Source organism: Stegodyphus dumicola, chromosome X2 (assembly GCF_044657685.1).
Source record: "Stegodyphus dumicola isolate Sdum_Otavi_A_Nest chromosome X2, ASM4465768v1".
NCBI classification, from domain to species: Eukaryota; Metazoa; Arthropoda; class Arachnida; order Araneae; family Eresidae; genus Stegodyphus; species Stegodyphus dumicola.
This window is the reverse complement of record NC_140781.1, coordinates 182,196,308-182,340,486: the sequence shown is the minus strand read 5'-3', so window position 1 is coordinate 182,340,486 and position 144,179 is coordinate 182,196,308. Positions and strand designations below refer to the sequence as shown.

Sequence of the window (144,179 nt, the reverse complement as noted above, 5' to 3'; positions counted from 1 at the left end):
TAATTAAAATTGTTTCACTAGCCCGTGCAATGCTGCTCGGGACAAGCTTTTAAGAGAAAGCTACGCCGAAAAAGTAAAAATACAGGAGCACGCGCATTTTATAAATAGATATATCGTAATTTATAATTAAATTGAAATAATGCAATTGTGTGCTAGCTGTAACTGTAATTCTACTCTTTTGCTTTCCAGAAACCTCAAGAAATTACGAGAAGCTTCTCGTGACTGATTAAAAAGCTTATAAAAGCCGGAGAAAAACATCTCACTTCAGTTGTTTACTAAGTTTTTGTTGTCGATTGTAGCGAATTAGCAGTGAGATCGGATTAGCTTTCTCTGAGCTTTGAATTGCGTTCTATTTAACGCTTTAGTAGTTTAAAATATAACTACTGTGTGATATCGCGATATTGTACGAATATCTGTGAGGAAAAATTTCAGCATTTTGCTTTATTTCTTGTGATAAGAATAAATGTTATTAACTTTTCATCAAACTTATGCATTCAATCTATTACGAACCCGTACGCACATAACAATATTAATAATTACGAATCCTTTGAAAATGACACAGATGAAACTTTCTACTAAAGTTAAACTTCTGCTTCTGGTGAATTTTCTGTAAAACAACAGTTTTTCAGTTCATTTCTATATAATTCTCGATGCAACAGAATAGTTTCAATTTTAACTAAAACGTTACAGCGTTATTGACCAAGTGTCTCGCGAATTATGATTTGAATTTATTATATAAGCATGTATTCCTTATATTGGTTTTTAATATTAGCTTAAAAGGAAAATATTTTTACTTGAACTACCAAAACGTTGCGATGACATCTTGGGTAGTTCACGATTGAAATTTTGCCGACCCTTGTTCTAAATATTACTTAACATACTCTGAACAGGAAAAGCATTATTATACTTTACTTCAGGGATAAAGAAATAATTCGATAATAACTGAGAAGACGAATGCGAATCTGATTAGATATCTAATATAAAAATTAATTTTAATTAAACTGTCATATTTTTGATTAGTCGCAGGGCACAAGAAAACTATAAGACTAGCACAAGCGTACCTTCACGGAATTTCTTTACCACAAATTGACTCATCTTCACATTATACATATGGAAATTTCAAGTAGCGAATCTTTTGGCTAAGGAGTTAGTTACTCTGTATGAAAATATGTAAATTTTTTCCAAAGCGTCTCAAGAGTTTTAAACAAAATAATTACATTTGTTTAGTAAAAAGAATTTTTTTTAAAAATTGGCGTGATTAAATTGCGATATTCAAAAGATGTTACATTTCATTATTAAATACAGTACAATGTCCGTAATCCGGACTCGTCGGGACTTCGGCGATTCCGGATTAGGGGTTTTTTCGGATTATAGATCATCAGTTTAAATCTGGTAAGATGGGATGCAGAAATTATACAATTAAAAACATGAAACAGTAATTTATGAAATAAAGAGCAATTATAATCTAAAGGGTATCAAAATTTACACAAAAAAAAAAAAATCTTGATATTGATTTGTTTACTTTAGTAAACATTTCTATCAATGTAAGTTGTTTAAGCTGCTCTGTTTTTTGTACTAATACTTTCTCTTTAATTCTATAAAGACATAATTCCTTGTTCAATTACAAAGTTCCACCGTTCAAGTCCTGTAATTGCTGTATCGAGAATACCGACTAACTTGTCAATCGAAATTTTTTCGTTTTCAATAATGTTCTCTGTTACCTTCTTCACTATCGGAAGCGCGCATGGGTAAATGCTTCACTGGCTTTACGCACATGCGTAAGTTTGTGGCTTTGAGGTCCGGGTTATAGATCATTCCGGATAATGGACGTCCGGATTAGAGACTTCGTACTGTAGTTCATTCTTCCCTTTAACTAAGTATCTAAAATAACCATTCCCGAAATATTATCCTGCACTAATTAAATTGACATTAAACAGAGAGAGGATGAGAAATGAAAATAATGTCTTATTATTGCATGAAAGTAAGCATTATTTCATGTATGTGGACGTTTAATGTACGAAAATGATGTTAGTACATTTATTTAATTATCATAAAGAGTAGACGCTTTTATTATTGTTTATTATTTAAAATTGTGTATAATATGTAAATAAACAAATACGTAAATTAGGATAAAAATGTACATTAAAAAAAGAAGCTAAAGAAGAAAATATCCATGAATTGAAATTCATATAAAATATAGCTCACTAATAATTGTGGATATCAGTAAAACTTATGTGAAAATAGAGGAAGAGATTAAAGAGATGAGGAACTGAATGAGCAGAATGAGACACACTCCACTCTCAACCTTCCCCCAAGGGAGCACAAGCGGCCAAGCGGAAATTTCGCTGAACGCTGCTGCTTCGACCCGAGTTCGATTCCTGGCGAACTGGCTGGCTGCATGGGCATTTTCGTTATTTTCCTTTTCCCTATATGTAATGCAGTTACGAGCCAATTTCTCGTAGAAGGTCCTCCATGAGGGCATCCCTGCCCTTAGAGAGACGGCTCTAGAGTGCTTTTCCATAATCAAACAAGCCGAACTAATTTCACTTTCCCATCTGGCCCGTGATACTGAGATTAAGAGTACAATGGGGAAATGGTGAAAAGATTCTCCTCCGCAAGTGGACAAGGTGAAGGCAAATTAGGAGAAATGCCATTTTGGAGGAAAAGACAAAGCAACCATTATTTCCTTTCATACTTTGTTATTGTTTCTAGCATTCTTTCTATTCTTATAGCAGCGGGTTAGCTGTTTTATCTTCTTTCATCAGTGTTCTGGAAAATGAGTTTTCTTTTTTCTATAATCTTTACAGTCATATTCAGGGTCTAAATCCAATCGGGGATTTCTTAGTTTTTCATCCAAAGTTATAATTCCAACCATTGTCTCATAAGACGAATTCCAGTATTTTATTTTGTTATTTAACTATTCATCATAAATTTAAAAAGTATTAAACTTTTGTTTATCGCATCACATTTTATTTAACTATATACTTTTTATTAATTATTTTCCTTTTTTGATGGACTTTCGTATGGCTCCGCACTTCTGATTTTAGAAATTACGCCCTAACCAGGACACGTAGATCGGAAATGAGATTACCTTTGAAAGAAGCTGTCCAGCCACAGATCTTCAGTTTTCCACAAAGTTTACACTCGTGGATTTTAATGACGAGTTATTGCAAGTTGAATTTGGTCGATTTGACATTGCTAGTTAACCGTTCTGAGCTGCAAAGAATTCATTATAGCTTTACGGCAGTTTTGTTCGAAGAAAATGGATGAAACATACTAAAGCTTAGTGACTCTACAGAGCTAACAACTCTCATGAGACCTTTCAAGGAAACTAAGTGTTTGGCCTATTGAACATATGGTTGTAGACCGCCTACCGCAAAATCCATGGTGGCAATCTGACAGCTCAATTAAAAAGCATTTTCGGCAGTGCTCGGGATATTATAAGAACCACAAGTCTACTTAATTCATTGGTATTGTGGATTTTTAATGGTTGGTTGTAATTGCATCTCTACAAGCTGCAACCACGCATAAGCGGCAGGAATTGCCACATTGGAATTGGAAGAAATTGCTGCTTATCCCCAATCGATTTTGCGCAAACGGACACGCAAAGCATATTTTTTTTTCCACGCAACTTTTCGCACTTGAGCAGAGCCAGTCACCCCCACGTATACAAAGCAGCCATAACACTCACTATGTGGTGCGGTTTCACAGCATCAATCATAATTGGCCTTCTTTTTTGGAAGATTGATCTACAATAAGTGGGTGGAAAACGAGGTTAGTAACAGGTCAATGTTAGCTACTTAAAATCTAATGCAATCTCACAAGGATTGTGAAGTTTATGCACGATGGCGTAACCACTTAGGAGGTCGATTTACTCCCCCTGATCTATTAGCAGCTCATGTTCTACCTAGTCTCACCAACTACCATTTTAATGCCTCAGATTTTTTATTTTGGTGATATCAGAAGTCCTGGATGTTCACAAGAAACCCACTTTCCGTAGCACACTTAAAATATTCATCAGTATAACAGATATACTTGTAAATATACTTGAAGTTCCTTCAGTATAACAGATATACTTGTAGAAGATGACTTCCAGTGGTGAATTGCAGAAAACTTGGATAATGAGAAATGCTGCATAACGAAGCAAATGTACGGTATTTAAGCAATTTCCCTTTGATTATGTCATTTAAAGAATAGGTGGATAGTGCTGTGACATCTGCTGGTGAAAGAATCCAGAATTCCTGGCATGAACTTTAATGCAAACACATTTTTGTATGTTAAGTAGTTTCTATTTTAGGAATGTTTAAAAAGGTTGGTCCATCCTGCATATACATATATACACAAAGGTATGGTACTCGTATTAGGCAAGAAGATCTATCAGAGACAAAGTTTATTGCTTATGCCAATTTACAGAAACACAATAAAAAGGCAATGGCACAGTCAACTTTTCAACAAACTCTACAAGCTTTTCTAAACATTTATTCCAACGATATATAAAAGCATTGATGAAAGTAGTGTTAAGTCACTGAAGTTATGTCTTGTTGAAAGTCTGTATTGGTTGTGACTATCACCCAAATGTTTCTTCAAAAGTACGAAAAGAATGCTCGTTCCGGGCTGTAGACAGAGAGACTCTGTACCATAAAAAGAGATGCTATGGTGGCTGCGTATGGTCGGCCACTGTGCACCAAAATGATATCTTTTGAGGAAAGTCTTAGTTGCTTTCTGTGAACTGCCTCGTGCAACCACACCAATATGGTACAATAACAGGCTTTATCTACTGTCACTCCCTTAGTGAGGAAATCAAACAAGTGCACTACCTATCAATTCCAAAAAACCGTCATCATAATTTTCTTCATGGAAGGATGTATTCTGAATTTCTTGGTGGTGATGATGCGTATTTCCATCATGACACACACATTTCAACTCTGTAACAATACGTTATAGGAACAGTAACGTTTTTCATTAATCTCCTCAATCGCATGATAAAGAATTCCTTGGTAGTAAATTTGGGACCGTCTGTGAGCTGCTTAGACAACCAATGTGAAGATCTTCTGGTATCCTAGTTGCTTACAAACGATACTGTACCCACTGCCCAGACGTTGAATTTCTTAGAAATATCACTAAGTCGAAATGAACGACGATCTTGAATTAAAACTTCAAATAGAACACTGCCATGTATAACGAGTGTGCTTGGTCACAAAACATTGCTTACCTGTCCTGCTTTTTAACAAAATGATTGCACAAAAAAAGAATACAAAACAAGGGAAAAGAGGCTTGCCACAATATTAGCACTGTAGACTTGAAGTTGCTGATGAATTTTGGCTGCTGCTCACTCAACATTTGATCACATTCCCCACAGACATCTTAAAAGGAATATTTTGTTGTGCTGGTACAATACCTGCACCACCTACTGGGGGGTCATCATGTTGTGTCATTTGCTGCTTCCCAGGCAGGAAATTTGAACAAGACAAGGTTTATTACACTTCTTTAAGCTTTTATTATCTTAATTTTTGAATTAAGCGTGACTTAAGTTATACCAACCTAAAATGTCAGCATATGATGTTACAGATAGATGGCATCAATGTGTTGGCGAAGTAACTTATTAAAAATTTGGAAATTGATTGGCTGATTGAATAATATATTGGTTACTCGCATAGCCGTAATTTCTTTTCAGTATAGGACAAGTGTTCACAGCATAAATTACTTCACACAGAAACAGAAATAAGACATCTTTTGCACAAAATCAAAAAGATTAAAAAAAACTGCTTGTTCTGCATATGTCCATAAATGGAAACGAATTCTTAACAACGAAATTACATGGAAATAAAAATGATGATTATAAGAGAAGATGTCGTATACAGAACAATAATTATGATCATAACCCTTTAAGTGACATTTAAAAACTTAAATTATTGATGATAAAGAATATATTAAAAGTAATTTCTTTGTATGATAAAGCTAATATTTTATGTAACTACATATACACTTTTCCTGCAAATTTGAGGATATTAGACCAAACAGTTAATACATAGGGAACCTGTAATGAATTTAATGGGTCTGTTGTAGAGTTATTATGCACTTACAATTTCAAAAGTAAACAAGCAATTAACAAAGTATACTTTTAATCATATTTATAACTTATAACGAGAAACTTTAAAAACAGGTATAGTAGCAAAAAATATCAACATTTGATTAACAGCTCAATATTATAGGTAAATTAGAAACACAAATTATTATGTTCATAATGAATGCAATAAACACATTAGTAGTGTCACATTATTAGTAGCTCAATAATGTGTAAATTTGAAAAGACATGTTACTATACACACAAGTCAAGTCAGCACTTTCATATTATAGAAGGTAATGAACCAAAATGATGACTTCAAACAGAGAATGCCTCTACAGAATGGAGAAAAATTACAAAATGATATATTACAGACAGAAATACCAATATGATTTACTGTAACCAGGTTTCAGATAGTATGAAGACCAGTCACTCAATTTCTTTTTTAAATTTCAGTTACGACATAAAATGTTGCCCATGTCTAACAGAAGTTTTGTGATATATGATGAAACTAATTAAAGAAGAAATGAATCTGTAGACATAAAATATGCTTTTATACAGCATACAGAAAACTATACTGCTGGAAGGAGGAAGATGGCTCTTTTACATCAAACCACATTGGAATTTAAAAAGGTCACACCTATTAAATCTATGCACAAAGAAATTTTACTGTACTGCAAAAGCAGATTATGCTACAGGATATTTCATGGCATCCCAATGTGAACATTAAACACCAAAAGCTCAAAGGCCACATCTATTAAGCCTATGGAGAAAGAATTCTTATTGTACTGAAAAAGCAGACTGTGCTAAAGGATATTTCATGATGTCCAAATGTGAAATTTAAACATCATTAAATAGCATGTAGAAGTGGAGAGGAGAACATTTATTTGGTCTAATAAATTAGCACTAATTACATCATGCAAAAGTTCTCACTTATGTAAGAGGAAACATTTATTTGGTCTAACGAACCATAGTACTGATTACGTCTCACTTAAGTACTGACTCATAGTTCTATCATAGTACTGACTACATCATGTATCACAAAACATGGCACTGATAAAATGAAACTATGCATGCATGAAGCTTGTGAAGGCATTGCTATTTGGTAAACACTGGCACAGGATTCCTAAGATTATTTCTCACACATGAGGACTGTTGGCAAGAGCTTTAGTTAAAAAGAAATAACCCAGCCTACTAACCATACCTCTTCAAAACAATAATCACCATAAAAAAGAAAATGCCATGCAATATCATCTGAATGGCAATAAATAGGCAAACAGAGGTACTGAATTACCAGCATTTCAAGCTCCTCAATACCTAACCTTAAATAATAATTTATATTAACATATTTTCAAGATGAATTTTAGCCTGTGAATTTACAATAGTAAATGCATGACTCTACAAGTAACCTTTAGATGATGAGCAACAATATATTTTATATCTGGTTACTTCTGTAACAAATGATTGATCATTATATTAGATAAGTATATATAAATATTTTCTTTTGAGTATATTAAAGCTTCTTATGTACACATATCATTTTGGAAATGAATCATTACCAAAATGACAGCTGTTGTCAAAGATAATGGCAGACTAACATAGAGAGGTGTATATAATATTTTATCTTCTCAGTTTTAAAGGAAGGTCATAAAATTTTACTTTATATTTTAAGAATAACTTGGCTGACTTTTTACATATCAATTTTAAATTATAAACATATAAAATTCCTTTTATACGAAATGCAAGATTTTCAATATAGTTAATAACAAATTACAGTTCACAAGTTTTTCGAATACTTTCTTTGCATTAAATGTTGTAAGACTCCTATGCATACATTTTATTTATTTTATAAAAATACCTATAAATAAGATACAAAAAGGCATAAATATGACTAAAATATACAACGGCCAGCTTACACATTATATACATATATCATACAATAGAAAGATACAGGTTGTATCTTTCAAATTCACACTAAAGCAAACAGTATTCTGTAGAGGAACAACTGATCCCCAGATTTTATCCATCTCACTCCACGTGCACATTGCACAATATTAAAATCAGAATGAAACTTAACTAAAAAGGAATTATTTCATAAATGCGATTCTGCAATTATTAAATTGTTACAAATATGACTCTACAATTTTAAATTTTCTGATTTTCATTTTCAATAAAGCATACAATAAAATATATAGAGGTTCTACCTCAAGACTATCAATGATGCCTTTTCACATGTTCTTCGATGTTCACTTTTTAACCTACTTTACTCTACGATGTTTAATTTTTGACTTTTTCAAGCACAGATTTTGATGTATACTTGTGTTTATTAATAATAGCGCCATTTATGTTACCTCGTAATTTTTAGTTTACTCACTAAAAGGCAACAGTGCAGTGAGTACAAGAAATTAACAGGGCTGTAAAATTAAAAAACATTTGACAACGGTGCAAAAATTTTTTAACCCTGAGAGCTATTAACAGCATTTTCCTATGGCAGATCCAAAAACTTATAGTGTAGGTTTAAAGCATGCTAGATTATGACAGCATCATTAAAGAGTACCTATAACAGCATACTATATGACAAAAAACAATTGCAGATAAAAAATAAATACTGCAAAATGTAACTTTTTTGAAAGCAGATTCTTATGCCTATATTCAAAATTCTAAAAGTGCTTCAACACTTTTAATTCCATACCTGCCAGCCTTGAAAAACTGGGAGGTTTTTAAACAGTGGGTCTAGGAGAACTTTGAAGGTCTATCGGCTCAGGTCATCAGCAAATGTGAATTCCATATATCTTCAAAGTGACTTTTACTTGGATTCCACCTTCCCTTGAATATGGGTCCAGTATTGGGATGTGTAGGAATGTTACAAACATCACAACAAACAGAATTATAATATATGAACATGGAAAACTGGACTCTAAATTGGGAAATTAGTCTTATGGTCACTATATACATACGAGTCCTGCAAACTTGACCCATTGTGTACTGAGAGGGTGATGAATTACTGAAAATGTCAACTTTTACAGAAGAAAGAATGGGTTATTCATATATTTCATTCTACACATAGATCAATGGCAATGTTATGAATACTTTTCCCTTTGTCCTGTTTCTTTGGGCATGGAATTTTCATATTAATTTGTTTTCTTTTCTTCTCATTTGACATTTTCACTGGCAAATACAACACAACATTAGTAAACCTGGTTATGTAAGTTGAGAAACTTTATCCAGGTTGAACTGAAAGTTTAGCTTACAGTAGGATAGAGCCATAAACCATCAGATAAGGCTGCTAACAGCTAGCAATATAAAGGAATGCGAGAGGATATCAGCTATTTTACTTTTTCAACCACTTTCTTATAAAGTAGAAAAATGGAACAGATCAAAATTTTTATATAAAAAATAAAATCTGATACCAAATTCATTATACAGGTTCTAAGAAGTAGTATCTTAGATAAAGAGAAAGATACAAAAATTGCAAAATTAGACTAACATAACTAATCTTTTAACAGAACAGGAAAATATACATTCATACACAAAAATATGAACTCTACAATAATACAGTAATTAAAACAGTATACAGTATACTGTTTACACTGTACAAGCAATGTTAGAAATTATTACAGTATAGTCAAACTATTATTAAACTACAACATTACTTGAAAGATAATACTCTGTTTGACCAGTAGAAATAATTTAGAAATTAAAAAAGTGATTGTTAAGTAATTAGGGGTTGAGTTTGCAGGACTCTAATACATTGCTCAGATAAAATAGATTAGATTAATACGTAATTCATTGTTCTAAGCTTTAATTTTATGTATTTTGCTAGTTCAGTTTGATTTTGGAATTTTTTTAAAATTATATACTAACGAAAACCAAAGTAGGAAAGAAGTCTTTCATTTATCAGTGATTTTAAATACACAAATAAAATTAACAATTAAAGTGTATGTAAATATGTAATAAACTTAAAAAGTGCTCCATTTAAAAATTTAAAGCAAATTAAATATAAATATTTACCTCTTACGTATTAGTCAAATTTTGAGAAAAATGCTCTGTAACAGATTTTAAAAAAAGGTCAAATAAAAATTAGAGAAATCAGTCAGAAAAAATGCATCTTGTTCAGTTTCAAGTTTCATTAAAATAAGATAACAAAAACCTTAGCTTTTTTTAAGAACTTGTTATCAAAAATTTCTTCACAGCATTTCCTTTTCCTTGATCATTAGTGATCAGTAATACTTGAACTTTACTTCAACAATCTTATATCTGAAACAGTAAGACAAAGACTTAAGAAGGTTTTAAACAACCTGTTTATTAAACTGAATATACGGCACATACGGTATAAAGAACACACCTTGTGCCACAGATAAACCAACACTTGTGGTGACATAAAATAACAGGCACTTAAATTTAAACATTGATAAAACAGTCTTCAAACACTAAGATACAGGCTGGTTCAAATAATTTACTAATTGTAAGTTTAAAGTATTGGCCGTGAGAGAATGCAAAGCCAAGAACATTTAGATAGAACTGGCAGAATTCTATAAATGCTATCACATATTGTAACAATGCTATGGCAAATGCTGTGACTGCCAGAAGCTATCTCTCTGCCTAAGATTCAAAAGCCCTAAGCTTAAATACCCTAAATACTAATTTGTCTTCTGGTGAAGAATAAAGGAAGAAGTAAAGACTAAAATCACAACTGATTAATTAACATAAGAACCTTAAAAGGCTAACAGTAAAACTGAGAGGTCAGCAGCTCTGTATTTCAGTTCTCGGTTCTTGATGAGGCATTTATAATAAAATCATTTAATTGTTTAATGAACTGGTGATGTTGGAAATTAGGTTTAATAAAAATTACATACATCCAATGGTAGGAATTGATTGATAAGTAGCATTACTATTACCATTAATGCCTCAAATACCTGGAAAGCCATTAATACATAATAAGAGAATATAATTCTTTTCATATTTTATTAGTTGTGCCTAATAAAGAAAACTCATAAAAGTATGCTAAATAATATCTGTCAGACAGGGAGTATTTTAAATCTTCAGACCTAGAACTTATGCACACTATAACCTCTCACCTAATAACAAAATATCATTTTATGAGTAAAAGATAAATTAACTAGACATTATTAAAAGTAACATTTAAGGAGAAAGGATTTTCAAATGAGAAGCAGTATTTTTTTAAGAACTGGATGACAGCATGAAGGATTATGATTAAAAAACATTTTGCTTTATTAATTTGATGATTTAAAAATCCTATGGATTATTCTAAACTACTACGTTTCCTTTGATCTCTTGTTCACCAACCAATTGGCATGATGGTAAGACAGCCAGCTGCCATGGCCTTGGGCCCAAACTGAATCCACAGAAGCATGGATGTTTGTAAGTGTATACTGCCTCTCCAGATTAGGTCCACTTAAAATATTCTCAAACAGAAAATCCCTGTTGGCTGGGAAAGATGGGCAGAAAGCCCTTGAATCCATCCCTTTGAGCATTTTCCATAAAAATTGGGACAAAGCTGCAAAAAATCACACTGTCACCTACAAGGTACCCAAAGCCAATGAGAAGTAAAACTCTTGACTCTTAAAACAATAAATTTCTAAGATCAGAAAGTACATAGAATGCCAAAGAAATATTTAAAAAATTTCAAAATTGTCAATGCTTTGCTAAAAATACAGAGCACCTTCAAAATCTGATAAGAGTTGACAGAGAATTATTTTTATTTGAGTAAAAATGTTCTGACAGTACAAACATATAAACTCAAAGAAAATGAACATAACAGATAATTACTATCTCACACATTAAATAACCTACTATTTTTGACACAATAATACATGCTGGCAGTGAAATCATAAATATTTATTTGAATTAAATGAACTACAACTCAAACTGTTTTTTAATGCTGCAAGTTGTTCTTCACCCAGTTTGATCTTCTCATCCAGTTCTTTATAGTCTGATAACAATCTAGCTTTCATACTGATAAAATGATCACAATCAGCATATTCTTCATTAGTAAAATATTTTTGCAAGAAAACTGACACTTGGTTATTACGTTTGTCAATATTGGCTTTCAAGTATGAAGCTTCTTCATATTGCTGCTTCAATTTATGATATTTTGCATCAAGAATTCGCTGTAATATAAAATGCAATTTAGTTACAGAAGAGTCAATGGTAATTCAAAGAGTGCAGAAATGGAAGATGCAAGGTTATTATATAAAATATAACAGAAAATGAAGAAAGAGACTTTCAATATTACCAGAAACAATATTCTACAGTTGAATGATATGTTATTTCTTGATTTCTACTGTATTACACATAATAAACATACTTCCTCACACTGTTCACGTTCCTCCTTTCTTGCGTTTTGTATCATCACGACCACGCCAGGAAAGCCTTTTCGATCATGATTTTCCATTATCTAGGTGTACTATATCTCTGCTGAACGTTTGTAACGAATTTGCTGACACACCCTGTATATACTCAATCACTTACCCGGCTTGCTCAGCCTTTTCTATTTTTATTCCTATATGTTGGTAAATTGTGCGTTTTTTTGCTCTAAAATTGATTGACTTATGCTTTCTTATGTTCTGGTTAAAGCTTTTATGCCTTTAGTTAATCTGCATTCAACAATTTAAAAGTTTAAGTTTTGCTAGGCCTAATGTGCCAGCTGTTTGTTTACACTTGAAACTCAGTAGCGAAGTGAATTAAGTAAGCTGGTGCACCAACTTCTGAGTCTTCTTGCCCAGTGGAGCGAAAACGCAGCTTTAAATTTTTATGCAACAAAAACTGCGTCTTTCTGCCCATTTGCCAAACTGCTTGTTTTTGCATAGAAACTAATTTTAACTGCAAAAATTGCTTTTCACTGCATTTGATGTTTTAGTTTTCTTATTTTATAATTTTGAATGAAGATGTTTTGAGAATTTACATATTTTTGCCTTGCCACAAAGTGAGAACTGAATTGAATGAATAAGAAATAATCTCTAGTGAGTCTAGAAAATAAGTTAAAATGAAGTGCACGAAAAAGTGTGCATAATTTGATAGGCCATACAGAGAAATTATATGGTGTCCACATAAGTTTCTTTTTCTTTTATTTTCATAACACATGAAGATGACTGATCTACGTACAAAGAAATTTCATAATTACAGAATTTTTTAATTCAAAAAATAATAGAAGATGATAAATCTACACAGCTTGAGATACTAGGCTGTGAAGATGTCAAATCATGAAAGAAATAATTTTCATAAAGGAAGTAATAAATTTCATAAATTCGTAAAGGAAAATTCATTAAATTTACAATAACAAAATTGATTTCTTTTTAACTTTTCTATACAGAAATATATTATAATTAATTTAAACTTATACAAAAGAAAAAGATAAAAAAAGCATAATAATTACCTTTAAAATTTTTAAAAATTTCTATGTACAGTTGTTTTGGAATTTAGTATGCTGTCGCTAGGCTTCCCCTTCAAATGACAATTATTAATAGAATTTTAACAAATATGATATAAATGAAATCTTCCATTATGATGGCAATGCCCCAGTCATCACTCAACAGATGGCAAAATTTGTACTTAACCAAAATGGCAAAAAATATGCTATTTTGGCTATGACTCACATTTAAATTTCATGATATGGTTATTCAAGAACAGTCTTTTGAAGAAATACGATAGCCGCTTATTCAGCTCTTGGCAAATTTTGAAACAGTAAAAGTTTATTCTATTCTGCTGATTTTGTCACATAATATTCATAAACCAATTTTTTCCACTCTGAGCTATCTAAAATGTTTGTATTCCTTCTGTTATTACATTGTTATCAACACTTCATAATACAGTTTAAATATTAGATTGAACCAATGATTCTGCTAGCAGGAAGTCTATCACAATCCTTTCACATGATTGGGATCTTTTGAGATTTTGCAAATATCACTTTCATCCCATCAATACAAAATAAATATATTTTTCAGAATTTCTATTGTAACAGATAATTTTTCATATTCCTATTTTTAATGATGCCTTTGTTATAATTTAAGTGGTAATATACTACAAAATCTAAAATAGAATCTTCAACTTTGACTTACTCCTTAAGATTCCAACTTTGAATTACTCGTTAAGATTGTGATTTCAGCTTTTTCACTGATAAATGACCAAACCAGCAATTTGATACTGCATGTAATAATTTATATTAATGAATCTACCAATAAAAACTGCATAATGTAACAGCAATGAAAGACTCTACAATATGAGCTATTTCATGGAATACATTTATTCTGCACACAGAATCAGAGAACAAAGTTATAAATGTGCATTCAAATAATAAAAGATGAACAGAAAATTAAAAAAAAAAATATTTTTCTGAAATTAAAACAGTTTTATGCTCACTTCAAAAGAAAAGTATGGTCTGCAAACATGTTTTTTTTTTTTCATTAAATTTATGTATTAACAACAATTCAAAAACTCAATTTACATATATAATATAAACCAAATTCCATCATTGCTTGAATCTGGAAGATTTCAAAATCATGTTACACAAGAAAAAAGTTTCGTTAAGTTAAAAATAAAATGTTTCTGAACTTAAGAAAAAAAAAAAAAAAAAAAAAAAGATAAAGCAAAATTGGAAAAAAAAAAAGTAATAATACATTATATTCAAATTTACCTTTTCTTCCAAGGAAACATCAGATGGCAATATTAACAGTGCATTCTCTGCTCTAGCTAACCTTCCAGACAATGAAGACAATAAATTGGTAATTTTTTGTAGCTCTTCTACATGAAGTTTAAATTTTTCTACTTCATTAGGCTTTGCTATCTTTTCCAATTTAGAAGCAAGACTGTTACCAAGTTCATCATTCTGCTTTATGTCTTCTTGCAAAGCTATCCTTTCTAATCTCAGAACATCTAACTTTCTAGTAAGTCTTTCTATCAGTTCTTCCTAAAAGACATTATTGAAGTATGTATCTATTGAGAAGTATTTATTACGTGAAACAGTTATCAGTACATTAATAGTACGTAAGTTTTATTTTTAATGAAATACAACAACTTTCACTTTAGGTAAAAAAGTTGTAATTTGTGTTATTGTTATAAGCAATATTAACTTTTAGTACTATATCTTAGTTTATTTTCAAGAAAGTGCTTGTATTGTATGTGAAAGATTTCAAACTAAAATATATTGATACAGTAATTTCATGTTTAAAATTATGGAGAGGTAAGCAGTATGAAAAGCTAGTCCTCACGTAAGAGATCATTACGTAGCATTTCTGAAGTCATTTTATGACAATGTGCTTATGATTTTGATATGCAAACTAGGCCTTATGCTCTTTTTGAGATAAAACATTTTTAACTAATTATTTACCTTTTAAGATACCCATCAGATTAAAAAAAAATGATTCTTTACTTCCCTATTTATCCAATTTTCATAAATTTTTCACAGCATATTAACTATCATTGTACTCATTAGTCTCCAAATTATGTCATTAGTTTTCATATTCAAAATACAATAAATGCTGCCACGATGAGCACCTCCCTAAGATGAACACTTCTGAAAATGACCAGCATTTCTAAAAATGTAAATACATACTAGTACTAAATTTCACTCCTCTAAAACCACCATCATCATCAGTCTATGCATGGTCATCTTTATAACAGAACATTATAACTTTTCTTCATACATAGGCCTGCTTTGGTAAAACAACTGGACTGCAATTCAAAGCACAGAACCAATAAAACCAATAAAACATGAACCAATAAAAACATGATTAATGCTATGAACTCATCCATTCTAGTTTCAGCTGATGAAGCAGACAGATCGTCTGCAAAAGCTCCTGTATAATTATTTGAGATTAAATGTGATTCCAGCATATCAAATTAGAGTTTTGATCTTGTTTTTCCCATCCTTTTAAACATATGTGCCAGTTTATTTTTATATACTACATTATGTTCACTTAGGCATGTTATGGCAATGCTTCCACAGGCCACATCAGAATGATAATTTAAATTAAATTAATATTAATTTTAAATTTATTTATTCATTTTAATATATACATTTACTTATTCATTTTAAGAATTAATCTATGCTCTGTATTAAAAAATTCACTGGCCTAGAAAATCTGTTTACAAGCAATAAAAAAAGATTAAAGAGTGATTAAAATTTGATAGTAATAAATTTATTTACAGAACAAACACAAAAAATAATTACATATATCATAGCATCCTTTACAACTGCCTGGGCAGCAATGCATGAGAATATTTGACCTGGTACTAACTTGCAGAAACATCAGCTGCTGTCCTCCAAAATTTGCTTTCACTGCTGCATGATCTTCATTAAAATTGGCCTCACCAGTGGTTGCATGTTTAATACTACTCAATATGATCAGTGGAAGTTCAACCTGTGGGATTTACACATTCTATATGCAGTTAATGCCAATATGAGACAGTTTCCCATAGAAGTCCTCCCCTTAGGAAGATAGCTCTTGTGAGCTTTGCCATATTCAGTTAACCTAACCTCACTAGAATTACTATCCTAGGCCTGTTGCTGCTTTAATAATGGTTTCTGGCATCTTATTGGAAACATCACCCGACTGTGATTTTTTGCCAATTAGCTACTTTTGACTAATCTATGGCTCTTAAAATTTAAGTCTGTGCAATTTTGCAAATTTTCTGCTACTCCATCATTTTTCTGTGCTACTTTATTTTTTTAATATATCATACAATGCGGCTATGTGAAAATACCATATCCATTAAAATTAATTATAAATAGAAGGCAATAATTTATTTAGGCTTAAACAAAAGATGAAATCTGGCAATCCTGCAATCACTACACGTGAGCATATTATGTATTCAGATTTCAGCACTTGTTAGTGTTTTTATTGGTTTGATAAAGTGATTTGTTTAATATTTTGGTGTTCTAAGAGCAGGCTTGGAAAACTGAAGTCAGATTATAGAAGCAGCATTAACTTAAGTATGAATTATGAGATACATGAAAAAAATCTGGACCACCTTTCAAAATGGCAATGTTTGAGAACTGGTTAGCAGACAAATAAAAAAACCTTATTCAAGCTATGTAAATGTGAAATAAGGGCGCATAAAACTGATTTAATGAAGCATAGTATTTCTTTAAAGCATACTTTTTTTTTTTAAATTCTGCTTCACAACAGTAAAAAAAGTTCATTTGAAAATATGAAGAACATTACTCAATTTGAAGTGAAACTTTCAGTGTTTACTGCTTGCCATACATCCGTATAGTAGTCCCTTGGCCATTTGAGTAAATTTTTGATATCAAAATGCCAGCAAATTTCTTATCTAAGATTTTTATGTTTACACAGAGCAAAATGCACAGCATTCCTCCCCAAAATCATTTCAGCTGAATTGCTCAAAGAAAGTGTATGAAATTAAAAAAATCAACATGTTCTCTAATAATGGATGAATATACTGATGTTTCATGATGCAAGCATCTCTGCTATTGAGTATATTATAATACAAATGAAAACATCAAAGCAATTTTAGGAGTCTGAATTTGTAGACTAAAAAATTAAAGTGGCATCAAATTTCTAAATAACACAAACAAATTTAACAGCAAAAGACCACAGCTTTTTTTCAGTATTCAGAATCTGATGAACAAATAAGTTAAAAATCAAAACAAAAAATTAATTACAATATTAATAATTATAGTAAAAAGTGACTAAAAAAATAAGAGGATAATTCAACAGAATTAAATAATTCGGATATGAAGAAGCACTTAGCAACAGATATCAACATATTAACTACAAATTAACAACCTAAAATTAACTGATAATTAATTAAAAGAAAAAAAGGATAGTTAAATAATGAAAAATCAGCTATATTTTTTAAGGATTTTTGTTAAAACAAATACAGTCAGTCTTTAATCCGGACTCGTCGGGACTTCAGCGATTCCGGATTATAGATCATCAATTTAAACCTGGTAAGATGGCATGCAGAAATTATAAAATTAAAAATATGAAACTGTAATTTGTGAAATAAAGAGCATTTATGATTTCAAGGGTATCAAAATTTACAAAAAAAAAAAAAAAAAAAAAAAAAAAAAACTTAATATTTATTTGTTTACTTTATTAAACATTTCTTTCAATGTGCGCATGCACAAAGCATACATTACGCATAGTCGAAATTAGAAAATTGCAACCAAAAATTTATTTGATGTGTATTCGTGATATTTATAATGATGAGGAATTTGATTTAAATCATATCAAAGACGGAGTACATCGAGATGAAATACTACATTTAGTACGGAATTATAAGCTGAATAAAATAAAAACATCTGCCCTGAAGATAAGGATAGTGCTGACAGATCAAATTCCAGTTCATGGCGTGCCGCGACGTTTTCCCCCACCCTTACAGAGCAGTGTGAAATTGATAAGCAGATTTCGGAATGGTTAGAAAAACAAAGGATATGCCTTTATCCATTTTTTGCAGCAATTCCACTTTGATTGATGGGCATCGAAACATGCTTTCGTTTGTAGATCCTTTGGCAGCTCCAGCATCGGAAATTCTTTTTGACATAATCGAAAGTTCAAGCTTACTTTTATAAAATTGCTCTAACAGTCTGCAAAAAATAATAAGCCAGATCCAATTTGAAGATTAAGGAACAATGCAATCTGCAACATTAACTGAAATAGATAATTTTAGCTTAGCTTATACCATGCGTTATACATTAAACACACATGTGTAAGCACATTATGCTTTTATGCATGTGCAGAATGTTTGTAGCTTTGAGGTCCGGATTATAGATCATGCTGGATTTTGGACGTCCGAATTAACGACTTTTGACTGTATATAATAAAATAACCAATAACTTAATCATCTGTAACTTATGAACCCACAGTGGCTAAATTTATGATAATGTCAGAGGCCATGTGACTCCTGTAATAGTACAACACAAAAATTAAAAAAAAAATTAAAAAATTCTGGCACATCATGTGTTACTTTTCGATTCTTGACCTGCTACTTTAGCTAAACAATTTCTGCCAACACTGCTAGATGGCAGAGAATTTCTCAATACCACAAACCTGCACCTGCAATTGTTGGTGTAACCTGTCAAATTTGCATAATTGGTTCTACAGAGACTGGGATGTGCCCTGACAAGCATTCCCATTAGCTAATGCAAATACTACTACATATGCAGCTCAAACTGACACATTTGCCAAGAAATGCACCTTAGATGTGCTTCCTGTGCATTTTAGATACAGTACATATTCACTAGCTATGCATTTTCTGAGACCTGCAAGGTCATTGGACAATTTTTCTAGATACTAGATACAAAAGTCGCTTTGGCACAGAGCAGAATTCAAATAATAATGCACTGAATGCTGCAAATATTTAAATGTGCACAATGATATTGTTTTGAGAGACTTATAATCCTCTATTCTGTATACAAAAAATTTTTAATTACCATAAATTAGCAAAATTAAGCTGCAAAATGTTATATGAAATCAAAATACAATATTGTTTATTTTACCTCTTTATTTGTAAGCTCTCCACTATTCTTCATAGTTCTTTCCTGATGGTACCTTGTTAAAAATTTTGCCTTCGGTTCTGAAGTGGTGAAATATGCACTTGTAAGGGGTAAATTTAAATTATGCCTAGTAAATATAAATACACTAGATATAAACACTGCAAGTATGAATTAAAAGGGAACAGAATGCATACACAGACATATTTACAAATAAAGCAACTAATGTAACATATAAATAACACTACACCAATACTATTAAAATGATACACCACTAGGAAAGACAATTCACTTAAAATTTACATGATTTATATTTTTAATACATAATTAGTCATTTATTTTTTTCACATAATCATTCTATTTCCGCAAGCTCTGGGAGAAATGTAAATGATTAGGAAACACATACATACATTATATGCAAGAAAACATCTCTGGAAGTAGTACAAGGAGGGGACAAAGAAAGTTGCTGGACTTAAGTTACTGGAATTAATGTTTGCTTGCTATTCTTGTGCAGTGACAGTTTAAATCATACCTCATTGAATGAAAACTATGGTAGTCATGTCAGCAGGTTGAATGCATTAGAACGTTGAATGCAATGAAACGTTTTTGAATGCATTAGAACTATAATATATAGAAGCGCCAGACCATTTTTCTAAAAAACTGGCAATCATGTAAACAGACTATGAACAGAGTGAGACAAAAGACAAAAAAAAAAAAAAAAAAAAAAAAAAGGAGTGAGTGTAGGAGATACAAATTTATTGACATGAAAATCTCAATAGCCCATTCATACAATCTAACAAAATTTTTTTAGTCTAAAATCAATGACAATATGGTTCAATACTTTTCTCTTAGCACAGATTATTCAAGGCACAAGCGAGTCTGATCAATCCTAATCTACATGACTTTTATGGGTAAATCACTGTTTGACTCATTATCTGACATCTGCATATCGCTTTTGACAGCAATACTAACTTTAATAAAATCTATAAATGTATTTTTTAACAATTTGCAAAATATACCTAACTTATGGTAGGTAATGAATGCTAAGCATTTAACACAATCCTAATGCTATTTCAGTACCACTGATTTAAATGGCAATTATTCTATGATAATTAAACTCCTTCCTGTCGTTCTGTAATTAACTTTTCAAGGTTAGTTTTCATAATTCTAAATTTGATACTGGTGCATTTTTCTTTTATTCGTATTATAAATATTTTATAATGTCATCAAATTAATGACACAAATTAAAAAATAACAATTTTTGCTAGAAGTATAAATGCAGGTAAATAATTTGCATAGGTAATGCATAGAAAATTTGACATTATATAAACCAGTATTTCTAATAGTGCTATAAAAGTTAATTTATATAGCCATACAACTGAAAATTCATCATAAACAAAGGATTAAGCAAAAGCTGACAGTAAATTATTTAGTTGAAAATAATAGCCCCTCTTTCTGGCATATTTTTGCTGCAATATTTAATAGAGTTTCATAATTGGATTTTTAAAAAGTGAAATTTCAGAACAACAGGAAGAAGTTTAATTATCATACAATAATTACAATTTAAATCAGTGGCAAACTCAAATAGGACGAGGAAAATGCTAAATGCATAATCTGAAAGCAGCTGATGGGTCCTTTCTTTAATGAATGGAAGTACAGTTGACTCCCATACAATGTGGGAGATGCATTCCATGTAATAAAAAACTGCATTATATGGGACATACATTATCAGACCAATCTCACACACCTCATTCCCTTTTCAGGGTTGCTACCCAAATAGGAGAATGAAATTCCCTGAACTTTTTCAGGTTTTCCAAGCATGTTTTAAGAAAATTCCAGTTTATTCGTGAGTGCGCATTGGCTGAGCTGAGAGGTAAATTATTTATGGTACCAGTTATGGTATGGCAAACACAAAAAATTGCCATTTACTTATGACTTATCCCCAAAGCATTACTATTATAACTGTAATAGGAGTTGTTGGTTCACTGAAGATTGAGATTAGAATCTGCCCAATCCAAATTAAAAAATGTTTTCTTTTGCAGACATTTTGCTGCTGAATGCAAGAAAAAAATTTATTTAATGATATTTTAAAATAAATTCAGGTAATTTATATTTATTTAGCAGCATACATAAGCAAAAAATAAGTGCATTAAATTTCGTGATGGTATATCATACTGCTAGAATTAGTTTCAGGAGTATGCCAGAGAAAATTGCCTAGAATTTTAAACCATTATTAACTAATAAAAAATAAATTTAGAAGGAAGAAGCCACATTAAATGATATGGATAACATTAAAATCAAGTTAATTATTTAAACATTAAAAACTGAATTACAATAATCAGAAGTATTTTGGCGATTATGATTATATTAAATAATTAGCCTAGATGACTGATTACTATTTTTTTATTTTATAGCAAAATGACAAAAAGGCATTTTTAAAAAAGAACAAAAAAGTTTAAAAGATTTTGTGGTTAAAAATCCTAGTATACAGCACAGCCTTGGCACGATTTTAAAAACTGTCTCCAACACTAAAATGACCTGCCCATAAATGTCCAGTTTAATGCTCATCATAATGCCGCCAAATTTTGCGTGTACAGTCAAAAGTCTTTAATCCGGACCTCGAAGCTACAAACTTTCTGCACATGCGTCAACACATAATGTGTTAACGCATGCGCATATGCATCTACGCATGCACATAATACGTTTACGCATGCGCGTTTAATGTATAACGGACAGCATAAGCTAAGCTAAAATTATCTATTTCAGTTAATGTTGCAGATTGTGTTGTTCCTTAATCTTCTAATTGGATCCGGCTTATTATTTTTTGCAGACTGTTAGAGCAATTTTATAAAAGTAAGCTTGAACTTTCGATTATGTCAAAAAGAATTTCCGATGCTGGAGCTGCCAAAGGATCTACAAACGAAAGCACGTTTCGATGCCCATGAAACAAAAGTGGAATTGCTGCAAAAAATGGATAAAGGCATATCCTTTATTTTTCTAACCATTCCGAAATCTGCTTATCAATTTCACACTGCTCTGCGGGAGTGGGGGAAAATGTCACGGCATGCAATGAACTGGAAGTTGATCTGTCAGCACTATCCTTATCTTCAGAGCAGATGTTTTTATTTTATTCAGCGTATAATTACATACTAAATGTAGTATTTCATCTCGATGTACTCCGTCTTTGATATGATTTAAATCAATTTCCTCGTCATTATAAATATCACGAATACACATCAAATAGTTTTTTGGTTGCAATTTTCCAATTTTGACTATGCGTAATGTATGCTTTGTGCATGTGCACATTGAAAGAAATGTTTAATAAAGTAAACAAGTAAATATTAAGTTTTTTTTTGTAAATTTTGATACCCTTTAAATCATAAATGCTCTTTATTTCATAAATTACAGTTTCATATTTTTAATTTTATAATTTCTGCATGCCATCTTACCAGGTTTAAATTGATGATCTATAATCCGGAATCGCCGAAGTCCCAACAGTGTGGATTAAAGACTTTTGACTGTACCATATACTAGTATTAAATTGATTTTGTTTTCTACGAGAATGGGAAGGTATGATTTTGTTTTGTACGAGAATGGGTATTTTGTTCCACATGCACATGTGAATCTCTCGAATCTAAGGTTACTGAAAAACAAAGTTGCTGAAATCTTGGTTTACCTTCCTAAAAGACAATCTGATTGGCACTGTGAAAACTGGCTCTATGCCAAATGCTCGAATAACACTCACACAATAAATAATTCAGCAAGAAAGAGATTGCTTGCAACCTTGGCATTACAATCACTTTTTTGGGGGACCGCCATATGAAATTCCTCGACTTTTCCAGATTTTGACTAAAATATTTCAATTCCCTGACTTTTTGTCAATTTTTGAATTTCCTGACCTTTTTCTGGTTTTTCAGGGAATGTGGTAAACTGCCGTTCCATGGGCCATGATGTAGTTTTCTCACTGAATGTCTTGGTGCGTTGCAGCCGCCACCATAGCAACCACAAAGAGCACTTGGGCTGCATCAGGGGAGTGAAATTTGCACTGGAGCGAAATCTGAACAGTAGTGCTCTTAATTGAAAGTTATCACATATTGCTAATAAGATGCAATTGATATTTAACCATGCATACTGAAATAGAATACCTGTGAAGTTGAAAGAAAAGCATATACCTCCGGATGACAAAACCAAAATTTGGAAAAAATTGAAATCTGGTACGAAAGTGGCAGCCATTGCTAAAGATTGAACTTATGAGAGTCAACAATACGAACAATAGGACACAATGAAAGCAAAATACGAGCCATATTATCTAGTAATACATCTTTATTCAATTAAAAGTTGCTCGAATAAGACATGTTGGTGACTAAGATGGAAGAATGTTTGATTACATAGAGTAAAGACTGTCACTCGAGAAGTATACCTTTAAATAGTCTTGCCATAAAACAAAAGACATTTAAATTTTACCAGTGTTTAACAGACTCTGATGTTGTTTCATCTAAAGAACTGCATAAACCTAAATTTAAAGCCAACATAGGATATTTTGAGAGCATCAAGAAGAGATTTTGTTTGCATAATATGAGAATTATTGGAGCAAATGCATTAACTGATACAGCAGCTCAAAGATTTTCCAAAAATTGCTGAGGAGGGCAATTACATAGCAGAAGAAGCCGATAAAGTTGATGAATTAGCTCTGTGTGGGAAAAAAAAGTCTGGCAGGACATATATTGCAAAAAATTACTTTTGCTTCCAGTTTCAAGGGATCAAAAGACAAAATAACTTTGGTTTTGTGTTCTAATGCAGCTGAAGAACATGTAACTGCACCGATGTTAATTAAAGGCACATTAAATCAGTGTGTAATGCAAAACGTAGAAAAATCAATGCTTCCTGTTTACAGGCAAGTCAATAAAAAGGCATGGATTACATGCAAAATGTTTTGAAACTGGTTTTATAAAGGTTTCATACCAGAGGTCGAAGATTATTTACAATAAAAAAATATTAATATTACAGTTTTGTTACTAATGGATAACCTGCCAAGCCATCCTGTAAATTTAAATCCTCATGTTAAAGTTGTTTGTCTGCCACCCGATACATTAATTCTTCAACCACTGGACCAAGGGAATATACAAATATTTAAAACTATTTACTTACATACATTGGAAACAATTAAAAAAAAACTGATTGTAATTAAAATGCAATGATTCCACAAATTTGGAAATCATTTTCAATACTAAACTGTGTACAAACAATAAACAGTACTTTTCCGTTTTGCCGGCGCAAACGATAAAGTCGCCAATAATGGTTTAACTGATGCCAGACGGAATATCTTCACTAGTAACCTTTTATGCCTCAGTTTCAAAACAAGTTGAAGCCATTTCTTATCAGATTGTTTCTTTCAATACTGGCATACAATAATATATAATTTTTACACGATATTTAAATTTTATCCCCTAAGACAATTCACGGTAATTAAGTCAATTAGAACGCAATTATACCGCTCACCTGAAGGCAAAATCAAGTGTTAAATTCATCAATTCTAATGAGAATGCACTAGCGAAGTAAAGCACTGCGGTTTTACATAATTTCTGAGTAAGCAATTCGTACGAATTGAAATAATTCTTGCATTTAAACTTGTATTCCAAATTAAGATTTAACTTGAAATTAATGTAGATAATTACTGAGAGAATTAGAGTTTAGTAGCGTAGTTTAAGTGAGATGAGATCACTTGGGGTCACGTGATACGAACCGGCGAATCAGGATTTTGAACCATGAAATCATAGTAAATTCTTAAATTAATGTCTTTTTACAAATTTATTGTCTGTATTTTTTGGCTTTTTACAAAATTTTAAACCATATTGAAATGTTTATGCCTTCAAAATAAAAAAAAATTCTTAGAATTAACATTTTTTATGTGTATACTGTATGTTGTCGCCAACAAAGTCTGCTTGGTGAGATTTGCGCCGGCAAAACACTAAAGTACCCAATAAACATACCTTTTAAAGAACTGAAATCTTCAACCCTCAATGTCAGGTTTAAAAAGTTATAGCCAAATGCCATTATTAGAGCAAATTCTCCAAAGTCATCAGAAATAGATGTAAACTGTGTAATAACTGCTTGATAAAGTATTGGTGGAGAGGGTTTTTTTTTAATGTGAATGCGACAGATATCACCGAATTAATTACAATAAAGACACTCATGAAATCAAATTAACAGAATTAGCAAATTGTTCTCATTCTGCTAATGAGGAGGAAAACTCAGTACAGACTTTTAATGTGACAAAGCATGAGTTTAAAATACATAAATAAAGGTTTACAAATAACCAAAATGTTAGAAACACATCTCATGCAAATTGATCCATCAATAGAATGGTTTAAGGAATTTGAAGGAAAACTGAATGATTGTCCATCCCCATACTTTGAACCTAAAATGATCTGGAGAAAGAACTGTTTTTATGTAATGATAACAATCAAGACAAAACTAAGGATTATTCAAGCCATGAATCTGTAAAATTAATATTAAGAATATGGTGGTATTGGAGCTTATTTGTTGATACTTCTGATAGTGAATAAATGTTAAATAGTGATTACTATTAATATTATATACTATTTTTAGTTTTATTTAAAGTTGTATAATGCTAAAATTATTTCCCTCTTATTTTCAAATGTGTATGGACTCCTGTATAATGCACTCCAGTATTTTTTATAAACCACTACATTTTTCAAACTGTCACCTTCACTGTTCATATAGTATAAACAGGTAAGTGCACACATTTGCTTTTTTAGCACAAAAATCAGAAACTATGAAAAAAAATCTCAAATTTATCTTAAGCATTATACAGGACTGTTTATAGCACTGTACGAGTACTAGTCGCAATTTTTTGATTGCATTACAGGAATTCATGTTTTATACAAGCACATTATATGGGAGTCCACTGTATACATTATCCAGGGTGTACCGTAAATGTTGCGACAAACTTCTAGGGAAGGTAAGGCACATCAGAAGGTTTAAGATTTGGTTCGGTTGGTTTATTAGATCACGGCAAAGCATTCGAGGGCTATCTGCCTTAAGGGAGGAACGCCTTCATGGACTTTCTAAGGGAAACTGGCTCATATATATGTTACACATGGGAAAAAACACGCAAACACCCATGCAGCCAGCCCGTTTGCGGGATTCGAACCTCGTACCGAACTACCAGTGTTCAGCGACGTTAACGCTCGGCCGCTGGTAGGCAGAAGGTTTAAGAATGGCATAGGAACCTATACCCCGAAATGTCAGGGGTAAGTGGTAGCAGAGGTAGAAGATGGGAAAATAAGCAAGAGTAACATTTATTGGATGTGAATACAAATGGTGTAGGAGAGGTTGAATGTTACAACAGATGCTCGAAGTTTACACCATCAGACGCCAAATATGCCTGACACATGACGGACCATTTGAATGCCGCGAATTATTTGATCTTTCTGGAGCAGGTTCTTCCCGATTTGCTTGACAATGTTCCACCAAATGTGAGGTGCAATATGTGATTCCAAAATGATGGGGCCCCTGCTCAGTTTGGACTGGATGTTCGTAGCCATTTGAACAGATCATTCCCGCATCGATGGATTAGGCATGGCAGACCAGTTCGCTGGCTCCCACGCTTACCGGATTTATCGAGCTTTGATTTCCTTTTGAAAGAAGCTATCAAAAGTGTCGTGTAACATGAACCTGTTGTGTCTGAAATCGCTGATATTTTTTCATCAGTTTTATGTAAACCATTAGCATCAATTTTATGACCTAAAAATTGTATCTCATCCTGAAAAAATTTACTTTTTTCTAAATTTAATTTCAGTCCATGAGTTTTACATTTTTCAAAGAAATTTTTTAAAGTATTTAAATATGTGTCATCATCCACCCGTTATCCGTGCATCATCCATGAAGACCTTGCAACCTTCCATTCCGTGGAATAGTCCGTCTACATAACGTTGCCAGATTGCCGCCACTGCATTTAGCCCAAACATTAACCTCTTATATAATCCTTTCTGTGTGCTTATTGTTAGCTATTTTTTAGTCTCAGTGTGTACTTTCATTTGTAAATAAGCATGTTTAAAATCATTTTTTGAAAAATGCTTTCCCCCTCTCAAACATGAAAATATTTCCTCTATAGTCAGCAAAGGGTGTCGACGTGTAACAATATTTGGGTTTACTGTCACCGAGTAGTCAGCACACAGTCGTATAGAGCCATCCGACTTAACTACTAGTACTACCGCAGTTGCCCATTTCGAAGTTTCAACCTTTTCGATTATACCCTCTTTTTCCAAGCGATCAATTTCTTCGTCTATCCAGCCCCTTAACGTAAATGGTACTTGCTAGCTCTACAAAATGTGGGTGAAATATTTGGCTTCAATTTAAGATGAACCTCATAATTTTTTTCTCTCTCCTAATTTTCTGTCAAAAATCTCTTTATATTGTTCCAATAATTTATTTAAACTACTCTTTTGAGAGACAGATATTGCCTTTATTGCGGACCAATCCAAATTTATTTCTGAAAGCCATTCTTGACCAAATATTGTATCAAGGTTTTCTTTAACAATGTAAAGGCTTAAGTTTTTTTTTTTTTTTTTTTTTTTTTTTTTTTTACCTTTATATTCTATTTTAGTAAATCCTAAAGGTATCACTTTTTCTCCATTATATGTTCTAAATACCAGACTTGTATTTTTAATTTTCTTTTTCGAAATTTTCCGGAATTTTTTAAAACTCATTACCGATACTGCAGCCCCTGTATCCAGTTCCATAGCTACCGGTTTTCCTTCTATGTTCACTTGGGCCATCATGGGCGGTTTTCTATTTTTCACCTCACTGGAATGTATGCTGTTTATAGGAACTGTGTTTTCATTTCCTACATCAAATTGTTTTTGTTTTGCTTTCATTTTTTCAGCATTGTAGCATGTTCTTTCAATGTGCCCGATTTTCTTACAAAATCTGCAGATACTGGACTTAAATTACAAGAATTTTTATCATGGTCAGTACCCATACATTGCGAACACATTTTGCCTTTAGCGCTCTAAGTTGCGAAGTTTTGTTTTTCAAACTTTTGTTTTGGAGCGACTGACTTAGATTTACCTTTATTCCTGGCACTAAATTCCTTAATTTCTATTGGTTTCCCAATTATTTTATTTGCACCTTTTAAAACTGTTTCAATTGCCAAAGCTATTTTTAAAGAGTCATCTAAACTGATATTATCCTGCTCAAAAATTCTATCCAGAATAGCCCTATCTCTACACCCACTAACAAATACATCCTGCAACATCGTATTTAACATGTTCTGATCGTAAGCACACGGTATGGCAAGTGACCTTAACTCTGCCACATACACACTAATTGTTTCCCCCTTGTGCTGCTTTGAATTAAAAAATATATGTCTGCTAGGAATTATAACTGGTGTAAGTTTCTTAATGTGCTTTTTAACACATCATAATCTTTATCGGAAGGATTATCAGGAGCTAGAAAGTTTTTTAAGACTATACATTTTTTCGGAAAAACTAGAAATCAATACTTTCCCACGCTTGTCCTGTGGAACATTTTGTATATCTAAATAACTTTTGAATCTCTCTAGAAATGAGTTCTTTGTGTTCATTATATTTTTCAAACTGAACTGAAAGTTTCGAATTGTCCATTTGTGGAGTAATAAGTGAAGTCTCTCCATTAGAGCTCTATTCTGCATTATTAACTCAGTTACAAGCTGCTCCATGATCTTCCAAAAGAAAAAATGATTATAAAAGTTTTATCTTGAGCCGTCTTCGAGGAATCCCCTAAATCCTTAGAGATAGCAGTATGCGGATTTTTTTAAAATAACACATCCTCATCGCCAGCTACCGTGTATCCTTTGGTGGGTAATTACTTCACAAGATACACTCTTTTAAACTATATGCTACTTTTATTATATATACAAAATATACCATTACTCGCATACACACTTATATCTATAGCTACTCGCATTCCAGTTCTTTCCTTATTACTGCATGCGCTTCGACGCTTGGTGATGTGCCAGCTTGAAGTCCGATTATGATATACCCCATCGATAGTTCTCAATATACCAGAGATCTCGAGGCAAGACTGCCTGCACAACAGCAACAATCAAAGAAACTTCTGGTGTGTTTGAACATGCCCGGCAATAAATGGTCCGTTTGTGTCAGGCATGTTTGGCGTCTGATGGTGAAAACTTCAAGCATCTATTGTAACATTCAAGCTGTTCTAAACCATTTGTATTCACATCCAATAAATGTCAAATTCATCACTCTTGCTTTCATTTCCCATCTTCTACCACTTACCCCTGACATTTCAGGGAATAGGTTCCTATGCAATTCTTAATCCTTATGATGTGCCCTACCTCCCCTAGAAGTTTGTCACATCATTTACGGTACACCCTGTATGTATGTAGCAAAAATATCATACACCTTCCGTTTCGCAGTTCAGAAAATTTCACAACCATGAAAAAAATAAACTGGAAAAGCTAGGACTACAAATGCTTTAAAGCATAATCTGAAAATTAAGGACATAATTTGTAATTTCAGAGGAGGGCACACATTTCCCAGCAAATAATCACAGTTTTTGGTGCTTAGTGGAACTTCTTGTGTGGGATATGACGTGCCTACTGAAGCTTCTCATCTGGGATAAAACAGTAGTACTGAGAGAAATCAGCATATAAGATCCCCAGGCTTGAATGCCTCATATTACAAATAAAGTTTGTAGAATTATTCTTACAGATTATTTTTCAAAAAATGTTCATTAGAATTCAGGGAAAGAAAGTTTGCTATACAGACTTAATCCTAGAATCAGTGCCAATTCCTGTACATTGTATTATGTATAATGTATTTGAATGCATATATATATATATATAGGACATCTCAGAAATACCACAGAAAACTTTGCACAGCAACATTCCTTGTGACCAAAAATAAATTCACATATATATATATAATAAATATTGAAGTTATAAATTATTAACTAAAACTAAATTAACTACAAAATTATTATTTTACAAATACTATAGTATTTGCAAATGTATAATATACACTGTATGCAATTAAATGTTGGTCTGCTACCTGCAGAAACATGATCTCGCACTGCAACATATCCGCAAAATTATTGTCTCTAGGCTGTTATTTTCAGTATGTACTAAAGTAATTATTAAATAAAATGTTTTTAATGGTTTATTGTCCTAATGCCGAATGTGAAGTCATTAATTTTTTGTTTCCTTTTTTCTTGAATGCTGAGTTACAGCAGTTTTTAAGCTTAATGTTATCCAATCAAAGAGGAATATTACTCTGCAGAGTTTGTGCAAATTTTATAGGACAGCCCATATATTTACACACTTGGATAATTTATTTAAAGAATAAGTTTCATAAGCAAAATTAAATAATTATTTATAGAATGACAAACTTCTATCATTACCTCTGAATTATGCCCTTTCCTTCAAGAATTTGGACCTCATTTGCAGACACAGAGCTTTGGAATTGGGACCTTAGAATGTTTCTCAGATAACAATTTTTCAATTCAGTTTCAAATGATGAAGCTACAAAACATGAGATATTTATAAGATTAAGCACAAGAAACATGCAACTTTTATGACAACATACTTTGATCATGTATATTTACCAAATTTTACTTTATGAATTATATTGTTATTCTCTTACATATTCTTATTTATTTCAAAACCTTTTATAATTACTTCATTCATTGCTGAAATAATAGTATGAATAAAGTTACTCTCTCAATTTAAAATTGAAACAAAATATAATAATCCTAATTTACATGCCAAAACACAGCCACAGTTTTGGCTTTCGCAAGCAAATCACCTGCTTCATCAGCTGAAATCCAAATGAATGTTTTGATAAAGTTCACTTCCATTTATTATTTAATCATTTAAGCACACTAAAACTCCACAGGGCTAAAGACAGAAATGAAACAATGAATTTTACACCTGCACAAATTAGTCTTTTAATATAAGACAAATTTTCAATTCCAAAATATCTTTAACATCCCCTATCATAATTTATAAACAATTTCTGTATTTCAATAAAATGTATTATTCAATAAGTTTTTCCAAATCAATGTTTTCTGGACTGAAATTGGACTAATTAAAGCATTAGGTATATTTACATTTATGATCCTTGCACTATAGTTTTTTTTTATTTTTTTTATTTGCAATTCTTAGTATCCAACGCATTAGCTAAAGTGTTTGATAACAGAAAAGTATAAAGGATGTTTAACTTACCTGCAAATACATTACTAAAAATTTCATTTCCAAAAGAAATACTTTGGGTTAATTTCTCCTGCTTTTCATAAAAAGGCTTTTCCGGCTTTTTATCAAGGTAAGGGGTACTTGTTTGAGTTGACGAATTTACTAGTAAAGACTGATTCCTTAACATTTCCAAGTTTGCATATATAGCCTCTACTTGTTTTCTATCTTCACTCTGTACACAAAGACTGTCTTTAACTGGCGACATAGGTCTAATAAAAAGAAGAAAAGCGTAATACCCTGTTACAATAAAATTCACTTGCAAAGTGGTTGAATGAAAAAATATACTATTGCATAATGTAAACTTGAAATGATTAACTTTTACAAATTAAATGACTAAAAAAATAAAAGTAGAATGTTCATAGCAGCAATTTTTTTTCTTTCCCAACTTAATCTTCTACTTTTAAGAATAATCCAGATTAAATTTAATTTGAAAATTAATTCAGATTACATTTAATGCTAGGTCTAGAACAAATCTGACACAATGACAAAATAAAACTTATAAGTAATAAAAATTGCTCAATACACAAAATAAATTTTAAATAGTATCCAAAATATGTTTAAAAATAAACACATCTGGGATGGAGATTATTCAATTAGACTTTGTTGCGGTAAAAAGGTACCCCCCCCCAATTTAAATGTGTGCATTTATAATGAAGGACACATTCTCAAAGAGGATCAAGCTGTTTTACTATCGGTTAAATACATACAGATATTCATAGCCAGTTCATTTAATGTAGCATGTTCAGCACGGATTCTTAGAAAACAGTTTTTAGTAGTTAGAATGGTAAATTATTTCTTTCACTTAGATCAATCTCAGAAGCTGCAGAATTTTCTGTTCTTAGAATTCCATCTAAATGCATAGAATTTTGTTTCATTCTTTAAAAAAAAAATTATTTCTGCATGCATTGTGTCTGTCAGCCCACAGACTCTGCTCATTCAACTTATGTGTTTAAGCACTTAAGGTAAACTCACAGATATTAAATGCAAAGCCTAAAAGAGCCTCACTTGGCAATCTGAAACTGAAATAGATGAAAAGAATTTGTTTTGCTTATGCATTCTTCTACATCATGTAACAAGGAAAGGCTATGATGACAGCATTAATTTTATAAAGCAAATTTCCACAACTATTAACTTATATTTCAGCGGATTTTTTGTTAACATTTCATAAATATCAAAATTTTCCATTCAATGCCTAATATACCAGCAAGTTTCAGGTACTTCTATCATTTTATATTTTTATTTTCATTGCTGGATTATTTTAACATTTTTAAATAATTTAACTTCTACAAGATTTTATAGAAAAAATACTTGGCAAACTAATCAATATTCCAAATTATATATTAGAACACAGAACCATAAGTTATTTCACCTACTAATTAAAAAAAAAAACTGCTTTTTGAAGTTCCATAAAAAAGTATCATGTTGGCTTTCAAAACCAATAAAATTTCAATATAGAATAAGTCTTTTCTTATAAATTTGGAATGTGCCCATTTAATGAAGAAAATATATGTATGTGCAATAAAAATGGATTTAATTTTATTATTAGACCTTATACACATATACATACACAGGGTTGCCACTCAAACAGGAGAATGAAATTCCCTGACTTTTCCAGGTATGTTTCGAGAAAATTCCAGTCTATCCGTGTAATGTACGTTGGCTGTGCTAAGAGGTAAAATAATTATGGTATTACTTGTACTGTGTAGCAAATTCACTTAATTATTCAATAAATCCCAGAGGACATTTATTCTTAATTATTCTTGGTACACTTTGTTTGATAATTTTGTTTACTTTTCCGCTTAAAAAAACTTAATAAAATTTAAGATATATACATTGGATAACCAACTGTACGTTTTATTTAACTATTACTCATGATCATCCCCAGTTCAACACGAGGCTAATCCGGTTCTTATAAATCACAACACAATGCTAAAAGTTAGTTAGATTTTAGGTAAATTTAATTTGTGTGAGGTGTATTCTTAAAAGGCACCTTAACACTTGAAAACACAAATATAATTATAATAGGAGTTGTTTTCTCCACTGAAGATTGAGATTAGAATCTGCCCAATCTGGAATAAAATAAGGCTTTTTTTGCAGACATTCTGCAGCTAAACGAAAGAAAGAAATCTATTTAATGATATTTTTTTATTAAATTGAGGTATTTTATATTTATTTCGCAGCATACATAAGGAAAAAATATGTGCATTAAATTTCGTGATGTCATCATACTGCTAGAATTAATTTCAGGATTATGCCAGAGAAAATTTCCTGAAATTTGGAAATATTATTTACTAATGATAATAAATTTAGAGGGAGGAAGCAACATTAAATGATATGAATAACATAAAAATAAAGATAATTACTTAAAAATTTAATTAGAATAATCAACGATATTTTAGCGAATGTAGTTATATTACATGGTTATCCTAGATGATTGATTACTATTTTTTATTTTACTGCAAAATGACAAGGTATTTATTAAAAAGAAAAGAAAAAAAAGATTTTGCAGTAAAATCCTAGTATACGATACGGCCTTCGCATGATTTTGAAAATTGTCGCCAAGAACAAAGTGACCCGTTTACTGCTCATCATCGTGTCGCCAAATCCCGCTGTACCATACATGGAGATTATTCTGACCAAAGAACGTCTATGTAAAAAGCAGAGGGAAAATTTGCCAAGGGATTTGACGACGGAACGGCCAGAATTTCCCTCTCCGCGATGTGTACAGGAAATTGAGAAACACGTGTTAAGAAGAAACATTCTTTGACACAAAAGAAAACTACAAAAATCCATTTTTAAATTATTGCGAAAAATCCAAGAAGAAACGTTTTATCAAAGAACGTTTTTTCTTGGATTTTTCGCAATAATTTTAAAAACGGATTTTCGTAGATTCCCCCCCCTCAAAATAACTAATCCATGAATTAATTTATTTGCGCCAAAAAATATTTTCTTTTCCTTTAGAGTTTAAAGACATTTTAAACGATATTCATTTTATGAACTCTTGATAATGTGACCTTCGAACTTCGACACCGGTTTCGAGCTTTGGCGACAGATATATCGCGCATGCACAGCTGTTTCCCGCTATGATGGAACCGAGCCACGTCTGTTGCAGAGAGGTTTTCCTTCTTTACAATACATATTTTTTTAATTCTAACCTTCATGATACCGTATACTAGGATTAAACCCATTTTGTTTTATACGAGAACAGGTACTTTCTTTAGTTCATGCACTGCACATGCGATTCTCGAGGTTACTGAAAACCAAAAGTTGCGGGAAACTTGCTTTGCCTTTCTAAAAAGACAATCAAATTGGAGCTGCGAAAATTGGCTCTATGCCAACTGCGGGAATGACACTCACGTGATACACAATTTGCCAAAAAAGTGATCTTTTCCGACGTCGGCGTAAAACTCGCCTTTTCGCGGGATCGTGGTATGAAATTCCCCGACTTTTCCAGATTTTGACTAAAACACTTAAATTCCCTGACTTTTCCCTGAATTTTATGGTCAATTTCCGAATTCCCTGACTTTTTCCGGGTTTCCAGGTAGCGTGGCAACCCTGCATAAAGGATGTAGGAAAGTGTTGCGGAATGTGAAATAAGAATGAAAAATACAGCAAGCATGAAAACCCTGAAAAATACAAAAACTCATTTCAGTCATGCAAATTAACAAGAAATAAATCATGCAAATTAACAAGAAATAATGATTTTTAAAAAGAAAACCATTCACATGAATGACCGCCAACTGCTGGTCATTCATATAAATGGTTTTTTTTTAACCATCAAGCATTACTTCTCGTAAATATCCATGATTAAAACAACTTTCGTTACTTCATTTTTAGTCAAAAGGGCTTTGTCCCTGAAGGACTATTGTTTTCATTTTGCGATTTTGCGTTGGTTCACTATAAATGGCCATTTCACTTTTCAAACTGCTACCACCAAATATTAGAGTTCTGCATTATATTTGAAGAAATTAAATAATGAAAAATCTGCATAAATGAATGTATATTTCTCACATTGTGATAAAACAACGGTATATAGAGCCATTGAATTTTGAATGATGTAATCCTACTGCAAATATGGGCATGTGGAAGCCGAAGTTTGAAATTTGGAATTTGTTTTATTATCATTTTCATATTTTGTAAATCTTTAATGAATTTTTGATTAACAAACTCAAGGATTTCAGAGCAAGCAATGGCAACGTTGTACAGAAAAAACATTTTTATCTCCAGACTGCGTATCGGAAATTCTAATGATTTGTTCAATTTAAAACTATTTTGCAATATTGCTCTTGAACTGAATTTTATGGTTTAAGTGCGAAGAACGTGATATTTAATAAAGTTAACAGACAAAATGTAAAAAACAACACCCCTTTGGACATAATTTAAATTTCAGCATTTTTTGTTTTTTTAAAAAATTTAGCAGGTTTAATTATTTATTTATTTTTTGCTCACTGTTATTTTCCCATTCCACCATGCACTGTAATATAAAAATTCATCCTTTTGCCATGTTTGTTAAAAAATATACAGCATTTGCAAGACTTGAATCCCAATGAAGAGTAACATTCACTAGAACCCTTTTTTAACAATCCAACTCTTTAACATTTACCAGAAAGCAGCATCTATCAGCAATGCAGCTGGCTTCGGACATCAGGGATTACATCAGAGCCAACCATAGCATGGCACAGGGTTTAACAGTGGCAAGTGAAGATTTATCGAAAAATTAAAAGCTTTGAAAAAAATTATATCGTCTGTATTGACGGAGAAAATTAACAGATTTGAAAAAATAATACTGTCTGTATCAACTTCATCAACAGATACAGACATAAACACATTAGAATAAATATAACCCAAATCTTTGAATTTTAGTTTAGGTTTATTTCCCTACAGCAACACTCCGATGTTATTCTCCAAGTTCAACCACAGCCACATACAAAAGTGGAATGCACAAGAAAATATATAACATGCTGAGTTAGTTATTGAATCCCTGCTACGTGTTCGATCGGATATCATAATAAACTCCAATGATATAAAACAGAAACAAATTAAAAAGAGAATATTCTCAAACACTTATGTGATGCATACATTTAACCCAAATATGCCGCTGTTAAACATTCCCTGATTCAGACAAACTGTTGGCATATTCATTCACTGTTTTGTAGGCTCAGTTTATCTTAAACTGTCGAGCAAGATGTTAAGCTTTATTCAACTGTTTTTAAATTTTGGCACTGAATGTCACTGTTTTAAAAATTTTATTTTTACTATATCCAAGAGTAAACCTTCGACATCAAAAAGAAAAAATGAAAAGGATATTGCAATTCGTGATCTTAGAACTGTCTGGGAGGAAAAATTTTTGTTTACATATCAAAATATTTCCAAGCGCGTTTGACATGGGGAAATTTGTGCAGCAGTGCCTAAAAAATTTAACCCGGACCGACATTTCAGACAGTTGCATAATGCTTTTAACAGCAAATATCCTGTCGGATCGCAAAACGAAATTTGTCACTAAAAAAAAAGAAAGAAAACTTTAGCTGCCTAACAATCCTCGTTCTAGAAGACAAATCCTGAAATGGAAACTATGGTGAAGGTTTCTTATGAACTTTCTCTGTTAGCTCGCAAGAGGAAACCCTATTCTGCCACAGCAGAGATAAAAAAATAGTCTTTTAATATTTGCCCAAAATGTTGTTGATATAAATGTCACACATATGGTTGATAAAATAGGTTTGTCTAGAAATAAAATCATGCATCGTATAGATGACATGGACCTGGATGTTGCCACACAAATTGTCTCTAGACTACAATATTGCAAATACTTTTCACTAACTTTGGATGAAAGCTGTGACATCATAGAAAGTGTGTAGTTAAGCTTATCTGTGTGTTACATGATATCTGTGCTCATCTGTGTGTTACATCAAAGATCATTTCATACTACTTCATTTGCACCAACTAGTTTTAACCATGGGTGAGGATATTTTTAAAGAACTAAAAATGTAATTGATGTTAACAAAGTAGAGTGGACAAAATTAGATAGTGTTTGCACAGATGAAGTGCCTTACGCGATTGGAAGGATAAAATGTTTTGTTACATTGTTTGGAAATTATTTAGGAAGAAAAGTTTAAGTATGATTTTATTGTAAAATCTTAAAACCTGTTTTTTGTTGTTGACTTTGTAGCGCACTGTATTAACAAAATATGAGCTAGAGCTCTGACTTGGATGACGATTTCAGTAGCTTTTCCCAGAAGAAACGGAAGAGGATGCCAAGTTACTACTTCACTAAATAGTGTGTACTGGCTTGGCTTTTCAAAGGAACTCTCGAGATTTTAGAATTTGAAGGAGTGTGTTTTAAAATAGCTGGTAAAAAACAATGAATTGCTCAGTAAGTGTTCTACCACAAAATGAAGACTGGCTACAGGATTTGGCTTTTCTTTACCAATATTATGGGACAATTAAATAATTTAAGATTAGAGGGAAAAGTAAGAGATTGTACTTTTCCTACCTTTAGTTGTTCATATATCTTCGTTTGTGAATAAACTTTTGGTTTTCTGCTAGTTCCAGGCTAACAGGTTGGCTGCATGGTTATTTCTATGGTTTTCCCCATGAGCAACATGTATACAAGCCCATTTCTCTTAGAATATCCTCCACAAAGGTATTCCTACCCTTACACGAATAGCTCTAGTGTGTTTTGCCATAATCAACTAAACCAAGAAAAACTCAGTACTGTTGAGTCAGTGAAATACACAACCTGCATTCACTATATACATACCTACAATCTTTTTCTTCAAAAGAATGACAAAAATTGAAATGATTTGCAAATTTTATGAGAAAGTTAATCAACAACATAATTCTACAAAATATTTGCTGTATTTAATATTTACAAATTAAATTTTTGCCCACCAGCAACACGAATTGGAAAAATAGTTTCATACTGCACTTTTTTACAGTTATGGAATGAATACTTTTACCATGCATAATACATGGTGCTTAAACACAAATTTTAAAGCCAATTGTTTAATTAATCTGTTTTAAATTTTCTATGAAATGGAAAATCACAAAAATTTTTTTGTTGAAGAATCTGACAAAGAAAAAATATAGATCATAGAAAAACTTACGGAGGTGGTGGCAGTGGCTCATCCGATGGTATTATTTCAGATTCAGTAATAGGGGGTGGGGGAGGCAATGGTAAAACTGGACTACTTGACCGGGAAGAGCTAGTACTCGATACATTCTGAACTCCATCATCTATTGTCCTCTCATTAAAAAGCTCTTCCTGAAAATTTGAAAGGAAAAACGTATCAAAAAGTCTATATAGTAAATGTTAAAAGATGTTCTTATTTTAATAAAGAACATTTGCAGTATGTTCATTAACAATGTAAAGTTTGCAATTTTTTAAATTTCTAACTGTTGAATGCCACTTCTTAAAAATTCCAAATCTTCTGAAAATTGTACTTAAATGTATCAGATTTTTTTTTAAATGGATTCTGTTTTATATAAGTTTATAAAAAATATAAAACAAGCAAAAACTTAAATACAGGTAAAAAATCACAGCAAAGAACTTAAGCTCTACTTCACTCAGGCAAAGGGTGCTTTTTAAGGAAATTTTCCAGATGATAGGTTACATACAAAATCTCTATGCAACTAGTTTATTCAGTTGGCAGAAATGAAATCAGGGATGAATTAATAACATTAAACAACTACATACATTCCATAAAGTAGTGGAATGCATCCATTATTGAAATTTAATATGCAAAGTAATTCACAAAACATAATCAAAGCAAGTTTCACTAATGCAAGTTAAAAGGCACTAAGCTTAAAAGTCGCTGCTCAAATTTTGACCGAAACAATTATTTTACAACAATGAATTCAAACAAAACACAATGTAGTCATTAATTAGAAATTATTAGCACTATAAACAAAAGCCCCAATGCTAACTTGCAGAAATGTCTAAATGAGAGAGTTTCAATTCAGAAGAATGCAATTTTTTGCCAGTGTTGTACCATCAATTTGATACAGCTTCAAGATCTAACCATAATTTATTAAACTAAAAACTAGACACACATTATGATACTCTAACATTTTAATAATAACCAAGTTTTAATAACTACTACAGATATCATATCTGAAAACTGAGAGCTTCAAATTTAATACATTAAAATGTAATGAAGATGAGAAGGTAAATAAAATGAGAATAAGAATGAATTATGTTTCAGAGTTTAACACTACTATTACAAACAAAATGCATCATGATATCAGAACCAAAAAAATACGTTATAGTGAAATAAGCTTATTTACAATCAGAGCTTTAATAAGCTACAAGGTAGAATGAATAATAAGCTATTTAAAATAATAATTTAATTTTCAACAGCATTATGGATCAAACAGGATATTAATCAAGAACAGCTTTATAGATTTTTATCAGTTAAATGTGAAGTCTTTAGATTTACATACTTTTATAAAAATACTAATTATGTATCACCATTGCTATTGCCAGTACGTCATGGGGTATGGAAAACACTTTTCTGGCAAAGTTATGAAACTGAATAAGATTGCAAGAGTTTTAGACACCAGATAAGGCAGATACTTATAGATGCTCATGCTGTAACTCAAACAATTGAGAATAAACCTTACTTTTACTTGAAAAATCTAACTTTCAATATAAATAACACATTACCAAGAATAGCAAACAAGTTATTTTTGCAATTAACAAATGGTTTAAAGTAAAAATAAAGCACAATCAACAAAAAAACATTCTAAAATGAAAAAATTCAAAAGCATTTTAAATAAACATATGCTGAATTTTGCCTTGAAATATTAAGAATACACCAATAAAATTTTTGTGATATCTCACATACAAAAAAGTGTCAATTATTTTGTTGCATGTCCTTTTGCTTTTTTGATCTCTTTCAAATATCATGGTACTGATTTGGCCAACTTTTTGGTCGTACCTAAAGATATTTTATTCCATTCTTCTTGCAGCACTTCTTTTAAATGCCCTTTGTTTTAAATTTTGTGTTTTTGAACTGTTGTTTCGAGTATGGCCCACAGATTTTCTGTGACACTGACATCTAGGGACTGTGGTGTCTGCTGTTTACAAGGAAAAAGACACGTTTCCAATGTTAAAGAATTTTGATGTTAACTAAATTTCCTACCCCAGTTGAAGACATACAACCCCAAATCATGACAGAGCCACTACCATATTTAACTACAAGACTTAATTTTATTGCATCCAAAGCGATGTTGGGACTTTCTACATATGGTGCAATGGCCGGCACTGTCGAAAATGTTGAATTTACATTCATCAATGAATTCTCTTCGAAAAGTTATGAATCTTCAACTGATGAGTTTTTGCAAACTCTAAACACTTTTTCTTATTTTGCTAAGTAACGAATGATTTCTTTCTAGCAACTCTACTAGCTACTCTACTTCTAGCAACTCAATTTTTAGTACCTTTCAAAATTTTCCTTTTTAGCGACATCAATCAGAATACCTTTCCTTCCTCTTCCACTTTTATTTTCAATCAATCCATCACTTTTAAATTTTCCAGTGATTTTCTAGAGACACACATGACTGCTACCAAGTTTTAACTATTCCAAGATAAGATTTTCCCCTTTTATAAAATCTTAGTATGAATACCCTTACTTCAATACTGGTTTCTCTTCGAGAAGTCATTTTCTATTTAAAGAGGTTTAAGAAAAGATTAGGCAAAGTTAGATTAAAATAGCAGCCACGTAGAAAAAATGTAATGGTAGTTAAACATATTTTTCATTGGTGTATTCTCAATTGTTTGAGCTACTGTATGTGCTCCTTATTTTTCTGCCACATACAAAATTTTAAGTATTCTTATTTCCCATTAAAAATGCCTTAATTTAAATGGAAGTTTTTTTAAACATGACCTATTACAGTAAAGATGATTACCCGCTTCAGTTTTTAATTAAGTTTTCACTTAATATTAAAACAGAAAATATTATAGATTTCATTATAATTATAAGGAATTAAACTATCTTACCAGCATTTCATCCTTTTCATTTGAAGGAAGTTTCTTTACAACAGATTTTATTTCTTCCATGTTCAAACAAGTTGATGGCTGATAAGCAGAAGATAGGTCACCCTCATTATTTTCAGAAACAAGTTTTTTTCCGAAGCACTGATTTTGTTGAGCACCATCAAAATCTGCTTTTTTCAATGAATTAGATATTGCATGATTGAAGTATCTCTCATATGAAGAAATTTTGTCATTATCACAAGAAATCAAGCCTTTAGGACTAGAAACAGAACTATTTGGCAAATTCCAATCTTTAGTATGATTATGACTGCCAGGAACTTTATCAGGAGCACACATGTTAGTAACTTTCTTAAACTGGGAATTACTTGTTTCAACAGATTTAAAAGATTCGCAAAAGCCATTTAAGGAATCTGGATGTTTTAAGGAGTCACTTTCAAGAAATCTGCTACAGTTTTCATAAATCCTTTCATTGATAACTGAATAACTCAAGCTCTTTTGGAATGTGTCAGAATAGGAAATAGTATTACATTTATGATCAGAATAACTAATTTTGGAATAATAATGTATATCAGATAAATTATATACACTTTGACCAAAAGTTGGCTTGCATGGGACTGGAATATCTCTTTCAGGTGGTGAATGTATTTTACAGTTTCTGTATTTAAAATGGCACGTGGGATACATACAACACAAGGAATCACTCTCTCCAATTGCCGAAACTTTTTTAGATGGCTCACATTTCTTAGAATCACTTCTGTCACTGTAAATTTCATACACACCATAATTATTCTGTTTGACTTGTTGAGTATCAATGTTTAATTTAGTAAAGCACACTGCATCAATTTTAGAATTTGAAGGAGTTTCTGATGGGGAAGGAATGTGGGAGAATTGCTCATATTTGGGCTCTCCTGTTGATTTTTTGAGGTTACCTGTAAAAATGCTCTGTTGTTCACTATAAACCTTATGTAACATTCTTCCACTTTTGTGCAACGTGGTATTAATACGATGGATATCTGCAGAAGAAAATGATTTTTTTACACATCCATCAATCCTTTTTTCCATACCAGCTCTAGAAATATCATTTAATTTATCTGGATGAATGTCCACAAAGGAACTAAAGCTTAATTCAGGTTTAGAGTCCAAAATTGGCTTAAAATTTCTACCTCGATTTTTGTATAAATCTATATTTTGATATAAAGGTGAAGGTTGACAATATCCTGATGAAGAATTGCATGTTGACTTACTTGGAATGCTCGATTTTAACTTGGATACGTTGTGCTCTTTATATACATTTTGTTGGCACTTTCTGGGTCTATATAAAAAACATAAAATTACTATTTCAAAAATATTTTCTTAATTGAAACATATACATTTACTGTTTTAGGTGTCTACAAAAATTCCTTCTAATTTCAACACTTTATTACTCTCAGATAGTTAAATTATTTTAATACATGAACTACAGAATAAAGAATATGAATGAAGGAATGTTTTGTAACACTGATGGAATTTAAAGTTCAATAAATATCTGTATCATAGGCCAGTCAAGTATCAACTATAAAAAAGTCAACTGTTCTGAAGCTCCTTTAGAAACATTTTCAACTTCAGGCAACAAAATTAGAATCTAGAAAAAAAAAATAAATAAACCAAAAGGTATACCAATTTTTGGAGAAATTAGATTTCATTCATTAGGTATCATCCCAGCTGCTATTCCGAGTTGTTTGTTTTCTTCAAACATGTTTTGCAAATGCTGCTGAATGATAAAATGTTGACACCGAAAGAACATTTGTGGACACCCTATGTATATATTGCCAAAATAACGTCTTTTGAAGATAAAAGTATTAATTCTGCTAATATCATAAATTGTTTAGTTTGCAGATGCAATGAATAAATACTTCTGCTGAGGTAAAGCGATTCCCTTTTTTTTTTTAAAGTATCCCATCTACAGGGAAAACACACACACAGATTATTAAAGTACACAGCAGTATAGAAAGGCAATTTAATTAATAATTATAGTTAGTTGGAAGTTATGGTATCACAGGTGATTTAACTCGTAATATAATATACAGAAATAAAAATTATCTTACATAAAGTTTAAGTAAACACCACATACATCTACTAATTGATAAACAGTAATAAAAAGAACATGCAAGGCATGCAATTTCAGGTAATAACTTTAACTGCATTAAGTTAATGGATATTGAATTCAAATAAAATTTGAATTTTAGATCATTTCTACAAAACAGTGCTTTGAAAATTCATTTAAAACTTTTAATTCTTATCATGTACAGCAGCTGGCTTAAAAATCAGCAACTGACATGTAAAATTAATAGAATATAATTATCTTCAATACATAAAAGAATTTTTCTTTCTTAATGTTGTAAATTCATTTTATGGTGACTCTTACTTAGATCTCAGATCATATTACACCACACAATATTTAGATAATGAATTCTCAACCAACAGAAATTTGAATTTCATAGCAGCAAATTAGGTAACTGAAATTTGTAGCTTCTAATAACAGCCAAAAGAGACTCGCAGAAATGAAAGGTTTAGATATCTGTCTTTGATATACTATTTCTTCTTATTAAAGTGATTCTGTGCTCTTTTTGTGATACTGTGGCTTTCCCCTTACCCATTTTTTCTTTCTTCATAAGCAGGTTAATGTGACTTATACCAGCAGATAAAATATGATTTAATTTTGTAGTTATTAAAACAGCCTCTATAATTAATAGAGTCAAAGGAAATGCCAATGTATAATCAAGAATGTCGGGAAAATTGCTAAAAAGAAATGCAGTACTTTTCAGTTAACCAAGGCACAAGTGGAAAGTCGCTAAATAATTTTGCCCGGCACAAGCAGAAAGATGGAAAATAATTTAGACCTCTGCCAACTTATGCCATTTTTTCTTTTGTATAATTTGGGTATATACCTTAAAAAAGAAGAAGAGGAGGACCCCTTTTTTTTCCCGAAAAGAGATTGGCAACAAATTCAACATGTTATCAAAATCGTGAAATTAAACTTTATTTTTCTGTTGGAATTACATGGTGTTGCAATGTTTCTGCCTGCTGCAAAAAGAAAAGAATTTGTAGCCACGTGGTTCGAAACGTCCAGATTAAGTTCCTAACAACTTAAAAATTTATTTATGTTTGGAGTGAAGAAATTCCATAAATCAAATGGTGTGAGAAAAACTGGAGATTCATTTGACAACTGTAGATTGGAACAACTACTTGCAAGAAGTTTGTGTAGAAATATTAGTGAAATGTAAGCAAAAAGAAAAAAGAACAAATTTGGTGGTCCTGAAATGATCATTGAAATCGACGTAAGCTTGTTAACCAAATGAAAGTGGAATGCTGGTCGAATTCTTTTAGAACAGTGGATATTTGTTAATATTTGTCCCCAAACTGATGAATGCCTCCTAGTTATGGTTCCAAATTGTTCTCCACCAGTACGATAAAAAACATATTAAAGAAGGACCTGTTGTGTATTTTGATTTCTGGAAAGGTTACTGAACCACAAAAATCAAAGAAGATGATCTACAGCATTTCAAAATCAACCACAGGTATAATTTTGTTGACCTTGACACTGGCGTAAATACACACACACACAAAAAAAAAAAAAAAAAAAAAATCGTACAACTTTGGAGCAGTGCCAATTGGAGATATAAAAAACCATCGGGGCACTGCCCATCAGCCCATGGAGTCCTCACCAAATTTATGTGGAGAAGAGAAGTAAAGGTCCATTTGAGGAAATTGTCAAAGACATTTGCATATTTAGGGAAAATCAAATAATCGAATAAATATAAAAATTTCTTCTTTGTATATTCATGAAAAAATAAACACTTTTTTTTTATACTGATAAATGTTTTCGGCTTTCTTTTGGATAATCACCATTTTGTTCTCATCACTTGTGCAAGTACTTCTAACACATTGCCTCCCCCCCAAAAAAAACATTGGTGGAATTTGCACCTGGCTAACCAAAAAGTACCAAAATTATTATGCCCCCCCAAAAATTAGAATTCACATATGAAATAATACAAATATAAAATATATACACCTCCTTCCCCCAAAATAGCAACTAGTAAAAGACAAAACAAAAACATTAACATAAAACACTTCTACAATCAAACATTAAGGCATTTAAAATATACTTTCAAACATTTGCTTGCATGAAAAATAAACCAAGGTTAAAATATTTATAAAGAAATTAAAAATAATCTAAAATATTTTTCATATTTACTAAAATATATATAATATTTTATGTACCATTTATAAAATATTAATTTGAATTACTTAAACACATATAATAAGCTCACCTCCAGATTAAAACTGTTAGTGTTCTAAAGGCAGATTCAATAAGTTGTAATGCGTCTGCCAGAGAAAGGCACTGGACATCATTAATTTTGATCACATGGTCTCCAGCCTTCAAACCTGCCTCTTCTGCTTTCCCTCCTAGTTCAACCTTCAAGAAAAAATTTACATATAGCTTCTACTTATATTACTCACATGCACATGCAGCCAGAAGATAAAAATAAATAAATAAAATAATTATTGTTACTTTTTGATTATCTAGACCCCCCATCAGAAAGCCACAAAGTATTTGTGAGGCACAGCAGTATGCTACCAAAATAATTATGTGGCAACCACATGATGTCACCAAAAAGTAATCATTTTGCAACCCAGGTATGCATGTAGCATGTTTGTTTTGACTGAAGCACAATGTTGAAGTTGTACGGATGCCGAATTTGGCCAATTCTGTGATATTTTTTTAAGCAAACCCAAATGGCCGAAGCACAATGTTGAAGTTGTACGGATGCCAAATTTGAGCAATTCTGTGATATTTTTTTAAGCAAACCCAAATGGCCGTGCACATGGGAAGAACAATAGAGTAAAAAAAAAAGGATTTTTCGAAAATCATAATATTTTATAACCAACGTTACTTGCCTTTTTTTTTAAATTTTACTGATTGATTGCACTTGCATGGGATTCTTTATGCACTGCTATTTTGAAAATAGCTATGGCCTTTGATGCATTAACTTGGCAAAAAAATAGTCACTAATGATCCCCAAAGTTGTCAACGAATTTGCAACTGTTTGATGGGAGGTGCAGATAATCAGAAAGCACTCCATTATTTATAGTGTGGTTGATTTGATTTGTTTTCGTTGATTATAACACAGCATATAAAGGCTATCTGCCTAAGGAAAGGGATGCCATCATGGAGCATTTAAGGAACTGGCTCTATCTAGGTTACACTTGGGAGAAAAGCACCCATGTAGCCAGCCTATGTGCCTGCTTGGCAGTAGAGAATTTATCATTTATTTATACATAAAAAAAAAAAAGCTGTTTCTGAATTTTTTAACTGTAAAATATCTGAAATAAAAATAAACATGTTTTATGTTTTTGTTGATAAATAGATAAGACTATGCATAAAATGAGTTCGTATTCAAAAAATACACATTTCACCCACAGTTGATTATTTTTTATAACCTCAGAACATGTTTTAGGCACTTAATTTTCTATTCTGTGCTTCATGCTGTTCCTATTGTAGCAAAAATTTTACTGAATTTTTTAGGTTTACAATTTTCTGTTACGCTTCAGAAGTTCTCAAATGAGTTTATGTCCGGTAATCGAAGCAGACACAGTAACAGAATAAGACAATTGAAAACTAAAAGTCCACCAAAACCAGAAATCCACCAAGCCTCTCAAATGCAAATAGTGAAATTCATAGTTAACACAGCAGCAAAACCACAAAGCTTTCGAATCAAAAACATTTCTCTCCAAGTCTGTCTTGATAAATCTGTGATACAATCTATGGGTAGTTTTGCTTATTTTTATGGCAAAGCTCTCGAGGGCTATCTGCCTAAGAGGTTAGATGCTGTCATGGAGGACTTTCTAATGGAAACTGGCTTTTATACATGGTGAAAATGCCCATGCACCCAAGCTGTTTGCTGGGATTTTAACTTCAGACTGAACTACCGGTGTTTAGCAACTTTACCACTCAGCCGATGGTGGGCCATACAATTTATGGCAATTCACTTTCATTGAAACAAAATTTTTTTAGATTTAGGATCTAATAAACACAGTAGCTAAAGAAATACTTTTTTTTAATGCAAATGAAACAATAAAAAATGAAAAAGTGCGTCATGATGAAATGGGTTGGATACAAAGTTAGACTACTATCAAATGTTTGATGATTAAATTACAAACAGTATCTCAAATTCAATGCAAGATGATAATCTACAAAGCACTCGGAAGATACCATCTGATAAAAATTTGACACAAGAGGAAAATAGTTAGATTTTTTAGAATATAGTTTGTTACAATCAGAAAATGATAATGTACTGTTTAATGCAGGAAGGGAGAAACTAGAATATTATTCAATTTTAAATCAAAGTGTTATAAAACACACGTTCGTAAAAAATAATTTCTTATACGTTTCTTCATATGCTTTATATCCTTTTTTTTTTTTCCTTTGTATATACCCCGTGTGTTCTACATTACAAAAATAGTGAAAAGAAAGTAACTGCTTTTACATGCTTTCTTTCATTTATTATTTACTCTGCCTTCTTTCTGCCCTTAAGTCTAAATCTAGAGACCTCTCGTTTTATGACAAAATGCATACAACTTCTGGTCCCATGCTATGCAGATTCCTGGTCTTCTATGATATTTCCTCAAGGGAAAAAATTTCATTTCGAGTGGTAATATTTTGGATTATTACAGTCTTGGTAAATGAAACTATTAGAGAAATTACTGGAGGCACATAACAGCATATTTTTCGGAATGCCCATTTATGGAAATTTTTGTATAATTTCATCAATGCCACATATAGATCCACAATTACTGCACAAAAAAACAAGTCCTTCATATTACTCCCCTAACTCTACCTTTAACTGTTGGCAAAAGGTATTATCATTTTTGATTTTTAAACATCTCATACACTGAAGACTGTCATACAGACTTTGTACTGTATAACTTATCCCATCTCGGAATTCATGCAACAACAAATTGGTGACAAAAAGATTCATTTGGCCTTGCATAAACAAAGACTGTCAGCTGTGGTCTAGGGCAGGGTTTCTTAAACTTTTTTCAGTCGCGACCTCTTCTTTATCACCGAGATTTTTTCGCAACCCCCAGGACCCCATAATATTTTTAAAAATTTTGTAGGACCCCATAAATATTTCAGAAATCCGACACATGCGTGAGTGAAACTGTAAATTTTTTCACTTGTACTGTAATATACTATTGTAGTTTTAGGTCATTAACTTTAATTTCTAATTTAAGACATAGAACAATGTGAAAATTTTAAATAAGTAACAGACGAAATAATAGCGTCACATGCAAAGCAATGAAAATAAACATTTATGTTATAAAACGTATGCGTCGAAACGTTTTCGTTTCTTTGTCTGTATTGTCTTTACCTGTTTTCAGATACATTGTGTAAAAATATTTGGTAATTGTAAAATTACTATAATAAGTTAAAGAAATATCAAAACTGCTAAAATTTTTGGCGACCCCCTGCTGCAGGTCCCACGACCCCTTTAGGAGTCATGACTCACAGTTTAAGAAACCCTGGTCTAGAGTATGCTTACAATGACAACGAGCCAAAATTCACGAACATACCCATGCTCCAGCTGCTGAATTTAAAGTTCCCATTTAAAGTTTCAAGCACCTTAATATCGATATTGTTGGCCCTTTACCATCTTGCAAAGTTTTAGGTACCTGCTTACAATCATCGATAGATTCTCTCGGTGGATCAAGGATGTACTTCTTGAAGTCCAAACCGCAGAGTCTGTCGCACATGCCCTCATCATGACTTGGGTTTCGAGATTTGGAATCCCAGAGAAGATAACATCTGACTAAGGTTGGCAATTTGACAGCCAAGTCTTCAGATCCTTGAGCAAATACCTAGGCTTCAAGGCTAACAGCACTATGGCTTATCATCCACAATCTAATGGTTTAATCGAATGACAACACTGAACTTTAAAAAACAGCCTAAACTTCTACCTGCAAAAATCAAATTCTTGGACAGATGTTCTACCTTTGATTCTTCTTGGCATTCGATCCGCCATTAAAGAAGATTCGTATTATTCTTCTGCTGAACTTGTATATCGTTCACCAATCTGTTTGCCTGGAGAATTTTTCAGTTATGTCCCCACTGTTATGCATTCAGATTTTATACAAAAATTGCAAAGTCACATCCCAAACCTAAAACCAACACCAACAACCATCCATGGAAAAAAAGCAATTTTTGTGCACAAGGACTCAGAAAATTGTTCACATGTATTCATCTATAATAACATAATTTCATCTTCTCTTCAACCACCCTATCTCGGACCATATTTAATTGAAAAATGTTTTGAGAATTTTTTCGATGTGGAAGTTTCAGGTGAAATTAAAAGGATATCTATAGATAGACTGAAGCCGGTTTCAGTCTCAAAGATAAAATAACAACAAATCTCCAGACGCACGAAGCTGACAACTCTAAAATCTCACCCCCACTGCCTGGACATAATGATTCTTCTAAAAATATTCATCCTAGAAACACAAAAGCTGGACGAAGGGTGAGAATTTCTGCATACCTGAAAGATTACGAGGTATAATGCTTCAAGAAGAAAAAGAACAATGACTGATTTTCTGTCTGTGTAATTTTATATCTAAAAAATGTAAATAAATATTAATCTTATTGGAATCAGAACAGTGTTTAACATTTCCTGTGTTCTAGACTTCCACACTGCCAATATCACATTTCATATCAGTTAGATATGTAAAACAAATCTGTTTGAATATTCATTACAGGCCAGTATTCTGTTCTGTAGATCAGTGAGTTACTGAGAATTTGAGTGCAGTTTTTGTGAAACGTAGAGTTAGAGGCCCTGCTTGTTCTTCTCCCAAAGCACCTTTTTATTACCCTGTGGTCGACATTTGGTCTTTTTTCTACAAAATTGCAAAGTCACATCCAAAACCTAAAACCAACACCAACAACCATCCATGGAAAAAAAGCAATTTTTGTGCACAAGGACTCAGAAAATTGTTCACATGTATTCATCTATAATAACATAATTTCATCTTCTCTTCAACCACCCTATCTCGGACCATATTTAATTGAAAAATGTTTTGAGAATTTTTTCGATGTGGAAGTTTCAGGTGAAATTAAAAGGATATCTATAGATAGACTGAAGCCGGTTTCAGTCTCAAAGATGAAATAACAACAAATCTCCAGACGCACGAAGCTGACAACTCTAAAATCTCACCCCCACTGCCTGGACACAATGATTCTTCCAAAAATATTCATCCTAGAAACACAAAAGCTGGACGAAGGGTGAGATTTCCTGCATACCTGAAAGATTACGAGGTATAATGCTTCAAGAAGAAAAAGAACAATGACTGATTTTCTGTCTGTGTAACTTTATATCTAAAAAATGTAAATAAATATTAATCTTATTGGAATCAGAACAGTGTTTAACATTTCCTGTGTTCTAGACTTCCACACTGCCAATATCACATTTCATATCAGTTAGATATGTAAAACAAATCTGTTTGAATATTCATTACAGAATATTGTGTAATATTCTGTAATGAATACAGAATATTCTGTTTGAATATTCTGTTCTGTAGATCAGTGAGTTACTGAGAATTTGAGCGCAGTTTTTGTGAAACGTAGAGTTAGAGGCCCAGCTTGTTCTTCTCCCAAAGCACCTTTTTATTACCCTGTGGTGGACATTTGGTCTTTCTTCTACAGAATCAACTACTTCAAAAACAGTACAGTAAAGCACACCTATAAAATAATCAGACAAATTAAAAGACCTGATGATAAAATTAAAAAAAAAAAAAAAAGAATGAATGCATGTTTATAAAGCATAACATCTCAACTTTTGTTAAAGGCAGTTTAAACAGGTTATTTTGTTGTTTGCCATATTTTAACACCACAGTCATTTTCATTGACTGAACAGACATTATTAAAAAAAAAAAAAAAAAAAAAAAAAAAAAAAAAAACTCTGAGATAGAATAATATTAAAACATTAAATTTTGACACAGATTAAATAAATCTGCTACCGAAATATTACAGATGATTCGAACAGTATATAGTGATGCATCGTTTTCAAAAACACCAAATGTATGAAAGGTACAACCACTTTAAATGTGGGCACAAAAGCATTGAAGATGAACCAAAGATAGGACACCCTTCAACTTCAAAGAATGAGGAAAATGTGGAAAAATTCATTACCTGGTAAAAGCTGATAGGCATGTAACAACTCAGCAACTTTCAGACAGGCCTGGGATAAGTAAAGACCAAATGTCCACCACAGGGACATTTGGTCGAGTAAATTCTGAAAATGAGGAAAGTTTGTGCTTGATTTGTTCCTCGGATTTTGGAAGAAGACAGAAAAGCTTGCTGTGAAGATTTGCTGACAAGTGGAAGACAAGATAACAGTTTCTTAAACTGTATCATTGCTGAACTTGATATCTGCAATACCACTCAGAAACAAAAAGGCAAAAGTGTGGAGTGGAAAGGATTATCTTCACCATACAAAAAAAAAAAAAAAAAAAAAAAAAAAAAGTAGATGTCGAAAATCGAACCTTTTGACTAATGCATACCAGCTAAACAAAAACTGAAAAACTTCAGTACCACCACTACATTTTACAGTGATCATTTTCAAATTCTCAATAGAAATATTTTTAAAAATATATATTTTGCCATTTGCACACCTTATTGACTATTTGTATTAAATATGCACACATAAAAAATGTTAGATTAAAAATGGGTTATCATTTTAATTATCAAAATATCAGCTATAATACTTAAATTCTAACTTTTAGTGTGAAATTTGGGTCTATTTACGACAGATCAATTTCTTTATGTCTGGTCTTATTTCACTTAGTTTTAACTGTAAATTAAGATCCACTTTTAATTTTGTTCCATATTGATTTTTCAAACATAACATGGAAGAAAATTCTTATTCACACAAATAGGTTGTGCGAAAAGGCAATAAAAATTTAATAGCTTTATTTGAGATGCCTTTAAATTCTTTTTTTCAGTTCAGTCAAAAGTTAACAAGTGTGTTATTTTTTAAATCTTGAGTTCGAGTTTGATATCAGGAAATTTCTATCAAATGTTCCGTTTCTTCACGAGATTTTTTAACTTGGTTTAAAAAAAAAAAAAAAAAAAAAAAAAAATCTGAAGGCTTTCAGATTTTATATCACACCATATCAGGACTGGTATTCCTCTTTACTTGCCTTGGAAACATGAACTGTCCTGACTCGAAACAGGGAGCTTACTAAAGCTATGTTCAATAAATTGTGAAGTAGACAATACACATAGGAAGGGTATACGAAACCCTTTATTTTTTCTATCTTTACAGAGATTTCCGGACTTCAGAATACAGAGACCAACCACTTGTGGTCTGAACGTAAGAATATAAAAACATTAACTAAAACTCTAACTAAACTAACTTTGGATTAATATACAAGTGCCTACATTAAGATTGGCCGTTAATTAACAAAAAGTCGTATGTAGTACAGAGAGCTGCTAAAACTACGATACGTTTAAAATTATCAAGAGGATTAAACCTCTGGCCTTGAAGGCAACCAGCAAATGAGTAAAACTACTATGGCAAGCGGCCTGCTTCTAACAACTCCTTCCTCTCTCTTGCTTGGCAAAAAGCCACAACTTAAGTACTTGGCGTTAGCAAGACAAATTTGCATAAATAAGTTAAAAGCTTTTAATTCTGGCCGGAAGTAGAAAATAAGAAGTGATAGTAAAGATTTAAAATAAAATAAACGTTAGTAAAACTTAGGATCCTTACAACCAAAGGGAGTTTTTTTAACAATTTATGTTACCTTTATTTATTAAATATCATGTCCTTTGCGCTTAAAACACATAAAATTTAATTCGACAGCAATATCACAAAATACTTAAAAAAACACATATTTTTAGAATTTCCGATACACAGGATATAAAAATGTTCTTTCTGTACAGTGTTGCCATTACTGGATTTGAAATCATTGAGTTTGTTAATTAACAATCCGTTAAAGATTTACAAAATTTTACACAGGTAATAAAACAAATTCAAAGTTTGGGCTTCTAAGTGCCCATGTTCAGTTGGAGGACTACTTTATTCGAAATTGGATGGCACTAGGTACTGTTCTTTTCTCACAATTCAAGAAACATTCGTGCAGATTTTTCATTATTTAGTTTCTTTAAATATAACACATGGCAATAATACTTGGTAGCAACAGTTTGAAAAGTGAATCGATGCATAATGCCATTTTGAAATTAATAGCTCTTCTGGGTTAACACTCTTTGGGCTAAAAATACTTTGTTTCTTTGCGCGCCACCTATTTTTCTCTTGCATGCCACCGGTTGAGAATCGCTGCACTAGCCAGAAGCACTAACCACTGTACAGAAAGCAAATAATTAAGAACAGGATGTTTCACAGTACTGTTCTGTTACCAGGACCTGAGTCTTCACTAAATGTTTTGCTAAACTCACCAAGAGATTGGTTCATATGAAGTCCCCAATTTTTACTTCTAAAGTTGTTACAATGTTAACTTTTTCAAGAAAAAGTAAAAGGAATGTCAGTTAATCTTTGGGTTATGGTAACTTAATGATTTTTTGGCAAAAATTTGGCGACCAACCCTGCTACAGCAACCTCCTAGTTTTTGTTTGGACGGCATTTTGTTTTCACGAAGTAAAGGCATTTTTTTTTTTTTTTTTTTTTTACTCAATATTTTTTTCCAACAATCTGCTAGCCGAATTACGCTTATGCTAAAACTTTTATGAAACAAAAGTGCTTAATCATGACAAAGATTAGGTGCGAAATTGGGAGAAAGTGCAAATCGCCCACTGCTTGCCGCGTTTTTAAGAATTGCACATACACGGTATCATCCATGTACACATCGACCTATTTTCACTTAAAAAAACATCCCAGAATTGCACAAAAATGGCATTGTGCACACTCTTGACTTTATCCATGTACACTGCTAAAGTCCTAGCTAGTAACCTTTATCACCTTACTAAAATGTCGCCAAACTACCTGTTACCATATTCCAAAGATTAGCCGGAATGTCTTTTCAAAACTGGCAATGAGGATCCAAATTCCAAATATGTAACGGTCATTTGTGTTTTTATTAGTATTTACCATGAATTTGAAAATCTACATCTGCCTAATGATGAAACAACTTCCATACAATTTCTTCAGAAACAAGAAATTATTCAGTCTGAAGCTCACTAAAAACCTTAAAATGATTTTTTTTCTCATTTCTTTGGAAATTTTAACACTAAAATTTCTAATTTTACAAATATTTCTTGTTATTTTTTCCCATGGATTTTTCTTCAACCTAACCGTCTCGTAAATATTTTGGCGATTAATTTTATGCCTCGAATTTTTTGCCAGATTGTCAGCTTTGAGTCATATCTGAATCGGGTCCTGATAACAGAACAGTACCTGTTTTACTATATTAATTGCACACTTTTGTTAAAATCTAGCACTTCTTAAAAATATGTATTTTTCAAGATATACCCTTTAAGATTTTATAAAGTCACCATTTTTATTTGACTGAAAATTCTTCCTTTATATATATATATATAAGAGATAGAGTAGTAGTTTACTTATCCTGGTACAGTTTACTTATCCAAAACATCAGAATCAGGTCATTTTATTTATGGTTGCAACAGTGATTGTTCATAGAAAGGATGTTTTTGTTTTCTATACAACATTTAAAAAAAAAAAAAAAAAAAAAAAACTGAATAACTCTACACAGCATAAGTATAATGCTGATGGGGAAATCATGGAATAATCCATTCTGTAATGAATTAAGGGGCAAGCAACCTGTTTTTGGTTATGCAGTTAAAAATTGTGAGAAGACTGCAGGAACAAATGCACTGCAACTTCCCATTACACAGTTTTCATATAGTTTTCTGCATCATAGCATACTGAAGAACTTCGGAAAAGCATATTTGCTTGCCGGGAGAATTTCTATACGCATCCCCTCTGATGACAGGTTTCAAGCATTTAAAATAATTGGCTGTATGGCACCTACAGAAATCCAGATACCAAGGATCATTTTGGTCTCCTTGTGAAGTTTCTTTTACGGAAAGTATGTTTATACTGCTATCTATAAAGGTTGCTTTGCTCATGAATTGCTGCTCTGCAATCCTCACTTTTTTATTCCCTACCTTTTTATCTTATACTTCATTTCAAAAAATAAATATTTAAAATTTTGTCAACTTTTTCAAAATTACAGAATATTTTCAGAACTTTACTAAATACCTGTAGCCCAAGCCTATGTGATCCATGCCTAAATCTAAATGTGCTTAATGCTAAATCTAAATATGCTTACTATTAGAATGAATGCCTTATTTTGTTTCTGAACTATTAAGACTTACTCCCTTTTGTATGGCTGCAAAGGTACTTCATGTTTGTTGGTAATGTGATTTATTTCTAAGGTTTGCTTACAATTCAAACTGCATTAAAGAAATTAATTCTTACTTGATTAATTATGCTACTATTATGTTTGATCGATTAATTATGCTATGAGTACAACTTCCCGCAGATAATAATTTCAATTTATTTCTATTTCATTGCCCATATTCAGCTGATCTTATCATGCCCATTTATCACGTGTATTTTTTTAATAGAGGATCCTATAACTTTCAAAAGAATCTACTTGCTATTCTGTAGCAATTCTTGCTATACTGCTTGCTATTCTGTAGAAGGCAGTCCCGAATATTTTTTCTTTCAACATGCAAGGTAAAAAATAGAGCAATAAAAGTTACCTTATATCCTTGTTCATAAAAACAAAAGATGGCTTATCGAGAACCAATCAGGGTTACATGAAATAAAAGTGCCAAAATAAAAGTGCCAATGTTACAGGTATGTTGTTACATCACGCTTACCCATAGCTGATGCTAAATTGTGCTGCTTTGTGACAGTTTCATGGTTGATAAGATAATACATAAGTACCAAAAAATATTCTGCAGTGTCTAAATCTTGAACTTTTCAATTTCCCTCTTTCTGAGTTTGAATTAACCCTTTAATGCTTGTAGTTGCCATTTGGCAACGCACTCAAATTTAGTCATGTAGATCAAATCAAAACACAAATTTTAGTTTACCGCATAGAGCAAAGGACTGTTTATGTATAGTTTTGAAAGTTTCAGTGTGACGGCACTTCTAACGGTCATTATTGTAAATTGACGTGTGGACATTATTTGTATTTACAAATTTTTGATTTTGCATTTGTTATTTTGATGTATTGAAAGTTTTAAAAGTATTTGAACAAGTTTATAAGGTATATATTATTACATAAAATTGTTATTACACATTTGGCTATCATATTTGTTTTTTTAAAGTTAATAATATTTTTTCAAAAATTGGAATAAAAACTTAGTTTATATTTTTTTATAGTATTTTTATTTTATTTGATATAATTTTAATGTATTTTTGACTTTAAAAATAAAAATCCATGCATTTAAGGGTTAAATAAACAATTTTAACATTAGATTAAATAGAAGATCAATGAAATTTGACAAGTTGAAACTATTCAAAAATTTAAACTAACCACGTTCAAATATATTACACATAAATACGATTCTGATAAAGAGCTAAGCAATACTTTCAATATTAAATCATAATAACTAAAATAAAGATATACAGTTTCTCCGAAAAATTTTCGTAAGGATTTACAGGTATAAAACAAGATAAGTAAAAATTCTTAGCACAAATATTTTTACACCCACTTAATCGGAACATCAACATTTTTGATTTGAATAAATCCTCTCTTTTTCAACTGACCCAAAAAACATTACATGTGATATAAAATATAAAATTAACATCCCAAAATGCTTCATAAATATTTGAAAATAAAGAATAAATAAATATAATGCTTCCATATAAAGGTTAATATTTTACAGCCTTTTATTGTTCACATTAGTTGCCCAGTTGGTTTTAAGAATGATATCAATATTTTATCATTACTCATGGCACTTTCATCATATTTGCTTTCAGAATAGTTTTTTTGGATCTCCCCCTTTTAACACATAGCAGAGAAGTTACATGCAGTAAAGTTCTGCAGCATATTTTGAATTACTATGTTGGAATTTATAACTGGTATTTTAACACTCTGAGTGGCACAAGATTTTAGATCTGTCATGAAGACCAGTATTTAAACAGCATTTATTAATTTAGTTTGCATAATTACCTACTTCAGTCTGTATTTTCATAAACTTACATTCATTAAGATGATATTTACATTATTAAAGAAAGTAAGAAAGCACAATATCTTAAATTATAAGCTATTATATGGCAAGTAGCAAAACTTCAGATGACCGGATCAGAGGGTTAAATTGATGTTTATTTGCTTTTAAATTTCTCTTTACAACATTTAAACCGGCATTAGTTATCTTTTAGTTCATAAATAATTGCCAATGCTTTCCCGGTCATACAAATTCCACCCTAAAAGATATTCTCAAGTGCATTTAACAAATTTCTTTTTTCAAACGATTCTCATTTCATCAGATAAAATACATTACATTTACTTTTATTACTGTATACATTTTTCCAGAAATAAAGGATTTCTTTTACCTATTTTAGAAAAAAAAAATCCTATATTTCTATTCATAGGACTCTTACGAAGCTTCTTTCTAACAACACCAGGTATTTAATCCTTTCAATTCCATTTGCTTTTCCAGTCCCATTATTTTCCGCTTTCTTCACACATAATTTTTTTTTTTCACTTTTCTTTAATGACACTCATTTAGCAGTCCCTCTCTGATTTCATCATTAGTTCATTCATAGGTAGCCTAACATATAAATTTCCATATAGCATCCTGAATTAAGTTATATGGTAAAACTCTAGCGAAATCATAAATACTATATGACCTCTCAACAAGTTTAGCCTCATTTGGCAATTTAACTTGCATTTTTTCAAATGTCAATATCTAAACCACATCAATAATCCATAATTGAACAACCTTCACATTTCAAAATCTAATGAATAACGTTACTGCATAGCTAAAAGCAGAATTTCCAGAATTCTACTAAAGTCTAGCATTTGCAAGAACATGATTTTGCTTCTATACATTTTTTTTTTTTTTTTAACTAAGTCAATGAATTCCATTTATTATAACTTAAGACAGAATTTAAAGAATTTTTTTCAAAAGAAATTTTAAATAATGGAACGCATCTAAAATAAATTTTAAAAAAATAATAAATAAATAAATTAAAAAAAAAACCTTTAAACGAACCCCCCCTTTTTTTCTAATATTATGAATAATTTTAGGATGAGTAAACATTTGAAATTTTGGGAGACATTGTATATCCAGCGGTATATCAAGAAATTATAAATAAAAGCATTAATTACTTCATCAATAATCACAAAAGATCTGTTTTCTCTATTGCCATAAACACGAAATCCCCAAGGTTGTCCACCTTTTATGACTATTTCAATTCGTTCACCCATTTCTTTAGTTCAACATAACACAGTAACATAACAAGACAACATCCTCACTTAAAATGCATACTGGAACATGAAAGTATTCGCGGCTAACTACTAGTTGCATTTCCCCCCCCCCCCGGACTGTCAGAATTCTTTCACCTGTTTATTCAAAACATTAAATGCTGCCAAACAAGAGCTACCTATTTTTCTCTATGACGCTTGCCTTCTAGCGCGTTTAATAACGTAAAATTATTTTTGTTCGCAACGGGATATTGCATTGTTTTAAAAAATGCTAATAATTCTAAAATTTTAATTTTATGAAGTTGGCACATTTCAAGGAAGAAAGGTTTTATTTCTACATGCTGTTAGCTTCCAAAAATAATCAAAGCTTCAAATTTAAATTTAAACTACTTTCCAACAGTTAAAACCAGCAAGTAAAGGCAATCAAATAACAATCGCGTAAAACCAGCAGTAAAATACAGCTGGGATCACCCAGGTAGCTTTAAGAGCAGGAGCCCATTAGGCTAAAAAGAGATCACCTCCAGGATTTCTTAGGTTTAGAACGAAATCGTTATCATGGACTTGCTGCTAAAATGAGTTCGATCACTTTGATTTCATAAATGCGCTAAATTTTCTTAAACACTCGATGGCCTTTGCAGAAAAACTTCATAATGTGTGTGAATCTTTTTTCATAGCTAATCCCGAAGTGGACTGTTCGGACTTACGTCAAAGGACTAATTAAGGATATGTAGGCGAAATTCAACAGTTTGAAAGGTAAGGGCGAAATTTATAAGACATGTAATAATTATATTGTTGATTCTAATGTAGTTAATGCTAATGTAGCTAATTCCAGTGATAAGAAAAGTTTTGTACTAGACAAAATGTTAGGAAAATGTGGATAATGTTAGGAAACCTGTTATTATTTCTATTTGTGCTAATAAACATGGTATATCTAAAGATGTGCTTTTTCTGATATTGTCAAATATGTAGCTAAATTTAACTCCTCCACTAAAACCACAGTCAGTTCGAAAAAAACACGTGCTCGGACGGTGTTAATTCTCCTAGAAAGACCGCCCAGCCACGCAAAATCTTTAAGAATAATGTGGATGGTTAAACATCTAACAAATATACAACTCTTGATAACAGTGAAAATAAAGGTAATATGAATGCTGTTTGTGCTGAAAATATTAGTGGCGAAAATTCTGAAAATGTCCCCCTGGACCGCGATTTACCCAAACAACAGTGAGGAACTAAATGTAGCTTTTTACTGGTAGAATTTCTAGAGAATTCTTGAAATTATTGCCACTTATAGTTAAAAAATGCTAATAATTTTTGGATACATAGTGTATCCAACATTATGTATTAAATGCCAAAAAATTAAAGCCAATGAAGGTAGTTTTACGAAGTCTGCCCTCCGACTGCACCACGGATAAAATTTGCTGACGGATTCAACATCATAAAACTTAATCAAATGCACATATTTAAAACTAAGTCTCCATTACCTCTATTTCAGGTTCACTTCGTAGAGACATTAGGTATACTTTTGGAAGCAGGAAGGACGAAAAATTAGCAACGCCTTCGCCGGGAATCGAACCGCGGACCTCTGGAATACCGGCCCCAGCGTGCAGAAACACTACACCACGAAGGCACGCTAGGAAGACGTGAGAAATGCCTTATATACTTCCCCTTTTAAAGGGCGACTGGGGTTTTTAGAGGACCCAATCGCCAAATTTGGGTGCGGAGATTCATCATCCACAACCCTCTTTAGTTCGGGCGCCACTGTAGAGACATTAGGTAATTTCTGGAAGCCGGAGAGATGAAAAATTAGCAACCGCCGAACTACGGACCTCTGGAAAACGCGTCCAGCGTTCGGACCACCACACCACGAAGGCACGCTAGGAAAGCGGGAGAAATACCTTATAACTTAGCCAATGTTTCGGGAACTGGAAAAATTTATGATATCAGTAACTTTTTCGGTTTTGATGCTACAGTTGGACCGTATAAGTATAATAGTGGTATGGCTCAGTACCACAACTGTCAACATTTCTTCCACTCTTCGGACGATCGTAAACTGGCTCTAAGACAGGTTAAATGCGCTCTGCCTCGTAACAGTTCGGAATGCGAAGCAAAAATTTATTAATAAACTCACTTGTTGTAACTGTGGTGGAGAATATGATCCCAACTTTTGATTATGTCCAAAAAATGCCACTAATAGGAAAAACTAGATCCAAACCTACTAGATCCAAAGGTATTAATGAACTTTGATCTGAGCCACGTGGAGGGCATGTTTTCGTCCAGAATAAAGGAGGAACTAGTGATTCTGAAATACCTATCACTCCTAAGGGTTGCTCAGCAGGGAGCCAAATACAGATAAATCTAATAAAACCATTGATGTAAATGTCCGGACTTCATTGCCGCCGCTGAAAAGAGCAGATAAAGAAATAGAAATGCTAAAAAGAAAAATTCTGCAAATAACATCTCTGCAGCTTTTATAAATTTTATGGGGATCATTCGGTAAATAAATATAATTTTTAGTGACTATTCCATCTTCGATGTAATTAAAACAATCACTGGCCGTATGGATGATGTTCGAGCTATCCCCCACTTCTATGGACAAAATTTTTGTGAATTTTCCGCAGGACATATTTAGCGTAAGTTTATCTGGTGTATATGGAAACTAAGTAGGTGTGATACTGTGCTGAGAGTTTAGTATTTTCTTTGTGCATTTATTTTCAATCTGTGGGAATTTTTGTAGCTTTGTGTTTACTCGTAACTTAATGTATTTGTAGGTTTCTTTTGTATGTGTGTTTTCTTACTTTTAATATTACATGCATTATATTCTCGTAACTGCTTTTTTGCATACCATGCTTCGTAGTCTCAAGTCTTTATACAGCTAAGTCTAATTTCTAGAAGACGTTGAACACTGGTAGTTCGGTCCGAGGTTCGAATCCCGCGAACGGGCTGGCTGCATGGGCGTTTTCGTGGTTTTCCCCATGTGTAACGTGTATACGAGCCAGTTTCCCTTAGAAAGTCCTTCACGGAGGCATCCCTACCTTTAGGCAGATAGCCCTTGTGTGCTTTGCCATAATTAAATAATTCAATCCAATCCAATCCTAATTTCTAGACTTTTTTTGTTATTGTTATTATATATCTTCAGCTTCGGGATTTTTGTAATTACTGTTAGATTCTTCTTTTTTAGTTCGCCTTCATAAATTCGAAAGCGAATATTCTTCGATGGAGGTTAAACGAGTGCACCTAGGTACTCCGGTGTTCTATCAATCTACTCAACAGTAAGTGGAGCTTTAGTAATTTTTTTGGCATTACGGAATCGCAACATAAGTCACAGCTTTTGTTAATGGAATTAGTTTCATGTGCTCGTTAAATTTTATTTCGCTTTTGAAATTTTGAGTTTTTGGCCGAGGCTGTTTCTTTAGTTTTATGCAATGATTGCATTGATATTCAATTTTATCTAAATATGTGTGACAGCATTTTTCTTCCTTTTAGTGCAGCCGTTCATGATTCTTGGCCTCAAAGTTCCGTAAACGGCCTTTAATTTTGTAAATTCTCAATTTAGTCGTAATCCACTAGGAGTTGTCAGATAATTTATTGAATTTTAATCAGCACTCATGTAGGCTGACTGCAGCCAGGACAGTAATTCACTGACATTTAGATAGTAACATTTAGCAAAGTAGCCCTAGCAGAACAGTCTAAATAAAAATTTGGGGCAATAATAATTAATAATCATATATATGAAGCAAATTCTTTGTTCATGACAGATTAAGAATATACGATCTTTGTGATCCCGTGTCAAATAACAGTCTTACAGCTTCTCCTTTCCATTTATTACGTGAATAAAGAACTTCCTAGTCCTAGAACTAGGAAGTAGTGGAAGTCCGAAGAGTGGAAGTATTTCACCGGCATTCTTAGCATGCCTTCGTGGTGTAGTGTTCAGCACTCTCGGACCGTATCGAGAGGTCCGTGGTTCGAGTCCTGGTGACGGCATCGCTTATTTTTCATCTCTCCTGCTTCGAATTAACTAAATGTCTCTACAATGGCGACTAAACTAAAAAAAAGGTAGTGGATGATGATTCTCTCTGATTGGGTCTCTTAATCCCCAGTCACCCTTTAAAAGGTGGGGTATATTCACCCTTTAAAGGGTGGGTCACACTTTAAAAGGTGGGTTATAAGGTATTTCACCCAAATTCTTAGCATGCCTTCGTGGTGTAGTGGTCAGCACACTCGGCGCGTATCGAGAAATCCGTGGTTCGAGTCCCGACGAGGGCATTGCTCATTTTTCGTCTTTCCTTCTTCGAACTAACCAAATGTCTCAACACCGTTTGCTTCATTAGACACAAACATAATTTCTGTTTGGTTTTGGTTAGACAACGTTACATTTTCATCAACGTGAGAAGTCTCAGAGTTAATTTTCTTATCAACATTAAACAATTCAAGACATACTATAGCCCAATGTTTCGTTTCATATATTACACATCGAATATTAGCCTTGCAGTTTTTTGAATGATGCCCGATTCTAAAACATGTAAAACAGGCGTTATTTTTCATTAAAATATCCTTTTCTTTTTCTCAAAAGACATTTTTTGGCCTTTAAAGCTATCTTGGGAATAATGTGTTTTGCGAAAAAAATACACAAGCAGGTTTCGTAGCTTTAGAAACCCGACACTAGATTATTAGCCGTCGGGACAGAAATTTCGCCTTTTGTGTACTGATTTTAATTTGGAATTTCATTTAATTTAAAACCAACTTTGGATAGAGAAATTCGTTCTTCACCCTCAAGTACACCTTCAACAACAATAACTGGTATAGTTTATCGCCATAAGAGTATTTTTCTTCCTTATTGACTTCATTATGTAAACAAACCCGTAAAAAAGTTTCGGGAATGCATGATTCCATCAATAGGATTAACATGGCAACATACGTGACAGTAGTTACGCCAAAAGCTCTAAAGACCTCAAATGTGACCCCAATCTGTCATACAGCTGCATGATATCCATCTTTGTTTTCACGTTCATAGCATTTTTTACTACCAATGATAGCAGTTCGCGGACATAATACCCCAGAAGTAGCTCTTCGTCGCCAAACCTTGTTTATCAGGCTATCACTAGCTTTTGCATAGTTACCAGCAGCTGGCGGATAACTGTCTACAATTTTTCGGGCTCTACTGCCAGTTGTCATGTATTGGATGAGATACAGAAGTTTATCTTCGAACCAATTGACCCATCATCATGAATTCTACTGAATGGACTCCAAAATGGGAACCAGTCTTTCACTTCCCCTTTAAATTTAACCAACTATGTTTTGGGGAGATTTAATTTATTTTTTCACCTGTATTCGTCGCCAACTATTCACAGAAGTTTGAAAGTTTACGAAGACTTGCTTTCGTACGAATGCGAGCTACATCTAATTTTTCTCGATATTCTTCAATTTTCTCGTATAAACATCAAAATCTTCAAATTTGGTGCCTATTAAAGCAGTACAAATTTTATCATCCAATTCAGCCAAATCTGTAGCAATTTTCTCTAAAGAAGGAAACTTAATTCAAATTTCTTCACGTTTTAAATCTGTTTCATTTAAAGACTCTATGAATTAGCTGTAACGTGTGGTGAACGTTGCTCTAGCAGGTATTCTTCTTTTAATAATATTTTGCATATTAATACAATCTTAAGTCAATATTAACAAATTCATTGACCTTTATCTTTAACCATCACATCCGTACATCACCACAATGTCGAGAATGGATTAATACTCCAGAAGTCTACCTTCTCCTTATAATTTTATTACGAACTTATTCTTTGAAACAAAATTAGTTCTAAACATAAATAGTGATGTCAATTGCATCAAGAAAATTATTTTGTTACACATGTTGGGATATTTGCTTTATGGCTGCCGAAAGGTGGAGTAATTACACGAAAGTAACATGCACCGAGCCTTCGCTTCTAGAGTGACCTCCAAATCGTCCCATAGTATTTCAGTTATATAAAATTTATGCATATTTTTCAATTTTGGGCTCTAAAAGTATAAGATTATAAACTGAAATAAAAAGTTCAACATCTTATTTGAATATGTTATGTCTTTCTTCAAAAGTTAGAAATGGAGCCTTTGTTTAAAATAACTTTAAATATTCGTAATTCCAAAATTAATTTTTAAGATGAGCTGGAAATAAAACTACAGAAGGACCCACAGAAGAAATCATTTCATTTACGTTTGCAAAATGCTTTATTTTGAAATTCTCTATTTAATTCATCCAAGATTCTTCTCATTTGGCATCATTCCGTCTTTTGGAATTGGCGTAATTGCCTCAGTGTTCTTCACTTTTACATTAATATTTTTGTGACTCTGGAAAACTTAGGAACACAGAACATTTAAACATATGCTTTGCTCCTAATGGTTTTAAATCTGTTTCCCAGAGGTACTGAGAAGTAAGACTGCTGACGGTTTAAAGCCAGAAGCCAGGTATTAGTTAATAAATAAATAATATTTTGTTCATATACTTGATTATTGAATTGATAAGCAATTTAATTGCACTAATTTGGCCATAACTCTATATTTTAGTTAAAATTTGCAGCAAAATGAATATAAGAATATTTTAGGCTCTTCTCTTTTTTTCTTTTCAGTTCGCCTTAAGAAGAAAAAAAAAAAGTTAGTTTTGAGTAAGTTTATATTTTGTACAACACACGTTTAACACGTTAAAAAGTATGAACATAAAAGGTAAAAATATACTTTTTGGGGGGCCTAATATGAATGAAAAATGTTGAATTATAGGGTTGTTTTATGAAATATTTCAAATGAAATGCACTTTACGTGTAATATAATTTGCATCACTGGCACCTACAATGCTGAAAAAAATTTGAAGGGGCCTTAAAAGTATTTGCTCCAGGCATCCAGTTTTATTACTCGAATCCTGATTCGGGAGATATTTAGAATTATTCAAGAGTAACTCAATGAACTAAACCTTACTATGATACATAAAGTTCACCATTGTTTGTTTTAATTATTTGATTTTCGACTATTTGTTTATGTTATTAATTATTCCTTTTACCTACAGAACAAAATTTGGTTACCTTAGTGTACTGACAATTTGGTTTTATCGTTGGATTGTGATAATGCGCTCGGCAATTATCAACGGTAGAATACCTCCTAAGGAAACTTTCTTAGGGAAACGTGTTCTTATTTTTATTACGTTGGGAGGAAAGCGCCGGGATTCGAACGCTGAATAAATTACTAGTGCGTAGCGGTCTTATTCACTGGGCCACAGTGGGGTATATCAGTAAATTTAAAAACAATTTCTTCATCCTTTATTCGGATGTCCCGATGAATGGAAATTAAAGCAAATATCCATCGAGACTCATATATTGTATTTATTAAACATGTCTATAACAGTATATAGATGTTAACTGTGGCAGCAGGAAAAGCAGAATGCTTAACAGCTTTTCGAAAAAATGAATAAGTTTGTAATATAAACTTGTAGCATGTCACAATGAGACTGGTGGAAGTTTCTGTGATATATTTTCTCCAAATCAATTTTTTTTTTTTTTTTTATAATGAATATTCACTCACTGAACAATGAACAATTTCTGTCCTTCACAAATGAAAACCGTGTTCAAACAACCTGTACGTTTCCGTTAAAGTAATATCACGCATTCTGGCGTCATCTTGGTGCACACTGGTTTAGACCTTTCGCCCGAATTTTCTTTTCCCCACATACTAGACGAAAGTGGATGCCGGAAACAGCAATAACTATATTATGCTGGTTACCACAAAGTACATGAGAGTTACCTGTTTTTAAGGGAAGAGATGCCTTTAAGGAGTTCTTTCCATGGGAAACTGGCTGGTATTCGCTTTGCAGATAGGTAAACCCCTATAACTGTTACGTAGAAAGCCCATTTACGGGGATTTTCCTGAGTCGAACTACCTGTGCTCAGGAATTTTACCGCTCGGCTGCTGGTGGGTCGAAAAGCAACAAGAAACATTCTCTAATTTTCCGAAAAAAATCCTTCCGAAACCCGTTTTGTATAAAGAACGCGGTCTGCAATTTCTTTTGTTTTCGTTTTGTGCCTAAGGGCTCACTATTTTTGACAGTTTGTTGCATCCATAGATTTTAAAGCTAGGAAAACATTGGGAAAAAGGGAATTGGCACATGTTCCCTTATGTAATTTCTGAAGTCAAAGCTTGTGATTGAAGTGAATCAAGCTTTGGTTCTCAAAACTGAACAGATGTTGACTAATGACGCTATAAGTAAATTAATCATGAGGCAGTGACAAAAGAAATGCGTGATCTAGAAAATTAGGTTTGTATTCAACCATCTTTTTTTTTTTTCTTTTCTTTTCTTTTTTTTTTTTTTTATATATATATATACAGTTACCGGAGAAGGCTTACAAGGTATTTTCTCCCTCTTTTCTGCATGCCTTCGTGGTGTAACGGTAGCACACTCGGCGTGTATTTGAGAGGTCCAGGGTTCGAGTCCCGGAGAGGGCACTGCTCATTTCTTCAGTTTCCTGACATTGAGAAATTCTAAGTGACTCTACAGGCTACAGAACCATTTCGTCTTTGCACGCATTTTAATTTCATGGGGAAGTTATTCGAACATAGGCTTTCTTCATGAAGAATCCCTGTTTGCTGAACAAATATTTATTGAACAAACAGAATAATCGCTTCTTCATCTCATGGAAAACTCCAATTCTATGTTAAATTTTAAAATAACCGATTTGGTGAAAAACTGGTAGTTTACACTTAAACTTATACCACTTGGCACATTTTTTAGCGTATTTCCTGGTCTTCAAGTGTCGTCAATTTTGTTTGGCTACATTACTGGCGAATATTGTCTTTGCAATCAACGCTCGCACAAATAAATGTTTTTCCTTATAAAATTTAACCATTTTATTTATCATTTCTGTTTGTTTCGTTTTGTTACTGCAGTTAGATTTCACAGTTTGGGATCTGCAGAAAAATGAAAAAACGGTTATTCTATTTTTTAAAGAAAAAGGGTATTCTTCACACAGAAAACTTCTATTCGAATAATAACCATGTGAAATTAAAATGTGACTACCGACAGAAACGGAGCAGTTGCTCTGAGGAGATGCTTGGAAATCGCTCTCTGGACTTCTTTTGAGCAGTTGCTTCATTTCTGCCCTCTGCCCCTATTGATAAAATTTACATCGGTGAGCTTCACGGTCGTGTAGCAGTTTGTATCTCTCGAATTCAACACAAGCAATGACAATAAGGGAGCTCATTTACCTACCGCTCAACAGCATCTTGTATTAACCTAAACGCCCCCTTTTAGCACATGCATTCCATACATAATCTGCTTATTTCGGTCTCCTCTACACGCATTTACACTTTTGTCTGATATTTTTTAATTACCCTGCATTATATACATTATATTGCATATATTATATTGCATTCTTATCATGTGCCAATTTTGAAACTTTTTTAAATATTTGCATCATACTTTGCATTCGTTTTATCCCATTTTATTTTATTTTCCTTTTTTTGATTTCCTCTATTCAGTTTTGTAATAATGTTTTTCATTCTGATGCCATGTTTACTTCGTAATTTTCACTCAATATTCTGTAATACTTCATGTTACACAATAGCGAAGAGCTACTCTTTTTACTTTTCCAATTGATAAATACCCTCTTCGGGGATTATATTTCACACTTTTTCAACGTTTCTTATGGAATATCTTCGAATGCTTGCATGCAAGGACACTTTTGCTGAATGTACGCATTTTATATCAATATTCAAAAACTGAAGAATTCCAGGGCTACCAACCCCCTTCTGATTATTTGCATAGGGTAAAGCGTAGTTCCTTTTTTGCAAACAAATGTAATTTTTTAAGCGTGTATTTATAGTGAGTTTTAAATTAATAACTGAGTAGATTAAAACAGCATTAAAAGTGAAAAGTAAATTTTCGAAGTAATGGTAACAATTATGTACTTAATTTCAAACACAAAGCAAAATAATGGTGCTCTTAAGGCTTTTAAATTAAAAAGAAATTTTTAATTAAAAGCCTTAAGAGCACCAGATTTACCATATAAAATGCTTGAATCTTTTGTTTTTCTTCTGACAGTCATTCTGAGCTTAAATTAATAGTAATTATTTAGAGGTGTAAAAGGGAGGCATATGCAGTGACTCCCACACTCAATTGATCATATATTTACAGAAAGCTATGGAATACCATCTATGATAACTCGTACTTGCATCAACGTTTTTTTATTCGTTGAACGCTACTTGTGAGATGCATGGTTACAGATCCCTTTCGCTAGCTTTCAGCAGCTCACTGAGGCGAGGTTAAGAGAGATCAGACTACTACCCGAACTCTGTCTAGCCACTGTCTGACCACTATTTGAGCAAAAATCGAATATCATAAATGTGATCGTAAATTGTTAAACCCTCGCTTCTAATAAATTAATTTTATTACTCGAAATTTCAGTTAGAATTATAAAGTAATTTAGAAAAAAACATCTACTTTGCAAAACTGTGAGATTATTTCACAACTTTACAAAATAGTTATTTCAATAATTAAGAATGCACGCTTTGATGAATAATTATAATGGGCAGGAGAAATGAGTTATCTGTTATTGGTTACTGACAATAGGTACAATGTGCGAGAGTATCACATATTACATGCCACGATATCCGTCTTTAGATCAAGAAACTTCAGTAATAGTATCCGAAAGTCTAGTTTGCTGCTCCTCTCCTACCAACGATTATAAGAGTTGTTTTAGATGACAGATTTTATACGCTACTAGGAAGAGATACAATAGTCACAGACATCCATCCTTTATTCGAACCGCTCTTCATTCCTGAGAAATCTGCTTTTGTTAACTAGCGCACCGCTGTGTTTAAAAAGCTAAAAAATTTTAAGCTAAAAAATGCTTAAAATAATATGTAAAGGAAAATGGATGTAGAACGTGTAAGATCTTCGTGTATACCACCACTTTCTGTGAAGCGACTGATTATGGCTGAAGGAATATCAAAAAAAAATTATACACATATATAAGAAAATGTCTTTATTACATCTTTTTTTTCTTTATAAAATTAATTTATAAGCATTTTATTTCCTTTTACACCAAGAAAATATTATACCCAAATTTAAATATTCATGTTTGCATGTATTTCATTTTGCAGGTACTTCCAAATTCCTACGCTTTTGATTGTGTCTTAAGTTGACTGTAAAAGATATTTACAAAAGACATTTGTAATGAAATTTATTAAACGTAATTTATATCTATTAAATAACAAAATATATTTGTTTGCATTGCTTCCAATGTAGCAGCAATATGAAAAGGTATATTTGTCTTACTATGCATTAATGTAATGTTTTTCTCGCATTATAAGCATAATTTGACTTTTTCACGTGAAAAACCACATACTTGGTAAAGGCACGGTTGCAATATAATATGGATCTTCTTTAACGGAAGGAACATGCGATTTAAGGAAATTATTTTGTTTTTCTGCTCATTCTTTTTCATGAGATGAGCATTGCTCTAGAGAAATTTGTTGGACTAAATTACAGAAATCATTTTCCAAGAAAAACAAACAAATGATTGACTGGTTATCACTTTTCGGGTTAATTTAGTTGAAGAATTTGATGATTTATGCACAAACAGCGCCCCTGGCGATTGGTGTAGAAAATTACATACACCTGCTTGGTAAATGCAACTATTAGAACTAAATGAGCTTAGTTTAATCTCATTGTTTAATTGCCTTTACCTGTTTAAGTAAATGCAACTATAAGGTGTAAATCAGTTTAGTTTCATTTTATTGTTTAACTCCATTGATTAATTCCTCTGTACTGTATCGAAAGCAACGACAGTAACACAGGTTTGACACTAGAAGGTTACACACAGCTCGAAATTCATAAATGTATGATTATGATGATCGCTGTAAGAATGCGAAAAAAGGAAATTCATGGAATATCGTCATGCAGGTCCTTTCAATATTAAGAAATGCAGAATAGTTCACTCAGGACATAAAGAAATGCTCACAATTTCTTGAAATGCAAAAAACGTGATTTACAGGGAACTTTTGCTTAACAAAGCAATGATTCACACCGAAAGGTCTTGTGAAATCTTACAAGTATTAAAACAACAGCATATCCGCAGAATCAGCTCAAAAACGTTCGCCCCCCCAACATGATCAGTCGTACTAGTCAGCAAACATTAGAAGTAATTGAAGCATTGAATGCACGCTTGTCCCACATACTTCTTGTAGTCTTGGTTTTGCATCGTTCAATTTTTGATTGTTCCGAAACTTAAAAGACGTGTTTAAAACTCAGCGCTTTCATTTAATACGGAAGTCAAATATTTTGAGCGCATATGGCTCAAATTACAAACCTTCTTTATGAATGGAATGAAAAAGGTGGATCACACGTTTGGTAAAATGTCTAGCACTCATTTGTGTCCATGTTAAAAAATGAATGGGTTATATTTAAGAGAAATATTCGCACTTCATTTTGGAAATGCTTTCATTTGTAAGTTTACACGATTAAAGACCGTACTTATTTTATACGCTTTAAGACCTTTTTTATCTATTACTTCTCATAGTCATGCCGAATATAGAAGATATTTTGACATCCTAAATATCACGGTAAGGTAGAGACCAGGTAGAGGTTGAAATTGAAAAGATGATAAATATTGACACAAAATATATCATTGAAATAATATTTCTAGAATGCATATTTTTACAAATAAGATTCACACCTGCGTGACAATATAGGTTATAATCTTTCGTTATGAGAAAAAGTAATTCTTAGTTCTCCATTGCATTTTGTGAGTGGAAAAAATATAAATTACCTTTTACCGCTTTATTTAATCAATAAATATATTCAATTATGTCTACTTTGAGGCCTAAAAAGAGAAAATACAATTTATTTAACAATGGGATGTCTTACTTATATTAGGCACACTCAGTCAGAAAAAATATTTGAGCAACGTCTTATTCTCATTTGTGTGCTCTTCGTCATTATTAAAGCTCTTTTATTTTTCTTGAGCTAAAACGTATTTCAAACAAATATCGACCAATAAAACCCCCAACAAGTGAGCCAATCCAGTATACAACGATATGTTCCATTAAAGTGTTGCCTTTACAGCCCAGTGTCAATGCAGTAGCTAAGACAGGGTTGAAGAAACCTCCTGTAGTGCTTGTAGCTGCAGAAGAAAAAGAAAACGTTTTTATATTGAAGGGACAAGTTAAATTTATTTCAAGAAAGTATGTGATGCAAATATTATTTCAGTCAAACTTCGCTAAGCCGAAACTAAAAGTAGCAAGCAGGAAAAATTTCGGTAATCGGAAATTCAATTTGATGATAACTTCATTAAAATCTGTGCCTAAAAGTGCATGGTATTCTACATTGGTTTTCTAAAATTAAGGAAAAATCACAAAAAATGGATAAATAGTTAAAAAATAAACCAAAATTTGCATATGTTTTCAAATAAGAGTTGCTGAGTAAAACTGCCGTATGCAAATTAGCGGAGCTGCAATCGGAATAAATCATCTGCGAGTAGCATAAAATAGCATGTTTGAGAGCAAGCCTCCAAATTTCGCTGGGATGCTGAGATAAGAAATCTGGGATAGCCGAATCCTAACAATGACCTACAGGCATCATTTGCCGGAAGAACTCGATGGAGAGTTATTGGGAGACTAGAGGCAGGTCAGAATCAGACAGAAGTGGCCAGATGGCTGAACGTGAATCCTTCTGTGATTCATAGGCTTTGGCAATAATTTTCAACCACAGATTTGGAATCCAGGAAATTCAGCCAAGGAAGCCCAACCAGTACGACGAGCGCTGATGACTGATATTTGTTGTTAAGCTCACAAAGGAATGGAATCGTAACTCTGACTCAACTCAGATTCTCCCTTGCTGCAGCCACTGAAAGGTTGCTGTCAACATCAGTTGTGCATAGAAGGCTTCACGAAGGAGGTCTTTACGCGAGGCGATCAGCCATTTGCGTGCTGCTCATGTCACGTCATAGAAGGGAATGTTTCAAGTGGGCATGTCAACATGTCTACTGGATGACTGATCAGTGCATGGTTGTTCTCTTTACGGATGAGTCCTGGTTTAGTTTCCAAAGCGATAGTAGGCGTAATTTGATTTGTGGTGAACCTGGAACCCGTTATCATCAATCAAATACCCTTGAAAGAGATGCCTGCAGAGGATGCAGTGTCTTTGTTTGGGGTGGTATGTTTTCGGGTTGGACGCACAGACCTCCATGTCTTTCCATGAATGCTCAGGGTTAGAGCTGACATTCTTGATGATTGTGCACGCCCTTATGCTGGGGCAATAGGCGGCGATTTTCTGCTACAGGAAGACAACTGTAGACCTTACAGGGCTAGCTTTGTGGGTGATTATCTTGATTAGCATACAGTTCAGCGCATAGAATGGACAGGTCGATCACCGGGCCTGAATCCTATCGAGCATAAGTGGGATGCTTGAGAACGACGTATGAGCTGCTCTCAGTCCTCCTCTTCACAACCTTGCAACTGCTTTGAAACTTCAGTGCTCTTGCTCCCACATTTGTAAGCGTGCAAGATCAATGGCTCTCACTTTCTACGGAATAGACCGCATAATTGGCAGCATCCCATATTGCTGTATGTGCTGTATTGCTCGAAGGGGAGATCATAGTCCATATTGAAGGAAATTTTCGTACACCAAACAGATGCATTGTTCATTTTATTCATATGCTAATTTAATACCTTAATCGTCTGGCAATTTTTTTTCATGCTATTTTATACTTTACTACGCATTGTACATTGTGAGACAGTTTCATTAAATTTTACATCTAACTTTTTGAGTAATCGTGATTTTTGTGATTTTTCTTAATTAATGATAACCAGTGCATGTAGATACGCATAGCACTATATTTGATAAAGCAAGAGAGAAAAATTATTACGTACATTAAAAAATGAACTATTGAAATGTATGAGAAATATTGTAAAAGAATTAAGATTAACAAATTAAATCTTTTAAATAGTACATTAGAAACATACAAAGTAAAATGATAATGAGATAAAATCATATGGTTAGATGGAGAACAGGGAACATTTGCATTTGGTTGTATATTCTTACATGAAAGCATAGAAATATGAAAACAGTACTGCAAATTTTCGGAACAGATTTGGGGGAGGGGGAATATAGTAGTTATTTTAAAGCATAGAAAATTACAAAATATAAAATAGCTGAGCTTCCCTTGATTTCAAATAGAAGCTTAGATTGCATTAGTAAAATTTATTTCAGTTTTCTTTATTGAGCATTTTTAAATCTTCATAATAGCGAGAGTACTAATAATTGTGCGGATGGCTTGAAGGCTCATAAAACTGAGGCAGAAAAAATTATTTTGTTTGGATTCTAAAAATGAGACTGAAGCATGATCTCTGTCAAGTGTCAATATACGGCTTCGGGCTATCGAGAAGGAAATACAAATAAATAGTTAGCATCATGCTGAAAAAACTTGCGATTTCTCGAATACTTTGTGTTAAAGAAATTCGATTTACTGAGATTATTGCGACTTCTAGAATACTTTGTTAAAAAAATTCGATTTCCTGAGATGTGTTAACAATAGTTTTTCGTCACTGTAGAAATATTGCATTCTGCAGAAAACATTCAGTTCGAATAATACAAGACATCAAGTTAATAAATTTCGAATAATCTAAGTTCTGCTATATGTATATAATTAAATATCAAGAACACTGCTTTGAGTTTGACATAAACCATTTATGGATTTGAGTCGTTTAACTGCCTTCAGCATTCCTGATGAAATAAGTTTAATTAAATCTTTCTTGCTTATAATTTTTCCTGTAATATATGTTTGTTTCCATTATGTTAAATTTTGATTTTTCATCTTTTTAAATTTATTACCTTTTTATTTTCTGCTTCTGCCTGAAATCATTTTCTCATCTATTTTAGCCCTCATCTTTGTATTTTGCAAAGTTTAATTTTTTGCATTATTGTAAGAAATTCTAATTATTTCTTTGTCATCCCATTCCTCACTCTTAATTTAAACATTGTGTCAGTAAGCCTAACTCAAAGGAGATTCGTTACTTCATTTTCCACGTAATTATTCAATACATATATAGGCTGCTAGCCATCCAAAATGCAACACGAAGGACAACAGATATCAAAGATAAATTTATTTCAGAGTTTACGCATAGTTTCAATGTATTGATTTGTATATCAATACAGCCTTCTCTGAGGTGAGGAAGAGAAAAAAAGCCGGTAATGAGTGTTGCATCCACGTTTGTCAATAACCTTGCTACATGCCGCGGCGTTGAGCAAAAGAGGGTTTGGATGTGCTGTTGGGAATGGCAGCACATGCTGCCTCCACACTTTACCAAAGTTCATCTGGTGTACCAGCAGGTGCAGCATGCCGCACTAGCTGTTCTCTAGTCATTGATCAGACATGTTCAATGGGCGATAGATCTGGAGAATGGGCTTTCCAGTGTAACCATGCAATACGATTGGCTAAGAAGAAACCTTGAACATTGCGTGCAACATGTGGGGGCGCATTGTCCTGTTATGTGCCCTCAGGCAAGCCCTGAAGCTAAAGATGCAGAACAGGCTGCGAAACCTCACAGATGTAGCTTTGGCTGGTAATTGTACGGATAATGCGTACTACGGCTTCGGGTGTGAAACCATTTCCAGCCCACACCATAATACTGGATACAAGACCAATTCGATGCATAACCCAACAATCGAGAAGCTTTTCTGCACGATATCTCCAAACTAATCCGACTATCATGGTACTGCAGTCAAAAGTGCGATTCGTCCGAAAACACATTGTTATGGCATTCGGATGTCCATCTTCGTCATTAAGTGCAACATTGCAAACACAAACGTCTGTGGTTTAAAGATAAGCGACGCAATTAACACCTAGCGGGCAACTCATTGTACTGTAAACGATTTCGAATTTTTCTTGGAGACACTGATTGTTGGGTTACGGATTGCATTCGTTGTCATATGGTTTCGAATATGGCAGTGCTCTTCATCAATGCCATGCGAACAATATGCCTGCTTTCCTGTGGAGTAGTGTGAAGAGGCGGTTGCAAATTCTCTTGTCCGTCAGTTGTTCCCTCCTGCATCTACTGATTCCTTATTCCCATGTCTGTTGCTTGGTTACGTCCGACACGATGACCGATTTTCCGGAAGGATAATCCGCAATTTCTTTATTCTACGATTCTGTCTCGGTCGAACTCAGAAAGGTGCTGGAATGATGCTCGTGTTTTCCTATGAGCATACTGGAACTGTTACGAAAAAATATCTTACGAAAGAACAATTCACGTTATTCAAAACAGCAATCTTGCTTCCCTAAATATGTGGATTGTAAGGAATGCTGCATTCGCCCATGATCTGTGCATGCGCTGAAATCATAATTATTTGCATATTCAGTCGCGATACACACATGGTGTAAGTTTCATGCTGTTCCGATGCTTCCTTCATAATGTAGCACTCTGGATGGTTAGCACTTTATACATGTGTTGACAGATAAGAACTAGTAGTTGAGAAAAGAAAAGATCAGAAACCGAGTCTCGGTGTGTGGAGAGATCTTACAATGAAAGTTTAAAGGGAAAGTAATGTACGAAAATAGTTGAACATGTAAGAGCGAGGGAATCATATATTATGGTTTCAGTAAATAAAAGAGTAAGGAACAATTAATGCAAGATTTAAATTATAAGATAAAGCCATTAAACTGTATAATTAATCTGCCAAACGACATTCTGGGTTTACGATAAACGTTGGTTACTTCAAGTGGTGGAAAAAGGAACAGGGAGTCAGACAGCTGAGCATTCGTGGAGAAAATCTTTCCGCCGAACTTCAAAATATTTGTGAGTCTAAGAACATTTTACAAATTCATTAAAAAGAGGGTCTCTCTAAAGACTAAATTTCAAGCTGCTGTGAAAGCTGCGGCTTCGGCTATAAATTCACCTAAATTTCCGAATATCGCTTTCAAGAACATTTTCATGTCTAGATGAGGAACCTCTTTTAGACTATAAAAACAAGAAATAGCTCTACGATCTTGGTATGCAGTAACGTAACAGATGAAAGCTAACTGAAAATATGCTTTTAGAAATTCTTGTGCATCTAAAAATATAAAAACGTGCACAATGTAATTGCAATGCATACAGCAATTTGTCTGTTGGTTATATAAGCCAATTAAATACATAAATATATGGAACCACAAAAAACGTGCACAAAGTAAGAGCGATGCATACATTGGCTTGTCTGTTCGTTATAGAAGCCAATCAAATGCGTGAATATATGGATCTAGATCCAGGGACTGGTTTTATCAACATGTTTCCTTTGTTTTCTTGGTGTAAAAGTTTAAGAAATGTAAAAATATACCACGGAAAGCAGCTCTCGTCCTAGGCAATGTCTCTTCATACCCTGATGCAGAACATTTGCGGCACAGAAATACTAAAGTCTTTTTTCTTTCCTCATGTGTAATTTCATTACGTCAGGCAATAAATCAAAGGGTTATCGTAATACTGAAGAAGACGTACTGGGGTAAAACTCCTTCATTGTTAGTTTCATTTAGAGAAAGGGCATGACATGATAGAAAGATTAAAAAAGCACTGTTGATTTTGTAATGAGATTCAAGCCATAAGTAATGTTCTTTCTCAGAGAATGTTGTTTGAAATTTGAGGAAATGTGTTCTAAGCGAATTCAGAAGAGTTCAAGTCTTATGAAAGCGGATTCTAAAGTTGCGAGAAAACTGCTGATGTTGATATTGATGAGTAGATAAGGCAGGCTGAGTATTATTACTTTCTAAGAAGACAAATAGTTGAAATGAAAAGAAAAGCTTTGAAGAACCAGAAATATTATAAAGTAGAAGACGATGAGGAAGTTAAAGACATGATTTACACTGATTGGCTGAAAGCTAGTGAGGAAACTATTTATTTAGAAGAATAAGATGTTTTTGAAATAGATTTTATTTTCTTCCGTCGCATCGCTTACATGATGAAGCAATTAGAAGAAGTAATGAATGCTAGAGACAGTCGGTTACCATTGAATTATTCTTGAAAGAGGCATCTAGATAGTTATCTACAGATATGTAATTTTTTATAGCTATGCAGCTCAGAAGTGTGTTAAAAGAATTTAGAAGGTGGTTTTGCAGCAATGTATTGCATTATAAGCTGTCATTTTTAGTAACTTGTCATTTATTCGGTTATTACTGTAAAAAAATTCAGTTCAATGTTGCACCATTTAGTGATTTAAAGTAAGAGTTTGTATATATAATAGCAAAATATTTCACTTGATTTTTATAGTGCACTTGAGTTTGATGAAATCGCCGCAGTCCAGTTTTTCAACCATTTTAAAGTAGCATACTGCAGCCAGTCAAACCAAAGCATTCAACATTTTCCCATGTTTCCATGCTTTGAAAGTTTAACGTCGGCTGTTTTCATGTGTTCGTGGATAATCGATGCTGTATTTGAGAGTTATAAGGTATGAATACTTCTAGTATGATTTGATTATGTATGGGCATTAAAATTTGTGTACAAAGTGGCTGTTAAAACCCAGTCGTAGTAATTATTTAATGATTTTGTTAGGGTGAACAGCGCTAGTTCTAAAGTCCATTTTTACCATTTGGTTGTTACTCTTATATCTAACGTAACTGAAAAGAACTCTAAAAACAGATTCCTGGGTATTCCTAGGTAAGAACATTGTTCATAACGAATTGTGTCTTTCAGTTAATATAAATAAATACATTATATTAATTCTGTAGGAAACACTTTTGCAATGCTTTTTCTACATAGTTATAAAGCCCCTAGGATATACACAGAGATCCCTTTCATAAGTGTTGATCAGTATATCTGTATAGATTTCTGTATGTATGCATAACGAACCAAGCATATACTGTAAATAATTAACTGGGGATGTAAACAATGACGGAATAGAAATTATACCCACTCTTGGGAACCTGAGTAAGTAATGTCTTGATACATTTATTAAATAATTTTGGGAAAATCAGAAAATTATGTGTGTGTGTGTATATATGCATTTTAGGTATAGAGTCATCATTTTTATAATTGATAGAGGCAGAAAAGAAAAAAATGGCAAAATTTTACAAGCTTCAGAAAATTTTATCCCAAATAAAACTTTGTATAATGTGTATAGGAAAATAATAATAAAACTTTGTTTTTGTTAATTTAACTTTCTAAAAGTGTTCTGTAAGAATGCAAATGATAAAGATAAGTAAAGAATTCATATATGTAAATATTCTGTCACATCACTATCAAATCATAACAGTGGTTCTAGTGTTTGTAAACACTAGAAATAATTCAGATAAAATAACACGCCGAAAAATTATTACCGAACCATTATCCTCAGCCTATCCTTATACCGAACCATCATCCTCATCATTTGCGCTTTGGCAGCTGAGGATGATGGTTCGGTAAAACAATCGAAACAAGTCCTGTGAAAATTTGCAAATATAACGCTGATTTTTGTTGTTCGACTTCTAAATTAACACTAGAAATAAGTAATATATTAGAAACACATAATTCATCTAAAACATTTAAAAATGCAATTTTGATTTGAAAATTTAAATATTGTTGAATGAAACTAAATTTATGGTTTAATTTTTCTCTAGATGAAAATTTTGGTACACTGTCAATCATTACTGAAAGTGAGGGAAATTTCAGATTATCATTAGCTTACTATTATTAAGTATGCTTAATATCCAAGTTTTTCTTTCTCTGCAAAAATTCTCTGAGAATGAGAGCAAAATTAAATGAATACTTTTAAAAATGCACTTGGAATATTTTAGTGAAGTTGTAAGGATCTTAAGTTTTACTAACGCTTATTTTATTTTAAATCTTTACTATCACTTCTTATTTTCTACTTCCGGCCAGAATTAAAAGCGTTAACTTATTTATGCAAAATTTGTCTGGCGAACGCCAAGTACTTAAGTTGTGGCTTTTTGCCAAGCGAGAGAGAGGAAGGAGTTAGTCGAAGCAGGCCGCTTACCTTAGAAGTTTTACTCAGTTGCTGGTTGCCTTCCAGGCCAGAGGTTTAATCCTCTTGATAATTTTAAACGTATTGTAGTGTTAACAGTTCTCTGTACTACATACGGCTTCCTGTTAATATAAGGCCAATCTTCCACGTTTATTATTTCAAAGTTAAGTTAGAGTTTAGTTATATTTTTATATTCTTACGTTTAGACCACAAGTAGTGGGTCTTTGTATTCCGAAGTACGGAAATTATTGTAAAGAGAGAAAAATAAAGGGTTTTGTATACCCTTCTTGTCTGCAGAATGGAAAAGAAAACTTTTATTTTAATTAAAAGGGCAGGGAAGTACTTTTTCTTCAATGTCCGAGTTAAAAAATTGGAAACCTGGGATAAAACCTGTTTCAAGAGACTTAACTTTCTGATTTTTTCACCACAGAAGACGTCATTGATGCAAATTAAGGTAAAGATAATTTCATAAAAATATTTCATAAAACATCCTTATAATTTACCATGTTTCATTAAGAATTATTTAAACCAGAAAGTATACTTAGTTATTTAAATTAATTTAATTATAGAATTTGTGTATTTTATTTTCATATTTTTAGTTTAGTATGTGTTGTGTAAACTATGAACCTACATATTTTAAACCAGTACTTTGAGTGTTTTTCCTCCTGAAAATAACTGAATAAACGGTAAAAGTCTAAAAAATTATTATCGAATTTTGAAAAAATTTTAATTGAGTTCCAGAGATATGATCAAAGTAATGCAGTTAAATTATCAACTCAGTGCTAATGTAATAAAATTTAGAATTAAATATTTCAGGGTTTTTTCCAACCCTAAAACAATTATTATTTTATCTGATGTGTCGCTCTGTACAATTGTAGGACTTGGAGGATCTTTTGAATAATACATAAAGATTAAAAAAAAGTGACGTTCTGAATGGAAACTTCTTCTACCGCAGCCTCCACTCAGCGTCTTCGAATGTGGAACGCGCCATCCAGATTTTGTTGTAGGAGTTTCAGTTACAGTTATGGTTCGGCCGTTTTCTACGTAGCCAATGAAGAACTTTAAGAAAAAATGTGTTAGGTTAATAATTTTTGTTACTGTGAAGTAGCCGTAGGTAGCTGCTTACTGTCTCAAACAACAAAGATCGCTGTAAGTTACATACATTTACTCTTCCTTGTTCTTAACCGCACACAGAATTTGGTTTTACCCCTGAGAATATTCTTTCCTACAGAAAGGACATTAATGTTTAATTTTTGAAACATGCTGCACAGGAATAATAAAACTCAAGGCGTGAAGAAGAAATATATATATGAAATTAAATACTTAACGCCATAAAACGCGAACCATAATAAAGAGAAACTAGGGCGACACACGGCTGGGCAAAAAGATTATAGTTTGCTTGCAATCTACTCTGTATTCTCTTCTCATATTCTATATCCGGAGTATTGTCTGTCGATGCTCCTGTACTCGCAGATGCTTTACTGGCCGGATAATAACTTGCTTCCAATGTACTCTGCAGCCTCTTCTAATATTTTATATCCAGCAGTACTATCTGTCGATGCGTCTGTACTCCCAGATCCATCGACAGTGAGCTTACACGCACTGTTCTGATGAATAACACTTCTTAAACGTCTTAAAGTATCTTACACAACGCACCTTATCCTAAACTCGAAGAGTGAGTATCCGCACACTTTCCGAATTCAGGATGGGATACGTTGGTAAAATGCTTAAAGAATGGTTGCTTGTGTACAGTGTTGACGATGAACTTACTTTACAATTTCCGAGGGCTCCACTATAATTTATTTCGACTGAGTATTGAACGCAAATCTCTCTGTTTCTTTGCCTGTTAAGTCAGTATAATTATAGGAACTGTAGACATTATTCTTACTCATTGAAAAGTTTAAGTGGCATTTATTATAACGTATCCAAACTGAAAGTGCAATGTATTAAAATTAATAAAAATTTCCTTTTTGAATATAAAATTTTCTGTTGTCAACATAAACTGAAAATAATTTCACTGAAAATAATTTCATGGAAAATATTTCGGTTCAAACGTATACCTGCTAAAACTAGAATCGTTGTCACTATGGCGTTTGATGATATCATTAGTTCAGCTGTCCAAAAAGCAGATTCTAATGCAACCACTCGACTAATCAATGTTATCAGTCCTTCTATAAGTGCTCCATATGCCATGTGCACCTGAAACCGAAAAATGAAAGTAGATGATTTTAAAACTTCATATGCTATGTAAAATATCAGTACTCGATAAAAAAATTTAAAATACATTAGTTGATGATCTGAAACTACCAAAGAACTTCCTAAAGTCAGCGTAACGGCACGTAACAAAACTACCGAGATTGCATCTGTTAGAGATAGACTAGAAAGGTTTTTATTAATTGGAAATAACGTGAAATGCACTACAACGTTAAAATTATTAATTTCTATGATCCAATAAATGTTTTTATTTAAACAATTGTAGGATTTTATGTTAATTATTATGATTATAATCTTTACTTTTTCGTTCCGTAATCCTCACCATAATGTAAGTTAGTTGCTGCGCATTTAATAACTAACTTACATTTTGAGTTTGAATATTTTAGAGAGCTTCTGGCAGCCTCGTCTTTCTACTACCGTACTATCGCCCAACTCTGCCAAAATTTTATTCTGAATTTAACATCTTACCACCCGACGTTTAAAATACGCGCCGTTAATTATCATGAGCCATTTAAGTAGTCTATTTGGTGTGTAGTCTCAGACTGTGTTACCTATATTAAATTTAACATCATCTTATGTTATGTTAAATGCACGCAAGTAGCGGAAGTTCATCTGTAGCACATGTAGTGCTTTCTGTTCATTTGAGAGTTAAAGAAAAAGGTTCCTTGAACTTTCTTACGACTTGATCATTTGCTTCAGGCTAAAGCTAAAACTCACTTTGCAGCCTAATCGGGTCTGTGGGACATTGAGATTAGCTTCCAGACATAGCAGAACTTTACAAAATGAAGAAAAGTTCAAAATTTGTTTAATATTTTAGCTCAGAAATTCAGTTTAAGTTTTTAACGAATAATAATAGAGTATTATGCCCAGAAGACGAAGAATACATTTGACAGAATACAGTTAGCAATCAGGATGAAATTTAATTTTAAAACTAGATGTAATTGAAAATAGTTCACAAAGAAGGTTAGATCTAATTATTATGGAAAAACATTTTCAGCAAATAACGCAGGAAAATCAGAAGTACAGCAATATGTTTTTTTAAAAAGAGGTGACTGGGAGCCAAAATTACCTCCTCCTTACGGGTACATTCCATGGCAGCAATCCTGCACGTCTGAGCAAAGAGCGTAACTCTGCCTTGCTTCTGAATTAAGATTTTTCCTAATGGCATTAGAAAATTGTATTCAAAAACTGTTTTATGTGTGATGTTTAATATTTTAGAGAGCTTCTGTCAGCCTTAAAATTATAACCTTTTATTGTTTTAACCTTTTATTGTTAAACTTTTAACCTTTTAATCTTTTATTGTTTCAAACATTTAATCTGTTTAATTTTTATCTATACTCCCAGATGAAATTTGCATTATCTTTTGAAAATCTCTGCAGATCCTCGCACTGGCTTATGGAAACGTTTATTTCGTTTTAAGATCCAGGGGCCGCAATCCCTGAGTAAATAGTACAACTTCTCTCTTCCCAGGATCAATTCGCGACGAGGATGCTGGTTGTAGCGGGGATTTGTTTTCTTCTCCAAGTGTAATGTTAGTACAATTCAGTTTCCTACAGAAACACGTCACACAAAGGAAAGCATTAAAAAAACGGCTGGCTTTGGCGAAAACCAGTTAATGAACCGACCACCTCGAGTTAAAAATCTAACAAACGTAGTGTAGCATTTTTTTTTGTCTGCATCCATATGAAAAGAATTGGTCAGTCAACTAACTAAAATTCAGAAATTTAATTCAATGTATGTTGTAGCAAATGTTATATAACAGGTGACATTTAAGAAAGGAACAATCGATTTACCGTTGCCTCGCGCTACTTTATTTTCTATTTTTGTTACCCGGCGAAATGTTTTATGCAACTAGCTTGGCATTTTGAATATTCCCATATTTCTACTGTATTAATTTAATCTTGAACTGATTTTAGTAGACGAAACTCATATAGCTTTTTATTAGAATTTTATAGTTTTTTAACTTTATTCTGTGTTATGCCGATGAGGCAGATGTTCTTCTTCCTTTTAAACAAGTCCTTAGTGTTAGGTTTACGTCTACCTGATTCGTTTAATGCATACTTCATACTAACCTTTGGCTAATAAGCTTTTTCCAAGGTTTGTATATCCTTTGTCAGCTTAATATATTCCAGCATTTTCTGAGCATGAGAAATTAAGAATTTTCTAATCATCCACAGGGACATTTTTGCTTAGTGACATAATATAAATTTTAAAAGGGATTTTAGGGAATCAGTTTCTTACAGACAGGTGACCTAAGCTCTTTATCTAATTTCTAAGAGTAGTACTTTTGGATGTTAAGCATCCGAAGTTATTAGGATTCATGAACTCCTTATAAATTGATAGTATACTACTTGAAATTTGAAGGAACATTCGGTGGACATTTACATGAAGAAATTAAGAAGAAAGGATGATTACAATTATTTCTAAAATATACTTATTTTAATATTTGCTTAGCTCACCTGTAAACCGGCTTGGCATTCTGCTGCGGTATGAAGAGCTTCATGCTCAGGTATCATGTGGAAAGACCAGATGTAGTTCAACCATCTGTAATAGGTAGTACAAAGATATAAGGAAATTATAAAAGTGTGTATTGTTAATTTTAGCAATGATTCGGATTTATCAAAACACGAAATTTAGTTCGTATTCCTGCTGAAATCATCATTAAAACCAACATTTCTTGAAAATACTTTTTTAATTAAAACTATACAATTGTGACTACAGTTTTGAGAGAAGTTGTTGGTTGAGAAAAACATCCACAAAGAATTTTTGATAAGAAATATTTACTAACCTCATCATCAGTATTTTAATAATGAAATCATAACAAGAATTAATTTTTTAAGAATCAGATTTAGAATGTAAAGGCAAAATTCTGGATTAAAATTCGTTAATAAAAAATTACTCTATCAAGATACGCCAAACATTAAAGGAAACACGTTTCTATTACCAATAAATTGCCTCACTCAGTATGTAAAATTTCAGCATTAATTCTGTGTATAAGTTTCTCAGTAAATTCAAGCAATAGGAATTAAAGATGTGAAGAACTCCAACAATCAAATTTCCTAATATTTTGAATGTTATTTGACCAAACCTGATCTTTAAACCTCGAATGCGATGAATTTTCACTTGTAAAATGGAATACATTTTATTTCTGGGCAAGTGCTTTATGCTTCAGAAAGGTTATTAATCTTGAGTAGTTATTAAAGTTTTGTTTTTATAGAAAAGACTGATATTGATACTAAATGTTTCTTCAGAATGCTTAATAAAGTTAAATCTCGATCTAAAAATGGAGAAGGGAAGTTAAAATGTATTTTCTATACCCGGAAATTTATTATAAGAGAAACTGACTGGAAATGTATAAAGACCTTGGAAAATTTTAATAAATAAATAACAGTGAAGTACCGATGTCACCAGTTACGATAAGTTTTAGATTTTGCTCAGCTAGCAAAGTTACCCGCTTTACTGCCAAGTTGCATGTTATGTAAACTTTTGTTGCAGAATTTCTGCCTCAAAGATAAAAATGCAAACATAAAAAAACCTCATGCAATGCATATTATTATTATATCGAAGACTACGATGCGTATGCTTTGCATTAGCAGTGACAGTTTGGGAAGGATTTAAAATAATAACACATGCTCGAAAGCATTGTAAAATATGTTTCTTACAGCCTCGTTTATCTGATCGTTTAAAGATGATGCCGAATCCCATTATTTATTTATTTGCTTTTTAGCCGCCTAGACGGTATTGTGGTTAGGGGAGCCTGACTACGATACGAAGGGCTCGGTTTCGAATCCCGGAAAAGGCATGGATGTAAAATTCTCTGTCTCTTCATAAGATGGTATCGGTGGCCGCCTATTAGGTGCCTCTACAATAAAATGGCCACCACCTCTGGCCTTCATAATGGACAATGCCGTTATAGGCAAGTGCCCGTCATTATTGAAAAAATATTTTTAGCATTAAGAAAGTGGTGAAAATGTTTCTGTCTTGAATCCCTGCGTTGCTGTTTTTCGAATATTACAAAATATGGAACAGTTATCTGCCTAAGGGGAGGAATATATTCAAGTTACATACGGGAAAAATACGAAAACGCCCTTGCAGTTAAATCTTTGGCCCACTAGTTTTTTGGAGTGTTTTTTAATCTTAAGTGCAAGAGAAAATAAATTTATTCAAATATTTCAGAATTCATTAAAAGTCAGAAGATAAGGCTTACGTATAAATATTGCTATAACGAAAAATTTAGACGTACAAGCAAAATTAGATTTGTTATAACTTTTATTATTCATTTATTTGACTTTAAGTGTAAGAGCCATATTTAAGCTTGCCTTACCTATTAGGTAATTTCTAACGTTTTGTGTAATCTGGCGTAATCAAGCCAGATTTCAATCAATTTGTGTGATCAAGTCTAATTTATATTTACAGTTCGCATTTTTACAGTTTACACATTCTGGGTCGATTTTACATTCCCAGTGATTGCGACTCTTCTGAAAACAGCTGGTACAAATAATTTCCTTATCACATTTTCTATGAAAGTGTCCAAATGCCTGACATTTGAAATACCTATCTACATTCAGGTATCCTTTAACTGAAATGCAGAACCATTTCAAATTAACTGAAGTTCATAATTGCTTTGACCTTTTCACGTTGTACCGTTGTAACCCAATGCACTTTTGTGTACTTAGCCTTGATTGAATATAACAGTTCTATTCCACCAGCTTCAAAAATTTTATTCTGTTTCTTTACAGCATCTTGAACTTAATCTCTTTTAAATTAAACATCAGTATCATACATATTTATTTTAGGCCTTTTTCTTTGCCGGAGATTTCATATAAATCACTTCCTTAAGCAAAGGATTAATTTTAATCTCGTCTTCTAAAACGGTAACATCTTTTTTATTGAAACATTAAACTACTATACCACCATTATTGACCTTTGAAAACTTCTAATTCCTATTTTTAATTTTGTAGGATCTATTGTTTCAATAATTTTTATCTTAATTTCTCCAGAAGAAGATATCCTTTTTTAGGATACAACAAATTTACATATCCTCTTTTTTCTTAACTTTGTCTCCTCTTTGTAAGATTTTGTTCTCAAGAATCTTTTATTCTATCACAATATCTACAAAGGATTGTTGTGATATTTTTTGAGGCTGCCTAACAATAAATTCCTTTAATTTTCCTTTCAAGGTAGAAATCTCTAATGCTTGAGATATAATATTTCTGAAAAGCATTTATTGTGTTTTAAAAATCTTCTTGCTTAAGGATAAAGTGATGCTAATTGATTCTTCTACGGAAGTCTCTAACTTACTGAGCTTCTATACAATTGCTTAGAGTTACAGTCACTATTTGTATTTCTTGATTCATAGTAAATCAGATTCAACCGAGACTCTAGGGTTTCCTCGGGAGGAAACTGAGTTTGGTGTAAATGATAAACGTAAGACATATAGGGCTTCCTCCCACTGCGAGACTGAGCCGCATAATGAGTTCCTTCGCCCCTTAGAACCAGTCACAGAGATTCAACCTCCACTCTCGCTCCTTAGAGAGAAGGACGCATCGCTTAAAGCGACACTTAACACTTTTCCAACTAAGTTTTCATTTTTGTTTATTATAACCAAAAATATTTTATAAAGAAAGTCGATTGCAATATAGAAATCTGGTGGCAATTCCTGTATTATTATTTAGTTTACTGTGCAAAGACAGAAAACTCTATCTGTAAAATTTAGGATTGATTTTTAAGGTTTGTCATTTGAAATAACTTAATCAGGAAGAGAACAGAATATTGGTTAGTATAATCCATTGCTCTTGCTGTAGTCTCGAAAACCGAGTTTCTGTTTTCTAAAAGACCAGTCGGAGCTTTGCAAAGAATTAATACTGGTTTTTAGTAATGTTTAGGGTATTTTTCACGTACGTTAATGGGCCAAAATGATGCACTAAATTGATTGCCTTTTATAATGCGGATTACGAAAAGACAAATTGTACTGCTGATGCAGAGGGTTCATAAGCTCAACTTTAACTATTCTTTAAAATTACTGTAGTCAACCATTTATCGAGGAATAAGACCGCTGAAGAAGGGTAGTTCATCCCAGGTAGTTGCCTTGAACTAAAAAGCATCAGCTTTGTATACAAACTTCATTGATATTCTAAAAACAGGAAATTCTTTAACAGAAAGATTGCCTGCAGCCCAGTACGGCTAGGAACGCTATTCTACTGAAACATAAACATGAACAACTGTTGCCATTCACACAAACTCAACAGTAAAATAAAGCATGCTGCCAGTAACAAGGTTATTGTAAAAATCACAACATAAACAGTGAGAAAATAAATAAGGCGAAGAAAAAAAGAAATGCAAATATTAAATATACATCTAACACCAGGTTCGAACCTCAGCGAATGACTGTATCAATGTTTTCGTGGTTTCTTCCATGTGTAACGTGAATACAACCGGTTTCTCCAAGATAGGTTCTGCACGAAGACTTCCCTGTTTTTAGGCAGAAAGCTCTGCGTGGTTTTCTGTAATCAAATAATCAGGTCTAATTCCTATACAGCGTAAGAATTCATTGTACATGATAAATATTCCGAGGAGATTTCGCTTGGTTGGTTAAAAGTACAAAAACAGTTTCGAAATGCTAATTCATGTTTACATACTTATATACATATCGTTTACTTATGCATACATATATTTTTTTTTCTGATTGATAATCTGGATTCTTTTTAACTAACTCAGATATTCATATTATTTGCCTGGCTTTTTCTGTCATATTATTTGTCTGATTCATCATGGAATTTATTGCATTCTTTAATCCATTATTTAAAAGCTGGTTATGCCTCATAATAAATATGATTAAATGCAGGTATTATTAAAATGAAGTCTAGGATACATTTTGAAAATTATAACTTGCCCATGGGAAATAGCTGAAGCTCGATTTTCTGGATACATCATTTATAGACTTGATAACTAAGTAGGATTTCACGTAAAACACCCGGTTTTTGAATGTTTCTTTCATTTAACTGAGAGATTAATGATGTTTTCTTACATTTTGAGAGTTTCTCTAACACTGTAACCGAATAGAAAACATAGCCTGAATTTAGGACATGAGCAAATTGAAAACGCTTCATGTTAGCTGACGCAAAACTATTTCTCATAGTAATATAAACAATATTATCGTTTTAAAATTTAATATTTGTTGAGAAATATACTCTGTGTTTATGCATGTTTACGAAAATCATAAAGCTGTTCATGCTTTTCGATAAACGTTAAATTTACAGTAAATATGTGGATATATAGGAAGATATGGCAGTGCTGTAATTCAGCGCTTATTACATCTCTCAGTTTAAGGATGAATTCGACGCAATCGGTAGAACGTTTTAAAAACTTACAGAGATGTGATTGCTCCGCCAATTGCTTGTCCTAGAACCTTTTTCATCACCTCAGCATTGAAACCAGATCCAAATAAGCATTCTTCAAAGGGACCGCACGGGCAGGCTTCGGCATCACCCCAGACGGAACACCACCAGAAGCACACAGCTAAAAGAGCAAGACCAAGCCCCAAGTAGCCGTGAATTTCATACACCACACCTTTTAAATGTAAAGGAGAGACGTAAGAGTGATGTTAGTTGCAGTAGTTTTTCAATAAAAAAGTTTATTGAAGAAAATGATTGATAAACATATTTTTTTAAAAGCAAAAGACACATATCGATTGAAACAATGACCAGGTTTGAATACCTACTTGAATACCCTAATTAAAAGTTTCATTTTTAAATTTCTCTTCTTAAAGTAAACTATAATAATAAAAATACTTGAAATAAAATAACAACTCAGCAATAGTTAACAAACGAATAAATTCCAGAAATGTAAGGATATTTAACACTAACGTACAAAAAGCAAAAAAAGAACAGTACTGAGAGAACAGTCAAAGAAGAATGCACAAGACATATACTGCGCTTGATTAAACTCTTAGGTGTTCCCGCATCGCATGCTATAAAATCGATATATATTATTACTTTCATTTTAAAATAAGTTATAAGTAAACTTAAAAAAAGTTCATGAAAATTCTCTTCTTCTTTGCAAAGTAAATGTTTGATTTATTACTAAATTTACAACGCCTTTTTTATATGCTACGCTTGTAATTATCTTAAATACCTTCTTCTCAAATTTCTTTTAAGTTTCAGAGATGCAACGACAAGGTATCAAGTGTAATTATAGCTTGAAATCCTAGTAGATTGAAGAAGACTATGCACTCGCTTTCATAAAGTTTTCTACATGGTATGGATTTTAAGAAGGAGCCGTGATAAGCTATTTATCGCATAATTTTGACCTCAAAGTCTTTCATATACTACATGCATTTGAATAGTTTTCATGAATTCTTAATTAAGAAGCAGGTTACTTATTTCTAATTAACTTCATTTTAATTTTTATGTCTCTGTTGACGGTTAGGTTTCTGAAAGTATATATTCGTAATTAATGCAAAAGTATATCCATGATAAGGGATTTCTTTCAATGGCTTCTCTAAGTTTTGGAAGGCATTGTCTTATGCTTGATTTAAACATGCATAATATGCGCAAAGATTTAGGTGCTCGTTGTATTTATCCATATTATATAAAATAACTTAAAAGATCATTATGCATATTTATAAATTTATGTATGTATGTCCTTTATGAATGTATATATTATTGTACTATATCAACATTTTGTCATCAATATTTATATTTATATATTAATTGTATAATAATTTTCTTAAGATAAATATTATGCATTTAAATACTAAAATTATGCGCAAACTTGATTGAATGCTTAATACAAGTAACTCAGTCTTACTCTTTAAAAGCAAATGTGATTAATTTTAGAATAAACTATAATGAAAATTAATGTAGAGAAGAAGATATGCAAGCCACTTTTTATCGCGTTTCTTCTCTTTGTTTTCTGATCATGAGCATACTTCAACCCTCTCAGCGTTATAGACGTAAAATTCCGTATAGAAGAGTGGCTTTCTTATTCATTAAGCATGGAAATTTCTGCCAGTTTTTAATGCATCCGATATAGCTTGGATGTATATTGGAAGAAAAGGGATCGGGTACAAAGTGAGAGGGTCTCTTTTTAATTTTAATCAAGAAAATACCATTTATTCATGACATTTTGAGGAACTTTGAAATTTCATGGCTAAATACGTAACGCTAGGAGGGTCAAATAAAACATTAATTTTATCGTTTTGAATTAAGGAATATTTTTAAAAAAAAGCAAGGAAAATTACTATTAAATATTTTTGGAATTTCAGAAAGACAACAAAATACGTAAAATGTTAAAAGCCTCTAACAGCCTGTGTTAACTTTCATGCCTGTTTTTATGCCATCAGGAAATTTTTGAAATATACAGTAAAACCTACATTATCCGAGATAAAGGTTGGGATGGTAAGTACCTCAGATAATCAAAAGCTTGTTTAATAGGGACTAAATTTTAAAGCATGCCAAATTTATTTCCGTCACATTTTTTTAAATTGTTTATTTCAGATTCCTAAGTTAAGTGCGCAAGTGTGCTATTAGCATTTTACCAATTTTTATTACTAGATAATTTTTTTTTCTCTAGTTAAAAAATCGATCCAAGTAACAAGAAAGATTTTACTTCGTGGCAAAAATACTTATAAAAATCTCATATGAACAAACTCAACCCAAATTAACGCAAACTGTAAAGTTTTTGTTGAAATTTTGACATAAATTTTTATGAAATGTTACTTTTTTCTTAAGCTATTTTCTGTTACAATCAAATACTACGACTAATAAAAAAACACCATAAAGTATTGCTTTAAATATTAAGGTGCTTTGCTCAAGGATTCCGAGCTTTCCAGCGGTGGTAGAGTGGTAAAGCCGCCGAATGTTGGTATTTCAATCTAGGTTTAAATCGTAGTGCATGGTCTAGCTTCGTGAGAACTTTCGTGGAAGTTGTCGTAGTATAATTATTTTCAATACGAAAATTTTTCTCAAGGATATCATCCACAGTGGCATCCTCCCTTTAGGTAGATAGCTCTGGTATGCTTTGCCATAATCAGAAAAACTAAAATCAAGGTTGCAGCACGGCTAATTTTTACATTGCTTATTTCTGTTTCATTATTATCCTCAGCATTACTCACATCACTGCAGTTTCTTGTTGTTCGCCAGATCTACGTAACGAACGATTCCTTCGTTACTGAAGATCTAAAAATTTGCCTTATTGTTTTCTACATTTATCTATTCCGAAACATTCTCTTGAGGGATGCTCTCGCATTCTTTTAGCCTCTGAAACATGTAGTAGAAGTAGATGTAATAGTACGGCATGAAAATAGCTCTTGACCACGGATATGAACCAAACAGGATTTTTTGCTATTTTCACGAAGTATATCCACTACCTGCCAAACTCCAGTTATAAGTGGATCGGCAATTCGAATAGTATACATATATAAATTGGAATGTTTTCGCATGGGCATACAGGAACGTTATTCAGTGCCTAGCGGTTGAAAATTGTGCATAGTTATACGGATATACATACTCATACTCGCTTATACAGATTACATTGTTATATAAGTATATTGCTAACTTTAAAAGAACTTAGTTATATCAAATGCACAACACTCTTATTATTTTTGAATACTTTACATGTTTCATCCAAAATTCAAATACTATTCAAATTTCAATTTGCTCGAGTGCACAATTATGAATACTGATTACAAGTTTTACGCTTAAAAACACAATACAATAATAAATTAATTTAGTTCACAATGCATGAATGTATTAACGCATTAGACTTTTCAATACAAGATTACGCTAATAAATTTATGTTAAAAGAACATACAATGAATTTTATTATAACAACACACTGAGACATACAATAGAATTAACAATAATTAATAATATATAATATAGTACAATTAATAATATATTAAATACATGATTTGTAAGACATTTTCTCCTTTTCTGCATGCCTTTGGGGTATAATTGGAAGTACGTCCGGCCGGCAATCGGAAAGTTCGGAGTTCGAGTCCCGGAGAAGGCATAAGTGATTCTTCATGTTTTTCGGCTTCATATAAGTCCAAAATCTCTCTATAGTGGCGAATTAACTAAGAAATATGGTAGACGATATTTCCTCCCCACCAGGATTTGGGGATTAGGTCTCCTCTTCATCAATTGTATTTAAAGTGGGGAAAAATGTAAGGTATTTTCTACCTCCTCACCGCATGATTTCGTAGTGTTATTAGAAGCACGTTAGGCTAGCAATCGAGAGGTTCAGAGTTCGAAATGTCAGTGAGAGTATTGCTGACTTTCTCATGTTTCTTGTTCCTAAAAATTCTAGATGTTTTCTAAATGTGACTCCTGAACTAAAAGGTGATGGATGATAATTCTTCAATACCCAGGTTGGCGGCTGGCTTCCGACCTTCCCGGTCTTCTTTTAAGTGGGGGAGAATATGAGGTACTTTCTTCCTCTTTATCCCGTGTCTTTGCGGTATAATTAGGAGCACAACTACCTGGAAGTCGGAAGGTCTGAAATTTATGATTCGGGGTAGGAATCTCTGATTCTGCGTGTTTCTCAGTGTCAGACTCTTCAGATCGACACAGTTTGCATTACGGTGACACACGAATATGATAAATATTGCAGCATGGAAATACACTAACTGAAGTTACGAAAAGGATGCACTAATACTAAAATAAAAAATGCAAGACTAATACTGTTGTCTTAAGTATGTAATTAGAAATGGAATATGTCTTGAACACGTGAGTTAGCAAAATTAATAGTCTAATAAAATAATGCAGTTACAATTAATACTCAAAACCACTAATCACATTAATACTTTCATACACTGATACACTAATATCATTAATATTCTACTAATAAAATAAATGCATAATAAAATTAATTATATTAAGAAAGCTGTGTAACCAAATTTGCAAAATGAGAATATTCAAATCCACTGTCTTTTGCAGTCTAAGATTATAAAAATTTAATTAATTAGAAGAATACAGTGCTGTTAATGCTACTGAAAGAATGCAATATTGCTAGTACAGTGCAATTAATATCTAAAAATTTGTGAGATATGTAATTTTCTGTTTTGCGTACGGTGCAATTTTATAACTTTTAAACTGTTTTTACTGGTAATTGTTTGTAATGTAATTATAAGTTGCTAAGACTGTTCAAATTAATGAAAAAAAAGAAGTATACTAATATAGTTACTAGAAAATGAAGGAAAATTTACAATATATGAATGCATACAGTTAGTAATATATACAGTTAGTAATATTAAAAAAACGTAATAGTGACAGTGTTGTCATAGCATAGAAAAAGCAAGAGTAACAGCGTTGTCCTAAGTATGTACTTGAAATATACGTAATAAAGTTAGTATTCATTTGAATTTGAATTCGATTTTCATTTCTAGATGTTTGCTTTTAATTCTAGAATTGCGGCATAAAATCTGTGGAAGAATGCGAATTGTCTCCGGACAAGTAGAAAGTTGCGCTTATTTTTTTTAAACTGCGCTGAAGCACTTTTCACTGAATGCAACATTATTAAATTGTCTACTGTGGATTAATATTAAATGCTAAGTCTTTTAAACTGCTTGAGTTCAGATTACCTGAAATCATTGAAGTGCAGCTGGCAAATGACACGAAAGTGGGATTGCTACGAATTTAATACCATTTAGTGTTGTTTTCATCTTTAATACACGTAAATCGTATCTTTTACAATAATGCACAGCAGGAAGGCCGTTAAATGACTCATCGAAAAGATCATTCACTAATTACGGAATCAGAATTTTACTGATTTTCTCTGCACTCTTTATAACGTTACTACATTTTCACAGTGATTTCTTTAAACTGATTGCAAGTTTTTTATGTGAGATCTTGGTTGATTCAGAGCCTATTAATACATGTTTTATTATATTTATGAAATCTTCGTTTAAATAGCTAAGCGTTTAATGAAGTTATTATTATTCTTTAAAAAATCAGAAATGCCTTTTGCACAATAAGAGAAATTATTCTGATAATTCCTTAACGGAGTTCTCTATCGTATCATTCAGTATAAAATCTAAAAATAATTGTTTTGTTTTTCCTCGAATTCTCGTTACAGCTGCTGCGGCATGCATCTTTTACATCACCGCGTAATCCAAAGAAAGCTAAAATGCGTAAAACAAATTAAATTATATGTATCGCTTTATCTACCTTAGATACATGAAAAAAGTCATTATAAAGCTTTACAGCTTGACAATAAAACATAAACATTAATTTACTTCAATACTCTGTTAATATAGAAATAGTGTTTCTGTATATTCCGGTATATGGATTTAGTCCTAAAAATAATTACTTTCTTTTGTTAACTGAATGGAATTACTGTACTTCGATTAGTTCCATTCATTGTCCTGAGAAGCCTTTGACTTGGTAACTTCAAATAAATAAATTAAATAATTTATTCCAACATCCGAAATCACAATACCGTTGATTAAGACCCTTCATAAGAAAGACCATAAGAAGACACAACAAGATCCTGTCTCTGATTTAATGGATTGATTTTTATTTTCCCTCACTTTTATTATTCTTCGTTTCGTCTCTAAGTCTTATAACTTTCAACTACTGCAGTAATTACTTTTAATTCTTTAATTCATAGAAAAAGAAAATTATTTACATTTTGTTATACAGTTCAAATTTCTGACGTTTTTCCATCGAAATCTGGAATTCATGTTTTTATCGATATTTAATTCTTATGTATTAAATTAATTTCCGAACTCTTCTTAAGAATACTAAAAGTTCCTTGAATTTACGAATGTATTTGGCTATAACAAGGAAAAAACACATAAATATAAATATATCATGTATTTTGAAAAGTTTTCTAAAAACTCGAAGATAAAAAATTCTTTATAATTTTAAGTATTAAAATTTAAATCGACAGGCTCCGAGTTTCGAAAAGACATTGAAGATTTCATTATTTTTGCACAAAAATCTCACTTTATTTTTAAGAAAGGAATATAATTTCCTAGTCTTTGATATTCCCTTCAAATTTTACCTTTTAAATACGTAATGATACACAGTTATTTTCTAAATTCGTGCATCTATTAGTAATACATCTTCAGAATCAGTGAAACTTGTCTGATAACGCCGAAAGGGAAATGCCTTCCTAATTGAGAAGCCATATTACAACGTTTTAAATTAACAATTTGTAGCTATTATATCCTTCCCCATAAGTACTGCTTGGAGGCTATCTCGTAGAGTCAGAGAAACCTTGATTGCTTTGCTACAAATATATTGACTAATTAGTTTCTTTGTCTCGTAGTTTTCATTCCAGGTATGCTTTAGCTCTAAGAAATGTCTGCCATACCTTTATGAATGATGTTGTATTCCTATGAGTTGATGCATTAAACGTAATTATTGCAATAATAAAAAATTCTGACACCCAAAGAAAAAACCTGAATAGTAAAGGTACGGAAAATAGAGATCAGTCTGATGAGCGAAAATCAGCAATAAATTGCTGCCCAAAAACCTAACAACAAGGAGACTAATTGACAGTATACTTACTACTATTATATGTGAAGGAATGTAATCGGTCAATTCATATCCAGACCGAAGAAAGCCTTTAAAACAAAGATGAGGAATCAACTATTAAAATAAACAAAATAAAAAAAATCGAAGTTTTTTAAAATCAGCAGATTATTTGAAAAGCTTCTTTCTACATACTTGAATATTTGCGGCTAACAAATGCCCGGGAGGATAGATAAGATGAATCCTGCAGAAAAGGTTGTGGAAGAATTTTTGTTTTCCTCACGAATAACGTGAATAAAGGCCAGTTTCCATCAGAAAGTCCTATACGAAGGCATACCATCCTTTAAGCAGATAATCCTTTAAGTGTTTTAAGTTGATTAAACAAAAATTTGGGAAAAAATGACTTGACTTGAAATCTAATTTTTCAGTTTCCAACATAAAAGCTGAAATGATATGAGCTTTTGTGTTTGAAGTCTCTCCACGCGCGGTAAAAAAAAACTAAGATTATATTTTTCAATAATGAGAAATATTTGCTCGTATACGCCTGCTTATGTAATAATAATAGCAGAAATAATAATAAAACTGAGCCGCCCAGACGGTATGACGGTATAGTGGTTAGGGGAGCCCTAACTACGATACCGAAGGGCCTGGGTTCGAATCCCGGAGAAGGAATGGATGTAAATTGTCTGTCCCTTCATAGGAGGCAAAGATAGCTCTATGAAGAGACGGACCTATTAGGTGCCTCCACGATAAAGAGACCACCGCATCTGGCTGTAGGAGTGGCCAGTGCCGGCATAGGCAAACGCCCGCCATTGGAAAAAAAATATAAAACTGAAAGTCTTGGAGCAGCTTTTATGCACTAATATTTGATAATCGGTCACATAAAAAGAAAAAGGTCTAGAGGGCAGGGGTTCTAAATAGTCATAGATGGGTTGATAGTACATCTTATTTTGGTACGACATGACTTCTTTCGCATATTTTCAAACCTCAGGTACGGATAAATTTATAAAAATATATATAATTAAAAATGTTATTATCAGGGAGCGGAATGGCAATTTATAGTATTAAATTGGAAAGAGTTTAGTTTTAACTGGGTAGTGTTTAGTTTAATTGAATCCGGCAAAGGGCACGAAGGCTATTTGCCTGGGGTTGATTTTGTTTGATTGCTTTGTTTCATTATGACAAAGTATGAGCGGGCTATCTGCAGAGGGATGCCTTTGTGGAGGATTTTCAGAGGGATATTTGGACACAATTGATTGATTATGGGTAAATCACAAAGGCAAGTAACTATGGAAAAATACGCGAATGTTTGTAAAAGAACTTGATAAGTTAGAGTTTGCAATAAGAAATATTATTGTGTTAAGTTTCCCATCGCCCCTCAAAGAAGCCCTATACTTAAAGCAGTATGTAGATATCGATTGCTTTTGTATTTAATAGTTAAAAGACTTTCTAGCAGAACTGTAGAATTTAAATTAGCTTTAAAATATTTAGCTCACGGAATAAATAAATAAATTAATAAAATAGAAAGAGGTTGAAATAAGAAGTATTATATTTATAACTGCCCTTTGAAAAGAGAGATAAGATGCTAGTTAATCAAGACTAGTTATAGAATATGTAATATTTTATTACTATATATAATATTATTAGTTGTAAAGTGTGCTATCATTATTTTGTATGCAATTTGGTTTGTTGCACTTCAGGCAGTTTTCGGGCCAATATCAAACGATTTTAGTTTATTTCCCGCATACGTACATAGTATAATTATGAGGCGTGATTAAAGACATCTTTTTAGAAAGATTGTAACAAAGCAGTAATAAAAGGTTACAAAACAATAAAACTAATATTAAAAATTTTATGAGAAATATCATTGATAATTATTGGAATACAAGAAGTAGAAAATCAGGAAAGCCTTAAACTTAAGAGCAGAAAGCAATTCAAGTCGAAAATGCAGTTTATTTTCAAATTTGGGATAAAAATAAGAGCAATGAAACTAGCTACAGAAATGTGGAATAAGGTCATTTCCGGGAGTTAATGGGGTTATCGGAAATTGGAGAAATTTCCAGAGGCTTCTGTGGTCTTAAATCTGCCTTATCATCTGATATCGATAGTTTTTAAACGGATGAAACATTAATTATAATTGCAGGATTCATACAATAAAAAACAATAAACACACTGAAGAAAAATATTTTATGACTAAAAACGTAGATTAAAAGTACACAAAAAATAAATTAATTTGAAAAATAAACTTCTAACACTCATAAGGGGCCAAAATCAAATTCTTAATTAGTTCAAGTACAACTTCTGTCCTTCAAGTGTTACCTCAAAGTTAACTGTGCGACTTTTCATTGCTATCTTAACTAATCTTAACTAATCTAATATACAATGATAGAAAATGAAATCCCAGTACCAAGAAAGATTTGTGCTAGATAAGCGGAAGTGTTTGGAGAATGGAACTATTCGCCGTGGCCGTTTCGCCATCGAGCCGTTTCGCCGTCGGGACGTTTCGCCATCAAGACATATTTTTCTTTACACGACAGTATTATATCTTGTCGTATTATATTAAGTTGATTTAAATTAATAATTCCGTTTAGTTTAATAATTTAATTTAATAAACATTTTATATAAAATGCTTTTGTGTACAGTTTTATACAAATACACCGTTACGTATGACATATTAATTTTAAGAGAGTAAGATGCTGACAAGATTCCAAAGTAATACCGTTTACCATTCAGATTTCATAAAAATGTGAATTTCCTGTTTGTATGAGTGATTTCTCTGAACTATCCGAATAAAATTGCAAGAAATGTTGACGAATCATGTAAATATTGTACCCGCATAATTTTAAAATCGATAATATAACTTCTGTTATATCAGAAGTTTAGTCCCAGTTCTCATCGATACTAACATAATTTTACAATTAACTGTGTGTAATTTCTTTATATCTCATACTTGTAAATAATTATACATATTAAAAGCAACCTTTACTAAGTATACAAAAGCTAAGCAGAATCATTAAACTAAATAAATTTAATACGAGTATAATACGGCAAGACAAAATACAGTCGTATAAAGAAAAATATGTCTTGACGGCGAAACGTCCCGACGGCGAAACATCTCGACGGCAAGACGTCCACAGCGAAACGGCAACGGTAAAATGGCGACGGTGAAATGTCTTAGACCCATGTATTTGCACATATCAAAGATGGAGTATATTCAAATTTCGCACTGGACGAATAAATGTAGCGCTAGTACTGCCACTATGAACATGGAAATCAAATTTGCTTTAAATACAATGCAAACTTCGTGTGTCTTATTTATCTTCAGGACTGGGCGTTGTGTGGGAGTTTTGAGTCAAGAATACTTTTAAGGAGATGAAGAAGGCAGTATCAGCAGCTTACGCTTAAACGAGGCCCTGTAATAGAGTTATGCGAAGGTTTATTTTTCTTTTCGCGTTATTGGCAGAAGGATTTGGCAGACATATATCCATTGTGAATGCGTGTGGGCAACCGTGGTCCCGGGAAGGCCTCAAGAACTCGGCCGTGGGGCTGTCGCACACTAGCCGCACTGCATCTGCAGCAGAAATTCGAGCTTATGTTGGCACCAGAGTAACACAGCAAACTGTAACAAATCGACTCTTTAACCGCATCTGGGATTTCTGCCGAAAGAACAGTTCGGTTTCAGGAAAGGACTATCCACAGTCCATAACTTGTCAGAATCTCGGAGTACATCGGCTCTGGTCTGCGGAACAAACTCAGTGTCAGTGTCACCTTTGTCATGGCTAAAGCTTTTGACCGCGCCTGACATGAGGGATTATTTATAAGTTGATTTAGCATTAGGTTCCCTGGGAGATTATTCTGATACTCAAGTCGTTTCTAGAGAACAGACCTTTCTCAGTGAGGCAAGGTGAATTCTGTACAGATCCGTACCCCATTTATGATGGTGTAGCACAAGGTAGCAGCTTAGGCCCAATATTGTACCTCATTTATGAACATGATTTTTCTAACTTAGATCATAACTTCCTACTGGCTTGCTATGCATATGACACCACACTTTTCAAGAAATCAAGAAAACCAAACCATGCACTGCAAAAACCTTAAGGAAAACATATCTGTGATTGAGGACTGGGGCAGGAAACGGAGAACAAGCATTAATCCAGATAAATTAGAAATACCACTTCTTCGATAGTTCAAACTCACTCACATCACCAGCTCTGTCATTCTTTTCGCGTCTCACTAATCAACTGTGCCAAATATCTATGTGTTATGTTTAACAGGTCCTTTACCTGGTCAACGCATATCAACACAGCCCTTGGGAAAATTTATGATATCATCAAGAAACTCTACTGTCTTCTTTCGGACACCTGAGGACTCATTTTGTCAAAGAGAGTTTTCACAGCAATTATTCGACCTATCTTCACATACGCCTCGCCTGTACGGGCGAATGTCACTGATTCAGATATTAACCAACTCCAAATTATTCAAAATAATTCCTCAGGATTATCACAGGTGCTCCATACTGTATCCGTACTATACCCATATAGGATCATACCTACGTAGTGAAGTTAATAAGAATACTAACTAACTCGTTATCGCGGATTATTTTTCAAAGTGAATAGAAGTAGTTCCTCTCAAAAGGGCCTTCGCTAAAATTGTGTCATATTCTTTTCGGAATAAGTTTATTATAAAATATGGAGCTCGATTAAAAGAAATTTCGGACAATATCAAATAGCTTGTTAGTTAAATCTCTAAGGATTTGCTCAAGGCTTGGCATACGACATTTAAAAATTCCTTATTAAGTTCAATAGAGAAAAGCGGGTAAATAAAAATATAGTTAAAATTATTCGTAGTTATGAAAAACAATTATCAGAAGTGTTAGTGAATTGGCATTTGCTTTGAGGATGGCTAAACATGATACTAAGAGAAAGAAGCTGAATTATTTCTTAGCTGGAAGTCAATTACCCCTTTTGATAAACTACTTTTTGTTTAAAAGAGGGCTCCGGAATTTAAAATGGCAGATATTCAAAAGTTAGCCAACGAAGCTATCTATAATTCGAATATGGTACGGAAAAACAAAAACTATACTGTGATAATAAATGGCACGAGGGTCATTTTAAAGTGAGAGATATAATTTTGAAAATTAAACATGTGAACCTCAAGATAAAGTGGGAGAATATTGCTCTAAATTTGAAGGCTTATTCTTCATCAAGCGAATACGAGACTCCGTTGTATATCTTAATTCAGCAACGGGGGAGAATGTTATGGCAAATTTTGATCTTTTAAAGAAAAATTATGAGCGCGCTGATAAAAGATGAACGATATATTGCAGGAATCACGTCCTGAGAGAAATGCAGTAGAATGTCCAGCGACATCGAAAATGCAAGTTCTGGAAAATAAAAGAGGAAGTACCATAAATGATGGAGCAGAAAAGAAAAGACAAAAGGTCGTCACATCAAAGCGTAATGAGCTGAATTAGAAAGGAGGTCAGGGCTAAGGAGTAATGAAGCTTCCCAAAATAAAAGAACAGTTCAACAATCAACTAGATCAAGCAAGCGTCCAGCGAAGAATCAGCGCTAGCTGAGTGATCAACGAACAAGATCGAGTTGCGCGTAAGGATGCCAGCAAAGTACCAGCTACGTCGAAAGTGGTCAAGGAAGGAGAAATCATCTCAGAGAGAAAAGATTACAAGAGTCAGAGGACAATTCTGGCGAACTAAGCTAGGAGTTTTAGGGAGAAACAAGGATTTCCGACGAGAAAGAGGCCGATGATTCTTGAATTCCTTAAGCGAAGACAAAGATTTCAAGATTCCGTGAAGGACCTACGAAACAGAAATTGCCAAGAGATTGTGGAAAGCGATCAAAGGCCTCATCGGAGAATGAGGATCCAACCAAGCTTATCTTTGCCACCAAGCTACTGCTAACTTGGAATGATTTCATCGCCAAACGGATGTGTGACTACCAGCGAAGTGAAATTTAATTTCTTCAAGTATTCAGTTTTTAATTTATTTCTAATAGTGGAACAATTGCTATTTATTTTAAGGTTTGCCTCAAGCAAGGGAATTTCAGTTCTGTTATGCTGCAAGATGCTTTTAATTATGCATTTAGCGCAATAAATTTTAGCTTAGTATAAGAATAGGAATTCTGATTTTAGTCTAAGAGACTGATTTTTGAATAAATTTGGTATATTTATAGAATAATTTTAAGCAACTTCTGTACATGATGTAAAATGTAACCTGAATAGATTTTTTTCAATGTAAATGAAATATAAATATTTCATAAGAATGTTTGATAAATTAGTTTTGTAAGCTTAAAAGTTTCTGCTAAAGTATTTTCTAAACAAAACAGTAGATTCTTGCATAACTGTAAAAGTTGAATTCTTGACGCGTGCATGAAATATTAAGCGAAAGCTAGTTAAGATAAAATTAGTTAAAGCTAGCGGCATGCAGAAAAGTAATTAAAAGTTAGGCTCTCCAGCCAACACCATAGTTTAATGGTCTATTTTGCTTAGCACATTAGAAATAGTTTTGGATTTAAGGTGTTCTTGAGGTCTAAGTTATTAATATGTAAGATTTCGGTCAGGTGGTAGTGTTGAAATACTTATACAATGACTCACGCTGGCACGTTTAATACATTTTGCTGGAGAGCAGAGGAGATGAAAAATTAAAGCAGAATAACTGCAAAGTACAAAAAGATTTTATTGAAATTAAATACAAAGTGAATATTTAAAATGTGTCAGATGATTTTGCTAAACTGGTTTTCCTTCCAGATGCTTGGAAGGAGACTAGATTGTAATGACAACCTTTTGGATGCAACGAAATTATTGTCCCATGATGTGATCATCTGTAGATCTTAGTTTTAGTTTAGATTATAAACTTTTGATTGTAAAAAGTAGCCTTTTCGTTAATTTAAAATTTAAGATAGTTCCAAGGGGGTTAAATACCTTCGTTGCGATTACTTAAATTCTGGCGGGAAAAGGTGTAAGATTTCTTTATGTTGATTAACCAGTTATTTTATGTTGTAAATTTTTACTATCACTTCTTCCTTCGTTTTGCCACCAGAATACAAATTTAGTTCGCGTGTGTTTAAAGCGAGGTTTTTGAATTGTAAGACAGAGCATGTTCTGTCTCTCAAGGTCACGTTACTAGGTTGCTAGATAAGATATGATTTGTAGTCTCCGGCCTTGCATTATAACGCTAATACTGAATCTCTACGCTGGTTGAGACAATTTTGCGTTAAATTGATTTGCATAGTCTTCGGCTACTAGCTTACTTGATAATTATGTAATTAATTATTATTAATAATTTAATTGATATTTGATTATTAATTTAAGTTATCTCGCCATAAGTGCTGGCTGAGCGCAAGGCTTAAGCTGGCTGAGCACAAGGCGTGCCTTCTGTTCATTTTACTTTTAAATAAAAAAGGTCTTTTTATACCCTTCTCAAGTTTCAGTTGCTAATTTAGAAGTCAAACAACAAAAATTAGCGTTATATTTTCAAATTTTCGCAGGACTAGTTTCGATGGTTTTACCATCGTTTCGATGGTCGAACCATCATCTCGATGGCCGAACCATCATCCTCAACTGCAAAAGCGTAAATGAACGAGATAAGATAATGCAAAAGCGTAAATGAACGAGAACGAGAAGATTATCTTATCTCGTTTATTTGCGCTTTTGCAGCTGAGGATGATGGTTCCGTAAAACCGTCGAAACTAGTCCTGTGAAAATTTGAAAATATAACGCTGATTTTTGTTGTTTGATTTCTAAATTAATATATGTTCAGCGTGTTATTGTATCTTAATTTCAATTGTTATTTTAAATTTAGTGATAATTCTCTTAGCGCCTACGAAGTGTCTGGACACTTTGGATGATTGCAAAATAACTAGACGTTAAAAACTGTACCCTCAAATTTTCCATTTAGTAAGAAAGTTTTGTAATTAGCTAAGCACCATGTAATACCTTCAGCTGTATATAGCTATTATATATAATTATTTTATGTAGTTTCCTACCTATTGTATCAAGATGATGCATAAAAGTTAATTTTTTAACCTATTAGCTTCAGGAATTTTTCTCTAAATTTGTAATTAATAATAGTGTACAATGTGAGTGTATGAATCTGCAGTTTTATGCATACTACTTGCCATTAGTGTCTGCATATTGTAATCGCAGCATTTATCCATGAACATTCTTGTATAATCTAATTTTTCGAATAATTCTTGCTTTATTAAAGATAATGCATAAATCATTGTACTAATTTCATTTTCATACAAGTACCTGTATCTACACCTTGTCTTTACCATATTTGTATGTCCAACATATTTTATAATTGTGAAAAGTACTTAAATACATGTTGTATTAGCATAAATATGTAACATACTAAAAATTTGCAAAGCTTTTCTTAATTTAGTATCTACATTATCTTTTCTTTAATTTAAGCATTGATATGCATTATATGCCAGACAAGTTAATTGTGTGCAATATGACTTTTTCGTTAGTCAGTATCCCTATTTGATAGTGCTCCTTGGCAGATACCAGCAACTTTCCAGTACTCAAAATAAGCCGTTATCAACATCTTTCGGCTTAGTCTCAACAGCAGTGTTCTCGCCATGTACTTTCCTTTTCGTTCCGAAATGACGACCCAGCAGGTTCACAGTGGATCTGCTAGTCGTCCACGGCGAAAAGGGGAAAGTAGTATTTACATTCTTTTATTTCCACTGAAAGCGTTGACATAAGTTTAGTTACAATCACTCTTGGTTAAATTAAAATTTGAAATTTATTTCTAAAATACTACCTCTTATATTAAACAAGAGAACAGATTATACGAAAAATATTAATATTGTGAAATAAAATTTATTTTTTACTTGAAGCGGCTTGAAACATTTTCGATAATTTGATGAAAAAAAACTCAGTGATAGAAAACTGCAAAAATTAAGTAAGGAACGAGGGAACGAGATAAACAAAAGTTAATGTAATTCATCTAAACAAATTAGCTTTTCATCATTCACAGTATGAAACCAAGACTAAATATTAAATTATATTTCATGAAAGCAACTTAAAAAAATGTTTCACTTTGTTTCTTTAAAGAGGAAAATGGGTAAAATTAAGCTTACCTAATTCAGCGCAGCCCGTACAAAGCTCTAACGTAGCGATGATCTCGGCGATTACGATCCGCATAGGAACTGGGCAAAACATTAAGAAAATTCTTCTCATTAAATGAAAGACTAAAGTGTTGAGCAGCAGCACCAGGTAAGGTACCCATGGTTGTGGAATGGACTCTAGCATTACCCTTTAGTCTGCAAAAACTGAAAATAATTAGATAGGTAGTTACCCAGCTGGTATTTTTAATGACAGATTTGTGCAGTCATTTGCATAGTTTGAATAAAGGTTCAAATTCGGCATACCTAAATTCAAATATATAAATTTAAATACTCAGTTTTTGCACAGTTTGCACTAGAAAAATACGCATATGAGGTACAAGTTATAGCTCCAAATATAGGATTAAAAAAGAGTTATTTTGCTTATAATAATAATCATAATATTAAAAAAAACTAAAAGCTTTCAGATTTTATATGACGCCCAAAGGAGAGTTTCTGTCATTTACACATATACACATTTCGAAAGCATTTTGACTAATGTCTATTTGGGCTAAAAATATTGAAAAACAGCATATCTTTAGAATTTCAGGTAGACAGTCTAGCCCGCTGGAGATGAAAAAGTTTTTTGCGTACAGTGTTGCCATTGCTCGCTTTGAAATCGCTGAGATTGTTAATCAAAAATTTGTAAAATATGAACTAGGCTGTAAAACAAATTCCAAATTCCAAATTCAGACTTCCAAATGCTCATATTCGGCTGGAGGACAACGTTTTTCAAATTTTGATGTCTCTAGGTACTTTTGTTCTTACACAATGCGAAAAACATACATACATTCATGCAGATTATTCATTATTTAATTTCTTTAAATATAATGCGCGGCGATAATATTTAGTAGCAACAAACTGAAAAGTCATATAACACTTTTAGTGATTCAACACAAAATATCGTTTCGAGAATAATAGCCCTTCTGGGCTAATGCCCCTTCGTTCTGCTACTACTAGTACTACTACTGCTAATAATAAATATAATAATAATAATAATAAAAGATGAGTTGAATAATATTATTTTCAATCCAGAGCATATAATCTCAATTAATTAGAATGTATTACAATACAAGACATATTCCTATTTTACTTGAAACTGTAATTTGAATGAATAACAAGCTAATCTATTTCTTGCGAGTGTAAACAACAATTATAAATGAGTTAGCATCAGGCTAAGAAAATGTTTCAATAAGAGAATGGTGATCAACGGGATATCTGTAAGGCTTATCAAAAAAATTTTTTCGTGAATACTTATTATCGAGACTCATGCAAACTAACTGCTTACAACCATACCAAAAATTCTTATTAAGTTATCACACTGGATTATTGCAGAGACAACTATTTTAAGAATGGCAGTTTCAGAAAGGCCTTTTAAAGGAAAACTGCTTGGTATATATGTTATTATGGAGGGAAAATCTCGATAACCCAATAAGTTAATCTGTTAAGTTTCTAGACGAACTCTCATTATTCATTGGTCGTAACCTTCGGCCTCAGAGGATTCAAAAACTTTTTTTTGTTTTGTTTTTTGTTAAGCGCAGAAAATTTGGAAAATGTGAGTAATATTTTCTCTTTCATGTAATTTTGTCCTATACTTTCTAGTTTCTTCCAATATTTAGATTCATTTCAAAATTTACAGTAAGGTTTTATGTGCATTAAAGAATTCAAAGAACGTTACACCGAAAACGTAATATTATGGCAGATACAGCAATATGATGCAGAAATTTTTATATACTGATATATATTTATATAGCTAGACTATTATATATATATAGACATATATATATATATAATTTTATAACTGATATATTTGAATCAAATTCATCATAACTGTGTGTTTCTCTATAATAAAAAATCAGATAAATATATTATGGTGGTGTGGTGTATTTAATTATTGCAAAGGACACTAGGGCTATCTGCCTAAGAGGAGGGATGCCTTCGTGGAGAACTTTCTAAGGGAAACTGGCTCGTATACACGTTACACATGGGGAAAACCACGAAAACACCCATGCAGCCAGCCCGTTCGCGGGATTCGAACCTCGGACCGAACTACCAGTGTTCAGCGACTTTACCGCTCGGCCCCTGGTGGGCTAAATATATTATGATTTTGCAGCTTGAAAAGAAAGGAAGCAGGCAGGTAACATCGATTCAGCTTAGTAGCTTCAAAAAAAAGAAGTTTTATTTTTTTCAACGGGGAAATTTTCTATTAAAAATCTCTGAAGTGTTAATTTATAAAATTATGGAAAACTATGTTAGGAAGCTTAACAATCTTAATAATAAATGAAATGAATGCAATCACTTAAAGCTCATCAGGTAACATTTCTTAAAAATTAAGAATGCTATTTTATTTGCTTGCATTTCGGCCCCTTGAAGGTGGTGTAGACATATTATGGTTTTATTTTGTAAGTATCTCACAAGAGGCTCTCGGATAGAATTGGGAAGGACAAAGAATCCAATTTAATCTTTATTCTCAGTTTTGTTGTAAATTGAATGTATATGGATGAGATCAGGGCTAAATTTGTAAATGAGGAGCATCGCAGTGCTGATAGCAGTCAAGATACCTATTCTCAAAACGAAACATTCTAGTTTGTTTTGCAAAGTAAGCAAATTAATATTTTAATGAAATTATTGTATTTTTCAGACTTAAAAAAGCTTAATGTCTTTAAGTTACAACATGCATGGAAACATTATGCAGTTAGCGGGTGAAATTTCCTGAACCGTCAAAGAAGTGAGGTGAAAAAAGGGGATCATTGTCTACTGTACTGCAAGGATACCAATCCTACGCAAAGTGACGACAGAGACAAAAGTCATTTCATTCCGAAAGCAAAATACCACAAAATAAAAGATGCAAAATGAATATAAACTCCCCAATGCAAGCAAAGTAAATAAGCTGTACAGTTATTTTCAGCTCATAAATTCGAAAATGCAAGAATAAATTAAATGAACTGTATACAAGAAAATACTGAATACGGTAGAAGTCAGCGATCCAAGCTAGGTTACAAAATTATGGTTTTTGAACACGTGTGTAGCAAATAGCAAGACAAAATTATCTTTTGGAATAATTTGGTAATCAAGCACTTCTGAAAAATTCGCAGTGTCACAGCTAAGTTCAGTGTTGAAGAAATGCTCAGAAACATTAGAAATGTGATCCTCTATAGAGTCATTTTTCAAGTCATTGTGGGTCACTTTGTTCTAATCAGGTGCTGAGCATTAACAATTCTTCTCAGAATATTATGCTGTATAACCTGAAGTTCATGGAAGTCCAAATTTGAGGCTGAAGCCAGGGCCAAAGATGTGTAACATAGAATCGGCCTTATAATTGTATAGGTGAATTCTTCTTTTGTTCACAGACAGTTCGGAGTTCTGAAGAGAGCAGAATGCTAGCTGGCAACATCACAGGCTTTACCTGTGGCATGCTTAATATGATAAGTTCATGAGAGCCTATGAATGATCATAATCCTCAGATAATTTGCATGTTTTACCCAATTCTCAATTTCACCAAATAAGAAGAGGTCGTTCAATGCTATTTCTTAAAACTTGCGCCTCCTGACTAGTAAGGGCTTAGAAGCATTTATACTGACTCTCCATCTCCAGCAACAGGACAAGAATAAGCATTCGGGACACCAGGACTTTGCCACATGGTGATACAGGCATTGTCCTGTGATGCTGCTGGTCCAGTAACGCATCCTACAGAAGCTCCGTGTAAAGTTTCCAAAACATTTTCATGAAGATATTATTTAGAAGAATATTTAAAAGAATATTTATACTAATATAAAGAATTATTTTGTAACAGTTATTGCTTACAAATATCTTGCCCTTGTTCAGAAAGGTATTTTACAATATTATTGATTTTGTGATACAAATTTTGAATTATTTATTTTATATCTTCAAAATTCGAATTCGTCTGTAGTTGGTCTAATGCTGTGATATACTACTTTGGGCATGAGAAGAGATAGTGTTCTGGAGGTCCACTTTCGCCGCAAACACAGTTGTCTAAGAAGATATATTTCTCTAGTACTGATGAAGTGGGGAAGGGTCCATGTCGAGATGTGCAAATTGATTTAAACAGGGTTATTGAGCCATCTTTTGCCGTTTATTACATTGATTAGCTCATGGCAATCTTCGTTCCCTTCATTCACGGCATGTGCTTTAATCCAACCGATCGAAATTTTAATTTAGCTATTATCTTGGAGGATATGAAAGATTTCTTGCGCTATTAAAGAAGGGTGTTTGAAGTTTGATATTGTATGTAGCGAAGAAAGAGAATCTGATTGAATTGTTAGCTGACTGCACACCATTAATTACAACTTCTACTGCCTTTTTAACTGCTAAAATTTCCGTTTGAAAAACTGTACTTTCCGCCTGCAGGCAGTATTTTTAGGTTTTCGGCTTTATGGAAGATACTCGCTGATTCCACGTTTTTTACTATTTTTGAACCATCTGTGAATGATATTGTGTAAGTACGTAAAGGCTTTTTAGAGCAAATTTTGATGTTAGGAGAATTCACAGGGTGCTGAGAATATGGAGAGGTGGGAAATTTAAAGTTATTTGGATCGTGAGGCAGCTTTATTTCCAACTTATAATGTTTTGATTTTAAACGCTTCTAGCTCTAGTAGAAGGTATAAAAGAGATATTCTGGAGAGTATTTACAGTGCAAGGTTAGAAGATTTTTATAATGTTGAGGAGAAATGATCATTGAATGGCACAGAGCTGTTGCTTCTTCCTTTCTGCCATAGTGGTAGCCCAGATAGCAGTTCCGTAATTAACAGTTTTCTCTGTCATGGTGTTGAACAGTAACTTCTAGATATTAGGATATGAACCCAATCATATTTCCTCATTATTCTAATGGAGATGGCTATTTTTGAAGTTTTGTTCTAATATCTTAAAGGTGTTCTATCCAGCTGAGTTTTCCGTCTATTGGAATTCCAAGAAATTTCAATTTGTTTACAATCTTTATTCTCTTTTCGTAACAATCCTCAATATCTAAAACATAATCCTGGAATTCGGAAATGACATCATTGGACTGCATGGAACTAAGGACTATCGCCGCATCGTCAGCGTAGCAAGCTGACATAGAGGTAGGATCCATTTTGTCTCTGGAAAAGCCAAAATTAAATAAAAGAAAAATTAGAAAAAAATAGTAGAGAATGGGCCCAAGCCAATAATAGAGCTCATGCGCTCCTGCCATGATATTTTTTAAGATTGAATAGACGTTTTCATGTCTGAAACTAAAAGTCCGTTTCTCTTTAACATTCGAGAAAAATGTTCATTATAGAAGTATCTAAATTACATGTTAGTAAGGGTTGATGAAAAGTAGAAATGATAGTACAGCTAAACTAATAAGATGATAGGTTAATTAAGGTAAATCTTACGCTTGAAGCAAGTTGTTTTTTGTTAATAATTCTAATTTTACTTCAGCATTTTGATTTAATGCTTGCGTAACATTCTTAACGGGTAAAGGAAATAGACTAAAACACGAGCTGAGAACATTTGATGAACAGAAAACGGCCTTGTGGATCGAAAATACTGTAGAAAGGTGAACTTCGTGAAATTTGGTGGTTTTCAGTTTACTTAAACCTCTATTATTACTATTGCAGCAACTACGGGACATACTTGGTAATGCAATTTAAAATTTTATAAATCATTAAATACAAATGTCACTCAAACTTTAAATAGATATAATATTTTTCTTCAAAAAAAGTGTTATAAATATGCATCTGCCATCTAGAACTAAAGTTTGACTCCTGAAATAAGAAAGTTTGAGATTAATATATTCAAAATGAGCAGTTTTGAGATGTTTAAGTAGCAGTTTATATATCAGATTCATGACATGAAAATAAAAAGCCTTCACTGATATTAACGCGCATGTATTATGATATTGCATTGACGAAATGTATATGAGCCAATGCTGTCTACTGGCCGCTTTAAATTTAAATGTATTATTCTGGTCTCTTATAAAAGATTTACTTTTTAAGTAATTATTGCCAATACAAATTTTTATATTGTTTCATTATATTTCGTTCTTCGTTACTGAAATAAGGAACATAGACAGAGTCTGTTTTAATAATATTGGGGCTCAACACAATCTGTAACATGTTGACGCCTTACAACTTTTAAATTGCATTTTTTAATATTATGTTCGGACTACTACATACGTTATTACCCCTAATTATTATATTTCGCAATTAAAAGTACAAGCACCTACTTATGCAATAAATTTTGTATATTGAAATTTTCAAAATTATGTAATTTTTTATAGCCAAATAGAATACAGGCGTAATAAAAAACTCTAATCTAAACACTTTCTTTCCCTAAATTGCGCTCATCCCTGCTTTAAAAGGAAACCTCTTTTACAAAATTCTACATTTGTTATCAATAAATTGATATAACTGCCTAAATATGTAAAGCTTCCATTACATATATTTGCTTTTTTTATAGCTTTGTTTGAAATTTTCAATAACAGATAACGTTTCTGCAATGGCTAATTACGACTTTCTTTTAAATTGCTTTATAAATTTTATTGACATGATTAAGAACGTTGCATAGATCACAAGATATAAAGAAAGTTTAAATGCAGTGATTTCTTTTATCAGACTAAATGTCTCCCTGAAACATATGGGTTTCCTTTTAAAATTTTCAAACTCACAATTCAATATTTTAGGGTCTCATTTCCATCTAATTTCGCAGAGTGGTTTCAGCGTCAATTTAACGACTATTCACAATTTCTAAGTGCTTCAAAATGCAGAAAATAAAGTAAGCAATTTTTGACCCACCGCCAAAAAAAGTAGTATTTGTTTTTCTAGTTTGTTCTTTAAAGCTGAAGAATTTTTGTAAAATTCGGTTTGTGAAATTTTATTATTGAAGTCACATGCTTTATTTCCTGTGCAATTATATTGTTAACTCACAGTCACACTGTCATTTTGAGTTTCCTTTAAAAAATTATTGAATTTCCTTTCCTTTCCTTATGTTTCCCTGCACAAATCATAACATAATTTTGTATTTACTCTTTAACTACCGTAAGAACACAGTCTACGTCTAAGAAAGGCACAAGCCAGACATAAACTAAGTTAACTTGAAATGCGTTATCAATAAATATATTTATATGTTCACATAAACAATGGTATGGAGTTTCTTCCGTCCTGGATCAATTTCCTGTATTGCAAAAGTATTCTAGAAAAAAACGTTTCTGGTCGTAGCTGAAGCATGCACCTAATACATCGTAAAATCTGACTGTGGAAAAAAACTTTTGAATCCTCTGTTCGTGTTCAATCTAATTTGAGAAAAACTAAATATATTAGAAAGCATATATTCTCCCTAATAATAAAATTCCAGAGCTTCTAGTAATGGTATTTGTAAACTTCGCAATGAAATATGAATATTGTTCAGGAAAAAAATTGAGCAAAAAGGAAAGACAGATTTTAACTTTTAAATTTCTGTTTTGAAGAGAAATAATCCAGTGTGAAATTTTAAATTAGGTACCAGAAACTCGGCAGAAAGGAAGCTTAAGGAAAGAATTTAATTTCTAAATTTCTAACCGAAAGAAAAAGATGCTAATGTGAAATTTAAAATTAGGTAAAAAAACAAATTTAATTTGTCATATTTTGAATAAAACTTTACCGATTTCGAGGGCGTTGTTCCTGAACTTTTGTCTGGTCTCAATCAATATCGATATAACTTTATTCAAAATCTGTTTCAAACTAAGTTGCCTTTTTGCCTAATTTTTAATTCTGAAATTCTCATTAAAAGTGTAATAGTCATATGTTAATCATTTGAGCCGTCAATAGAAGAAATTGCATTTATGGCATATTTGGAGATCTAAAAATTGCGATAAACTCAAAATTTTTCCTGTTCATTCACTGAAAAGAAATTAAGCATTAATTTATACCAGACTAGAGAAATAAAATCAGTGGTTATCATTGGGTGTCTACCCCATAGGAAACTGCCAATTCAGTTGTCATGTGTCTAGTAGTTGACACTTTAGCCATGACTTTAGCATAATCACTTTATCCATGACGTCGCTTCTTAAAACGGTGATTCTAAATTGTATTACAATTTGCACACAAGAGGCTCTGCGAAAGAAGCAGAATTAATCATCTTAAATTTGCAACTGCATGCTAATGTAAATTAAATAATTCGTTAAGTACAAATTTTATAAATAAATGTACACATTTTTTTTAATTTGAAGCGCCTAAGCATTTATCTTTTATAGTGCTTGCAATAAACTGATTTTTTCATTCTTTCGTTAATTTATGAATTTATATATTTCATCTGACAGCTTCGATATAGATTATACGTTTGTATATAACTGATGTTGCATAGAAAGAAATATTTTAAGGCCTTTAATTTTATTGTCATTACAGCAACTACCTTTAAACTACAAAAAACGATTACTATCGAACTTAATTACAGACATGCAAATACACTCATGTCCAGATTATCTTTTACATACCAGAAGATGATAATGTTTCGTGAAACATTCAATCGACGTAATCCATTTATGTAACGATTGTGTGAAAGATAAGCCTGATTAGGATAACCCTATCAAAAGTGATTAAGCGGTTTCTGACAAACAAATCAAGGCGTTACGTTTCCTGACGGTGAATCAAGCACTTTGCGCGAAGTGAATATTCGAGTGAATTTCTGCAATACGGCAGACGATTTCTGTGTTTAAGTATTCAAAATACCCCCCAACCAGTGTAGTGGTTAGCAGCGCTGACTGCTGTGCCGAAGGGCCCGGGTTCCGAATCCCGGAGAAGGCATGGATGTTTGTAAAGTGTCGGTGCGGCCTGGCGGCACTTTAAATATGCGGCGACCAGACGAAAGTCCTCTCATGTGGACCCTTGGACCCGTCTCCCCCCCCGGGGTGCTCTCCATCAAAATTGGGGACGGAACTGAGCAAATCGCACTATCACCTGTGAGGTGCTCAAGGCTGCTGCCAACGACAGACGTAATCTTGCGCTCCTTGCCACGAGGAATTTCGTGTACTTGTGCCAACTAAGTCAGACAAGTGAACCTAAGCAACAACAAAAACAACAGCATCAGGATTCAAAACGATTTGTAATGAGTCCGAAGTATCGTTTGAAAGAAATTATGAAACGGTGAATCAACGGCTGTTTTGTAGCAGAGCAAACAATCATGCAAGCAGTTGACGGTAGACGGAGACACTATCATTGTATCAGGAGAATAGGTGGTATTGTCTCGCGTCCCAGCATATCTAGCATCAGGGAATACGTCAGACAACACTGTAAGATATTGTTACCGTTGTGACTCTCTACGCTATGGAAATAAATTCAGAGCTCTAGAACTATTGTGAGAAGGGCTGGACAAACGAATAACAACTGCTTCTCAAGATCGATGTCTGGAAATAACTGCCATCGCGGCAGGTGACAGGTGACAGGTGACGGAAGACGGGGACGCCTGGTGTTTAACAGTGGTAAACAGGCATATGTCCCACGCCTTCCCCTGTGTAGAAGCAGCAACTTTAAATTAATAAAAGTATTTACAGTGCAACAAGAGCAGATGAGTGATTGTGTTACATTGCAGTTCAGGTTACATTAGCATGTCATAAATAGTCAAGTGCAAGACATAAAGAGAAAGGGTCTTAAATTAAAAAAAAAAAAAAAAAAAAAAAAAAAAAAAAAAAAGAAAACAACACATTAATCACATAAACATAAGGCGTAATTAGATGCCAATACTCTTCACTCAATACATAAACTTAAGCATATTGCCAATGCATGATAGTGTTGTATATTGGGAATACTGAGGTATCTAGAGATTCTATACTTACTACAGGGTGTACAGACAGTGAACAAAAGCTTAGTAAAAACATGATACTTGATAAAATACAGGACAAAATACATGATACAATACATGAGACACGGAATACATTGATAAAATACATGAAACATGATGCAACTTTAGAAATAGTACACAACACTAAAAATGTGATATACAGAGCGGAATACGTATACAAAGGTATTAACAGAATACAAAACAGAAGATAGTGCATTAAAGATTTATGTACAATGGATATATACACAGAATACCCACACAGGTGACAGGTGACGGAGGACGGGGACGTCTGGCGTCTAACAGAGGTAAACAGGCATATGTCCCATACCCTCCCCTATCCAGACGCAACAACTACACATTACACATTAATATGATACATAATTAAGCACACACGTTTGAAATACATGACAAATAAATATACATAGAGAAAACACAGTTCAACACAAAATATACAAAACATAACAGTACAATGATACAAAGTACACACAATACGACATTAAACAGCATAAAACATATATAAACATTACGTTAAACACACACATTGCATTAAACACATAAAACATATAAGGTGCACAGTTATAGTGGCAGTTAAGTATAGTTTCAGGGAAAGTACTTTACAGTGGCAGTACTAGGCACATTGCGCAGAATGTACGCAATACCCACAAGTGAAACACTAGCGGTATACAGCATGCAGTATGTATTGTTGCACAGTTTGTTAAGGCAGAATGCAGTCACTGAGACCATTATGAATAGCACTGTTTTATAATGGGAGGCAAAGGTCTTGGCCGTAGGCCTTAATGGTGTTAACGATTTTGCACACTGTGTTGATTGCCGCTTTATTTTTAAGGATAAACTTGTGGAAGGCAGGTATGTTCGTGGGTTCCGGGAAATGGTGCTGTTCTGTGAGTGGGCACCGGAAGATATAGTGATCGGGTGTCCCCTCTTCCCCGCATACACAGCGATCCGTATTAGAAATAGTGCGTCTGTGTAAGTAGTCCGGGAAGGGACCGTGCCCAGTTACAAAGTTAGTAAGTGGAGCGTTTGCTATGAGTCTCTCCGTTGTCACCATCGGTAGAAAACCATACACTCTTCTTGCTGTGTTTCAATGTTCCCATACTCTTTGCCACCACTGGACTGCTGCGCCTTTCAGCAGTCTTTTAAGATGGGAAGGTGGCGCCGGAACAGCGATGGGACGTGCGTTGATGTTTGAGGCTGCCTCTTTGGCGAGCACGTCCGCTGCCTCATTACCTGCATTGCCTTCGTGAGCTTTCACCCACGTCATGTCCACGTGTACCTGTGGGTTTTCTTTTAAGAGTTTTTGAAGGCGGATGATCAACGGGGAAACATGGTTGTGTTTGCTTAGGGCCAGCAAGGCAGACATACTATCCGTATAGAGATAAGCTTTTGAGATTTTTCGGCTTATTAGATATTCAACAGCAGCTGTAATTGCTATCATTTCTGCCTGAAAGACGCTATTGCTGTCACCTAGGTGGCCTTTCCAATGATGTAATTCTTGGCTTTGCCAACAGTGCAGGAAAGCACTGCCAACGCCTTCAGCATGTTTAGAACCATCAGTGTAAAGTGTATGGTTGCTGATGTGCTGTATTTCCTTGTTGGGCTGTTGCATGATGTGGGTGTGGACCCCTAGTCCTTTATGCGCTGGATGTGTGTGCAGCGATGTCTTGGGGTGCTCATAAAGTGCTGGACTGTAGAGAGTACCTGCGAAGGAGTCGTCTTTCCTCAAGTGAAGGACTCTCGTATATGTCGCCTCTAGCTCGGCCTGGATGTGTAGAGGGACTATACCTGCTAGAGTAAGGGCGGAGCTCGTGGCTGTTGTGCAGTATGCCCTGCAGATGCTTATGACAAAAGGGCGTTGGAGTGATGTTAACTGCTTGATTTTCCTCGTTGTCATCGGTTGAGCCCAGATTGCAGCTGCGTACAGCGCAATCTTTTCCACCACCGTGCTATAAAGCACTTTTTGAATGTGGGGATTTAGTCCCCAATTCCTTCCTTGAAATTTCCGTGTCATTCTGGCTATAGCGGAGGTTTTTGCTCTCTGTTGCTGCAAATGTGGCACCCATGTTAAGCCAGAGTCCCAGACCACTCCTAGATACTTCTGTGTATCCATGAATTTAATGTTGCGGCCAAGTAATCGGATACAGGGACGACGTACAGGCCTCGTGCCCGGTCTTGGGATGAGGAGTGCAGAAGACTTGGTGATAGAAATCCTCAGCTTAAGGTTTTCGCATAGGCTTGCGAACTTGGCGCACGCTTCGCTGCCATTGGCTTCAATTTCGTCTCGTGTGCGACCTTTAACAAGGAGAGCCGCGTCATCAGCATATGCAATGATAGTTGTGTGATCAGGCCACGTCGCTTCGAGGATTTTGTTAAATGTCAGGTTCCAGAGCAAGGGCCCTGCACAGGACCCTTGTGGGCAGCCTCTGACATGGGTCTTAGTAACAATGCCATTATTGTTTGCCATAAGTAATTGCCTATCTGTGAGATAACTCTCAAAGACTTGGTAGATGTTCTCCGGGCATTGCGCCTCTCTGAGGGCCTGCTTGATGGCGGGCCACCAAAGGGTGTCGAAAGCGCTCTGGAGGTCTATTGAGATGAATGCAGTCTGAAGATTCTGTGAGCGATTAAGCTGGACTTCATCATATATTCGTTGAAGGGCATGTGTGGATGAGCAACCTGAACGGAAGCCATATTGCTTGGGACTGAGGAAGTTGTTTTTGTGAATATGATACTTCAGCCTGTTAACTATGATCTTTTCATAGATCTTACCCAACGCTGAAAGGAGACAGATCGGACGAAAGGAGCAGGGGTCTATTGGGTTCTTATCTTTTCTGAGAAAAAGTACCACGTGTCCCTTCTTGAAAGCTTGTGGAAATACTCTGTGGTGCAGGAGTTTATTGAAGTAGAGGCGAAAGAAGGTGGGCCGTACTCGGAAGGCGACCTTTAAGATTGCATAATCAAGTCCGTCCGGACCCGGTGCCTTCTTCAGTGGTAGATGGCGGAAGATGTGAGTGATTTCCTGCATTGTAATGGGGACATCTTCTGGCGTTCTTGGGATCTCTGTGGAGTTTCTCAAAAGTCGCTGGGCCGTCGTGTCATCCTGTTCTGGATCCGCTGGGAAGATTGCATCAAGCAGTGCTGTGGCCGTGGACCCTGCTAAGTCAATTGTTTGTGGTAGATTCCCTGGCTGCACTGGCACTTGTGCCGGCTGGAAGATTTTCTGCGTGGCCAGTTTATGCAGGATTCCGTAAGGATTGCTATTGCTGGTACAAAAATTGCGCCAGCTGTTGATTTTGGCTTCTAGAATTGCTTTTTTATAAGTAGCCCGTGCTTGTCGGAATGCAGTTAGCAACCTTTTCGTTTCTGTGCCATCGCGGCAGGAAGTTTACTTCTCGGAAGCTAAGTTCAGAGCTTACAGCCGCCATTGGAACTACTGTAGCTCGGCAAACTATATATCAATGGTGGCCATAGCGCGGCTCGCGAGCCACGTGTGTGCTCTCGCAGGAGAGTAATGTCGCTCTTATGCAAATAAAATGTGAGATATGATAAATTATAACTACTCAGTGTCCAAAAGAAAGTAATTAATTAATTTATTTTTACAAAGTTATTAGAACTGAAACTAGTCAGGATGCAACCATAATTGTTTCATTCCATTTCTTGTTAGTTAAGAAACTTAATAATGCTATTCGACAGCATTAAAAATAAATAAAAATAAAACACTGTACGGATACTATCAAAAACTCTGTAAAGAAAATCTTTAAAATTTAGATTTACTTGTGAATGCTTTACGAACTGATGGATTGATATTTGTGGATATTTTACAGGAAGGATCTCCCAAATTTCTGAATGATTAGTATCGGTAGAAACTAATTTCGTGTGGTCTTAGAGCGGAACAGAAAACGCGTGTATTGCATAAGAAACATTTCATACAGAATTTGATGCAAGTTAAAAATAATTTAGAGGTTCATTTGACGCTCGAATGGTAAGCAATTTTCGACAATTGGAAGCTTTGAGAATTTATAATAAATCTGATGACAGTCATAGCTTAAGGGATGACGCTGCCTGTAAAAGATTTCGAGAAATCCGTAAAATTTGGAGACAAGAGCCATACTTGCCATGGAACGAGCATGCGGGTAATTACGGGAGAATTTCGAGAGAGCAGAAAAACGATTTGAGTTGCTGTGTCACATTGTTAAGAATAATTCGAAGTTTCGAGAGCATTACGAATCGCTGCGATAGATCAACATTCACAAGAAAGTATCGCGAAAGATCGGAGTATTCAAAAACTGAAAAAGAGTACTTTTTACGCATCAAGCTATAATTAGAGAACCCAAAGACACCACAAAATTTTGTGTTGACTTTGACTCATCATCGCATACTGAAGGTAAACTGCCCGGACATGTTTTATTATGTCTGATATGAAATGTCTGATTTTAAATGATTGTTTAAAATCAGACATTTCTTTCCATTTGAAACTTGTTTCCCTACTTTTAAAAGGATATAAATATGGACTAGTGGCTTATGGAATGTCTAGTTACCGATCTCAGACTTTTCTGAATTTCAACATTCGGCTCTTACTGACATGAAGTTTGGTCACCATTGACATGTATAAAAGGCTTCATGAAAAAAGACTTTATATCAGAATGCCAAGGGAGTGTGCATCCCTGTCTTAAGAAAAGATGAATTGCTTTAATTGGTGCAAAGAACATGAGAATCTAAGTGAACACCAATGGTTCCATGTTCTCTTTAGCGATAAGTTGAGGTTTAGTCTAACATCTGATTCTAAATGTGTTTACATCTGGAGGGAGTCCGGAGCGCGAAGTCTTCTTTCGAGCATTATGGAAAGTGGCACTTTCGGTAATGCAGGTGGGATCGCATGGAGAGGAATAATGACTGATGAAAATACGTCCCTATACATTTCGATAGAGGATCACGTAGTATATGAACAGCGATATCGAGATAAAGTTTTAGAACCTTATGTGAGACTTTTCAGAGGACGTGAATTTTATTTATGGACAATAATTCTCATCCACTTCGAGCAATGACGAATATCCTTGAAAGTGAAAATACTGAGAGAAATACCGTGACCAAAAAAATCTATTGATCTTAACCCGATAGAGAACTTAGGAGGTTGCATTGGAAAAGAAGTTGCGCACAGACATCCGCCTTTTAGAGATTTATATGCCTTGTAAACCTCATTCATGGAGGACAGGAGATTAAATCCAAAATTGTGGTTAACAACGTTATTGCCAGCACGAAAACACATTGTCTTATGTATGTACAAGATAGGGTTGATTCCATGTGAAGCTCAGTATTAAATTCCGTACGCCTTAATTTTTTCCCTATTTATTCTTTTTCCCTTGAACTCTCCTTGTAACATGTTATTACCATTTTTATTTTTTTATGTTACAGTTTTATATCATATGTAGGGCTCTTAAATATTTTCCTTTGTATTTATATGTTATGATACTAAGTATCGTTCTACTAAAATTCATAAAATTATAGTTCACTATTTTTAAGATATCTGTGATTTCAGTGATTATCTATGACAAACCAAATAGTTTATAACAGTTTTATCTGTGATTTGAGACATCTATGATAAACCAAATAGGCTAATTTTGGTTATATAGTGCATTTGTATTTGAAGAAAGAGGCAACCAAAACAGCTAAGCCCACGCGTCCTATAGAGCTGTGTGCTATAGTTAGTTCTGCCAAATCTTAAAAACTGTTTTATTAGTTGTTGGATGGAAAATAAAAATTTGGGTAAGAAATATTAAAATAATTATAGAAATTAATAAAATATTATATATATTATTATATAAAATGTATAAGAAAAAACAAAAGAGTCGAGCCCAAATAAGAAAAGAAAAAAGATCAGACAGAAAAAACAGAAAAACTCCAAAAGTTAGAAAAAATTGTTAAAACATCATACCCAGGAACAGGATATCGTCTCTGCCAGTAAAGTTGAACAGCCTGAACAATAAACTATATTATAGGCTGAAGTTATCTCTACTAGTATAAACATACAGAAGAAACAGATACAGTTAAAATTGCAGTTACGCACATTAGCAGATACAGTTAAAATGACAAGTAAAATAAATTAGGTAAAAATATTTTTGATGATGTGGGAAGATTTCTAATTAATTTGACGGAACTTAAAGAAAACGTGCTGTCCCATTTCTAAAAGATACCAAACAAGGAAATAAGACATTTTAGTCCAGTATATTGTAATCCGTGAAGAAGTACAGATAAATGCCATGACACTGGTCGTGTTACTGTAAATTATTTGATGCTGCATCCTGCAAACCTTGTTGTTTGTTTTCAAACTCTACTATTAGTTGGCATTCAGTTATTATTACTAATAGTTGGCAAACAATTAACGGTAAAAATTAAAACACAGTTCTTCCAAATCACATGTGGAAGACATCGCCGTGTGAGAAGCATGGAAAAAATGTGACTATTGATAAAAACCTCAAAGGACAAATTTGTTACCGTGCAAATTTTTAAAATGGATTTAGAGTGGTTACTTAACATTACGCTTATGGTGTCAAAAATGCGTTAGATTTTTGTGGGCGTAGTGAAGTTATAAATACTAGTTACAATTGCAATTTTTTATTGCAGATTAAGTTATCAAATAAATGTGACAATAATGAAGCATAATTTTTAAATATGTAAAAAGTGTGCAATATAAGAGCCTTGCCGTGCAAAATGAATTCATTCAATTTGATGGTCATAATTTAGAACAAATTTTGTTGAACCAGATAAACGCATCTCCCTTTTATTCTCTACTGTTAAACACTACTCAAGGTATATAGAAGATGGATGAAATATGTATCGTGTTTAGACATGTTCATATTCCAAGCCATATTACATGTTCATATTTCCATGTTCATATTCCATAATTCGCATAAATTTTATAATTATAAAAAGTTCTTGAATTTTATGCTTTAAAAGAAAATTCTTCTAAAGGACTGAAAGAACTTATTTTCAGTTTCTTGAATAAGGAAAAAATTCGATTAAAAATATTATAGAGAAGGATATGACAGTTCTTACGTTATGAGTGGTGTCTATAATGGCTTCCAGCAAAAGATAAATCTCTTTCAGCCAAATGCAGACCATGTTTCCAGCTCGTCTCACAAATTAAACCTCATCAGTAATGAAGATGTAAGAGTTTATAAAGAAATTACATAATTTTTTTAGCATATTCCAAATTGTATATTTATTCCGTGGGAAAAATATAAACCGAAGGGATTTGCTTATAAGGTATTTCTCCCACTTCCCTAGTGTGCCTTCGTGGTGTAACGGTAGCACGCTGGGCCAGTATTCCAGAAGTCCGTGGTTCGATTCCCGGCGAAGGCGGTTGCTAATTTTTCATCTCTCTGGCTTCCAAAAAATCCTAATGACTCTACAGTGGCGCCCGAACTAAAAGGGTTATGGATGATAATTCTCCACACCCAGGATTTGGCGACTAGGTCTCCTAAAACCCTAGTCGCCCTTTAAAAAGGGAAGTATATAAGGTATTTCTCCCACTTCCCTAGCGTGCCTTCGTGTAACGGTAGCACGCTGGGCCGGTATTCCAGAGGTCCGTGGTTCGATTCCCGGCGAAGGCGGTTGCTAATTTTTCATCTCTCTGGCTTCCAAAAAATCCTAATGACTCTACATGCTAATAAATTTTACATCCGAATCGGAAATATCTTTATTGAAACTAAACCCGACCCGTTGGTCAGGTAGGATTACCTCACAAAATGCTGTAAAATTGCGTTGCGGTGACATTTCGAAAGTTTTAACTAAAAGCTATTTTAAAAGCAGCAAAAAGAGGAAAGAAAAAAAAGCGTTGCAGATTAAAAAATAATAGCACATTTTGAAATGATTTTTTTATTTGTATATTTGTGCATAAAGTATCAAATTAAATTAATTATGATTAAAAAATATTATAAAAAACTAATATAGTATGTCTAGGTGAAATTACGGAATGTTTAAATAACGCCTGCATAAATTCAAAGAAACTGCGAAATGAGTTTGAATTTATTTTATCAAAATTAAAACAAATGGCAGAAAAATGGAATATTGCTTCAGAATTTTTAACCAAGAGATAGAACAAGAGAAAATGTCATTCTGATAAGCTTTCGGCACATCATAAATTTCACCTTCGAGAAGAATATTTTAAAATGAATGCATTTTCATACATTTCGGACATTATTTTAGAGAAAATAAATTATTCATTTATTGGCATGACAAATGTGAAAGATCGATTTGGTTTTTTGGAACCTCATTTTAGTATCCATACTAAGGAAACTGAATTAACACAAAAAATGACAATTTAGTAGATATTTATTCTGAAATATCGTCGCTAGAATGTAGTTCAAAATATATAAAGGCTCTACAATTGTGTAAAGATTGCTTTAATGAAAATATGGCCATTCAAGAATTAAGGAACTGAATATTGAAAAAAATACCGTTCTATAGAAAACGACTTCGGAAAAATACATATAGTTTTCTTACTTTAGTAACGCTTCCTGTACTGTTGCTACAGTAGAAAATAGCGTTTCCAAAGCTAAAAAACATTAAAGATTAAAACAGAAGTACGACTAAGCAAACACGACTAAACTGTCTTTCACTTCTTGCCATCGAGCATGAATAGACAATTAAAAATGGACCTGACAAATATATAGATTATTTTGCCTCAACAAAAGCACGCAAAAAGAGAGCTCTGATTATATATTTCATAAATCCATATATTATTGCCAATGTAACTTATTTAGTATTTCCCCTTTTAGTTATTTATGTTTACTAAGATTGTTTCTATGTGGTTTTTATTGTTAATAAATTTTGTTTTTTTATTAAAATAGTTTTGAATTGTTTAAAAATATAAAATAGAACTCAACTATTTGATAAAATGGATTTTCAATTCATAATTGTCTATACTAATATGACATTTAGTGTATATCGTATTAGCATAGATAATTTTATTTAGATTTAGTATATAAGTGTATACATATAAAAATATAGTATATGCCACCCAGCCGGTATAGTTGTCAGTGATCCTGACTGTCGTAGCGATTTGCCCGTGTCCAAATCCTGGAGAAGGCATGGTTGCAACTGTTCGTCCCTTCGTAGGAGACAACGCTGGCCACCCATTAGGTGCTTCCATAATGAAATGGCCAGCACTTCCGGCAGTTGTAGTGGCTCAAGGCTAATACTATTAAATAAAGCGCCCGGCCCCCAAATTTCTAACTACGCCATTCATAAGGCCATGGAACTTTGAAAGTGAAAATGAGATCTGGCTGGAGGATTTTTAAGGGGCATGACTGCTTATTTTAATCAACCGAAAGTGCGTGTTTAAGGTTGACAGCAACTTATGGAAGGTGTTTAAAAGAATAAAAAACTATGTCTGTAGCAATTTATGTGATATCGCTGATGATTATTTGAAACTGCTGCAATCTTAGAATAAGAGAAATAGCATCATTTTCTCTAATTCTTGTTTTTATTTTACTACAGCAAAGCACCTGCAAGCTATCTGTTTAATGGGATGGATATCTTTGGGAAGGACTTTCTAAGGGAAACTGGCACCTCTTTCTTTCTATTTTGGTAAAATAACTACTGTTTTCATGACACTGTTACATATCGTTATTGTTGTCATTTCTATCGATAATTAGATTTCACGCCGACATTTATGTCAGCCGAAAAACGGTATCCTGTTAGGCAAAATTTACTTCTGGTTTTCTTTTTAACGGAAAGAAAAGATTTCTCAGCTCTCGTATTTAAACACTCACGTAATTTAAGTTGCTTTAATCTATCTTGCTGACGAAAGGAATTATATTATTCTTCAAAGTTTTGTATATTCGCGAAAAAAATATTCTATACTACTTTAGATATTGAAATATGTGGATGAAATATTGAAGATGGAATAAAATTTCTCTTGCATGGAATAAAATTAAATTAAACGAATTCATAAAAATGCTAAGTGATATATTTTATATGACGTTTATTAAATACAGTAAATGAAAATAAAATTTAAAAGTGCTTGAAAATAAACATATTAAAATTAATACATAAAACTTTTTAAATACAAGATTAGTTTTGTGCTCAGAAACATGCCTCCGACCATAAATTTATAACGGGAATAAAGGCGATTGAATCTGGAGTATGAGTGCTTCCTTTACCACTTGTATACTTAACTGATGTTAAAATAATTGCGTTCGGTAATGCATGGAAATTATCCATTTTTTTATCTATTTAATTACCTACAACAACTGAAGCAAGATGAAGATCCCAGCCTGATTGAATGCAAAGACGTACGGCTCCCAAAGTGAATAGTTGGATCTGTATTATTGACTGATTACCGTTACTTTTACTCAGAATGGGATAATGCTGAAAAGAGAATGCGTATAAATTTTGTTATACACTTTCGTTAAATGGTTCAAATACACTAAAATAAGGAGGATGGCAAGCCAAAAATTAGTCTAATTATCAACCTCTTCCGCATCGATAACCTAATTAGGCGCAAAGATAACATTATTAGCATTATTTTTCATTACTTTATCTTATATAAATCTAATTATATCTAATTATCTAATTATCTAATTATCTTTAATCTAATTATCTTTAATAAATCTTATTAGCATGTATTAAATGTTTTGCAATTAACTTGTATTCAAAATATAACTATTAATATAAAATTGCTGATAGAATGTAAGCTTGATACATGTTTCTTACTTAATTGAGGAAAAAAGCCATATTCCCAACAACGTTCTAAAAATACTAATATCTTTGTGTCAAGTTAAATAGCCATACAAACGTGCACAAAGAAATATACGGATGAAGGATGGCTGGCCTGCTCACTCTTTGTATTTAAAAGTGAATGAATACATGCTACTTCATATTATAACTGACTTCCATTCTCATCCTGGGGCACCACAAAAGCTAACAAGTAAGCTTAAGCTTGTTTTAACAAAAAAGATCCGTACTAGCAGCACAATCAGTCATTGCCAGTTTTGTGTTCCTTGCAAGCAAAACCATGTTTCTTAGTCCGTTCTAGTTTTGAGTTTATATATTGTCTGTATAAATAATTATTTACTTGTTTTGTGTCTTTTTGTTCATATATGCAAAGACTGAATTAATTTCAAAAGCTATATACTGTTTATTTTTGAATATCATGATCTGGGAAAATATAAAGGTTCTACGCAAAGTTCAAATATCTCAGCAGAAAGCAATAGGAGTTATAATAATTTTTATCGTTTATTCTTTAAGTTTTCTTCTCTGGTATATTTTAAAGCAACAACATCTATAACAAAAAAAAAAAAAAAAAAAAAAAAAAAAAAAAAAAAGAATACCAACTCGGAGCAGAAGAAGAAGCTAAGCTATTAGAAGCAATCCCAGAAACTTTGAAGATACAAAAAAATTACATGAATAAATTTCTGATCGTCCAAAGAAATGTGCTATTCATAGATTGAACATATCGAAATCAAATTAATGCCTTATGTAATTGCAACATTGCTTTTTGACTTACTATGCCCTTTAATGCAAAAATTGATCATATACTTTTAAATACCAAAAATTTAATAGAAAAATACATAATAAAATAAGAGTGTAATAGATAAAGATAAAATGCGTAACACAGATAATGTTTACGATAATTGTTATATGTAAAAGCAAGTGGTTTTAAAAGAATAGATTTGTATTTTCAGAAGAGAGTAAATATGCTATACATACAAAATGTTTTTCACATCGAATTTCTAATTGCAAAAATTCGAAATTTGTATAACAAGTTTGCACAGTCTCAAACTTTTAAAGAATGTTTGGGATTCATATGTAATTTATGATTATATATGATTAATGTGATATATGGGTACATCATTTTAATGTATCCACCGCTAAGTTGGAAAACCTTTATATATAACTTGCATAAAACATCTCCAGCTCCAAAAAACAAAGAGAGCTTTTGAAAAGGGCAAGGAAGTATTATTATTTTTCTCTTGTAGGATTCCTCACTCCTTTTGCCTAAGATAATAGTCGAAAAACCCAATGAACTATGTAGCGACTTATTGCTGAGTTCAAACAGCTAAAAACGTAGACTCGAGAGGGGTTGAAATACCCTTTTATTCACTCACACAAGAATTACAATCGGTCCTTTCTCGGGCTTACAGGAAGCCTCTACTTGGGCTGTAACTTAGACTAAGAAACTAAACTGCGGTTAACTAAAGGAAACTTAATCGAAGCTAAACATAAATATCTAACGTAGTCGGCGCTTAATTTAAACTAGCCGGCGAGTATCAAAAGGCACGTTATAATACGGCTGAGCGTAATAGCTTCAAGAGTGACTTAGCCTGAAGGTAAACACGCGCTACAAAGGATTCCTAGCACTCTCTATCGAAAGCTAGTTGAACCTTCCTTAAATATTTCTTCTAACTCATTTACATTCGACGCGTATCTAAAACCTCATTCTGGTACGGAGTTGTAAGTGGAAACAAGAACTGATAAAAGGAAAGGACTCTGAAATTAAAATAACTGTTATAAAATTTAAATATACCTTACACCCTTAATAATTACGAGACATCCAGAGGCATCGTTAATAAACATTTAGCAGCTTTTAAAACAGAAATTTATCCAGGAGTTATTGAGAATTATTGAACTCTACACATGTCGCATATGGATAAACTGGCATCATTTAAAACACGCGTATTGTTAAATGGTAATATAAATAAAGATTTTTGAATTTATACCAGATGAAGACTTCACATTTTCACATTTGGAAAAACAAATAGTGTTCATTTGAATAAAGTAAGTATGCACATTTAAATTTTACCGAGGTCAAACATATGTCAGAGTTTACTCAATATTACAGGGATGCATTAAATACTGCAGTTCGCATGCGATTTTTAATCCTTACACTAGTTTCTAAAGCTAGATGGCGATTTCGCTTCAGAAATTTGCAGTTGTATATTTTAATATTTATGGTTGTGTAAAATTTATTTGCATTCTTTCTGTATCCACTCATTACGAGTAAATTTTATGTAAAAATCCAGGAAAATATAAAAGTGCTTTCAGACGAAAACAAAAATCTCACGTTACATAATTAGAGAGAGAGAAAATGCCCTGTCATCATTAAAATTGGGGTATATTGCAGAATTCGGGCAATAAAAACTGAAACTCCTGCCTCTTGGAACTTTACTATTATTTTAGAAATATTCTGGAGGCCAATACTACGGCGATTCTTCTTAAAAATGATAGACATAAATCTTGCTCATTTATTGAAGGTATTTTTTATTCACGCCTTTTTCAAAACAGTTTTTTTTTTTTTTTTTGCTTTATGGTCATGGGGGAATAAAAACGTTTTCCTGATAAACAAGACACAAGGAAACACTGTTATTTTTCTGTGCCTCCTACCACTAATAAAACTGGGAGATTTGACGCTTTTTTCAGAAAAAAAATGATTAATTAAAAAAGTAGTGAAACAATAATGTTATATTCAGGAATGTTATATTGCACTCAGTTAAAGAAGGAATATTCAATTAACTTTGGTAAACTCTTGGTCGAATAGTTTAACTCCAGCAGGCCTTCGAGTCTTATGTACCTCGTCTTATCCCACTTTTCCCTATACAGCTTATCAAAACTATTAAACCTTTTTATTTAACGTTTCCATGTGAAATTTTTAACAATTTTTAAAAGGAATGAAATACAAGAAATTATAATTTTAATTAACTTGCACTTTGAATATCTTGAATAATATACTATAGCGCCTCAAGGAAGAGTTAACTGTTAAAATTTTAAAAAATTTGAGAAAATTTATAAATTTTAAAATATCAAAACATTACATAAATAATTTCCTCTATTTTCCAGAACTTAGGCAATAATATCTTTCCTATCTTATAAAAATACAAATCACGAAGAATTTGAATTTAAATCACCTGCGTTTGTTTTTGCATTTCTATTTTGAATGTAAAATATCATAAGCAGAAAATTATCGAAAAATCCAAAACGTATAACTATACTACTTGAAAATTTTAAAGATGAAATGTATTAAGAATTGTATTAGAAATGTATTCCAGTGAATACTCTAGTGCAAAGTTTTAACATTACGTTCGATTTTATTTTGCATGCAGAGTCTACAGTGCAGAAACAGTATAGTAAGAAATTTTTAAGTTTATAAAGTTGTTTTTGGTTATAGGCACATATTTGGTTATAGGTCATACTTATAATGTAAGCTGATGCTTGTTGAAAAATATTATTAAGAATTTTAAATTAAATAATTTTTAATTGATTTATTTACTTACGTTGACGAGCTATATACTGTTATAATTTCAAAATTAAATTAAAGAAACCTATGCAAAGCAACAACTTACTTCCGCGCATCTGATCTCTACTGGTAATGGACAAGATTTTATCGCTAACCGTTAACAAGAATATCTTTACAATTAGTTAATAACTGATATGAATTTTGAAAAGCATTAGATAAAAAGCTTTTCTTAAAATTCTTCTAAAATAACTTTCTTCTTTTAAGCTTTTCTTAAAATTCTTCTAAAATAACTTTCTTCTTTTAAGCTTTTCTTAAAATTCTTCTAAAATAACTTTCTTCTTTTAAGCTTTTCTTAAAATTCTTCTAAAATAACTTTCTTCTTTTCTTAAGCTTTTATTTAAATAATTTAGAACTCTTTTAAAGAGTTTAGTGAGAACATGATAACAAAATTTATGCACAGAAATAAAATGCAGGAGGGTAAATATGGAATTTTAATTTATATATATATATATATATATATATATATATGTATTAAATGCGATATTTAATAGATTATGTCTATCGAGATATATATCATAGGTAGCATAGAAATATATCTATCAAACTCGCCTTATGAAAAAAATTGAAACAGACCTATAAGAATGCTATAGAAACTCTAGTTCTTGTTACAAGACATACTTATATGAAGACCTTCAATATATTTAAAAGATCCCTTAAAATTTACTGCCAGGCGTTTGCAAAAATTTAAATAACTACGCGAAACTGATAAGAAAATCTAGCTGCCGTTCTGAAATACATTCGTTATAATAATATTTAGCGTTATGTTTGTTAGGATGTCAAGTAAAATTTCTATCATTAAAGTGTTAAAGTATTTCGGCTTTGCTTAAATGATGAAAGTAAAAAAAAAACATGTAGCCATATATTATAAAAGTTAATAATGGAAGTTTCAATATTTTTTAAAGAAATATTCGCAGCTTACCCGATGAAGGCACTGTCAGTAGTAGAAGAGCGCGAACTGTTCCTCTTGAAGCAATCGAGGAGTTTGTGATATTTATAGTAACGAGCTTCTTCTCTAGCCAAGATGAAGTCTTTAGAGAAACAGAAATAGTTTTTACAGTGAACAAAATTCACAATGGCATATTGAGATCGCGAGAGCTACAAAATCACAGAGAGATAGCATTATTTGGCTCAATGCTCTTTCATTTGGCCCAAGATCAATAATTTTTTTTTCTTTATCAAAATATTTATCGCACTGCTCCAGTTTATCACACTCTAAAAGTTGGGCGAAGGAAAACCATTTTTTCAATAAATATTGTTGAAACTCCTCTACAATCTCTCTCTCTTTATGGCGTGATCGATATTTACATATGAAACGATTCAGAGTCTGAATTACTCTCATTCAATCAAAGCTTAATAACTCGCGTGAAACACTACTTTGACAAAGGAAATGTGATGTCACAGTCAGCATTTCGCCAATAGTTGAGTATATTGTTAGCGTTGAGTGTAAAATGTTAAGAGTGTAAAATTTTATATTATTGAATTAAGGGGACTCATACACCTTAAACCCCTCATGATCTTCGAATATGTGACTGTTGCAAGAATTGAGATATTTTATTTATTTTAAAAGCAATTACTTCCAACCTTTTACAGGTGACTACATAACATAGCTGCTTTGGAAACTAGTAACCAGAAAGTTTGTGTTGCCCCAAATATTTTTGTAATTCAATCCTCTTCATGACAAAATATTTCGCCATGTTTCAACCTTGCGCGCATGATATTTTAAAAATGGCTAATGGTACATACTTGAAATTGGATGGAATTCTTTATAGGGGCACTATTTTCTAACTGAACCAACAATCTGATGAATATTTTAATATTGAAAAATTTTATGGACGCAAATATTACAAATTTTGTTAATAAAATACATTTTATAAACTCAACTCAAAATCAAATAAAAATTTGACATGAAATTTTTAGAATTTTAGGTTCACAGTAGTTTCTAAATGTTATAAAAGCTATATATTAAATATGGAATTAAATTATGAAACAGAATGCTTTAAACTGTGCGCGCAAGTTGGAAACATGACGAAAAATGTTGTCACAAAGCGGATTAAATTATAAAACTATTTGTGGCAACACAATCTTTCTGATTACTATTTCAGAAAGCAGCTATATTATGTAGTCAGCTGTAAAAAGTTGGTAATAACTGCTTTTAAAATAAGTAAGTTATCCCAATTCTTGCAACAGTCACCTATTCAAACATCTTATGGGTTTTAAGGTGTATGAGTCCCCTTAACATATGGCAAAAAAAAATAAATTCAGTTACAAAAGTCTTAATTTTTATTAAAGTTATGTATTAATTATTTGTTAATTATTTATGTATTAATTATTTGTTAATTATTTATGTATTAAGTTATTTGTAATTATGTAGGAGGGGAATTTTGTAAAATATTGTCAAACTTCGATTTAATTATTGCCAAAAATCTATTAAAATTTGTTATTATGTTGGGATGTTTTTACTTATTATCCTGATCTTGACCTATACTTCTGATATTATATTAAATGAACTAATCACTAACGAACTAAGTGGAAGAGACTGTCTGTCGTACGCCTTAAAGAGGACAATATGCTTAGCTCCGTCCAGTTTTGACTAAGAAAATCTTTACCTCCAACCGCGCGAAAGTGCTTTCCGCTAGATTGCATTTAAGTGCCCGATTCCGTAAGTACACAATACATTTACAAATATCTATGTCCTTTTCGTGATTCGAAACCGAGCCTATCGATACGACAGCCAGCACTGCTGATGATATCCGATCAGGGCAGCATTGAGTTGAAGTTATCAATCAAGGGAAAACTGAATCCATTTTTAAATATGATACATATTTCGAAAAGCTAAACTGTTTTGTTGTGCTTATTAACTATCCAATCAGTTTACGTTTTCAGCGCAAAGCAGCAGCGTAAAGTTAACTTTAGAATAAAGTTTTTGATACAGAATAGTTTTCTGGTTTAGTTGGTATATGTTTTGTGCAAGGTCAATGAAAACAATAATTATATCGAGAATATCCTTAAATTGGGACTGGACAGCTATAAACATAAAATTATCACTTATGAAGACTAAACATGAAGACAATTAGGTACATCTTTTGATTTTACTAAAGGTGAACAGAAGTGAGCGTCTTAAACATATTTAAGCCTATACTTAACGGGGTCAAAGGGAATATCTAAGGAGGTGTGTTTGTAATTTCTTTGCCACTAAGAGGCATAAATTTGTACTGTTTAATGCCTTGGCCTTAAGGACTTTATCTAAGTGCATATTTAAATATCTTATCCAAGCATTATCTTTATCTAAGTGCATATTTAGAAGCTTAACGTATCAACTCTATATCTTACTGCTGTAAATATTTCTTTATCGTATTAGACGTTCAACATTCAAAACTAAAAATAGCAGTAGAAGGGCTAACCATATATAGAAAAAATTTCAATGGTTAACATTTAAAACCTATGATGAAAACGTTATGCGAAAGTGGTGCAGCCGGGCTCTGCTTGTCAAAACTTATGAAACGTAATTATTACAGAAAAGAATGAATACGTTTTTAAGATAAAACACACTCAGAATTTTACTTGGATACGCTGAAGATGCAGGGGTACAATAAGTTAAAGGAAAACAAATTCTGTAGTTCCCGTTGTAGTTGACGAATGGACGGAATTCATCTTGCGTTTTTCATGTCTAGAAAGAGCTAGTTAGGATTTACATTTGATTTTTATAACATTGCTCTGACGTGTGTATTTTGACTCCTGACTGGACTTTTTGTTTGAATCAACAAGCCGATTGTTTTATGTAGCCGATTGTATGTTTAATTCTATACCTCAAACTATGCATAGGTCCCAAATTTTGTATAAACTGTATAAGCCATTTCTGAGTTATTTGGGTTTAAAATTTGGTTATAAATTCTAATTTACATTAAACTTGCCTTTTTTACCTTTTTTTAATCTCTTCAGTGAGTAGCCACGCGCTGAAATCTTTCATAGCTTTAAAACTGTTATTAATTCTTTGCTTCATAAAAATTTTATGTTTTATATTTAAACTTTTTATAATATTTAGATAGTTCTAAAGGTATTTAATTATTTTAAACTATATAATTAAATGTATTTAAGATGCAGTAAAAATATTAGAGGATTTGGTAAGAAAGAAAGTTCTTTTAAAGCATAATTCATTTGAGAAAAAATTTGATACTTGTCAATGAAGGATTAAATATTTTAATTTAATACAGGATTAAAACACATCAGTATGAGTAGAAACAATGTAAATGCACGCAAAAAATGTAGGTGAGTCAGAACAGTTCGTCAAACATTTGTTTTTTAAGTTGTGCTGGAAATTTTGAATTAATAATTACCAGTCTAACCTTTGTTACGTGAACTTTAAATAATGCAAAAAGTATAGATATAATAAAGTCCATAGCGAATATATGCAAATCTCTCAGATGTATATATAATCTGCCTTACGCGACCACTTCTGAAAGTGACAAGTATTTCAAAAAAATAATTAAAAATAAATTGACTCGCTGTCTGAAAAAAAAAAAAACTTTAAAGATCATCAACTTGTAAGTTTTTATTTTATTTAATCTTCTTACCTTATCATTTTGCCTTTTCTATAGCTTATACTTTGTCCAACTTCTATTAGAATTAATTTAAATATATCAATAAAATTTTTATTGCTTTTTCCATGGCAACATAGGCTTATCGACACTCCGCTTTAAATTTACTTTGAACAGCTCACCAGCTTGCCGGCAAAAAATTTCTGCTAGAAGCGATTTCTTTTTTTTCGCGAGTGTTTAGTTAGGGGGTGAGCTTAGGTCTACCCTAGCTTTGTTAATTCTGGAATCTGCATTTGACTCAATTTGAATTTTGTTCACTTGTAAACTAGCGTAATAGTTCTCTCAAACCTTCAGCTAGATAACTGTGAAAACTGTGCAGTTTCAAACTTTTATTTTAGTTGTACTACTTTTAGCTAAAAACTTTGACTATATGAAAAACCGTCTAACAGTTTCTTACGGTTTTTTAAGTAATTTGGTAATATGGTACAAACTCAAAAAAGAGTTAATTGTTAAATATTGTTACGGATTTTGTATTTATTTAGTTTGCTAGTTTAATTTTAATAGAATTATTATTAAAATTGTTTTATATTCCCGTGCAATGCAGCAGAGACTTATTTGAAGAGAAAGCTACGCCGAAAAATTAAAAATACAGGAGCACGTGCATTTAATAAATAGATATCTCGTAACTGTACTCTTGCTATCCAGAAAATACGAGACTATTCTCGTGCATTTTAAAAATAATATAAAAGCTGGAAGAAAACATCTTAATTCAATTGTTTACTTATTGCTGTTAATGATTGTAGCGAACTCGCAGTGAAATCGGATTAGCTTTCTCCATTTTGAATTAAGCTCTGTTGAACGTTTCAGTAGTTTAAAATGCTGTGAAATGTTCAGTACTGTGAAAAGTAGTTTAAAATGTTCAGTACTGTGAGATATTGGCATAGTGTACAAATATCGCTTAAGAAATGTCAGCAGTTTGTTTTATTTTCTGTGATAAGAATAAATTTTATTTACTTTTCATCGGATTTGTACATTCAATCCATTACGAACCCGTGCGCACGCAACAATATGTTTTAAACTTAAAAATTTGAAAATAAAAAACATAGTACACATATTCTTTTTCTCTTGTCAATTAAAAATATTATCTAATGTTGTCAATTCATAAACTTAAATCTTTACTGTAATTCGATAAAATTACAACTGAATAAAAAAAAGAATTTCGGCTGTTACAGTTCCCGCAAAATTTTTTGCAAATTTCTTTTCTGACCTCAGAACAGAACATCAAAATATTTGAAATATAGTATATACACCGTGTCCATAAAAGTCCTTATTGGCGTTTTACTTTCGTAACCGTTGCATGCAGACATATATACTTACAACTGCAGAAATGCTTTAAAAGACTCAAAGACTAAAGTTTGGTATTTTTAAACTTAAAAAAATTAATTTTTTTATGAAATACGAGACAAAACTTTTACGCGTTCTTCCGATCCCTACTTACATTCAGAAAAATGTTGCACTCGTTATCAAAAAATAAAATGCAAAGTGCTTGAAGTCAAAACTGACCTAGATATTTAATTTGAAAACTTGTGGTATTTGACATGATTTTGAACTTGCATTAAGGGGTTGATTAGATTTGGATAATTCGAGGTTGATCTTTACCTTAAATGCATTCAAAGATATTCTTTTATGATATATTGGTGCCCTTTTTTATAACTCTATAATATTTGGTATTCCGAAAGAACTTTCCCATTTCAAAACCTAAAAATGCGTTATTAATACTTTCGTGACGCTTTATTACTTTAGAATCATAATATGGTAATTTAAAAAAATTCATTAAAGTACAAATATTTTTCATTTTTAATTATTGCAAATAATATTACTAGTTGGCTACGTACCAATACTATGTGCTTGTCAGTGTTTTCTAGAATACGAATTCTACAAGATTCTGTCAATAAGATCTCCTTTTTGAAAAATTATATTATATTGATTATTAGATTTTACAATAATCTGCACAGAAATGTTCGTCACGTACTCTTTTAACATCAGAAATCTTTTTTTAAACCATGTTTTATTTTTAGTTTCGTAAAAAGGACAACATTTCGATCTTCCCTTTCTGCACGGCCCCTGAATATGATTCCCGACTTCTGTATGCAGTATCTGGGCCAGGTTTTGTTGCATGAGAGTCAAAACATTTGTGCTTTATATTTTCAACGTGTACAAAATTTTTCTAAATATAAGCATGGGGACCGGAGAAAGACGTAATCAGTTATATTTCATAATTTTTAGAAAACTGATTTATGTAAATTTTAAAATGCCAAAATATAAATACCTGGACACTGTGTTTATACTACCACTGGAACAAAATTAAAAGATATAAGCAGAAAGAAACTTTTAATATATGTTACCTCAACATTTTGTTATTATCTTTAGATTTAACTGTGGATGCAGATGTTAATGTACGAAAGAACTTCAGTGAGAAATTTTGCATTCAGTAAACAAAAGTCTTCTCATAGGACATTATAAATGATTGTTTAAGGCATCAAACATATCCCATTTCTCATATTTTTAAAGAGACTTGTCGCAAAATTACATTTAGAGGTACAGATGATGAAGTTTTTTTAAATTAACATTTTTTTTTCATTAACGAGTATCCCACCTTTATAATGACAAAAATTAATGGCGTTAGACGTTTCTGTACCCGACTGCAAATTCAAAACACCGTCTTTCAGTAATTTATGTTCTTTGTTTTCTTTCTATATATCTTTGTGAGAGTCTTTGTGGAAATATGCAGGAATAAAATTATGTTTAAAACTAAACTATTACTTATTCTTTTTCCAATCTTATTTTTTTAGATCTAATAAAACATATACAGAATTTTTAATCTGATTCTCATGCAAGATTACAAGTTATTCTTATGATCGTCCGTGTAATTTTATTTTCTAACTGGAGTATTTATTGTTTAGAGAATCAACATGTAAATTCCGAAAATACTTTGAACATAATCTATAAGCTATAAAATATTAAATTATTAGATACTGTTAACTAGATAGTGTCATAACGTTTAGCCCTTTGCTTCAAGAAAGCAGTTTACCCCTATGATTTTGCGTTTTAATTTGTCTTTGCTGTAGCCATCTCTTTGATCGCATATGTTGTCCCTACACTTCAATACTTTTGTCTTTTCCATTATCATCGTTCAACCGACTTTTTTAAACGTTATTAAATTTCAATAACGAATTGGGTCAAAAATAAAAATTATCACTCTGTGTTTTTAGTTATTCAAAATGCCCAAATTTTATTACACTTTCAGCAAGGCGCATTATTTTTACTCATAATATGAAATATTGTCCTCGGAAAACATAATTGTAGACACTATCACATCTCGGAAACTGACGGAAGAGATGAATGGAAATAATCTAGAAGAAGCTTTCAGCAAGTTCTGTCAGTGCACGAAATACACTACCCGACAGTAAGACGAAATACACTACCCGACAGACATGCATAATTTATCCATCTTTCCAACAAAATATACTACCCGACGGACATGCATAATTTATCCATCTTTTCAACAAAATATACTACCCGACAGACATGCATAATTTATCCATCTTTCCAACAAAATACACTACCCGACATAGAAAATGCAACAAAATGAAGATTCGATCGTATGGATATGCAAATTTTGGAGACTATGTAGCGGAATAAGTCATACGGATGGTGTAAAATGCAAGTTGGTCAGGTGATTGCAGCGCGAGATAAAAGAGATGGAAACGGCGGACGAACCAATAAACAGAGAATTTGTATGTTGGTATCCACCGCTTCACGACGTATTTTTTACTCTGAATTGCACCGGATTTTTTTTCTGTTTGCTAATCATAAAGTTTGCTCAGAGAATCGTGACCAGTATATAATGAAGCTATAGATAAGCTTAAGCACGATTTATCTAATAATTTTTCGATTATTTTGGTGAAGAGGATTAATGTGACTAAACTGAAGAATGGAATTAGAAGGACTAATCCTGAGGCTTAAAATTGTGCTCTGAACTTCAGTGCTTTGGTTTTGTTCAGAACGTTCAATCGCAAACTTCTCACTGTGGAATTACACGAAGCCGAGCATTAAAACATAAAATACTGGACTCACGTTGAGAAGAAACATGGTTTAAATGTTTGTGAATCCTTTCAAAAAATAGAATGCAAGGTGTTTTATCTTAAAGTGAAGCACGCTCTGCATTAGGTCCCAGTCGTTGAGGATAATTCTAAAAGAGATGCAGTTACCGAAGAACCCAGTGAAGTAGACCCAGTCCCTGCAATGGAAACTAAAAGGAAGCGATTACCCCCCCCAAATGTTTTTCTAAGACCGGAGATGGCCTGGAAGGAACTGAGAAATTTTTTCACTACTCATGGACTCAACAATTATACTGGATCGTTCTAATGATACAATTACCGTCAGCTTTGCCTCCAGCGTTATGCGTGAAAAGGGACTTACTTGTCATATGAAAGGGTGAGTGCTATTCAGCACCTTTCGAAGTAAGGCTTCGATAAAAGTCATCATACGCGGACTCCCGTTGGAAATTGGAAACCACTGAAGAGGAAATAATCAAGGAACTTTGCAAGTTTCCCAGTGCTCAAAGTGAAACAATTCTTCAGACGAATTCCGCAAGGAATTGAGAAATTTCCCATTTTCTTCACTTCAGTTTCAGTTATCAGAACCATGGAAGAAAGAAATATCTATTCTGTCAAGTGTCTGGCTGACCTATAGTTTAATATTAGAAGATATTGGACGGGGACAAATCTTTTGTAATATTCATCCAAGTTGCCTCAAGTGTGCAAAACCTCACTTGACTTATAATTGTGATTTGTCGGAGGAGAAAGAACCCACCTGTATGAAAAAAAGTGTAATCAGCAACATTTTGCCATGTTTACTGTATGTGAATTTTATCCTGAGAATCGCAGAAAGATGTTTACAAAACAGCCGGCTCCGAGTCCACTGAAGAAACTTTTTTTGCTGTTCCAATTAACAGGAAGAAATCCCATTCTAGAGCTTATGAGTTAAGAACTACAGCTCATTCTCGCTCATGCGTCAAGAATTACTGCACTTCACAAGCCACGTATTTATTTACTGAGTATGGTTTGAGTAAAGTTCTTGAATCATGCAGTCTGCCGAAAAATGTGAGAATACAAAATCGCCAGCTCAAAAATTGACGTTGGCCTTTTCAATCCTGGAAAAGTTAGAAGCTGAGGAACTTTAATTTTTTTTTCCGCTGTTGTTGATGACTCAATGTGAGCACGTCACGTGACTTGCCGCTCACGTCACGTGACTTGCTTACTATACAGTACAGATCGACGCATATGAAAAGAAGCAGTGGTTTCCCCCCCCCAATCGACTGCTATGGACGTTTTGCGAATGAGCGGGGACATAACGAGTATTTTAAATATAATTATTAAACTACATTTATATTTATTTGTTGCTGATAATGTTGAATTGTTTAGTCATATTCATAACAAAAAGTAGACGTAAACGTTTTCATACCATTGTTGAAAATGAAAATATGGTAAACATGCTCTTGTAAGTTTGATGTTATAAGTGGATAATTTGATCTGCCATATGAGTAAATCAAATTATATATTAAGAAGATACACTTTGGCACAAAAATAAGACACGCAGAAAAATTCTCGTGGAAATCTAAGTTACATTCACATAAAGCCTATTTCTCCAAATACCACATAAGACTAACTATTGGTTTCTACATATTAAATAAACTTTTGTTAAATTTTTTAAAATGTTTTCCTTTATTTACAACAAGAACGCGCTAGAATTAAGGTTAAATTTGGAACAAAACACATCGGTTCTGTAAGTTTTAACGATGTAAACTGTACAATATATAATAATGTTCGAGTGTTCTATTTTGATGAAAGCAGGTGCGCAACCAAAGAACATGAAATAGTATTTAGTAGCCTTTTTTTATTTTATTTTTTTTTTGAAAAATTATACCTTTGTATATAACTAAATATGTAAAATTTCATTTAGGATGTCTAGTGTGTTTTTGGTTTTATTTGTAACAGATACGATTTTATCGTTAAATGAAAATAATAACACCTCTCCGAGATTTTTATTATATTAATACTCATTTTCTCTAATTACCTGCACAGAAGATCAAAATTGTCTGAAAACTGGAAAGTTTTTCTTTAAATGAAGATACTATATAAGAAAACTAACTAAAAGAATAATTTTCATAGTTCTTTTGCGATTTAGTTATAGATCTTTTTCAAAATTCTTTCACATGAGGGAAGACACAGTTTAGTTGGCATGGTACAGCTGCCCAGAATGTAAGCACTCCGTTTTATGACGGATATTCTTTCAAATACTTAGGAGGGGTATCATATATTTCTTGCTATCGTCATTATTCTCAATGAAAGTATTAAGAACATTTTATTATAAAATAAAACTATTATTTTTTTCGATGTACAAGTGGTTGCACATTGGAAAAGTATTCTCAAGAACCATAATTTTATTTACGAGTTCTTAGGTGCCAATCGTACTATGTGCAAATGAATTTTGACAGCAGCAGTAAAAAGAAAAAAAAACATTTTATGAAGAAACATTAAGCATTTTTTTATTTTGTTCCCGAGTACAACAGTAACTGAAAAAGCTGAAGTTTATTAAAACATGCAGTTTTGGGAACAGAGCCTTTCTTGCTGTAAATCAACGTCTTTATGAAAATTCTTCTATTCAGTTCAAAATCTTTAAATAAGTCTGCTTTTCCAAGCTTGTCCATTTTAACTAATCTTGTGTTATACACTAAATGAAAGTTTAAATGTTGCTCTTGGGAAGCTAGAAAAGATGTAATACAAAGATGGAACATAATAAATAGATACAAAGATAAAACACTAAATACAAAGATGAAACATAATACATTTTTACAAGGAAGGAACGTAAGTGGAAAATTAGAATTTTGTTTCCTTGAACATACTTTTATGGATTTTTCGGGTATGCATTAAAACAGAATTTCATAGATAATCTGTCTAAACTTTTTAAATAATCAAAGTATGCATATTCAACTCTTTTTTGCCAATGAACCTTTCTTTACATATTTCGTACTGGGAAGAACTAGATAAGAAATACAGAAAACTTTTTCCAGTTTGAAAGCTCCTACTACAGTTTTCTTTTTTTTATTTAATTTTTTTAAATTCTGTTTTCATTTCAATATGCTCCAAGGTCCTCAGCAATGTCTTTAGATAAAGGTGTGCCATTACGAAAAGTATGATGAGAAAGTTTCGTCGCTTTCGTTAGAAAATAACTGCATCAGTACAACCATCTTCTCAGTCACTATGCGTGGACAAATCTTATAAATCCTCATTATTTACAATCATTAAAGGCATTTTCAACTGTCAGAATTGGTGTTGTGACGCATGGACAGGTACCTGAAAAAAATTAACGGTTAGCAATATAAATAACATTCTTTCAGTATTCTATAATGCTTTGCTATACTTCATACGTTGTCGCAATATTTAATAAATAAATTAAAACATACTAATAGACTTATTAAAGCAATAAAGGTAACATTTTCAAATGAAAAAATTACAATAACAGGTCATTATTTATGGTTACACGTATGGCGTCATCCCTGAAAATTATTTAAAATTATAACTTAAAAGCAACTAAAACTGATGAATTTCAAGTAGTTATAAAAAGTTTCCTATTATTGCAAAGATTAGGTAATTCTCTTACGTAGATTCAAGTGCCATTACATTAGCCTATAAAAACTTCAATCAGATATAGTGTGAAATGTTTCATAACACACATTTATTAAATATTACTAAAACACAACATCTGCGAGGACTCGGCTGATTGGAACGACAGGATAAGTTTATAAATGGTGTAACTTGTTTCTAAACTTAAGTTAAATTACATAAATTAGCCCTTTAGTATTTCATAATAACAAGGTATTGCTGACATGACTCAAATCTCAAGTGACAAAAAACTTAAAACTTTACAATCCCGAAACATTTTATTATTTAAGATACCACACTAAACCATTTTAGCTTAATTTTCTGCGCTTTACATTTGCTCCGCTCGCGCTACAAATATGCAAATGACGAAGAGGTATGAGTGCGATTGACGTACTGATAAACCTAGACATTATTCAGCAAATTAACTTTCTCGTTTTGCCTGTTTCAATTAGAAGGCTTCGGGTATTTAGTTTGTGGTAAAGGAGATAAAGATAATTAAAAGTTAAATTAGTTAAGACAAATTTAATTTAAAACTAATTACTTCAGCACAGACTAAAAAAATGTGTAGCTAAGTTAAGCTTTCCTACCAGTCCAGTTCATTTCAGAACTTTTTTATCTATAATAATAAAAGCAAGTGTAATGTGTCTGTCTGTCTGTCTGACCGAGCTCTCCAGCCAAATCTATCGCACGCAGGGACCTGGAATTTTTTATATGGAAGCACAAAGGGGCTGGCCACCAGACCTCGAAGCCCGATTTTCGATTTTTGAATTAGAAAAATTTTAAAAAAATTATTTATAATTAATTAATCACGGTTTTTTTGACTCACTGATATTATTATTTGTTTTCAAATAACGTTCGATTGTAACAATTGATTTCTTTATTCTAGCGTTAGTTTGCTGTTTTGACGATACATTAAATCGATTAATTACAATTCATTTCTTTTTTGTAGCTTGTGGGGGGGGAAGAGAGAGAGACAGTCTACATGTCCTACACTACTATTCCTGCGCTATTCACTTATCTGCATTTTCTAAATGCACGGGCAACGCCGGGCGGGTACACCTAGTAAGTAATAATAATAACGTGAAGCTATCTGTTATACTGTCAGGCTGCGAATCATTGCTATATTTTTAATTGTTAGTATAAAAGTTTTAGTAAATTAAGTTTTGTAATATAATAATAAGAGTTTATTCAGATTATTTTATTTCAGTAAACTAATTGCGTTGGTGCACTAAAAGATTTGTTTGTAGCTAATAAATGTAGTTCAGACGTCATAAATGATTTCGGACGCAACTTAACAGGAAATAATCATGACGATTTGATAACAGAACATCATATCGTGTGCAATTTAAAATCGCGTATTATATAGTCAAAGGGAAAAATATGATCCTAGAAGAACAAATTTAAGTTTTAGAGTTTATTTTAATTTTCTGATAGTTATTTTCATTTTTGAATTAGCTGTCCTTTACCCACCTTCAGTTCCCTGCCAAAATGTGTTTTCAGGATCGCGGTTTATAAAAATGAGGTAGAACCAGTATTTAAGTGGAAGTCTCGGGTACTTAAGTAGAACAGCTTAGAGCGTGTTCTGCCTTCTGGCCACGTCGTTGCTTTAAGCCTAATCTTACTACGTTCGGCCATATTGTTACGTGCCTGCTTCTTTAAATAAGGGCCAACTATGTTAGTTTTTATTTCTGTGCAGCTTCGGCTGGTTTTCGTTTAGTTAGCATTAGATTAGTTTCTTATTTTCTATCTTAAGTTAAAGCCCAAGTGGAGACTTCCTGCAAGTCC

General features: G+C 32.7%; 2 protein-coding genes across 5 annotated transcripts; both read right to left on the bottom strand.

Moving 5' to 3' along the window:
• Nucleotides 1-6,105: 6,105 nt before the first annotated feature.
• Nucleotides 6,106-59,395, bottom strand: LOC118184028 (uncharacterized). 2 transcript variants are annotated; one of them, XM_035353662.2, is made up of 9 exons: nt 59,162-59,395; nt 46,120-46,265; nt 41,813-43,121; nt 38,919-39,076; nt 31,789-32,024; nt 30,966-31,086; nt 19,548-19,671; nt 14,718-14,990; nt 6,106-10,321 (listed from the first exon to the last, which is right to left on the bottom strand). In XM_035353662.2, the coding sequence occupies exons 1-9, from the start codon at nt 59,258-59,260 to the stop codon at nt 10,316-10,318; spliced, it is 2,472 nt and encodes an 823-aa protein (XP_035209553.1). In that variant the 5' UTR covers nt 59,261-59,395; the 3' UTR covers nt 6,106-10,315. The 2 variants fall into 2 exon arrangements, with proteins under 2 accessions (XP_035209553.1, XP_035209552.1); XM_035353661.2 differs by lacking the exon at nt 6,106-10,321 and adding an exon at nt 10,348-12,195.
• A 10,856-nt stretch (nt 59,396-70,251) lies between these two features.
• AQP (aquaporin) lies at nt 70,252-131,199 on the bottom strand. Of its 3 annotated transcripts, none has more exons than XM_035353663.2 (6): nt 131,052-131,199; nt 106,003-106,194; nt 89,792-89,990; nt 84,881-84,965; nt 82,268-82,406; nt 70,252-72,405 (listed from the first exon to the last, which is right to left on the bottom strand). In XM_035353663.2, the coding sequence occupies exons 2-6, from the start codon at nt 106,172-106,174 to the stop codon at nt 72,224-72,226; spliced, it is 777 nt and encodes a 258-aa protein (XP_035209554.1). In that variant the 5' UTR covers nt 106,175-106,194; nt 131,052-131,199; the 3' UTR covers nt 70,252-72,223. The 3 variants fall into 3 exon arrangements, with proteins under 3 accessions (XP_035209554.1, XP_085665141.1, XP_035209555.1); XM_085809015.1 differs by having other exon boundaries at nt 106,003-106,185; nt 131,052-131,069; XM_035353664.2 differs by lacking the exon at nt 131,052-131,199 and adding an exon at nt 126,081-126,200.
• Nucleotides 131,200-144,179: the final 12,980 nt, after the last annotated feature.

What these genes read in the sequence shown, in the direction of transcription:
- LOC118184028 (XM_035353661.2), bottom strand. Translation starts at nt 59,260, where the DNA reads ATGGGTGAACGAATTGAAATAGTCATAAAAGGTGGACAACCTTGGGGA. An exon ending in CTAACAGTTTTAATCTGGAG is followed by an intron (nt 43,122 to 46,119) that starts GTGAGCTTATTA and finishes TTTTTTATATAG; the next exon opens with ACCCAGAAAGTGCCAACAAA. An exon ending in GAGCCACTGCCACCACCTCC is followed by an intron (nt 32,025 to 38,918) that starts GTAAGTTTTTCT and finishes TCTTTTTATTAG; the next exon opens with ACCTATGTCGCCAGTTAAAG.
- AQP (XM_035353663.2), bottom strand. Translation starts at nt 106,174, where the DNA reads ATGCTAGAGTCCATTCCACAACCATGGGTACCTTACCTGGTGCTGCTG. An exon ending in TACGGGCTGCGCTGAATTAG is followed by an intron (nt 89,991 to 106,002) that starts GTAAGCTTAATT and finishes TACATTTAAAAG; the next exon opens with GTGTGGTGTATGAAATTCAC. An exon ending in GGCGGAGCAATCACATCTCT is followed by an intron (nt 84,966 to 89,791) that starts GTAAGTTTTTAA and finishes TACCTATTACAG; the next exon opens with ATGGTTGAACTACATCTGGT.